Consider the following 144,179-nt stretch of genomic DNA (forward strand, 5'->3'; position numbering starts at 1 on the left):
CCTTCCTGGGCTATGGAGTTGATGAGTGGTGTAGGCGGAAAACAATTCAACTTTCTGATAAAAATCACACACATACAAAAATTATTGCACTTAAAAAAAAAAAAGCAACTCAGCCCAACCAGCAAAGGGCCAACTAAACTCTTTGGAAGTATTGTACTTCCTGCCCTTTGCAGAGCATCTTGACCTTTCTGATGATCTGTTGAATTTGGTCCATTAAATGTCCAGAAGTGAAAGAGTCCAAAAGACACTGTAGGCTCTTTAAGGCTAAGTCTTCCCGGTGCTTCTATGAGATAAATTATCTCCTTGGCCACATACTACAAAGTTGGGGCTCATTTTAGCAAAATGACTATCAGGGCCCCCCAAAAGTTTGGAAGCAAGGGAGGATGGGTGCACATCATGTCCTCTCCTGTGAATGAGAGAAAAACAGTAAGCAGCCTGGATACCAGCAACCTCCCCCTGACTCTACCATGAGCTTTCATTATACTCAGCCCACAGCCCATGTGGATGTGAATTTATCTGTGTGACTCCTTTCTGTGTGTCTGAATGTCTCTTTCTATTTGCAATTAAGTCTGTCCTTCCTTATTCTTTATCCTTCCTGCTTATTTCTGCTGCCTCTGCATCTTCTTCGATGGATATAGGGGTACAATGCTAATCCTATTCTGCCACCACTGACCCATATGCTTTCTATCCTTGCAATATTTCTCCCACAGTGCACTGACTCCTCTTCCCACTCTGTCATCCCCCAGCCCCAGCATATTTACAATCACCTACATCCTGTTTACTGCTCTAAATAGTCTGCTTACTTGTTACCTCACCCAAAATTACACATCCAAAATATGATCTCCTAGGCAGTTTGTGTTCAGGAAATTGAATGTGTTACTGTTTTCACTGAGCTCTCAAGTACATACTCACAGAATAGGTGAGATAAAGGCTTTTTCAGACTCCTCTATCCTGAGACTCTATTTTCAATACTGTTTTTCTTTTTTTCGAGTGTCCATTCCAGTTTAGGTAACTGTGTAATCCTTACATGACCCTTGTAATCAATAAATATTGGAACAAAATATCTGAGTAGATAGAGTAGTAACCCTCTATTGCAAGCATGTATCCAATATCAGAATGGTTTAAGGTTCTAGACAGAGGGAATGGAGCTCAAATCATCCTGCTTGTTGCTACCCCCAAACTAAAGCTCAAAGATATGCTATGGTATTTGTTTCTCCCTGTGTGCTGAGACTTGGACACAAAGACTAGTGTGAATATAAAAGACTACTAATGCCAATACCAATGACTACTGCTACCTTATGACTTATGCCCTCCCCTCCCCTCCTACTGTTATAAGACAGAGCACCTGTGATGGGCTCTTCTCTACTTACTGCTCCAGATTCAGAACTAGGACTTGCTAACATTCTCATATATGACATCACTGATGCAGAACTGCTGCTTCTTCTTCATCCACATCAGTTGAACACACTGATGGATAAAAATATACTGCTCCTGGAGCAAAAGACAAAAGTGGATTTCAAAGCAAGACATTTTCATGCAGATATGTGCAAAGATAATGCATTTTATTACTATGTTAGTTTTAATGATCAGGATCTGATGTAAAAGGAAACCATTTTCATTATTGGCAGAGATAAGTGTATAACTAGAAAATTTAAGACAATCACTTATAAGCAGTCTTTTAATTAATGGTAGAGCTTAGGACAGCACTACTTTCAGCCCCCCCCCCCATTGGAATGTCTTTTCTTAGATTTGTTGAGGTATAATAAATAAAAAGTACATATAGTAAGACATACAATGTGGTCATTTGACAGACATCATGAAAGGATTATTACTATCAAACAAATTAACACATGTGCATTACTTCACACAGGTACTTTTTTTTCCTCTTTTTTGGTGATGAGAACACTTAAAAATCTACTTTCTAAGCAAATTTCAAGTAAATAATAAGTATTATCAATTATAGTCACCAAGGATTATGTTAGCTCATCACTACATAATGCTAAAAGTGATTAATATGCAATCACTTAATCATGAGATTATTTTGAAAAAAATTTATTGCTATCTAAACTATATACTGAAATAAATTCCAACAAAATTAATAAATAAAATGATAAAAATACAGAAGAAAGGTTATTATAGGTTAATTCCTCTATGATTATTCTAGGAATAATCAGAAGGAATTTCTAAAATTAAAAGACATGAATAAATTACAAATAAAAATTCCAAACTGTGTGCAAAAAAAAATGGTAAAAGAATAAAATTAAAGTCAAACTAGAAACTAGGAGATAAAAATGTTTTCCAAAATTATGACAAAATGTTTATAACTTTATTTTTGTTAAAAAAGTCACATAGATCAATAATACATGCAAGTAGACAGATAAGTATAGTTTATTAACCATTAGGCCAGATATTTATGGAAGGCAAGTACTATGTCTTTTTATTCTTAATTCCTAGCATTTAGTTTATGACTATTAAGTGGTTTTTGAAGTAAACTGAGGAAATATTAAAATACGGACAAAAATGGTCAAGAAATAAAATATGAATTAAAACAGCTATTTTTTTCCCAACTGTTTTTTAAAGTGAGCAAAGCTAAGGAGGGAAAAGGGTAATAGTTCAATGATGATGAGTGTGCTGAAGCAGTCATTATTACTTATTGTTGGTGGAGCTAAAAATAATAAAGTGCTAATAAATTGTATAAATGCAGATCATAGTGTGATAATAATAAAAAGTGGAAAATATCCAATTCAATGTTTTATGTAAAGGAGAAAGCTCTAAGTAAGCAATGGTGTACCTATAATGAAACAGTATTTAAAATGAGATTTATAGAATTTTAGGCAATCCATGATATAATACATAGTCAAATGCTAAGTGAAAAATCTACATTGTCAAATGCTAAGTGAAAAATCAGCAAATAATATATATATGTATATATATATGTATATACACACACACACATATATATATATATATATATATATATATATATATATATATATGGCTGCGTGAAGTGGCAAACACTTGTAATCCCAGCAATTTAGGAGGCTGAGACAGGAAGATTGCAAATTCAAGGTCAGCCTCAGCAACCTAGCAAGGCCCTCAGCAACTTAACAAGGACCTAATCAACTTAGTGAGACTCTGTATCCACAATAGTAAATAAAAAGAGTTGGAGATATGGCTCAGTAGTTAAGCACACCTAGGTTTAATCCCCAGTACCAAGTATACATACACATACACACACACTCATATGTGTATACATTTCTATATATAGATATATAAAAAAAAACATATGTATGTATATGGCAAAAAGTTACACTTGAATGAAAGCTGAGATGAAATCACCAAAATATAAGGTTAGTTGTCTTTGTGCCTTGAAATAAGGGTAACTTCTTAGTTTTCTCTTTCTTTATTTCCTGGAGTTTCTAAGTAGTCTCATTAGATATCTTACCCTCTACATAAGATCCAGTCAAGAGGTTCGAAGGGGCTGAAGAAGCCTCTGTGTAAATAGCTTCAGACAAAGGATAAAAGCAACACCTCAGACCTCACTGGTTTGGAACCTTGCCTGCTCTGTATTTCTCAGCAAGCTTCCAGGACACATTTTACCTCAGGTCTGGAAAGCATCACAGCAGTAACTGAGCTCCCCCTCGGAGGATCTCGCACATCACTTCAATTGTTTCGGGTGTTAAGTCAACATGGGAAGACAGAAGGCCAGAGACTTCCTGGACTCTCACTCTGTAACTACCCAGGGGCCAAACTTTGTGTTTTTTAAAAAAAAGAAAAGAAAAGAAAAGAAAAGAAAAAACAGGAAAAGCAAATAAAAACCTATTTATTTTCAGACACATCCTGAGAGTCTCTGGGAAATTCAAGCTGCCCATAGGGAGGACAGTCTGCTCAAAGCAACACTCTCACTGACCTCCAGGGAGAGGCTATTAGAGGTAAAGGAAACAAAATAAACACAATGTTTGATAAAAGTAGAAGAGAGCCCAAGAGAGGAAATGCCCCTCCACTTTTCAGTTTCAAAGGCACTCATCTAGATTCCGTCATTTTACCTGACGCGTATTTTATAGCAATTCATGAAAACTGTCATTCACATTTTAGAGCTGAGAAATGGAACTTTGAGAGTGGTGCGACTTGTGCAGTGGTACAGCTGAGGTCTTTTAGACTGTCCCCCTATCTGTGTGGAGAAGTCCCCCAAGGTGTATCTCGTGAGGTGAGAAAGAAGGCAGGTCAAAATTCAACAAAAACAGCATGTAAATAGGTGCCTGTGGATGTGGCTGATTTAATTAGTTGTTTCTACCATTTTAGGGTGGGTAGGAGTGGCAGAGTCAAGGTGATGGATGAAGAAAAGGTTGGAAAATTGGAAACCATCAATGGGGAGAAACATGGTATTTGATTCCTGGGTTGATTGTGCACATAAAGACAGGTCATGACTGGAGGGTGATTCTGTCCTCTTGCAAATCATTAGTGACTGATGGGAAAAGAATCATTTTTTTTGTTCTTGTTAGTCAATTAAAGGCAGCAGGATTTGAATGTGAATGTGCTCAAGGACAATGTTGGATAAATCAACCTATATTCAAAAATATGGTTTGAACCCTGAAGAGCAGAGGAATGAGGAAAAATAAAAGGTATGTGAACAAGATGTTCTAGATATAACTAGCAAAGCAGACACAAATAAATAACAGGAACTGGAAAGCATCCATTGCAAAATCCCAAGGGACCCAAGGGTACAGTTAGAACAGCTGGGAAAATGAGTAACTTGGAGAACCTCTGCCCTCTTGGCTGACTTTAAATTTCCCAAGGAAAGTTCAGGGAAGGTATATCCCGTTTTAAAAAACTGCTTCTGTGGAGATGTCAACCTGAAATGCTGCCATAGACCAAGAAACCAGACGTCTAAAATTTGGGGCAAGAAAGGGAGAAAACAAAATATTCTCTTGCCTTTGCAGAAAGCCCCATGTAGCTGCTCTAGTGTTGTGTGATCATCACACTGAAGAAGAATAATGGAGCTGAGACTGGGAAGAAGAGTCTGCTCTGTGAAGGTAGTTTTTAAAAAGAGATTAAGATTCTGTTGTTGGGAAAAATCAAAAGCAAACAGGCTATCATCAAAGTCTATAAAGTCCTAAGAGGTATAAATTAAGCAAATTGGGGCAGACAATCCATCAAATCCAAGATACTTAAAATAAGAAGTAGCCCTTTGAAGCTTGGGGATTAATATATATTAATGTATAATATTCTATATATGTATATAATGGAAATTTTTAATCACATATTAGGATATAAATTTATGGGTGTGAAAGCTCAAAGTACGGGTTGATTAATAAAGTACTATTTAATCACTAGGTAGGGGGCTTCTCTTGGAAACCAGACATTTAAAACCTGTGATAACAAGGTGATGTGTATGTCCCCACAACAAATTAGAAGACAGCAGGCCTGAGACTGACTGGGCTCACAATGAAACTTCTGAATGTGGTGCAATCCTGGTGCAACTGGGAAATAAATACGTTGAAATATGTATGCCAAGCTTTGCTCAGATGAACTTGGGAGGGTAGGAGGAAAGAAAAGTGCACAGTGTTGAAAAGGAGAAACACACAGAGCTAGAGAGACAGCCATTACTTGGGGCTTTTTGAATCATTCTGACACCTAGTGGTGTTGGGTGAGAAAAGCATGAGGAAGTCCTAAGCAGGGTTTAGTCCCTTTGTAAGAGGTCTGGCCAGGCTGCCTTCCTTTCTGCAACTCCTCCTCCCCCACCCACTCCTCCAGGAGAGGAACCATTGTCTGCCTGAAGCTAAGGAGTCGCTTGTACAGCTGGGAGACTAGGCTTACGAACAAACAATTACACTTGGGTTTCTGCACCCACGGGTGCTTATTGAACCACTCTAGCATTTCAAATGTGAATTAAATCACATCAGTTCTGTGGTCTCCATCAGACAGCTTTCCCCAGATTGCCTCTCGAGAACTTGCATTCTGTTGGAAGAGGTTTTACTCTGTTGCAAACACATCCACATAAAGGGCATATGACGCCAGCAAAAGTGGAACCCCATACACTTTCCTAGGGCTGATATCTATTTCTTTCATATCTTGAAGAAGTTTGAAACATATACAATAAGAAAATGAGAAAGACAGATGCAAAGAAAATCCAGACAATTGTTTTGAAATATGTGGGTGAAAATAGTAAGTTTTCAGACAAGGGAACATGAAAAAGTATATATTGATTGTGTTCCTACCTCTGTTTGTACCATAGACATCCTGTATGATCTCATTTCTGACACCAACCCTAAGATGTCCACAAATTCGTGATCCCGAATGTGCTGTAAGAGCCTGTCCAGGGCAATGAACGTCCCTGTCCGCCCCACGCCGGCACTGTAAAAGAAGGTTCACACCATAAGTTACTCACACAGTGACTCCTTACTGTTGAAAATAAATTAGATATTCTAAAAAGAAAAAAAAAGTTTGCATCACTGTGAAAAAAGCAGACTAAATTTTTCCAGTTAACTGACTTTTGAGAATGCAGCTGTGGCTGCTCTTCCTGGTAATGTCATATTTCTGACTATTATTGTTCCCCGCTTTAAGGAGATATGGGTTTGCACAGCCTTGGCTATCCCTCAGGAATGGAACACATTAACAATGTTCTATCTCATGAATAGCCTCAGGGTTGTATTCCTCATGCCTATCTCAAAAGTCCAGTTGAGATGTCCACGCCTTGGCTGTAGGTCTGGGGTCATGGCGATTTGTGCACTTTCAACCCTGAATTCAATTCACCATCTCACTCCTTCCTCGCAGCACACATGCTCTTCTAGTGGGTCCTAGGCCTGCTTCAATCTCCCTCTCCCAGGGATCGTTTAGCTAATTGCCTTAAAATAAATACATAAAGTTAAATACTTGGGCCCAGTCTTGTTTGGTCCTCAGATCCCAGGGCTCAGAGTATGGATAGAACTAAACTGATATGTGCCAGTCAACTCACTGCCCACAACAGTGCCTAATTCTATAGGTTAAAGTCAGTTTTTTTTTTCTTCTGATCACTCATAGACAAAAGAGCCAAAAGGTTCTACATTCTGAATTATGATGAAATTTTGGTAAAACAGGAAGTTGAAACCACAATTGGCCCAAGTATTTAACTTTATGTATGTGGAATTTGCTAGGAGAAAAATCCAACACTAAAAGCCTTGAGTTCAGAGCCCAATTTGCTTTCTCTACTAGACAACAACTCTTCCCTCCTGGGACTTCTCAGATAAAATAATCCGCCACTGAATGGACACCTATAAAGTCACATCCAGCACCGAATCTGCTAGCTGCTGTGAAACGAATTATTTGAGTTTGACCCCATGGTCATGCAGCTTTATTTTCTGCTCTTGCAAAGTACCATTTTGAGAAGAGATGATCTCATCTGCTAACACACAGCTTTTAAACTGTGAAAGCCAGAGGTGGATTGACAGCAATGATATCCTCCCTAAAGAGAAACTTAGTAGCTTATGAAGCATTTCCCCACCAAGGACACACACACACACGCACACACACACACACACACACACACACGCACGCACGCGCACACACACACACACACACACACACGCACACACACACACACACTCGCAGCCTCTCCATTCTAATTCACAAAGACCAACATGCTGGATCTGGGATTATAGATTTAACTGCTCTTATGGGCCCAGCTGCCAATGTTTCCTTTAACACCTTTATCCCTCTTCGACCTCTGATATGCAGTCAGAGGTAGAATCTTTTGAGGTTGCATAAAAATTTGACACCAATTCTGAGTCACAGAGATGGTTTTTGATGGAGCTTAGTTCACTTGGTGGGAAGGGAAGATTAAATTCAAAGGTAACTGAATTAGTGTGAACCTTGATTTTTGACAACATAATGGATCATTTGACCCCTTTCATGCTAGCTGTTTGGAAATTTAGAAACAAAATTGAAGAGCAAGCATAGCAAATATATTTATCTTAATATGCCAAATAGTTTAATCTTTTCTTTCCCTCTTCTTGATTTTGTGTCTACTTATATTGTTTTGAACTGCTATAAGCTAATTATTATTTGACCTTATATTTATCCATGTTACAACCCCTTAGAATCCTTGTTGGGAATAATATGACATCTAGGCATGGTCTTTGGAAACCTGTGCGCCTAGATTTGAATCCTAATCTCCTCCCCATTCTAGCTGAATGAACTTGTATAAATCCTTTAACCACTGTATTCCTCAGTTTGTTTTTCTTCTGAAATGGTAATAATAATAATATCATAGGCTACATATAAAAAGATACCCACAATATAAACAATTAATATATAGTAAGACATCAAGTAACCACAGATTAAAAAATCACAATTCATGTATTATTAAATCTGATGCACGTTATGAAATGATGGGCTATTTCATTTATTTAAAAACCCCTGATATTGAACAGAAAATGCATCTGATGAGGTCACCTGCAGTGAATGATCATGGGGCCTTTGCTCTTGGTGGCTTGCTGTCGGACCATGTGTACAAACTGCAGGATACTTTCCGCAGCGTTTGCTGTGGGCACACCGTGATCAGGCCATGCAGTGTAATTAAAATGCATCACATCCTGCATCTCATCAGCCTTTAGGGAAAAAAGCCAAAAAACAAGCATTAATGTCTCAACCCACTGCCAAGATGGCCCAGACCTCCACTGAAGATCTAGAGTTCATGGCGCAAGAAGGTTGAACCACTGACATTCCACTCCTGGTCAGTGTATTTCCTTTTCCAGCTCCAAGCACTGTGTCTGGCACAAAGTAAGTCCTGAAAACAATATACTAGTTGTATAAAGCTTTCGATAGTAGGGCAGGTAGGCAAATCCATGCTTGTGTAGTTAAGGACAAGAGCTTAAGGAGATCAGGGCTCTGCCATTTAGAAGCTGCAGCAGCCTTGCCAAAGAATTAACACTGTGGAAGGTACTGCTGGTGCCCTACTTAGATCCTTCTGCCAGTCTGGTGCATCCCTTTCCAGTTGCTTCTAACGGCAGAGCTCTACCCTTCTCTTGATAGTGGTCCTTCACTACAGGGAGCTGCCTCATAGGAAAATGCCTAAGAGGTTGCATTCTCCTGCTGAAAGCAGCCCATAGATAATGACTGACTGATGCCAGTGTTCAAAAATTCAACATCAATATGGTGCCATTCATGTTCCAGCACAATCAATGGAATCGGGCTGAGTCAGACTACAGGTGAACTCACAACAGGATGTGATTTCTTCCCTGCCCTATTCTGCTTTCCTGGACCCCTGACAGCTTTACCCAAGAATACACTGTCAAAAAATCACTTACATGAGAATCTCTGTCTTGAATTATGATACCAGAGACCTGACCCCAGACAAACTTGCTGAGTTTCGGTTTTACTCTTACCTGAAAAGGGCCTAAGTTACCAATAACAAATCATTGTACAGATGGTGTGATAATGTTTGTGAAGGATGGTTACATGTGATTACCATTTCTACCACTACATAATTACCACCTGCTCAATCATTCATATGGTTAGTTTTGGGAATCTCTAGTGAGTCAATCTGTTTTGTTTATTACTCCTATTCATATTAATCTGCCCATCAAATAGCTTGCTGTTCCCTCTGAATACATATTAACTAGGATGTGAGTCCTTTAAGATCCACTCTTTTTGGTCCACACTCATTTGAAAGAATGATTTATTCTCCTCTTGTTTTCAACTATCAGAAGATTTCAAATCCAGGCTTTGTGAAAATCTGGTTTCATATCTTACCCCTAAACTTGCTAGGAGCCTGGAATGCTGTAAGAGGGAGGAATAATACATTATAACCTGGCAGAGTTCAACGTGTATGTGGGTTTGGGAGCTAAAGTTTACATTTAGGTATATCAAAGAGAAATGAATTGCAAAGAGCAAAATTGAGAGGTCTTGAGCAGAACAAAATTTGCATCTGTATAAGCAAATACATAAATAAAATGTACAATGTCATCAGTTTAACCACATTGTCCCCTTGGTATCTAAGGCCATACATTACAGCAGCATGCAATGCCTCCCTAGATATTTTCAAGGTCTTTGTTTTAAATACACACAGCATGAAGGCTACAAAGATGCTGGCTGCCCTCATTCTTGTCTTAAGAGAGTAAAGAAAGTAACTCATGCATAATGAATCACATAGAATACCAATCGTTCAACACCATGAAGAATTAAATATACTTAGTCACTAGATAACTTGGGTTGCACAGAAATATTCACAAAAATGCTAGCCATGTTCAAGTACTGATGATAATTAGCTTATGACTTATACTATTATATATCTCTATGTATATATGTGTTCAGCTAAAAAGTGAAAGGTGATATAAAATCAGAAATCCATTAAATTGTCAGTAGTCTCTCCACAGATGCAGGGCAGGTGTTCTAGAATTGGCAATAGCTCTCTCATCTGCATAGCACACATACTCTGGACACCAATATGTGTTTGGCAATCTTTAGTCTCTAACTCTTAGCTCATGCCAAATTCTGATACTGAAAAGTGACAAGCAGTGTGTTGTGGCTGCTCTCTTACTTTCTTGTTAAATGAGAAAACCCTTCTGATATTATCGTACTTAGCTACCCCAAATTTCTCATATTTTGATTTCTTCATTTATGTAATTTTATCTTGTTGTATTTAGAAAGTTTACTTATTTCAATATGGGGAGGAGTAAAGAATAGCATAAACAATATATGAAACAAATAGAAAAATACATTCATTAGCACAGTACAATGTTCTTTGGCCAATTTAACCTTCATTGTGAAGCTTAAAATTTAGATTCTGCACGCTTATGGCCAAAAGGGGGCACTGTGGTACCAGATGCATGCATGCATCCACTGGAACTGCCTTATAAGAAAACACTGTTATTCAACTTCATACCTGCTGTTCAAGCCTTTCACGTGGTAGCCATTGAAATATAAGTCACTATTTAAGACCAAGGACAAGAAGCAAATTATTGACCATGTAATGATCTATGTGACTCTTCCCTGTTAAGAGAACAGGCATGGGAACAAACCCCATTTTGTACTCTGCAGTTTATTCTCCCAGATGCAAACCTAAGGAAAGATCTGTTCTACATTCTCTAACAGTTTGCACTTGATTTCTGGCTGAAATAGCCAATAAAGAAAGCTTCGTTGAAATGGCATTAAGATTGTGAAATGCTTTTCTGATAGAAAGTCTGTTGACATACATAGTGCTTTATTATTGTTGAAATAATTCATTCACTGACGGATTCATTACACAAAAATGGAGTTCTTGTTTCTGAAACTCAACATCCCAGGGGGGAGGGGAGATGTGAAGACAGGGAATTATAACCACAGTGTGCTTCGATAGAGCAGTATGCGTGAGATGCTATGGCAGAGGAGGAAAGAACTGAAGGTCTCTGACTAGGGAAGGCTAGATAAGGATGATATTTGAGCTGACTGTGTTTGCATACAGACGTGCTTGGGGAACAAGGAAGAGACAGGCAGTTCAAAGGAAGGGAACAGCATGAAACCCACTTTGCCTACATTTTCACTGCAGTATAAGTAATGGTTAACTACCAGTGGTTAAGTGATTCATCTCTTGTAAATACCAATAAAATATAGTTAATAAATGCCCACCCAGCGATGAAACTCTGAGAACAGTTTCCATTATTCCATCTCTGAATCAAGACTAGGGGGTGGGGGATGTTCAGATTTCTTTGTAAAGGACTGTGAATAGAAATGTAGATAATAGTGCTATAGGTCATCTTTCTTGTGTTTAAGTTTAAGCTTCAGCAATCTTTGTTTCCATTATTTATATGAAGGGTTAGCAAACTTTTTCCGGAGTCAGATAGTAAATATTTGAGATTTTTCAGGTCATGCAGTCTCGGTTGCCATGCAAGCTTGATATACACAGAAGCAGTCACAGAAAATGCACAAACAAATATGGACTGTGTTCCCATACAACATTATCAATGGACACTGAAATTTGAATTTCACATCATTTATATATGATATTTCACATGCAATATTCTTTAAAAAAGTTTCCCAACCATTTGGAAATGTAAAAACATTCTCTTCTTATAAGCTTCACAAAACGGGCAGTGGATTAATTTGGTCTGCAGGTTGCAGTTTGCCATTTCCTGGTCTAAACCCTGAGGAAGGGCTGTTTCTATGCAGGGAAGGTGAGGATTTTCCTCTTAAATTTTGTCATCAACAGACAGCATGTTCAAATGAACAATACGAGTGAAAAGTCTGTATTCTAAGGACTGTTTATGGGTAGAAGGCAACAGGATGACTTCGGTTGATGTTAGCACCTGGGTCTGATACAGAAATATTCAGTTCGTGCTGAAAGACTTGTCATCAGAGAGAAAGCTGGCCCTGCAAGGCAAATAGACTTTTCTGACATTCTAACCATCAGAAGTGGATAGCACTTAAGAGAGCTATGAACCATGATTAATAAGGTCTAGAAGTGCCATCTGAAGGATGAAAGGCAAAATAAGGGAACAGAATGAGGGAAAATAGAACAAAATCCAAAAGCGTACACCCTGGTTTCAATGTAACTATATCCATTATTAATATTAAGTAATGAGGACATGTCCCTTCTCGATGGTGCTTGGTTAACTAAGTCTTCTATTGTCCTGGGTTCCCTTGAAATGGACCAGTGAAGACTTTTTATTTCCACTTTATCTGCACCATCCTTTGTAAAGTGGAAAGCAACTACATTAAAGGTGGATTTTTTTTGAAGGAAGCAGTGTTGTGAAGCCTGAGGTGCTCTTGATCTTACATGACAGAGGTAGGTTGGTAGGTCTCCTTGGCATTTATGGTGGGGGGAGGTAGGGGAGGGGTCGACCTGGGGACATCACCTGTCCTCCTGTTTGGAGACTTACATAAGTGATCCGGAAGTGTCTACAGGCCCAGTCGTCCTGCTCTTCCTCTGAGATCATCTCCACAGTGATGTCCCCATAAGCTATGGGATCTTCCGTGAATGGCCAGTAATGGTCACATTTCACCTGGAGCGAGAAGAACATAGTTTCTGAAAACAGGCGAGGTAAGAAATTAAGTCTGTGCTCATTTAGGGAAAGCAGAGGTACTTGTTTCTGAAGAACCATATAGGATTATCAGGAGGATGAAAAGCAAAGCAAGCATGATAGTTTCTGCTACAGAGCAAGCTCTTCAGCAAGGATAGAGGCTGTTTTTCTGCAAAGCGGTAACAGCCGGGTTAGACACGCACCCTCCTTTTCTCATTGCACTGAGTGAGCATGACAATAATCTGAGACTTTTGTTGCAAGACCATCTTCCAGAAGTCATTTCTGGTTTCAGGCAGCGGCCCCTGGGTGGCAATATACTCCTGGGGCGAGTTGTATCCCTGAAAGAAAGTGACAAAGTTATCACTCAACCAGCACTGTCAACGCCAGATGCCATTCCACACCAAGGGGAAAATGGAAAGTTTACTGATGATAAAAGTGGCAAAGGATCACAGGCCTATGCAATGTTCTTCCTTTTCTAATCAAAGAGGCAATCAAAGAAACCCACTCCATAGGTCTGTGCAGTTTGAAGCATTGTTCTGTGGGAATCTGTAAAATCCCAGCCACACCTTTTTATGACAACAAACATGATCTTTATAGGTATTTTAAAGCACAGGTGCTCAGATTGGGAGCCCTTTGAGTTTGGTGGCTGAAGCTGAAACTTAAACACAAGAAAGATGACCTATAGCACAATTTTCTACATTTCTATTCACAGTCTTTTACAAAGAAATCTGAACATCCCCCCACCCCCTAGTCTTGATTCAGAGATGGAATAATGGAAACTGTTCTCAGAGATTCATTGCTGGGTGGGGAATGGCTCTTTTCAACTGTGTGACACATCCATACAGCCTACGTTGGGCCATTGGTTGGGTCATAGTCTCCAGCACTTAGATGCCTGATTTTTTTCTACTTACAGGAATATAGTTGGCATTGATGTAGTCTGCACCTTCCTCTTCATTCATGGAGACTAGTCTCACCCGGCTAAAGTCATCTACAGAGAAGGAGAAAAGGAAACAGTAAAAATCAGGGTGGAAGGAAAATTTATTTGAATTTATTGCTTCTGTTCTTTAATAGACCCTCTTTACCCTATATGAAGTCAAATCAGTGAGTGATGGAGTGCAAGGTAATTCACAGTAATCTGGTATTCTAGGCCTTCTTCAATCTGAATTTCCTGTTTAAATGAGTACATAAATATCTCCAAGTGCTGTTTTCTCTACACCAGCTCTTCTGTCCTTGGAAGAATTATATCTTCAGGTTTTGGGGAGCTCATGCAGAATATTTACAGGAAACAAAATATGAGGGAAATTTTATGGAAAGCTCCAAGTACATAGCCTAAATACATGATCTCCATCTCACCCAGGGACATCCACAGAGCTCAATACCTTTGGGAGATCTAGAGAAGAGAGAACCCATGGGCTTTAAAAAATATTTTAAATTTAAATTTAAGTTAAATTGATTTGGGGGGTGTGTAGGGGATCAAAGACAAGACCTTGAACATACTAAGTACACACTGCTCCACTGAGCTACAGCCCAGCCCTGATTATGTATTTTTTTACTGTATACATTTAAGGTATACAACATGATGTTTGAGATTGCTATAGTTGAACAAATTAACACATCCATCACCTCACATATTTCCAAATTTAGTTGTCACTAAATATTTAATTATAGAGCCGTGTGTGTGTTTGTTTGTGTGTGTGTATGTCTGAGATAAAAGTACCTTAAACTTGCTGTTTTATCAAATTTTCAGTGTCATACAATATAATACCTGAGATGTACATTAGACTTCTAAATTTGTTCATCCTATGCAACTGTGGCTTTGTACCCTTCAAGCTGTATCTTACTATCCCCTACCAATAATTTTAATCTCTGTTTTATGTATTTGAATTTGTTGCTTCTGTTCTTTTAATAGATTTGAGACATAAGTAAAATCACTCAACATTTTTCTTTCTGTGTCTCTCCAAAGACTATCCTTTCTATTGTAGCCTTTTTAAAAACATCATTAATTTCAGCTTATTATCTTTATTATTTTTCTTGAGTTCTACTTCTTACATTAGATGATTTGATCATTAAGTTTTAGTCTTTATTTTTTTCTGATATGAAGAGTTAAGGTGATAAATGTACCTACGAGGACTGCGTTGGTGCATACCAATTGTTTTAACAAGTAAGGTTCCGTTTTGAAGTGATTAAACATTTTCATGACAATTTCTTCTTTAACCCATGAGTTTATTTTAAATGTGTGTGTGTGTTTATACACATGTATGTTTGTTCACTACTAATAAAATTTGTTGGTGCAAAGGTGGAGCTGATAATATTTATGTTTGGAAATTTTCACAATAAAAAGATTTTTTTTTTAAAAAAGCAAGTTTATGAAGTGTCTAGTTGCATTAGTTTTAAAATATTTTTATTATCTATTTCTAATTTAAGTAACTTTGGGTGAATGTGATCTATCAGTGCATGGGCCTTTTTGTAGATGGATTTTAAGTGGAAAAAGTAAATTCTGAACTGTGTAGAGATGTGGGGTGCTATTGCTGTAACACTACTTAGTTTTATCAAGGATAAAGTTTTATCCAGGATAGAATTTTCTTTCTATAGCTTTTTCACTCTCCCTGCTTTCCATTTTTCCATTCTTTCCCAGTTCACCTACAGCATAGCAGAAAGGACTGTTAAATCTATATTTGAATGTGTTTAATTGTCCTGTAAGTACTGACATTAGTTTTTTTTTATTTGAATGTTGCTTTTTATTACAAAATGTTATACAACTACTTAGCTTGCCAGAAGTTAGGAAGAGAAAGACTTTATAACACCTTGTACTCCCTTTCCAATTGCTTTCTTCCATTATCAGTGAATTCTCATAAAGTACTTCATGAGACCACAAATTATTTGATTTCTAATTTAGCAAAGTCTCCTTGCTCTCCAAAGGGCCAAATGGTCTTTTTTTTTTTTTTCTGTTCAGGTACAATTCATTTAAAAGCATAGTAATGAAATATTTACTGATAGGATCTAATGACATCAAAGCAATTGTGACATCAGTGTAATCACAGAGATGACCTTGAGGTTCAGATCACAACTGGTATGCATGGAGATTGGTGAAATGAATTAATCTGTAATAACAATCCTTTGACCTTTGAAAGATAAAATTATGATTGGCAGTTGATGGTCTTACATGGTAGGATGTTCGTGTAGCGGTTTTTACATCGGTTCAGTGGGAGATCTGCAGCAAAGTGTGGAATATCCAGTCCAATCAATTTCAACTCCTGTAAATGAGAGAGAATAGATTTGCGATTCCTGTACATAGTGTGGATTGGATGGGTTTGTTGTTCACATTGGCTTACTGTTCACATTGGATAATGATTTACTCCCTGTATGTAATAGAATTATCACCTGCCCTTGACCTTATGATGCTGCAGCAGCTCTGTTTGGAGGCAGTAGCTCTTCTCCACTCCACTGCTGTCAACTATTTTTGGCCAGTGGACTTAGAAGGAATTCATGTCCAATCAGAAGTTTTCAATAAATTTGCTCAGCTTTGTTTGCCCTTTTCTGCCATCTGCTGTGAAAAGTCATGCCCAGGGAAGCTCCCAGTCCCAGGATGAGGAGACACATGGGACAGACCTGACTCTGACCCACAGCAGAACTGAAGCAGAACTGCCCCAGCTGAACCACACGCATAGGAGTGGGAAAAACAAATGTCGTAGGCCACTGAGATTTTGAGGTTGTTTCTTCTATTGCATGATTGCAGAAGAACTGTCTAACACAACACAAATACCTTGAGCAGTTTATTGATAATTTGGGAAAGCAATATCTATGTACATAACACATAAGGTGTGGATAATTTGAAAACAGAAATGCTTTCCAGGTTTTCAGAGGAACAGGGTAACTAAAATTCATGTAACTTACAAAAATATTTCCTAAAGCATAGAGAACAATCTCCAAGTTACAAAGCTTAGGATTAGTAGTTACTAAACATATGGCTATAGACTCTCAAAAGTAAAGATAAATCAGTGGTGTATAGGTGAACCTATCAGTGAAAGAAAAAATATCTAAATAACTGCATGTAACAGTACTCTTACAAATCCCATTTTCAGAGGATACACTGGTATGACAATTTTTATATAAACACATAACTGATTTCAAAAAGGTTATTTTACTGGAAAAAGGGGTTCTAGGTTGCTATGTCATGTGTATTATAGGAAATAAGGTGATTATGTTCCAGGATTTCCTGGGGGTATGTTCACGCTGTGGTCTACGGAAACTGAGCTTGCTGGAGTTGTGCAGTATACAACCAATGCAGCAAATCTGGTTACATTATTCCATGAAGTTTAGAGAAATATTAGCAAACAGCATAGATAACCATCTATATATGGGGCTGCTTATAGAGTATGCATCTTTCTATAAGATGCTGAGTGAGGTAGTACAAGAAACCACTCTATAAATTTTATTTACATTTATAGGATATTAATATTGTTCATTAGTTTTACTCTTTAGAATTTGTCCCAATTATTGCTTTAAGGAGTCATAAGCTAGAGGCATACTTCTTGGAGAGAAGAATTTTGGAGTCTTCAAAAGGCTTTTGAAAAATTTTGGAGACTTTTGATGATATTCTGAGAGACTGTACATGTATATCTCTTTTGTGCCCTTTGTGTCTTGATCCAAATATTCTTTGAAAAACATGCTTTAAGAAATCAAGTTTTTTGGGGGCTGGGGATGTGGCTCAGGCGGTAGCGCGCTCGCCTGGCATGCGTGCGGCCCGGGTTCGATCCTCAGCACCACATACAAACAAAGATGTTGTGTCCGCCGAAAACTAAAAATAAATATTAAAAAAAAAAAAAGAAATCAAGTTTTTGGTCTTCTGTTGCTTTCACATGGAAGAAGGACATTAACAACTTCCCTTGTGCTTCATGACATATTTTGAAGGGTTGCAGCTTGCAGTCAACATGGATATATCAACCTAAATGGCCTACATTTCTCTTTCCCTCTGATTCTTTATTGCTTTGGCTCTTCAAGATAACAAAATATCAGACATTTTGGTGCAAGTTGACGTCATCTATCTCTCTTTTATTTCCTTTCTTTCTTCCTTCCTCCCTCACACTCTCTTTCTTTCTTTCTGTGTGGTACTAGAGATTGAACCCAGGGATGCTTCATCATTGATCTAAACCCTCAGTCTTTTTTATTTTGAGACAGGGTCTCACTAAGCTTCTGAAGCTGACCTCAAACTTGTGATCCTCTTCCCTGGGCCTCCCAAGTCTCTGGGATTTCAGGCATGCACCACTGCATCTGGCTTGAAATCATTCTTAAAGACAAACTGTCAAGTTTGATCTTCAACTCACAAAATTAGATTTTTTTTCTATGTCAGAGAAAACCCTTGCATGCCAATGACCTTAAGCAGAAACTTGTCAGTTACTTTATAACTATTTTCCATTTTAAAAGGTTTCCAAAGGATGACTATATTGTCCTGTAAGAAACTTTTTTTTTTTTTTTTTTTTTTTTAGCAAACTTGAGCCAGATCAGTGTTATTTTTAGGTCACTTCCTTTTGGTTACTGTAAGCTTATTCAAATGATGCTTTCATTGCTTAAAATATGTTTAAATATCTACCTTTTATAGAACATGTCTTTACAGATAATTTGTCAAATAATCTCACTTATTTTGATGTACTATTAAATACTGTGTGTTACTGGGGAAGTAGTTTTCATTAGCATCAGTTTAATTATCTGTAAATAAACTCTCTATACTTCACTGTTTTATAGTGGCTGTCAAATAGAATAAACTCAACCGGTATTAATGCAGTGCTCTTGATAACGATTGTGAAATGCTTCTGCTATAAGTCTTTGTTTTGCTTTGCCCAGTTCTATAATTTCTCCCTCCTTTGCCATTTGTGCTAACAGACCAACAACTCTCCCCCTCCTGTTCCTCTGCTTCTGGGACAGACTGATAAGCCACAGGAAAAGACCTCAGATACCAGAGAAACTGTGGAAACAGATTGAGGCTGAGAGTAGGCACACATATGGAAGCTGACTAACTGATAGAACTTTAATTGTGTGTTGTCTCCTTCCTGTAAATGCCCTCAGTTGATAAGAGAGGCTTAATTGGCTGAACATTGGAAATGCAAATTGCCAAAGTTGGACTGCAGCAAAGCAGGAGCTGCATGTAAACGCAAATGCTTTGAGTCTTTGTAATTTAGCCTGTCACTAAGTGGAAAATCAAATACTAAGTTTCTGGTTCAGTAGCTTTACAGTTATTTTCTTTCCAACCATATGGAAACACCAGAGACTTAAAGCTTCATAAAGGCCAAGTATGGAGGTGATGGCCTGAACCCAACATAAATCTTTTTGAATTTCTTTTTGCCAATTTTGTTTCTAATATAATCTATCATTTTTTTTTTCTAGGCAATGTAGTTATCTGAACTGGGTTGAATGATGATCCCCAAAATGTTATGTCCATATTCTAAACCTCAGAACCTGGGAATATGACATTATTTGGAGGAAGGGTCTTTGCTGGCGTAAGCCATTAAGAGTCACTCGGTGAGACCATACAGGAGAAAAGAAGAAGGTGTGAAAACATGGAGGCAGATTGGAATGAGGCAGCCTCCAGCTAAGGCATTCCTGGAGCCACTAAAAGCCCGGAAGAGGCAAAGAAATATTTCCATCTAGAGCCTTCAAAGGGAGTGTCATCCTACTGACACCTTGACTTCTGTCTTTGATAATTGTGAGAATCAATTTCCACTTATCTTAAGACAACAAGATTGTGGTAATTTGCTATGGTAGCCCTAGAAACTAGGGCATGCCAGAGACTGAGAAGTCCAAACCAAGGATGCCAAGGTGGGTTTCACTCTGAGACTTCTTCTCTTGGTTTGTAGGCAGCCACCAGGAGGGCTGCACCTTCCTGACCTCAACTAACCCTAAGGACCTCCAAAGGTCCCGTCTTCAAGTACTGTCACACTGGAGTTAGGGATTCAGCATATGAACTCTGGGAGAGTTCAGGCATTCACCCCATAACCTGCCTTATGATCATCGGAGAAGAGAACAAACTGTCTTCTAGCCTTGGAGTTTGTAATAATGTCAGCAAGTGACAATACTTGATGCTTACTTTGGGAAAGGTTGGGCATGAGAGTCAGATGAGCTAGATTAGTGAAACCACTTTTTCATAGGGGGAGTATAAGTATGGAGAAACAGAAGAGGTTCTGTCTATAGCAGTTTAAATGATCCAATGGTACTGGGCAACATCTGGTTATTTTCAGGTAAATGCAAAGGAGAGGAAAGCATTTAGAACAAGCTATCTAGTGAAGTATTGTATTAGTTTCTGGGCCTGCGTAACAAAGTTCCAAAAACTGGTGGGCTAACAACAAAAGAAATTTTTTGTATTGAAGTTCTGGAGCACAGAAGTCTGACACCAAGGTGTCGTGGGTACATATGCCCTCTGACACCTGTAGCGGGAATCCCTTCTTGCCCTTTCCTGGCAATCTCGGGTCTTCCTTGGCTTGCAGCTACACATTCCAGTCCCAGCCTTTGTCAAGGGATTTGCTCTGTCTCTGTGTCTTCCCATGCTGTCTTTCTACAAGGCTACCAGTCAAGGAGCTCCAGGGGCACTGGTGAGCACAGTACTTATAAGAATACCAGTCATATTAGATTGAGAGCCCACCCTGTCTAGTATGAGCACATCTTAACAAAGTGCATGTGTAACAATCCTATTTCCAATAAGTTCACACTATTAGATACTGAGAGGTTAGGGCTTCAACATATCTTTGGTAGGGACACAGTTCAACTCCTAACAGGTATCCTAAAGACAGAGTAGGGTGTAGTTATGATGGGAATCTGAGATGGGTAATGGATGATGAGATAAGAAGGGATCAGTCTCAGGAGAGTCTAGAAATACTTAGCTGGTCTCTGGGCTCTTGTATATGATTTAGGGCTAGCATTTCAGTCAAAGCACATGTTACTAGTAGAGGCCCTTGGAAATAGACCAAAATCTAGGAAGGAAGGAGTAAGAGAGAGAAAAACTCAGATCTAGAAGATCACTTGGAATAAGAATGTTGGAGAGGGCCTGGCTGAGGTGCCTTTTTATTTTTCTTTGTGATGCTGGGGATGGAAGCTAAGGCCTCATATATGCTTGGGCAAGTGCTAGAAGCTAGACTGAAACACAAGTAAAAACAGTTGCAAATGAGGCTACTACCAGAAATCAAAGATCATCCCTTGTGAATGGGTTGGCAATATGCAGCTTTATTTTTTATCTTTGCAGCCATATTTCAGAACAAAGGTGATGAGGACTTTTACTAGCATCCTGGCCAACCACAAAGCCCAGAAATTAGAGGCAGAACAAGCAACATGTGGTGTGTGTTGAGGGCTCTCACACGTCAGGCTCTGAAGTCTGATTCTTCAAAACCTTTCTCATATGAAACAACAGAAATGAGAAGCTTGATTTTAATGCCTTGGTCCCAAGTTTCTTTAAGAAAAGATGTATATTTTTGTCAGAAAGATAATCAATCTTTTCAGTAGCTCCAAAATCAGATGCAGAGTGAAAAAGGGATTTATTCAGTGAACTCAAATTAGCAACTTATACAGCTTCATGTATGACTTATAGCTGTATTGATAATATATGTAAATCCAGACATTAGTTTCAATTTGCATAATGCTTATAAATGATGCAATTTCCCAGTGTGAGGGTGATCTTTCAGTGTCAGGATCAAAGTGACTACGTGTAGTATAAGCATTCAGGTACGCAGAACAAATAACTGTTCAACCACTAAATGGACCCGATTCAGCCATCTTAGTACCCGCTTGGGTCCCCAGTAAGGGCTGGAAATATTTTTTTTCCCTTAAACCTCAATGGCTATTAGTGTATCTCAGGAAAATTTGAGGACTTCCATGTAAAAGGTCTGGCGTACACCCAGAAATCAGGCATAGGAGCACAAGGCTTCTTTGAAACTACCTGACGCTGAACCTAAAGATGTGGTGGGTGGAGTGAAGTTGAAAGTTGGCAATGCCTGGAGGCTGTCACCTCGAAAAGGAAGTAAGACCAGTGGGCCACTACTTGAGCAAATGTTGATCTAAAGCATAGAGTCTAAGTCTGTGATTTAAAAGGCTCCTAGAGAGTGAATTGTATTTTTCCCACTGGAAGATGCATGCATGTACAGAATTGGCACCAAATAAGTTACATATATGATCAGTAATGTTCTAAGAATAAAGATATATTTAAAATCTTCATAATAAATAAAAATCCTAAATACTTCTTCAAATCATGGAGTGATGGTTATTTTTATGTGTGAATTTGGCTTGACTATAGTACCCAGTTCTTTGGTCAAACACTGGTCTAGAAGTTGCTATGAAGGTATTTTTAAAATGTGATGAACATTTAAGTAAAGCAAATAAAAATGAATTGGTTGGGTCTTACCCAATCAGTTGAATACATGAAAAGAAAAGACAGGTCCCCTACGGAGGAGAAATTCTAACTCTTTATAGCCCTCAGACTTAAGAGTGCAACTTCACCTCTTCTGTGGGTCTCTAACCCGATAGCAGGCTCTCCAAATTTCAGACTTGCTCAATTGTATAAGCCAATTCCTTAAGACAAATCTCTTTCTTCATATACATTTCATTGGCTATTTATGCAACCTGTTAGATTCCTGGAGAACCCTGAGTAATACACGTGGGTTGTAAAGCTCGGTTGAATCCTTGTTCCACATTTAGTCCAACATTTCTCAGTGGAATCCTGTTGGTCTGGGACAATTATTTGTTGTTGTACTCACTGAAGAACATTTAACATCCTTGTCCTTCTCCTCTTAAATACTATTAGTACCTTCTCCCAAGCCTCCATAAAGACCCAAACCAACTCCCATACATTCCCAAACTCCCTCTGGGGGGACCGACTGGCACTTGACTAGTTGAGAGCCATTGATCTAGTTCAATCTGCCCATTTTATAGGTGAAGAAACTGAGGTTTTGAGAAAGTGTGACTTTTTTTTTCAATAATAATTATGGCAAATGGTAGTGCATTGGATTCCCATTTTACTAAATTCCTAACATCCTTGTAAACCCTAAATGTGTTAATTTACATATCGAATGTATAAAAGCCCTTAGCCTATGATAAATCGTACATTTAGCACATAAAATTTAGGACACTTTACTTATTTAAAAATGTCTTTCATTGGTGTATTATATTTATACAGAATAGTGGGATTCATTGTTGACATATTTATATATGCACATGGTATGATAATATAATGTGGTCAATTTCATTCCCTGTGCTTTACATATTTTGTGGCATTAACTCTAGTTTGCAAATCACTTATTGTTTGCCCTCCCAGTGCCCTCTCTACTTAGGAACAATACCCTCCTTTGGTAGCTAAATTCAGCTACATTAGCTCCCCCAGTAAGAGTTTATGGGATTCTGCCCTCCCTGGCTGCAGTTGGTCTGAGTGAGCACCATGATCCAGGAGGGTCCATAAAAATTCTTCTCTGTTAATTTGCAAACCTGAAATGAGAGGATCAATGGTTCTTTTGGGAAATTATGAAAACAAGAGGATGGTGATGCTCAGGTGTCATTGGTGGCCTTATTTTCCACTATGAAAAAGAAGTTGGCTATCAGAAATGAGAATACAAATAGAAGGTTTACTGGGGTGTAGCCTGTGGTTTCCGACATTGCTGGGACTGGAATGCTCCCATATACTCCTGTATGGTTTAGCTACTCAACCCTTCTTTTGATTATATGAGATGCCATAATGACTTTTGAACAAGTCCCCCTTTCCTTTGGTTAAATTATGTTTAAATTATGTTTTTGTCACTCACAACTAAAACAATGTTTCCTTCTTACTAGAAAATGATTCAGAAACACATTAATAGTTACATGTGGGTTTGATGTCATTAACTGTGAGTTCCCAGCAGAGGTAATGATATAAATTTTGCCATCAACAAATTTAATCTCAAAGGAATTAGGAGAACATGGGAAGGTGGGAAGTGTAGCTACATCATCATTTTCCTTACCATTATCAGAAGTATCCAATTATTTCTTTTTGCAGCATTTCAGCTTCTTGTTTTCTTATAAAAATTCTTCTTTTATTGATAGATTTTTCTGAAATGCTGTCCTCACTTTAGGTCTCTGATTCAAATTGAATTTTAGTTCTTTGTGATTTAACATTTGGTATAGCATCTATAATTTGTACAGCACCTGCAGGCGATGGATAACTGAGCAGGCTCTGTGTGGAATCTCTCACAACACAGGTGGCCATTAGGGGCTTGTATTTGATAATATGTAAAATTCTTCTCATCCCCAAATTCCCTGTAAGAATATTTACATCAGGACTACTGCTGCTTTTTATAGACTAAAGCTATCCTTGACAAATGAAGGGAAAGAATAAATGAATACAAAGAATAAAGCAAAAGCAACTGCTTTTGCAGGAAAAGCACTTGGGCTTTAAAAAAAAAAAGCTACTGAATTTAGAAATGTCATTTTATCTTTCCCTTCATCCCAAATCATTGACCACTTCAGACATGCTATGGAACCCTGAAGAATAATTGGCTGTTATGAGCTGTGAGATAATGTAGAAAGAATAAGTAAGGACCAACTATTCTTCCCACTTACTCATTTCCATCTATTCTGATACATAGTCTTATAGACTCAAAGAAATACGTGTGCTTAAAAAAAGAGAGAGGTGTTGGTAATTTTTTCTTTTTTAAATGAATCGTGTTACTCTCTGTCCCCAATTTTTCCAATGAAAGAAATTAAAATTGCACAAAGATGTATTAAGTAGCACGCCAGTAATCCTAGGGCTATGAGAGCTCACTCCAGTCTGTTACGCAAATGAAGTTAGTTTCTTCCACCAGCCACCCTCACTGTGGCCCAAGCTGCATGAGAAGCACACTCAAAATTGCCTGGTTTTCAATGATCACTTCTCCTGTACCCGTATTTGCTCATCTTAGAACCTGCATCTAATCTCTCTTTCTCTTAAATTGTGCTGTTCAAGCTCTGGTCTATTGGTCAAGGGTTGAAGACCTTTGACTGAGCCAGCAGCTGAGGCCAAGATCACCATAGGGCAGGCATTGCCCATTGAGCAGGGCAGTGGCCCCAACACAAATCCCACACTTCCCAGTCCCACTCATTCTAGAAGGTCCAGAATGCTTTACCCAACTCACCTCGAATTGGAGAGAAAATTTATAGTCAGAGTCTTTGGCCATATCCTTGATGTAGGAATCAAAGTCATCCAACTGAACCGGGCTTTGTGAAACACAAAGAAATGTTTATAAGTATTAAATACTGTTTTAATACCACACTTCTTAAACATGCATACTCTCCTTGAAGAAAATAAAAGTTTTACTTCTCCAAAGTTAATACTCATTTGTATTTTAATTTTTGGTGCAAGTTAACAGTTTCTAATACAATATAATTCAGAAGAGGGGCATATGTATCAAACTTCCCTGAAATAGAAATTTCTAGATTTATACTTTGCTATTACTCTAGCAATAAAATATTTTATATATGCCCACTCATATATACCTGTCTACATGCACATGTGTTGTTTTTAGAAAGTTCTAGAATATGGGAAAGAACAAAGGATTAGATTTCAAAGACCTGTTTGAGTTATGGCTTACAGTTGTTTATTTCCAATGTGATCCTGGGAATTACCTAACTTTTCAGAGAATCATCATTGTCATTGATTAAATACTATTGTCATACCTATCCCACAAGGTTGACATACAATATGTAAAGAAACTTATGAGTTTGAACAACTTTAATGACATAAGGAATTGTGTGTCTGGCTAGCTACAATATCCCCAGAGCAGAGGCTGGGTCAGCAGGATGAAGTTATCAGGGTCTCAACTGAGAGAGCCATACTCAGAAGCTTGCATACCTATGAAAGTACTGAACTGGCTCAGAGGTTCAATCAAGTAATATATGCAAGCTTATGTTTCTACATCTATAGCAGAACTTCTCACCTCTCTGTGTGTGTATGTGTGAGAACAAGATTTGTTTTATTCTCTGTAATTTTTTGTAGTTGCTTATCTATTTAGGAACCTACCTATACCAACCCATTCTCTGATTCTGCAGGATGCCATATTCTGTCATCAAACCCAAGACTTTCTACCTTGGCAGGATCCATAGTTGATTTTTCCCTTATTCTTGTGCCATGTTGTGCAGCTTATGTTGTCTATCTGTGATCTTAAGTCTTATTAGGAATTACATAGAATTTAATAGATATTTGTCTAAAGTTGTGGATCGGCTAATCAGGTAGACTATTTTATGTTAAGATTTTAGAGGACATTAAACCTCCCAGGTAACAATTTTAAACTTTAACGGTTTTTTCCTTAACAATAATAATTCATACTCATAAACACTCAACAGTTCATAAATATTCACGTTATCTTGTTTGGTTATCCCCAAGGTAGCCATGGACAACACTCACTCTGTGCTCCCAGTGAGAGAGCCAAGGGTGAGGGAAGGAAGGAAGTCAGTATCAGTGGGCCACTAAGTGGTGGAACTCTGTCTAGAACCACACAGCATGAGTCCTAGTTCAAAGCTTTCCCCACTTCAAACTTGTTATCTTTCCCAAAGATAACAAGTGGGACTCCTGTCCTGGAATGGATGCCATTGAATAGACTACAATATCTGGCTGCTGTTGTTGAGCAGGACATTGACCTTAAATTTAGATTTCACATTTCCAGTTTCATCTAGAAAATGGGAGCATGTATAGGGAAGGCAGACTCTGAGAACAGATTTCTAGGTTAGAAAAAGCAAAATCAAGAAGCAGAATGGACAGCTGAAAACATATGGCAGAAGAGGAGAGAAAGAAAACTTGGAGGGAAACCAAGACCAGCAGGACCGAGTTAGAGAGAAAGGGGAGAAGAGGTAAAGGAAAAGAAGATGGAATGGAAGTAAGCAGAGATAAAAAAAAAAAAAAAGAGGTTCCAAGGGGGATATGTTGTGTGGTGGTGATGGGGCATTTGGAGTGAAAAGAAAAGAGAAGGCAAATGAAAGTAGAGAAACAGAGAAGGAGGGACAATGAGAAGAGAGAGGGAGTTGGTTTGATGTGAGGTTCTGACTTGTGACCAGGTCCCACCACCCCTAAACTCTTTTGCCCAGGTCTGGTTTTTCCTCTTGTCTGTGCCTGGGTCTTGGGAGGAGCAAGCTCTGAAAGAGTCTCCCCCTTTTGACCTGAGATCCTGTCTTTTGAATGCTGAGGTCTATGCTTCTCTAGCTTACTAACAACCCAACTAATAGTTGTGGACAACAAAGTCTTTCTGCTATGGCAACTATTTCTTCCAGGTGACAGTGACTCTCATCTGTGGAGGTTGGCCTTGTGCCCCCTATGCCAGTTGATGTATGTCAATGGAATGCATACAATTTTAAATAATAGGGAACTTGTCCTGCATCTTTGTGCTATAAATTATATGCCACTCAAGGTTAAATGACAGTGTGTTTGCATCAAATTTTCTTTTGGATTATATCACAGATTATGCCATGAAAATCAGTGTGGATGTCAGTCTAGTCTTGTCAAGAGTGAACTCAGTTTATAAAAGTGTTCCATTTTTTTTTTTTTTTTTTTTTTTTTGGTACTGGGGATTGAACTCAGGGGCACTGGACCATTGAGCTACACCCTCAGCCCTATTTTGTATTTTATTTAGAGAATGGGTCTCAGTTGCTTAGCACCTCGCTTTTGCTGAGGCTGGCTTTGAACTTATGATCCTCTGCCTCAGCCTTTTGAGCTGCTGGGATTACAGGCATGCACCACTGTACTTGGCAAGTGTTCTAATCTTTATGTGTGGAATTTTAAGAAAAGGTCTGGTGGTGATAATCTAATAGGCTTTTGAAATCAACTGATGGCTAATTTTCACCCAACAGAATCATAACCTTAACAGTTTAGTGGATATGTAATACCACAATCTAGGCAGAGGAATAATCTCTCCTATTTATTATAGAGGTTTTTCTGAGACAGAATTAGCAAAGTATTTATTATAACATCATAAAGTTAAAGCCTTTCCCTGAAACAAACACAGAATTTCAAAATACAAACTGGCAAGTGTTTTTTTTATTACCTTTGATATTGCTAAACATTAGATTTTCATATGCTTAGAATTCCACACTTCCTTCTGCGAGACTTTTATAATTCTTTTTTTTTTTTTATAATCCATTCTTCGTCAGATTTCATGTGGTAAAAATAGTCTTTGTACCTGACAAGGTTTCCATGATAAACTTTCTTAGTGGAATCTCCAACTACATATTCATAATATGTACTTACCTCTTTCTTAAGCATCCCTTGCTTGAAATCAAGCAATTTATTTTTTAAGATTTGGAAGGTTAAGATCATAATTATAAAAATCTTTTTAAAGGAAATAGTAAAAAAAAAACTTACTTAGTCAGTTTCCTCTTCTTTAAACCATTTTTACTCCTGAGAAATTAAAAAAAAAGACAAATTTATCTGGGCAAAAGAATTGATTAATATAATGATTAAACTTGAAGAGCTTTAAATAATTATACTGGCACCTCAATTTTATTTAATTTTCATTAAATACACCTCAGGTGTTGTTAAATTACTTTTCCTTACATGAAACTCTAACGATAATAATTTCAGATTCTATTTTAAAGATTCTTAGGTTGTAGGAATACACTTGCATTTCATAGTTCATATCTGCCAAAGAACTAAGTTCTGGAAATACTATTTTTAACCCCTGGTAAGTAAGTTGCTAAAGTATTTTGTAAATATAGAGAAATCTACTACCTCTCTTGCAGGTTCTGCAGGCAAGAGGGAAGAATTGGGGAATAAGAGGGGGACTAATGATGAGAAGATATGTTGATTTCTTAATTAAAGACTAAAATAACCTTTTCTGACATTTTCATAGGGTATATGAATTCATGCTATCAAAGTGGACATGTAATTTTATACAATTCTCCAATAGCATTGCTTTTATTCTTTTGAATCAGGTTTTAAACATTTTGAAGAATTACATGTCTTATTAATTTGTTAATAATCTATAAAGTGGAACACAGGAAATGTTAATGCATGCTTTACTTATTAACTTTTGTTTTAGGGTTCTATAGGGTAATTGTTTTCATGCAACAGGTAAGATAATTAACCTAAGTTACCTAATGCTAAGGTAGTATCTATTGAAAAACCGTTATTGTGTTTTATCGTCTTATATCAACAATGAATGTTAAAACATAATTGAGTGTATAATATAGTAGTAAATGTTTGTTATAAGAATTTTCAAAGGTCTTTAAATATTTTTAAAGGAAACACATAAGGTTTCAGAAAACAAATGTCTGCAGTAAATAAGTGGCTGTGATAGAAGTACTTCCTGTAACAAACTATTGATATTAAAATTGTGAATGTTTGGATGCCTCTCTGCCTGAAGGCCTCAGACAGAATGAAGTAGTATCTTCTTTGTGCTTTCACAGCACTTGGTAAATGGAGCAGTTCTCATTTTGTAAGATTGTAAGGTACCTACAGGCCTCCTGCAAGACCAAAGTCCCCCCACACCTCCACGGAGCACACAGTGGTTGGTCAATGAACGCTTATTCAATTGAACTGAATTGAAACACACATCTTTGCCATGTTATCCTCACAATTTCATTTAATGATTCAATTAAGATTTGGATAGTAGACTTGGTTTTGTGAGATCCTGTTCGAGACAAAGAGGCTTGTGGATAGAGAACTCATGCAGGTCAGGAATTTAGGGCAACATCTATAAAGGTAAGTGGTTTTGGGGGTAGTTTTTATTTCTTCCCATTTCTAAGTGAAGACAATCCGTTCAGTAGTTCCTTTCCTATTTTGCTTTCCTTATTTTCTTTGCCTTCCATACTTGAAATTTAGAGGGAAATTTAAATTCCAGTTTTTACTCTATTTCTCCCTTATCCTTTCAAAAAGCCAGTGTAATATTGGGCATAGCTATATCATTTAGGCATTTGGGAACTTAAAGAAATACTGTTATGGCTTGGATGTGAGGTGTCCCCCAAAAGCTCTGGTGTGAGACAATGCAAGAAGGTTTGGAGGAGAAATGATTGGGTTATAGCCTTAACCTGATTAGTGAATGAATTCCTGATGGGATCATCTGAGTGGTAACTGGAAGCAGGTGGGGCGTGGCTGGGGGAAGTGGTTCTTTGAGGGTGTGGCTATGGGGTATATGTTTTGTATTTGGAGCGTGGACTCTCTCTGTTTCCTGATCATCACGTGAGTTGTTTCCCTCTGCCACACTCTTCTGCCGAGATGTTCTGCCTCACCTCAAGCCCCTAGGAATGGAGCTGGCTTTTTATGGACTAAGACCCCTGAAACTGTGAGTCCTCAAATAAACTTTTCTTCCTCTACAATTGTTCTGGTCAGATCTTTTAGTCCTAGCAGCAAATAAACTGACTAAAACAAATACCTATTGATGCTTTTTATTTTAGCTCTTGTGATAGTAATTACAAGAACTCCACATTTACTCTGTGTAGTAAGAGGCAGCTACTTTAGTACTTTATGATAGAGTAGTGTCAGGGTAGCTGCATACAGCTCTGGTAAAGGCATGAGGCTGCCAACATATATTGAGATTGGAAGTGAACAAAAAACACTTCCTATCCAAACATCTTGAAGGGAAACTAGGAAGAAAACAAATGTATGTGAGAGGGTGACACTGAATAAATTCAGTGCTGAAATATTAAGCTGCTACTATTCAACAGCTGTGTAGAAACTTGGTTAATGGAGGGAAGACACATTTTTTTCTTTCAATCTTACTCATTACTGAATGCACTTTCCATGTAATATAAAATTCTACATCACTTATTTCGCATGACATATTGCCCCAGTTAAGTATATGTCTTTATGATTTGTGCACAATGTTCATTGTTCTGTTTAGATTTTGCTGATTCCAAAGTGTTCCCATATCTGAATACAGGAACAAATGTGACAGGATTGAATTATGAGACTCCACAGAGTTATCCATAGAATTTTCCTACATTTTCAATTTCTGTACTAATTGCAAGACTAAAACAAGGAAAAAATTCACTTGTAAACAAGTTAAGCCTGCACTAGCAATTTTAATTCAGCAACATTATGGAAAGAGCTAGTGTGCGTGACTGCTGCAGTGAAAATTTTAGGTGATGTATAGGGTGTTACTTTTTCACCACAAAAGCTTTTCCTAATAACCAACAAATAACACCCATCAGACAGATAGGATCATGCACTTCTTTTTAATTTTCTCTGTCACTTGTATTAGGGAAGGTTTAAAATCCCAATGACTTCAAGAAGCTAAGATACACTCTTCTTAATTCTTTATGGCTGTGGCAATCTTGGCCATGCTGGCATTCATTCCAAAGTAGAACATGAAGCAATAGCAAAGACATAGGATTTATTATGATTCAAACGAGAAACTCTAAAAGTCTCCAGTTTTATAAGCACCACTTACTCTTTCATGAGCTAAACAGAAACCATCTTAAAATTTGAAAAAGACCTTTAGGGATGTGTCATTCTCCAAATTCCACACAACAACCCTGAGTGAAGCCAAACACTTTAAACTTAATGTTGCTTTATGCTTAAAATGCCAACTGTTCAGGAGTCAGAACAAGCAGATGAATACTTAAGAACAGCAGGGGGCTGCCTGTGGTAGTAACAAGAAAAAGGAACAACCTTGAAACTAGACAGAGCTGGTTCCAATGAGATGATTTCTTTTAATAGGAAACAAACTCCAAGATCTTTAAGTCAGAAATCCTTGCAAAATACAATCCTGAAACTAACCTAACCAGGCACAGTGCTGCACACTGCTTCTGCTACTGCTCAGGGTAAAGATTGGAGCAACACTGTCTCCTAATTTCCACACAAAACACTAGAATAAGGGAAGGGCTTAACAAAATCAACAGGAATGTGTTTTTCCAAGAAATCAACAGTTTTGAGAGGAAGCTGAACGGGGTGTTAGGAAGCATGTGGGGTGTGGCTCTGTTATCTGTGGCAGGTGTTAACAAGGTAGATGAAATATGAAGACAAATGTATCTTAAGGAGGATTCAAAAGGACTCATTAGCAATGAAAATATCCACAAGTCATAGGAGGAAGCCAAAGGCAGGGAATTTGAGTGGTTATGTGACTAATGAGTTCTACTTGAAGGGATAAGAATCATAAAGCTTTCTTTTGTATCTGTCAGCACAAGTTTAGGGCTGAGAACATAAATTATATTCAGTATACTTCCACTGGTTGATATGCATGGAATTTTCTATTTCATATGCTCTGTTTTGCCATCTCTTCTCACCTAGAGACAACCATTTACAGTCTCAGGATGGTTCTTCTAAAAACTGAAGAGTTCCACCGCCCCCCACCGGCCCCCCAAGTTGATTCTCATGCTGTTTGATCACAACCGTAAAGAACAGAATTTGAAAGGATGGATGAAATTAGAAGATGTGTTCACTGGTAGGACCATAAGAAAGACATGCATATAAGCACAGGCCCACCTGATAGAATCTTAAAGAATTGTGGAAAATGAGAAAGTCTGAGAAATAAAGGAAAATGAACATAAAGTTATATCCAACTTTATTTTGCTTTAGTTTAAATCCATGGAGGATACTTCAAGGGCATTCATTACAAATGTTGTAATGATAAATCCTTGAGGACAATTGGTAGATGTTGAGTTGAAAGTCAAGTATAAGAACAGCATGAGGGTGCCTGTGGTAGTAACAGGAGGTTACAATGGAATTTACTTGTACTTCTCAAAACTGTAAACCAGAGGATGCTAAATACTGAAAACACTCAAATGATTGATTATAATGAGATTTACACTGACAACTGGAAATAACAACAGATAACAGTGACTGGCCTCCCTCATAGAGCACATCATTTGACTTTATTATATATGCGTCATTGTCTACCTTGCTTCCAAAGCTCTCTTCTATTCATTTTGTTTAAAGAAAATGCACTGGTACTAACATTCTTTGTTTTGATAGTTTGTTTTGAAATTTTTATATATGGAAGCATTGTGATTTGAAATCCTGCTCTCTATATTTGAAATTCTGCTCCCTATATTTATTCTGTGCTCAGAGAAGTAGAAGAACATTTGAGTAGTTGTCTTTTTGAATGAATACCTCTCCAGATTGCTTTCATCTCTGTCCCACTCTCTATGAGCCATCTTTCTGATTCATGAGATATTTTTTATTGATTTCTTTTGAGTCCTTCTCAAGTTGCCCACATTTCTGGATCTGCCTTTATGTATCTTAGTACCTAAATACCATGTGTTAATGTTTAGGACAAGGACTTTTGTCAGCTCCCTGGGAAACTGCTACCATTTCTCTTATAGCTTGGGAAAAGAAGTGACCCTTTTGGATTCTTATAGTCTCTGAGTTCAAGGGTATTATTTTATTATTATTTATTAGAAAAACAGAAAGGATATGTTTCAAGATTTGATTATAAAAATGAAGTCAAGAAAATAACAAAGGAAGTTGCTTTTTTAATAGAGAAAAGCACTAATTTGGGGGGTTAGATTTCTTTAAAAATTTTAAGACAATTTTATATTGGTATGTGATAATTACATAGAATAGTGGGTTTTATTGTGGCACATTTGGACATGCACATAATTTAATTTGATCAATTCCAATCCCCAGTACCTCCCCTGGACCTCCTCCTGCTATCCTACTGGTCTCCCTTCTACTTTCATAAGAATCCTTTTTTCTCCCTAGCTTCCACATATGAGATAAAATAGGACTCTTGACTTTGTGAGTCTGGCTTATTCAACTTAATGTGATACTCTGCTGTTCTATTCATTTTCTTGCAAATGACATAATTTCATTCTTTATAGCTGAGTAAAATCCATTTTGTATATATAGTACATTTCCTTTTTCCACTTATCTGTTGATGGACATCCAGGCTGCTTCCATGATTTGGTGGTTGGGAATTGTGCTGCTATAAATGTGTGCATATATAATACGATGACCTTTATTCTTGTGGAAGAACCCAGATTTCTTATGTGGTAGTGTATGACATTAGGGCAATTACTCTCCTTAAATCCCTATTTTCACATCTCTAAAATGGGACTATAATACTCTATATGGGATTATGGGGAAAAATAAGTAATTATACAAAGAGGCTTATACATAGTCAGTTATTTAATATTCAGTGAGTTCAGATTATTTTTAATAAAGAGGTCCCAAATACAGAGTTTAGACTTGTTTATCTACCATACCACATTCCTATCTCTCTAATAGATGGGGATTGGAAGGAAAATGGGAAGCATCATTTACACAGATGAGAGGACAATGAGTTGGCTCTATGAAGAAATAGATGGCAAGTAATAAAAGAAAGAAAACCCTGCCAAGAACATCACTAGAAGAAAATTTAAGTGGAAAAAGCATTATAGGCATCTTGGTATCATAACTGCTTTAATTCATTTTAATATATGAATAACTATTTTAGATGCTATCCAATAAATGAAATAATCAAAAAGAAAAAATTTCTTTTTGTTTACTTTTTGAAAGCCAGCTTTTAAAGACTTTGTGTTAGGTAAACAGTAAAAAAAAATCACTTACCAAGGATTAATATAAAATGCCAAAAGATAATCAGTCCAAAGACATGAAGGTAGCAGGGTTAAGAAAGCAAATATACTCCTACGCCTGTGAGCATTAATAGATAACAGATGTAAAGATGAAAAAGTGGCAAGAGTTAGTAATATAAACTGTGAACAGAAATCAGTAAATTACCTACTGGGATCAATTAATATGACAAGCACCTTAATTACAATTAAATATTATTCTATTCTGTGAAATTTAAAAAAGTAAAGGCTTAAGTGCTACAATATTGACAAAATCAGTTTTTATTCACACAAGACCTTATTATAATCAGATAGATTTCCTTGAACTTACTTTGTGTCAATTAGTCTGCTATTAGGTGATTACATTTTGCATTCAGTTAAATGAGACTCTTAAATGGCTCATTAGTTATCGTATGTCTTATTCTTAGATATTAACTTTCCAATGCTGAAACCTATTTTAAGAAACTGTTATAACCTCATTTGATAATGAAATAGCAACTTCTGTGTGGAGGTATAAATGGACATGTTACTTATAATGATTCTGATGTAGACTAAGCTTTTGGGATACATTCTAAACTGCATGATTTCATGTGACTTTCTATATTTTGAGTTTCTACAAAATTTCTAAAAAAATGTTTCTTAAAGCAGAAGAATGTTATGATATTCAGTTATCACTCATTCAATATCAACAGCGCATCAATAGCAGAGTCTAAAAATCTCATTGATGATCAATAGAGTGGGAACAAAATTATTTAATTTACTTTAATTCTAATTCAGACTCTTGATTTAAAATGCCTGGTTTGAGTCCAATTTCAGATATTCAAGCCACTTGTAAAATGGAACATCCATTCATGTAGATTTAAAAATATCCTGGGGCTGCAGCTCTAGTTATTCTCAGGATGGTGGGGAGATGCTGTCATCCTGTCACTTTAGTTACAAATCCCCACTGAGATATCCATTCTCAGTCAGCCAGAAAATGCTGCTGCCGGCAAAACTCTCCTTGCCAAGAGCAGTAGGAGAATTTACTTGATTTTATAGAAAGGTCCTGATGTGAATTCTCTTTTCCCTTGGTTCTCACCAAACTGGTCTCTCATAAGTTTTGCAAATTGTGAATGGCTAAGAAGTTAGTTAATACCTAGCTCTCCTGAGTCACAGGTGCAATTGGGTCATTTCCTAGATGGTAATATCACCAGTCTTGGGATGAGTCTTTCTATATCTTGGGATGAGTCCTGTTTTCTGGCCAGGCAAGAAACAGGCATCCATCTCTTAATCTTGGGATGAGTGCTGAGAAATTTGAACAAACCTACTAAATGTTTCCTAAATTTCACCATCTAGGGATTATGAAATTTTCTTTCTTTATGGTTGGACTAATCGTATTTTAATAGCAAAATTCTCTTCACGTTAAAATTTTAAAATGGCAGGCCAGGTGTGGTGGTGCACACTTGTAATCCCAGTGGCTAGGGAGGCTGAGATAAAAAGTTCCCAAGTTCAAAGCCAGCCTCCGCAATTGAGCAAGGCCCTAAGCAACTTAGCAAGACTCTGGGGTCATGGCTGAGTGCCCCTGGGTTTAATGCCCAGTAACCGCACCCCCCTCCAAAAAAAAAAAAAAAAGCCAGCACAATGTATTGTCTTATTGAAAACGATCCTATTTTGGGGGCTGGGTTTGTAGCTCAGTGGTAGAGCACATGCCTAGCATGTGTGAGGCATTAGGTTTGATTCTGAGCACCATGTATAAATAAATAAATAAATGTCCATCAACAATTAAAAAAAAAGAAAGAATCCTGTTTCAACCAGATTTACAACTAGAGTGGGAATCATCTATACTCAAGGAAGTAGAATTTATATTCTAAAAAAAGTTCTGCCTCTCTTATTGATTCTGTAGGGTAAAATGTCTAGTCTTTCAATCTATTTCTTGTACCATTTTGGGGTTAGAAAATGGGGGGCGGCAGGGGGCGAATCACTTACCAAGGATTAATAGGAAATGTATGAACTTAAATATACTTTGTTTCTGTTGCAAGCAATCATGAAAACTAGGTCATATAAGGAAAGTGGCTTCATGTTCAATGTTTACTTAATTAGTGATTCTATGGGTGTAGTTGAACTAGATAGGTCTGTTAATTCTCATTGTTAGGTATAATATCATTTTATTTAATCTCTTGAAAATGCTTTTCTAATTCCCCAACTACCTCCTCCCCATAGGACCTTAATACTCAAGTATAAAGAAAAATGAGGCCGTGTAATCTTGTGGGACATCTCTGGCTTTGATAATTATTAACCTGCAAGTATGAGAGTTGAGAGCCCTGGGCTGTACATTTCTACTTAATTTTTTAACAAAAGGGTGGCTTATGTCCCCAGGCATTGAGATGCTGCTCTGTCTTATCCGGCTTCAGTGAAGTCTCCCCTCAGGCCTTTAGCTACCACTTGTTCAGTGTGGCTCCTACATTTGCCTCCTTCCTCAGCATGATTATGGGCTCCTTGCATGAATGCATTAGTTCTTTGTTCAATATAGTAATACAGAATAGATTAGGGCATTTTCTCTACTTCAGTATTATATTAAGTTTGTAGAAACCAATATATCCTGTGGAAATCTAGCCATTGAAAGTCTACTGTTACTGAAATCATGAAATAACCATCAGACAAAACTACTTATCCCTAAAGATGGTAAAATCAAGTTTAGAGCCCACACAACATAGATAAGCTATCTACAGGCTTGTTCCAAAATACTACTCACCAATTATAGGGAAGTTTCCCATCCCTCTCCAAGGATGCAAAGTTGACAAATGTTCCTGCTCCACATTCCCTGTTTGAAAGGAACACAAATCAACGTAACTGCTCGAGAGAGCACTCTTTACCTGACATAAAAATAAAGAGAGCCTTTTACAGGTTTATCATGACAGCATTAAATTTTTTTAAGCTGATATAAGTTCTATGTGTTCCTTTGTTTCATACAGTGCAAAAAAGAAAAACAAAACAAAATAAAACAGTCTCTTGTAAGACTCCTAATCAACTTATTTTGAGTCTGAAAGAATTCAGCTCATAATCTTTGTCAAAAGGCATTCATGATCCTAAAATAAATCTTTGCACTATTTGGAAATAATATTTTTTCAAAAAACCTTCATTAGTAAGGTATACAAACTTTCCTAGATAAACTGAAAGTCCCTTTGTAGTACTTTTCGAGTTAAGTTTTGTTTTATAGCACTCTGATTTCCTCCTTATAGTGATAGTGGACCAAGTTGAATTGCTTACTTCAATTTTTTTTCTCTTATATTGTGGTATCCTTATTATTTACCCCTTGAGATAAGGGTGATACGTATTGAAATAGGTTGGCTTCTGACATGACTCTAATCCAGAATGGTTTCAATTAATCTGTTAGTAAAAAAGACTATTTAGGTTTTTTTTTTAACTTTCTCAGAAAAGGAAAAGATCTGGATGCTGTGGCACATGCCTATAATACTAGCAGCTTGGGAGGAGGAAAGCCAGCCTCAGTAACTTAGAGAAGGCCTAAGCATCTTAGCAAGATGCTGTCTCTAAATAAAATATTTAAAAAGGGATGGGGATGTAGCTCAGTGGTTAATTGCCCCTGGGTTCAATTTCCTGTACTAAACAAACTAAACAACAACAACAACAACAACAAAATTGGGCAAAAAGATAAACATGTTCTCATGCCTTCTCCGCCTTTTGACTAATATGCATTGAGAACATAGCCCACTGGGCTCATGCCTCTCATTTTTTCTACATGTGAAATTGATGGACCAACTTGATATTATTTATCCAGCATTGAAATTAATTACTTCAGTTATCTGACTGCTCTTATTAGGCTATTCTAAGAATATTTTTTTCTTTGAAAAACATACTAATATTATTGTATCTCATTATGTGATAAAATTACATACTACCAATGCATTTTCCCATTTTGATTTCCTATATATGGATCTCTTACTTTCAAATTCACTCAACCAACTGAGCTATATCCCCAGCCCCTCAAATTCAGAAGTTCTTAATATGGGGTCCAAAGATAGAATTTAGAGCTCTATGAACTTAAGTAGAAAAAGGTAAATCTTCATTTTTACAAACTGTAACTGAAGTTTAAAAGTTTCTTGTATTAAAGTAGACAACAAACCACCACATCAGTAGTTGTGATTTGCTAACAATAGAAATTACAGATACTTTTATATAACAGACTTGCTGCATATATCTTGAACTGTTTATTAGTCATCCAAATAAAATGATGAGTTAGATAGTAACTGTTTAATGTGCTAATGAAAAGCAAAATATACTTGTTTTTAAAATATATGAGCATCGTGTTTCAATATGATTATATAATTCTATGTGTTTTATTTTATGCTCTTAGAAAGCATTATTCTCTAAAGAGATCCATAAGTCTCACTAGACTGCCAAAGATCATGGCACACAATATCTTGGTTTTAATGACCAGCTGAATGAATTAGATCTGTCCTTGCTAAATATCTTCTGTATGCATCACAAAAACTCTGTAGTATGCCCTCATAAATACCATCATTTTCATTACTACATCTGTCACCACCCCTGGGCTGTCAGGATTATGCACCAACACTTACTGCATACTTCCCATGCTATGTTATTACTGCATTATTGCTCCTGATTATCCACTAATGAAGGGGTTGTTATCACCTCTTTTTGGTATAGGTTCTTTCTTGCCTTCCAGGCCACCACACTCTTAGTTTTCCTTCTACTCCACTGGTTGCCTTTTGCCAATCTCTTGCTTTCATCTTCTTTTCTTCCTGGAAGTCTTCATATTGTAAACCTCCAGTGCTTCACCCAGGGCCCTCTTTCACTTACATTTACTCTCTGACTTTGGCCTAGTCTATAGCTTTAACACCATTTATTTGCTAAAAACTCTCAAATTTATATCTCCAAAATCAAGACTCTTTCCTGAACACCATATGTTCCTGGGCAGCTGTCTATTCCAAACCTGTACTTGCAATTCATCTCAAACGTAGTATTGCCAAAGCTGAATCTTGATGTTTCCTCTATTCTGAAGCCTCTTACCTGGAGTCTCTCTCAATCGATTGCAACTTCATCCTTCCAGGGCCAAAACCCGTTGTCATCCCTGACTCCTTTATACATTCCCATTCCACACTCAATTTCTTATCAAATCCTATCACCCCTATTTCCAAGATATATTCAGAATCTGGTCTTTTCTTCCTCCCCTTTGTTGTTACTGCTGTGGACTGAACTACTACCATGTCTTGTCTGGATTACTGTCAGGACTCCCCCTGCTGATACACCTGTGTTTTTTATTGTCTCTGTATAGCCTGTTTTCTAAAAATGAAAACATTAACACAAACCAGATATTTTTAATCTTCTCCAAACCTTGCTATGGCTGCCCATTTTACTCAGTGTAAAAGGCATTTTACTCAATGGATTATGAAACACTGTAGATCTGACATCACCTGTTATTTTTCCCTTCTCTTCCTCTTCCTTAGTCATACTGGCCTCTCTGCCAGTCATGGCAGAATATAAATATGCTAGTCATGCTCTGGCCCAAGGATCTTGGCAGTGCATGGGCTGCTTTTGCTACTGGGCACACTCTTCCTAGAGATAACACAAGGCTAACTCCATGCTTTTCAAGTATTAGCTTAAAAATGTCCCTGTTTGAGTGAAACCTACCCACCAAGAGAATTGTCTCCTGATTCTGGTACTACTAATCTCCCTTACTCTGCTCTATTATTTTCTCTTAACTCCTGCTAACACACTATGCAATTTTGTGCCTTATAGCTCTATTTTCTGTTCTCCATCCCCCTGATTAGAATACAAACTCCACAAAGGTATGGATTTTTTTTTGTCATTGTCCATTTCAAGAACCTACAGGAGTCTGAAACAGTAGGTATCAATTAATATTTGTTGAGTGAATAAAGTTTCAGTGGCCTGCACAAGTTCACACGGTTCTTAAATCAGGATTGGACCTTAAAAAGTGTAAGTTCAGAGCTCCACACTCCAGCCACAGTACAAAACCAACTCTTTCCTTATTGTACTAAGATTTATTCAAATTCCAGTCTTCATGAAGTTGATTTTCATATTCAGAAATGGCCATTGTTTTCCACTTTCATGGCATCCCATGTTGATCTGCTTTATTGTTTAGGTCAGCCATGCCTTTAAATACGTCTTTAAATTTCCTCCTTTTCCTCTTTCTTCTTTTTCCCAGGGTTTGAACCAAGGGGCACTTAACCACTGAGCCACATCCCCAGCCCTTTTTAAAATTTTTAATTTTGATACAGGGTCTTGCTAAGTTGCTTAGGGCCTTGCTAAGTTGCTGAGGCTGGCTTTGAACTTACAATCTCCCTGCCTTAGGTGTCTGAGCTGCTGGAATTAGAGGCAAGTGCCATTATGCCCAGACTCCTATTCTTCTTGTGGATACCATTTAATCAACTTCTTTCATTAATCATGTGGATCATTGATGTGGATCATTCTTTTACTCCAAATATGTCTGAATGTACCCAAATGTAACAGATCCCTACTTATGAGCTTCTTAAAATGTCAGGATTGATAGCAAGAAGGTTTGTAATTTGTAAACAGCAATCCACTGCTTTACCATTCCAATGGCAACATTTTCTAAAATATTAGCTTACTTAGAAAACACACAAAAGAGAAATAGACAACACACAAAAGAGAAATAGATACTATATCTGAAATAAAATTGTTACACAGTTTAGGTCTGCAAAAGTTGTACATACATAAGTAAAAATATACCTCAAAGGTTGGATAAAATATTAACAAAACTTAACTTACCTAGCCATCTGCAGATGCTTTTTCCTAAGAATGATGAGGGTAACAAGAAGCAGTCCAATGAGAAGTGTGCTCAGGATGGCCAGCACGGAGATCACTACCACATTAGGATTCATCTCTGTAACTAAAGAGAAGCCAGGCATTGCAGTTATAGGCTCCATGATATGGAAACTGACAGGACCCTTCACAGCTTTTCATCTAATCTTAGGAGCAATGAACTTATGCTGATTGTAATAGCAAAACATGAAACAACTTAAGCTAACAATGATCTTGCACTCAACTATGACTTAGCAGACTGACAAATGGTGTTCTGGTGGCTGGAAGAATTGAGCCTATTTCAAAAGCCTCCAACATTCAGGATGTTCTTTCTTATAAGGAGAACTATAAAATGGGAAGAATGCCATGGTTCAAATTCATTTGAAAACTACAAATCTACAAGTCATTATCATGTATTATCATTGTTTAACATTTTCACAAGCTCAGAAGGTGGCAGGTTCTTATTTTATGCCCATGACTTTAAAGTCAGAAAGTGCAACTGAATACTTTGCTCACAACTAATAACGTATATGAAAAAGACACAAGTGAGCTACCATCTGCTGCAGCACTTAACACGTTACTAGAGGCAGGCATTCTGATGATCTGTAGCCATATGCTCAGAGGTTTTCCATCTGCACAGCCCAAGAGATTAAACCTATTAATAAGTTAGAGGGTCCTTAAGAACAGGGGTTGTGCCCTTTTCATATACTTTATATAATGACGGGTCTATCTACTGTAGCACTTACACATTGGCTAGTTCTTTATATTGTATGAATGAGCAGGATATCAAAGGCAGGTAAATGTATTGAATGGCTTTATAAAGCTCTTCAAAGTGGGCCAGAAGAGATTTGAACCATCCTTTGCATGGATCATAAAATCAAGGAGCTGATCCCTAAAGCTCTGATATTTTCGACTTCCCCTTTGGACCAGCTGGGCTCCAGTTCATGGGTGGGATGCTTGAGCAGAAAGAACAATAATCTCATGGTGCAAGAGGTTATTCAGGTGTCCTTGAGTGCTAACTGCTATTTGGGGAAGGCATACTTTCTATCCTCTGGGTGTCATTTTTCTCTCCTTTAGATAAGCTTAATAAAATCACCTGTTGCACTAGGTTTATGTGGAGATGTCAAGGAATAAGAGAAATTAAAGTATACCTAGAAAGATGTAATAGGATGTAGAAAGGAGACACATTAAACTATTTTTTTTTCAGGTCAATTTTGTCCTGTCTAATGAAAAGCCAAGAGTTAAAAATAGAAAGCAAAATAAATAAATAAATAAATAAAAATAAAAAAGCTTTATCCATTCATCTTTTGAAGGGCATCTAGGTTGATTCCACAGTTATAGCTTGTGTGAATGAGCTGCTATAAACATTGATGTGGTTCCGTTACTATACCTAATTAGAATAAATATATAAATTTTTTTAAAAAAGCTTATTGCATGAAGATAAACTCCTTTTTATAATAAAATACAATTTTAGAAAAAAAAAACGCATTAAAGTGACCACTGAATATAGCAGCTAAATAGAGGACTAATATTATAGAAATGAGAGTGAACCCTGTGAAGGGATAATGTGAAGCAACAGTGGTTTTACTTCAGGAGACTTCATAGAGGTTCTCAAATTGCAGAATAAGAATAACCAACCAGAGAGCAACCATGTGTAGTACAACTCAGAAAAGACTAAGAAAACAAACGGGGCCCCAGATCCTTCATTAATTTCTAACTGGCCCATTTACACTTTGTTTCTAGATTAGACAATTTCTTGCTTTGAGTTTTCTGTTGTGGCAATTGATGGCCAAGGCTGAGACAGATGAAGCTGAGTTGATGGGGGTCCTGTGCCACGATTGCACAAGAGGATGAAGGTGGTGGCAGCAGCCAGCATTCAGACAGCATATGCTGGGGCTTTCTGTGTTTTATTTTTATGCTCCAAAATAACCTAAAAATGCATAGATTATTTTTCTAATTTCACAGATAAATGGCAAAGGCACAGAGACAGTAAATATATTTTCTTAAATCAGGTATTTTAGTTAGTACTCTGAGATTGAGATTAAGGCCTTCCTGACCCCACAACTTGGATTCCCTCCCCCCCAAGGGAACATTGCTTCCATTAAAAGGACAGATGATACATATTTCAAAAGAAAAAGTAAGGAACATGTGGAAAGGAATAACTCCTAAAGACCAGATTCACTAATGTATGTAACTACCCATGGTTGAGATGGCTATAAAGGTGGGGACACTGGGACTGTCATGGCTGAAGCTGGTGACACTGCAGTTGTAGGCGGTGGCAGGGAGGAGGCTGGAGATGGTCACGACATGGGACGAAACAGCAACGGGCTCCTGGAGATGCAGAAAATAAAAAAATGCTCTATCAACTCTTCATCTATTTTGTCTTTAAAATTATTTTTCATAGTTGAGAAGGTAATCTGTGGACATTGTAAAAATGTTTAAAGACACCCTTCTTTCTCCGTTCTCCTTCTACCCACTTCTCTTCCATGGGAGCAGCCATTGCTGCCAGGTATTTTTTCTTCTAATATTCATTTTATGGATGTATAAACATATAAGACATAGTTAATCATAAATGATGTCACAGTTTCTACATTGTTTCACCTATTTTTTCTCTAGTTATCAGCATATTTTGGCACTCTTTCCACATCAATACAGATTGAACTGCTTTATTCTTTTTAAGGGATGCATAAAAGCACATTGCATGGTCATATTTTATTTTGCCAACGTCCTATTAGTGATGAAAGTTTAAGAGATCTTTGACTTTTTGTGCTACTATATGCAATGTTACAGTGAATATCATTTCATACATGTCAGAACATATGCGTGTATAGACATACTTACTTATATATGTATATGTGTGTATATAAAACTATGTGAACATAAATAAATATAATACACTCCTATATTTCTAGAACTTGGATTTCTAGGTCAAAAAATATACATTTTTAACATTGAAAGCTACTGAAAAATAGTCCTCCATAGACATTTTCCAAGTTACCCACCTGCCACCTACATGTGACAATGCCTATTCTCTATATTCTTTCCAACACAGTATATTGTATCTTAGTTTTATTTTGCATTTCCTTATTACCATAAGTGAGACTGAGGAAATTTTTATATGTTCAAGAATGTTTTTGTATTCATTTTTATATGAAACATGTGTTTGGGGTTGTTGGCTTTTATGTTTTTGACTTGTGGCAGTTATTTATATCTTAAGGGCCTTACTCCTCTGTCTGCATTTTTAGCTTTTTTATGGAATATGTTATAGTGTGGATATAAGGTATCCTCCAAAGCTTCTATATTAATGCAGGAGGTGAAACAAATGGATTGTGAGAGCTGTAACCTAATCAGTGTATCCTAGTTTTAATGGACTGACTGGGTGGTAACTGTAGGCAGAGGGGTGATGGTTGAAGGAGTCTGGGGGCTTTTCCTAGAAGGGTGCATCTTTCCTGTGTCCTCTTCCTCTCTCTTTCTCTCTGCTTCCTGACCCCATCATGAATTGAGCAGGCTTTCTTCTCTGTTGGATCCTCCCGCCATAATGTGCTGCCTCACCCTGGGCCCAGAGCACTGGATTTGGCCATCTGTGGGCTGAGATATCTGCCCCAAATAAACTTTACCTTCTCTGAGTTGTTCTCACTTGGTATTTTTGTCAGAGAGGTGCAAATGCTGACTAAACAGCACCCCTCAAAAACATAGCAACTTTGTGTACTAACTTGGTAGAACAATGGCCAGGTTAGTGACAAGCACTCTTTTTCAGAAGAGGATCCTGCCTAAAGAGATAATAGCCATCAGCACTAATTTACCGCTCTCATATCTTCCACTATTCTAGAAAAGTATAATTTCTGGGGAAGAAAAACTTGCTAAGAGAACTCAGTTGTAGTAAGTAGCTGACTGACCATTATGTTCTTGAAGGAAGACATCACTGTAGTTACAGAGAAGAAAATCCACTACTGGCAGAGCCTTTATTTTCAAAAAGGATTCTTAGACTAGAGCTCAGCACAGATCAAAAAGAGATAAATTTTGTAGAAAAGAATATCAAAGGGGTAAAGGAATCAAAGTTAATTATCTTGGCATTCAGCGTGAAAAGATTTGTACTCCCTGCATTCCCTCTCCCCCTCCATCTCATGAGCTTCACTGTTTAAAAAGCATCAATGAATCAGGGTCATAGTATCAGCCTGTACACTACAGGAGGCTGTGTCGCTCACCAACCTGCCACTTTCCTTCTACCTCTGGCTCTAAAATAATTTTTCTTGCGGCTTTGCTACACTTAGAGCTGTTCTCTTGGCTTCCATTCATCCCAACCTGGTGAATAACACAGTGTTTTACTGTTTCTGCTATATGTGATTCTAAAAATTTTTCCATAACTGTCAAAAAATATACTTTTTTTTTTCAACAAAATTATCCTCCTTACTAACTAGATGTGCATGTTTCTTTTAAAGTCTCTTAGTAGAATGACTTTCATGTGGCACTTTTGTTTCACTTATTTCTACACATATGTAATATCCACAATGATATGAAATTTTTTTGAAAGCAAGTATAGATTCTACCATTTGTTCTATACAATTGACAATTGGTTCATATTTGTTAAATCGTATTTTATATGGAAGCTTCTTCATCCTCTTGATCAATTTAATGACCAAGAAGAAAAATGAATCAATTCCTTTTTTCCTTGGCATGTCCTGGAGGAACTAAGGATTAGGAATAGAAGATAAAAATACAAAGATCAAAAAAGGTTATTGTAACATGAGCTTGTTCTAAGCATACTATTAATTTCTATCACTGAAACACAAAAGAGCAAATTACTTTGCGTAGTTCAAAGAAATGGGTGATTTTTTTTCCCCCTCAGATAATTAACCTTAATCAGAATTAACTCAGAAAAAGAAAGTCAAAACGTACAGTACCTGGAGTTTGGTTTCCTGACTAGAGCCAACTTGCTGACAGAAGACTTCAAAGAAATCAGCTACTCCTTCTTCCACCCACAGCAAAGTCACTGACGTCTGGGTTTTGTTTACTGCAAAGAGTGACTTGGGAGGAGCTGGTTCTGAGGAAAGAACGTTTTTTAATTATTTAATGTAATTTAATGTGTTCCTTCTTATTTTACTAACAAGAAGGTAAATATTTTTTTTTTGTTTTTAAAAATCCATATACAGGCAGTTAAGAGCACATAAACATTTTACATTGCTTTTGAAATACTCGGAAGGCAAGAGGTTTTGCCTCTTCCCCCTCCCATTTTATAGTTCTCTTTTTGGAACACTTCTGTTTTCTACTTCAGCTTTATTATAGCCCTAATCTAGTAATATTCTTTTTTGACATCTGTCCTGGAGTTAGCATTATCCTTATAATACAGAACTTTCTGGAAGAGATACAAAAATATGTACTTAACAAAGGCTGGGAAAATGAAAGTGGTGTGCTCCCTTCTAAAGAAAAGGTTCAGTTTGGTACTTAGCCAACAACCTGCCTTCCTTTCCCTGGAGGAAAGGGAGTTTAAAATACTTCAGTTAGAGGAAGGACTCGTGAAAATTTAGTCAAAATTAGGAAGGATTAAGCTAAACAGAAAATATGATTTTTTTTTAAGAGAAAAGGATTGATGGAAGGTGACTTGGATGATTCATACAATGTTAGGGATACATTTTTTATCTTAGGAATTTTGTCTTAATCAGTTACCCCACTAGTCAAGGAAGCTGTGATTCCCTCATACTCATTCTCAGTATTTGAGTCACTGGCTTGGTTGCCTGAGGACCCTGCCTGTTCCTCATTTCTAATAAGTGCTCTGCTGTCTTGTCCCCCATTACTAAATCTCTCCTGGTCTTCTGCCTGTGACCTGTCCTTTAGATGATGCTTTTTCCTCTAGTTCCTCCAGTAGGTAAAGTGCTGAGCCTGAATAAATATCCAGGTATGAAGAGGGGGTCCCTGTTCCCTGCTGTCAGAACCCTTTGACATTACTTGCTTGGACATGGTGTATCTTACTGCCAGGTTCACATAGCCATATACTCTGCCCACCTGTATGTCCTTTTCAGATAACTAACCACTTGTTGTAACCACTGCTTGTTATTCGATTTTGTTTCACTTCCTACCCCACTCTCCCAAGCTTGGTCCCCAGTGCTTAGATTTTAGCAGTGTTTAAAAAAAGTCCTGTAAAGCTGTTCACCTCTTTGACAAGTATTTATCTTTTGTGGGAAGATTTGGAGTTTCTTTCTAGAATATTATCATGGTAGCCCTGACCAGAAACAAGAAGTATGTCAAAGTCAGTTTTGATTTGATTTATTGCAGGTAACTTCAACTTGAGTCTAACTAAACAGAAGTATATTTCTTTCCAGAGGCAACTTGACAAGGTTAGGCAGGAGAGCTGAAGGAAGAAAGAGATGAGTTAGTCTCTGGCAAGCAAAATTCGCAATTGATGTCAGGATCCCTTTTTCATTTGCAATGAATTATCCACTCTCCAGACATTGCATTGTCTCACTTCTCTTCTGGCAAAGAAAAACTAATGAAACTGAGAGTTTCTGATGAAACTCAGAGGTCAATTTCCACCCCACATCCTTCAAAATTGTCATTGCTAGTAGGATCCTGAATAAGAGAACAAGTCCTACAGCAGTTCTGACTCATGTAGAACGTGATCTTTGGCAGCAAGTGTAAGGTTCTTAGGGAAGAGTTGGATAATTTGTTAAGCTGATGCTGGATTTTTTTTTCTTTTTTAAAAATGTGCACTACAGAATTACTCCTCAGAGTGAATCTCTGGGACTATACTCAGAATCCCTAGGGTGTCTATATTTCACTTCTTGGTAGATAGATAAAATCAGTTTAGCTATCCAATATGAACACTGCCCAAATCCTAGTCTCTGAATCCAACTTTTTATGCCTGCATACTCAATCAATCATCTGTGCCTACTTTGATATCTCACTATTACCTCAAACTCCTAATGGTAAGACTGAATCTGGCAGCCTACCCTTCTCATAAATCAATTCTATCTTCTACAACTCCTGATTCTCTTATGAACATAGACATTCTTTCAGTTGTCTAAGTGAAAAATGTTGAGGCTTCCCTCTTACTTCTCAGTCCCAGAGAGCATGTCTGCTAATGATTCTTGTCATATCTTCTGTTATCTATTTTTAAAAATATATTGCATGTCCAGGCTCTTGTCATCACAGGCATTGACTGTTACAGAGTCCTTTCCCCCTCCTCCCTACTGCTAATCTGTTCTTTCTTCCTTTTGTCAGTGATAGCTAAAAGCAGCTTATGATGCTGCTGTTAATCCTGTCTGTGCACGTCTACAATGTCATATCTAAATGCACCACATTTTAAAGATTTACTTAAATTGGTTGCATGTCACCTACCCATTAGTTTTATCACCAAACTACCCCACAAGTGCTGCCCCCTGTTAAAGTTACTCTTCTCATTGAACTTGACATGAGCAATGTTCTTGCTCTCACATGATTTCTCTTTATTCAGCTCATTCTGAGGTCAAGAAAAAGTCTTAGCTTCTCCCCAAAGGCTTTCTGATGACTTTGTCTCTTGATGACTTATCCCTTCAGGGATTTTCTGTGGGCTTAATTATCAACTATTTGATCTGAGTGAAGTCCCAATCCTACTAGATCCTAATAGATTATTCATGTTTTATAAATTAATCTGTCTTCATCTTGAACTAGCCATCTGTAGGCACTCAATGTATCTTATTTATTGACCAATTTAAAACACGAGCCAGGATTTATTTACTAGAAAATTCAGGATTCCAGCATAAGTAACTCAGATATACTGTGGTTGAATTTTTATGTTCTCTACCTTTTCTTATGCTGATCATGTTGATAAAATATTCATATTTCAGTTGTGGAGTCAAGGACTATTGTGAATTATAAAAAGAACTCTCTGTGGTCTAAGGAAGAGGGCATAGTTACTAGAGCAGGGATTTCTTTTGATTTGACTGAGAATGTGAGTCCAGGTGATCAATAGAGAATCCTAATAAGAATGGAGATCCTTAGGAAAATCTCCAAATGATCTGGGACTTCTAACAGCCAGGGGGCAAATTTTTCTTTTCAGGCAAAATATGGAGACAAGTGATTATTCCAAGGTCATGGCATCCATCATCACTGTATTCTTTCCCCAACTACATAGGCATGTGAGCTCTGTAGGTCAACGAGTAACATATCCAAGTCATTGGCTTGTGCACTATTTACTATCATTGTGATAGGTGTATTCTTTAAATTAACCAGGCAGAAATTTAACTCTGGTATCCTAAAGGAAATAAAGTTATTATAGAATTCATTAGTGAGGGTATAATATGATTAAATTTGACTATTGGAGACAATATTTTTCCCAGAGAGTGTATTAAAATGCAAAATCTGTGTTGTACAACATAGCCATTAGCCATGCATAGAGACTGAGCACTTGAAATCTGGCCAGTCAAAAATAAAAGGTGCTGGGCTGGGGATTTGGCTCAAGTGGTAGCATGCTTGCCTGGCATGCATGTGGTGCTGGGTTCGATCCTCAGCACCACATAAAAATAAAAAATAAAATAAAGATGTGTGTTCACCAAAAACTAAAAAATAAATATTAAAAAAAATTCTCTGTCAAAAAAAATAAATAAAAATACAAGATATTATGAATGTGAAGTACAAATTGGATTTTGAAGTTTAAGTATGAAAAAAGAAAATATAAATGATTCTTTATATTGATGCTACTTTGTGTAGTCTTGGTTAAATAGAATATATTAAATTCAATTCACTTGTGTGTACTAGAAAATTAAAAATTACATAGGAGACTCTCATCATATTCCAATTGGACAGTACTGGGTTAGAGTATTCCTTCCTATTTGCTAGAGCAGATGTCTGGAAATTCTTGGCAGAAGCTGCTTGGAGGACCCCTCTTTGTTGTTCATCTCTTCCCATGAAAAGACAATGTTGGCTTAGGCCCATAACCTTGATGGTTTATGGGATTCAAGTTCTCCATTCTCAGGCACAGGACTAAAAGGAGTAAATGTTTAAACTTGTTCAGGCAACTGTACATGATAAGGGGTAGAGTGACATGCAGAAACTTTTGGACTGGTCTCTATCTGCATCATGGGAGGGACTGAATATCCCCAAACTTCATAGGTTGAAACCTCACAATGTAACTGTATTTGGAGACAGGGCCTTTCAAGAGGTTAATAAGTTAAAATGAAGCCATTAGGTTGGGCCTAATCCAATTTGACTAATGTCCTTATGAGAAGAGGAAATTTGGTCAAACAGGATGCATGCATACAAAGAAAAGACCAGGACAGGCCAAGGAGAGATACCTTAAGAGAAAGTGAATTTGCTAACTTGATCTTGGAATTTCAGCCTCCATAACTGTGAGTAAATCCACAGTTATCAAATGAACAAGTGAATTGAATTTAATATATTCTATTTAACCAAAACCATACAAAGTAGCATCAATATAAAGAATCATTAATATTTTTTTTCATGCTTAAACTTCAAAATCCAATTTGTACTTCACATTCCCAGCACCTTTTATTTTTGACTGGCCAGATTTCAAGTGCATGGCTAATGGCTGTGTTGTAAAACACATATTTTGCATTTCTGCTTTTTTTTATTATTATTAGTTACACATGACAGTACAATGATCTTGACAATTCATACATTTGAATCAAATGGGGTATAATTTCTTATTTTTCTGATTGTACAGGTTGCAGAATCACATTGGTCATACAGTCTGTGATATTTCAATTATGGCAGTCTCAGCCACCCAATATAGTTTCTTATTATAAAAAATATTAAATACATTCTATCTCATAAAACAGAGGTATAAAAAGACCCCAACAATACTATGAAGAGCAAATGAGATGTATGGCATTGTACACACATTTTATATAGGGTCAGTTAGATATTAGAGACCATCTCCTGGTTATCACTTTATATCTTGCTCAGTGACATTTTAAATCTTAACTTCTTTAATATTCCATATTCTAAAGTGTCAAATTTCCTTTTGCTTAAAATAATCCACAATATTGATGTGAGTGTTGCATACAGGGTAAAGGGAATAAATATGCTGTTTTTACCAAATACAACAAAGATACAGGTTTGCTTGCTTTTAGATATTCTAAAAGCTTTCTAACATTGCTGGTGATATGTTTAACTATTTGGTCTTCCCTTTCCTTTTCTTTGCTCCCATTCAATGCCTCTCTGGATTTGGGTTGGTAATCTAATCTAATTTTATAAGAGAGTCAAGTACCATGCACAGAACATGAGCAGAATGGAAGGCTGTAATATAATCTCTACCATTTAATTTAGATTGGATTATGAGAGGCTCAAGCTGTTGCCTTGGGTCTCTAGGGAGTGAAAGTGACCTTCTGTGAAGTATGAGCTGGTGTCATTCTTATTCTGTGCTTTAGCAAAAAAAAAAAAAAAAAAAAAAAAAAAAAAAAAAAAAAAATCTTCGTTTTCTTGGGAATTCCAAAGGAAACAGATGTAATGGACTTAATGTACCTTGGAACAGAGTGTAATGTACTTATTGTCTAAAATCTATCTGCTAGTTATTAGTTGTTTCTAATTTTAATGTGACTCATTGATGTAACCACCTAGCAAATGATGTTTATGAGGTCATAATTATTTCCATAAGGACCAGTAGTTTCTCTGTTTACATTTTAAACCTCTAAGCTTGATAAGTCACAGTACAAATGTGTGACATTGGTAATAAGAGGAAGTCAGTAGAGAAGCACTGTAAAAATCATCTTAACCTGTGATTAGCATGACCAAAATCTATTTTCAATCTTTAGCCTCACTGAGAGAAAATTTCTAGAATCTCCTGCATGTATACAGATATGAATTGGGAGTCTTTAAATGCTATATTATAGTCAGCCTTTTAAATTTTTATTTTTCTCAACTCAAGCAGTTCTAAGGTAAGTTATAAGTTATGTAACTAATATTCAATTTGGCCAAAGAAAACATCTGCAATGTAAGTAGTGAAAGCTGCATAACTTAAGTTCAAGTCACTGAAAAAAAAAAACATCTGCTAAAGAAAGCACTGTTAGAAGGGAAAAAAACAAACAAGAAGTCAAGAAATTATTCATGGTGAATTAAGATGTACATGCAATAAAATTAAGAAGAGGAATATTTATATCAAACAATGGTAGCCTTTGTCATACTTGAAGTTTATTAGGTCTTTTCTCATTAACTTAGGGAGATTTTTTCCTAAATTCATTTAATCAGTCATTTGAATATTTTTAAATTATATTGGGAAATGTAAAAAAAAATTCAGGCAAATATTTAGCACCTGAAAAATGCATTAAATTACATTTAGATCCTTTTCATATACAAAACATAAGATTTTCTCAGGAATTAGAAATATATCACTGCCATTACTTTTTAAATATATTTTTATGGTCTAATTTAATGACAGCAAATATCACATCTCCTTCTATGAGTCATTGGGTGGGTTTGTAGTTTTAGCAACTCAAGTAACTTCTAGAGATTAGGGAGAAAAAGTTCTCATTAATATTAGTTTCAAAACAAAATATCTGACTTCTTCCATTTTTAGATCCCAGGAATGAATGAAAAAAAAAAAATATATATATATATGCCTTTTTCTTTTCTTTTTTTACCTAGCATTTTATTTGGTTAAATTTATGTACCACAAAATTTTTAGACAAAGATCACTACCTACTTTCACTGTATCATTAATCTGGTTGCCTTTATTTGAAATCAGGTTGAATGAAATTCTAAGACTTGGAATATAAAGATATTCTAGTCCAGACTTCCATTTTATAGGTAGGTGACATAAATCTAGAGGGCCTGAGTCACTTTTCTAATGTAACACAATTTGTGAGAATGAGAACTGATATCTAAAACCTCCATAGAAATAAACCTTCTAAAAATATGAGTATTTTTCATTCATTTCAATATTGGGGGTAACAAGTTCTCCAGAAGACTAACTTTTTCAGGGTGGATACTTGCTGAGTATTCAAGTGTAAGATTTCATAGACATTGCTGTACAAGCCTGACATCCAGATTCTTCCAATATATTGAAGAGAATAAGATACTTGCAAAATATGCAGTCACTGCGTTGGTGGTCAGAAGAAATGCTTTTAAAGAAGTGCTGACGCTATGTGGCAGGGCTGTGGGCAGTTGGCAGTGACTCAGAGGACTTCAGTGGGAAATGGGGAGAGATGTATTGAGGACAGGTATTGGCGAGTCTCAAGCCCAGTGCAGAGCAATTGGGACAGTGACATAACTATCACTGAAATCTAAACTAGAAAGCAATATATGTGTGACTGCTGGCCATAAAGGTCTATACAAGAAGAATTGTAGAACCATTATGATATCCTACAAACCTAAAGAACATATATGATTATCTCCTAAGAAGTCAATCAGAAGAGACTTTCACAGTTGCCATCATCACCCACCCTTCTGACTACCCCATCAGTGCCCACATCTCTGTCTTTCATTGTCTTACTGAAAATTCACCCCGAACCCTCAGCTCCTCTCCCGGCTGCCATCTCCTCTGGCCCAATCAGGGACATCATTTAAAGTCTCACTTCTAATTATCCTGAATGATTAATTTTTCCCCCTGCTCTAGTGAATCATTCTGATTAGCTTACATTCAAGCTTTTCCCATTCCATTGAAGAATAAAAAGAAAAGAAAAAAAACCCAACAAAAATTCATAAATTCTTTATTATTCAGCTTCTGCTCACTTCCTCTTTTTTCCTTTATAATAAAATTTCTCAAAAGTTTTTGTATTCCAGCTGTCTTGAGCTTTTCTCTTTGCATTCTCTTTGAGCTCCTTCAAATTGGATACTTTTGTTCACTGCTCTACCCAAATGCCTTTTCTCAAAATCTGCAGTGACTTCTAAGTTGGTTGCTCAGATCAGTGTTCAGTTCTCATTCTTCATCTTACCTGACTTATCTGCAGAATGACAAGGTGTTCCCTGTACCATCAAGGCTCCTTCTTTGCCTGGCTCCTATGATATCACACTTTCCTTGGCTCCTTCTTGCTTCTCTGGCTAGTCATCCTCTTTTGCTGGTTTTTCCTTGTCACTTTTACTTCTTAATGTTGAAGTAGCTTGGAGCTTAGTCCTTGGATAGAATTCTTTTTGCTTTCTTCATTCCTAATAACCTGCTCAAGTCTGTTTCTTGACTACTCTTAAATTTATTTCCATACACGAATTCCCCACTGAATCCAAGCTCCATCTAACAGCCTGTTCAGTGCAGTATCTCTTCTGTAATGTTTAACAGACACTTGGGACTGCTGACCAGTCAGAGGCTGAACTTAACAATCTTTCCTCCAGATCACTTTGTCCTATAATCTTCAACTCAATAAATTGCACCTCTGTCCTTTCAATTGCTCAGATCCTAGGTTTTGGTGTCTTATCACTAATTTGACAACATTTAAGTTCATCAGTAGTTTCTCTCAGCTCTGCCTTCACAATACATTTTTTTATGTGACCACTTTTCATTGCTACCAGCCTGATGCAAGCAATTTCTTGTATGGATAGATATCAATGGTCTCTTGACTTTGAAGAACTATATAATTGATCATAAAAGTCCAACCTGAATGGAACCACTGAATAACCCAGCGGTATCACTCTTGGTATTTATCCTGAAGAATTAAAGTCAGCATACTATAGTGCTACATGCATACCCAGGTTTATAGCAGCACAATACACAATAGCCAAATTATCAAACTAGCTTAGGTGTCTGGCAATGAATGACTAGGTAAAGAAAATGTGGGATATATACACATTGGAGTTTTATTCATCCTTAAAGAAAAATTAAATGATGTGTTTTGAAGGTAAGTGAATAGTACTTGAAAATATTATGTTAAACAAAATAAACGGCACTTAGAAAGTCAAGGGGTACTGTGTTTTCTCTTACATGTGGAGGCTGAGAGAAAAATGGGGGGGCTTGGGGAAGTGGGGAGAATCTCATGAAAATAGAAAGGAAACCAGTAGAGTAGAGAGTAAGGGGGTTAGGGGGAGGGAAGGGAAAGGTACCGGAGAATAAAACTGGCCAAATTGTACTGTTATATTGTGTGTATGTTTGAATATGTAACAACAAATCGTGCTATTCTGCCTAATTATAATGAACCCAATGTGTCCAACTTGGATCATTTGGGGAAGGAGGGGATTTCTAAGAAGATTGTTAGATTTTAACTGATCCATAAGAGGTGCAAACTTGTATTGCCTAAGGCAATACAGATGTGTGGTCATCTTACCTAATTGGTCTTGTACTTTTGCTCTCAGCCCTAAACAGTTCCCACCAGGATCCTACTGTGAAATGTGTCAGTGTTGTAACTCCTCTGTTAACCCATCCCATGGAGCATCCTCTCACTCAGGAAAATGCTCTTCAATGACCCCACACTGTCTGCTCCCTTGTTACCTCTCTGGCCCGCCATCTACGACTTTCCCCTTTGTTGAATCTACTCTAGCCTTCTTGATTGTTCTTTGAAATACCAGGCTCACTGATGCTTCCGAGACTTTCTACCTGTGACTCCCTCTGCTCACCTGATAACTTCCTACTTAACCCTTTGCTTCATCCCCTCACCTTCAGGTATGGACTCAAACATCACAGTCACAGTGACACTTACTCCACCCACAACAAATATCGCACTTACCCCTCAGCACTCACTGCCTTTGCTGCTGCTGCTTCTTTTTTTTTTTTCCCACAAAACATTACTGTTCAACATCCATGTAGCTATATTTATCATCCTTTTTTTTTGTACTAGAACAGGCCAAAAATTTTTGTTATTTGTATATGCTCAGAACCCAGAATAGTGTGTGGCACATAGTAAAAGCAGACTAAATGTTTGGTGGTTGATAAAATGAATGAATGCGTTTGTAAAAAGTACATGACTTTATTGTTGTGTGTGTGTGTGTGTGTGTGTGTGTGTGAGAGAGAGAGAGAGAGAGAGAGAGAGAGAGAGAGAGAGAGAGGGGGGTATGTGTGTATAACGGGGATGTGAATATAATGAATGCTACAGATATGCACACTTTGTTTCCTTTCCTTCAATTTTTCTTCCCATCCATTCATTCATTCATCCATTTTAAAATCTTCTTTCTCTCTGTGCTATTTGACACCATTTATTCATATTCTCAACTTACTTAGCTCTTTTTGTGTATGTATGGGGGGAGAGAATAAGAAAAATAACATTAGTTATATATTAGGAGAGGATTCCAGGAAAGGGTGGCTAGGGAGTGGTACTTCAGACTTCAGTAAGGTATGACTCACACACTTAACCCACTCCTTTCTAAAACCAAGGACTGCGTATATTCAAGCAACTATTTCCAAAATTATAAACTCCATGGTTTCAACAAAATGATAAACAAATGTTCTTAAGAGGGAGTGAGACCACAAGTACAACAGGCTGGTCAGAAAACCCAGTTTATTAAACTCCATGATTATTTGCAATCTACTGAAGAAAGAGAGGACAAGGGATCCAATACTTCCCAAATTCTAAACATCTCAAAGTGTTTCTGTTTTTCCCCTTGTCTGTGGCCAAATGATGTTTTAAAGATTTCGAATCTATTCAAAAATTTTCATGACTGAGATTCAGAAAATCAAGCTAATGTCCTAATGTCCGAATTATAAAAAGGGAACAGAAAACCACAGAGCGGGTGTGGGGATCCTCCCTTGTTTGTTACATGTGTTATGAAGGAAATGAAGGTTTTTAGAGAAAACCCAATTCGGGAACAAATATGCAGAAAACAGATAAAAAGAATTGATCCTGTGTCCAGACCCAGGTCTGCCAGGGGTAGAGTGGGTCCAGCCTTCCTAGGCTCTGTTGTGCTGCAAGGCAGCAGAACACTCAGCCATCCCCAAACCCTCTCCGAGCACTGGCGGTACAGGATTCCTGTCCTGACTCTGCCTGCACAAGGTCTGTGGGCAGGAAAAAGCAGAAGTTTCACAATGGTGGTATGCAAATCCTGTCTTTGGGTTTTTTTCTTTCCTCACTGGCTAGTATTTCCTAGTGTCTCTTGCTGGCTTCTCCTGGGCTCAGTCTGTAAGTGCTGAAGTGTTTCTTGTAGGCTAGATCCAGAGCTTCTCTGCTCATCTGTTTCATCTTATTACTTGGTGACCTCATCTTAGATGCTCCCAAATGATCTTTCCAGCCTAGAAATTCTCCTCAATTTCCAGACACATCTATCAATAATCTCTTTATTTAACATCTGCTCTTTGATGTCCCACAGTTACCACAAATTTATATCCAAAGAAAAATCCTTGATTCTTACTTTCCTCCAAATTTAGTGCTCCTCTAATTTTTCAAGAGTTTTCCATCTCAATGAATAGTACCACCATCCATCCTAGTTGCTCAAGAGCCACGCCTAGAAGTCAGTGTCAATTTCTTTCTCTCACTTCCCATCTCTGTCCCAACAGAAGCTTGACACAACCTTCAAAATAGCTCCACAATTCTGTCCACTTCTCTTCATCTCCATTATAACCACGTGAGTCAAGGTTTCCATCATTTCTCATGGGACTTATTTGGATTAGAATGTTACTTTTTCAACTGGGACAAATAACCCTTTATTGGTTGTTGACTCAACCATCCTTTCTCCCTTAAGCTACCAGAGGGATTGTTTCAGATGTAAGTCAGATGGTTTTGAATCCTCTAAATGTCCCATGGCTCTAAATGTAAAATGCTACCTCAATGCCTTCAAAATCCTGTACAATCTGGTCTCTGCCTATCCCCTCCACATAGCACACTTCCCCAACCTTCTGTGGATGATCCTCTTTGGTTATTTAGACCTCAGCTTTGATGGCTCTCTCAAAGAAACCTTTAACCACACAGTGACTGTACCATAGTGCCCTGCTTTAATGCTCTGTGAAACACTTATCATTTTCTCTTCACCAGATCTTACGTTATTTGTGGACATTTCTGTGAAAGAAGGCTTTGGGTTCATTGCTACAAGTAGTAGTGCTTGCAAGGCTGTCAATATATGTTTGTTAGATGAATTAATAAGTGAATGTTCTATTAGTACAGAGCTATCTTGTAAATGTCCCAACATTTACCATTCTTGTTTCTTTTCCTTTCTTCTGCCTCCTTTTTTTTAAGAGAGAGTGAGAGAGGGGGAGAGAGAGAGAGAGAGAGAGAATTTTTAATATTTATTTTTTAGTTCTCGGGGGACACAACATCTTTGTTGGTATGTGGTGCTGAGGATAGAACCCGGGCCGCATGCATGCCAGGCGAGCGCACTACCGCTTGAGCCACATCCCCAGCCCCTCAGCTTTTTTCATTCTCTCCCTTCATTGACATGTTCTGAGAGTTAATTCCCCATCCTCAGTACAATCAGTTTGGCTATAAGGTTGCTAAAAGTCACTGATATTCTCAAGTAAGACCTTTTTAAGGTTGGAAAACTGATTCTCTGATATAAACTTCCTAAGTCCTCCTAAAGTTGGCCCAAAGTTCTAGTTGGATTCACCAAGACTTGGAGATATGACTGGTTATTGGATGAAAACATAGTCATGTGCAGACCAGTGGTGTCTTCCAACACGACGGGTCTTAGGTACAGATTTAATTTTTAACACTTGTGTTGACTTCCAAAGGGACTGGTCATCACATACCACCATAGTACCATGAAACTGCAGGCACTCAGAAATTCCCTGTGGGAGGACTGGCTCAACATTTTGTAAATAGCACCACTGATGGTATGTGTCTTAATGTGGATGTTTGCTGTTGACATTATAATTGAAAATTCTTGGCAATTATTTTGAGAAAGGGCTCTTTACCTTTGCTCATTGTCATCTTGGATTAACTTATGTTATACTATAGTTATCGATAGTTTAATTTCTTTCCACAGAGGTAAATCCTGCCTCCTATGATAGACATAGCATAAAGAGACCTCTGTCAGAGAAGCTGGAATGCTGGTTAACCCAGCTAGTTTTGGTTCAAGCTTTAACAAGAGTATTCTGTGTCAAAATTGTATTTTCCTGTAAAGTAGAATTAATATGACTTTTGTGTACACCAAAATGAACACTGTGAAAAAACAAAATGGTATGAAGTTTTGTGAAACAAAAAGTAACTTCAATTCAGTTATTTTAAAAGCACAATGCTATTTCACTTCTATCAAAGATGAAATTATTTTGGTTAAATATTAGCTACTTCTTTCCACCTTGAAGTCTACTATTTCAATTCAATTCAGTAATATATATTGAGCAGCTATAGGTGGCAAGGCATTGTGTTATGGAAAATTGTGAGAGCTAGGGGCTTGGGATGTGGCTCAGCAGTAGAGTTCTCACCTAGCATGTGCGAGACCCTGGGTTCGATTCTCTGTACCACATAAAAATAAATAAAATAAAGGTATTGTGTCCAACTACAACTAAAAAATATTTTTTAAAAATTGGGAGAGCTAATAAAATACAATAACATGATTAGTGATGAAAAATAGAATGTTTTATCAAAAGGATAAAAAGTTAGATTATTTAGTTGCCATGAAAAAAAAGGCATATTATGTATAGATTGTCTTTCAGGGAAGAACAAGATAGAGACAATATTCCATCTGCTATTAAGATATTAATAAAGAAAAGCTTTTTTATTTCATAGAAATAATTTATCTAGGAACTTGCCTTTTACTCTTGAAAAGTTTAAAGGAAATTTACCAGTTGGCTTAGACAGTCCTATGTATCAGGCAAACATGGAAGCTCAAGACTTCAAGATGTTTGAGAAAGCATCTTGATTTTCAACTTACACTCCCAATGAAGACATAACTGTACTAGTTATAACTTCTCCCCATATTCTCAGGGCTCTGTAAGTCATCTGTAATGTCACAATACCATCAGAATGACAGAGAAGCCTGAACTAAGCCCAATGAAAATGTTATTTTGGTAAGCACACTCTGAATTTGAATTGTAAAGGAGATTGATTATACAAATGAGTTGGAGAAAGAGGCCAGGACCTCAAACCCACAGCTACATGTAAGAATAATGCTTGGGAAAAGAAAGACACTGAGGGCATGAGTGAAATCTTCAAGTAGTTCTGGTTACCTGGAAATGATTTTTGAACTGACCTTTGAATTCATGGGAGACACAATCTGAAATAGGAAGGTAAGCTTTTATCTTAATAAGTAGATGATGCCATGTTGGAAGTTGGTATTCTCTAAAATTCAAGCATGGGCCACCAGTGAAGAAGAACAGATTACCTGCAGTGTACAACCCTATACTTGATTCCCAAAGTGAGAAGCACTGTCCCCTTGAATGTGTTTGGAAACATGCAGGAATGTTTTGTGTAGTCAGAATACAGGGACTTGACAAATACTGGCTGTACACAATGAGCAAGAGGATTTCAAATAAAAAACTGTCTCATCTCCTATATGCCACATGACTTCAGAATGTCACACAAGAATACTTTACCATAAAAATAAATTTCATGTACTTTACTGCAATGATATTGAAAAAATTTCAAAGAATTAAGTAAAATAATTAAGAACAAAGTTGTCATATTTAAATGGATTAGGAAGATATCATTTAAAAATTGCTCAATAATGTACTCTTTCTTCCCATAGTATCTTTCCAAAACATCATGTATTTCCAACTACATGATGCATAATTTTAAAGGGGTTTAGTACAAGAATTTAGTTTTCATCGTTTCAAGTGTGAGTTAAAAAGGATTCAAGACTCAGTGCCTTTAGTTGTAGAGAAAGCTTTTGTTTTGTTTTGTTGGAGATTTTCTAAAAATGCCTCACAGACACAATGCTACCCATGGTGTTATTCCACTAATAAAGCACTCCTTACTCATAGCTGCACACATGAACATATGAGAGAACAAAGATGATTCCGGCACCTATTATAAATTAATAGACACCTGAAAGCCTGATATCAGTAAACTGTATCACCATTTGGGAAATAGTTTTGTTATTGTCTTCCATATATTTAAAATTTTTGAGATATAAAAGTGGTAAGAGATCTATGTGGTGAACATTACCTATTGAAATTATGAATTCACTTTTGAGTTGTTTTCATACTGATACTGTCCCAAGAGGTCAACAACACAACTTTTTTTGCCAATCCATTCTCCATTGCCTGCTGCCAATTATAGGATCAGAAACTAAATGTATATCTTAATATATAATAACCATTATCCAACTATTCCTCTATCCTCCTTACCCTTCCTAGTTTCTAGTAGTCACTATTTTACTCTAGAAGATAGATGTTGTGTTACACAGTGTCACTTCCAAGTTGTATGTCAAATTATAAAGAATTATTTGACATTACTGCACAGTAAGTTTCAGCTCATTTGCAAGAATACCCTACTTTCCTCACCTTCCCTCATCCACAGTCTATTGTTTTCTTGGTATGTTATCTCCACATTAAGGTCATCTACCTCTTGGTCTCATCATATGCAAATACTTCTAATTTCTTCTGATTTACTCTAACTCTCACACTTGTATCTGGGCTTTCTCAGTTATTTATTATTAATTAATTTATTTTTCAGTTGTTCCTTCCATCATTTAAAAAATATTCTTTTATATATTTACGGTTATATTTTCTGAAAATTATAAATTATCAGGACTACTGGTCAGTTCTTGCAAACATAAACTTGTTCATTTGAGCTATGTGTATGCAGTAGGCAACTTCATAAGTCTTTCAGAGTAGCTGTGTTTGAACACACATACATAGGGGACTCTATTATTTTGTTATAAATATTTTTCATTCACATTGATTTTATATTCATATGAAATTATAACAACTTTAAAAAAACTAGCGTGTGGGCTATTTTAGCTATGAGTGTCTATTTAAGATAATTAATAGCCATTTATATGAAAAGGGGATGTTGTCTAAAAGTTAAAAACACTGCACTAGATATTCTCTAATATTCATCCATCTTTAAAACAAACTGTGTTCATTTATGGTTTTGAGAATGGAAAATACACCTGTCTCCCAGCATAATATACATTTTACTCACAAAAACTTATTCTAACTTGACTATATTTTTGGGTAGTATAAATGTCTACCTTCTGCCTCTTTACAAGAGATAATTAGCTGTTTTCTGTTATTATTTCATTGAGTCAAGGAGCCCACAGTGAATTAAGGGATCAAGCACCAGTTCTCCTAGTGTGATAGTTTCTACACTTGCCCATATACTCCTACCTAGCTTGACAAGGCGGAGTGTGGAGGTGTTGCTTCCTCTTTCTGTGCAAGCTGTTACTGAAAGGTTGTATATGTCTCCCGGAGGTAAGCTGAGAATCGCAGTCATGACATTTCGTGTTACCTGGAAGAACACCAAAATCCAGGGCTTAAACTTCTACTGAATGAACCAGCACACTATTCTACACAATTACAAGGCTATAGCACCATTCCTTCTCTGTTTTGTGCTGTGATCTACAATTATATTACTTATATTACATATAAGTTATGTTCTCTGAAAATTATACAAATTTCTCATTTGAGCCAAATGCAAGGAGACTTAAACATGTATATCCACTCTAGATAAAACAATTCAGTAATCCATTCCCTTATTTGATATAGATATTGCTCTAGTGTTTTCCCATATAGTCGCAGCAGATTTTAGAAAAGATATTGTTGGGTTGTTACTAATACACATTCTGAAAGGCTCAGAAGAAACCTAGCCATGTCTATAGACATGGTTTTCTACCTAAAGACTACATTTCCCATCCTTCCCTGCAGCTGGGGGGGGGGCATGTGATCATGTGTGCAATGAGCGAGTTCATATTCTATAAGTGCTGGGCCTCCATGTCCTCTCTTGCCTTCTTCCTGCAGACTGCAGGATGGACGAAATGATAATGAACTTCTCCTGTGCAAATGACAACTCCACATAGTGACAAATGGAGCAGGAAAATAGAAAGGACCTGGGTGACCCATACTAGGCTATAATTAAAAACAACAAAAAACTTGTATCTTGTTTTTTGTTTGTTTGTTTGTTTGTTTGTTTTTATTATAGTACTTTAGTCTGTATCCTAATGAACACAATGCTTAAAAGCTAATAAACTTGGAGAGAAGAAATCAATATCCCCAGTGTATCCAAATATTTAGGTGTTGATGATATATGGAGAAAATATTGAAATTTGTTAATTATCATTTTCTTGAAAGTGTTTGGCATCCTGAAGAATGATCTCAAATCATAACTTTAAACATAAATTAAACCAATAGTTATTTCAGCTATTACAACTCACTGTTAGAGATCAAAGATTAAGTTCTATATAAGAAAGAATGTAATTTTGGGTTGTTCTATTTCCTGAGCTCAAACAGTGCCAGTTGGTATACAAACATATGTTTATCTACATAAATGTTTGCTTAGTGGTTTTCAATAGTCCATGCTACTAAATGTTGAGATGCCTAATATTTGAATTAAAAAAAAAAACAACATACGCTCTTTTTAATTTTCTTCTTTCCTTCTGCAACAACCATCCAGTGCAGCATTCTAGAATGGGACAGGTCAGTGGTGTCATCCCCATATGTCCAGCTGATAGATAACAGACTATTGAAATATTCCACAGAAGTGATTTCTGGAGCTACTGGGGCTATGAGGGAGGAAAGAGATACAACTTAGTACAAAGGACTAATAAAGTACTTATCAGGAGAGGATGAAATCCCATATAGCAACATTTTAGGGAATTAAAGCTAACATCAGGCAATGGCCTGGGGACTCCTGGATCTCTCAGAAGCAGAGAAGGCTGGGTACAGGGTGGGCATTTATTTCATGGGACTTCATCTCGTGTATCTCAAACACAAGACAGCTAGACCCAATGGTGCCCCCTGTTATGTGATCCAGTTACAGGGTTCCTAGTATGTTTCCTTGCTTGGGTACGCTTGTTTCAGTCAATTAGTAGGCATTGGTAAAGTTATTAACCAAGCACTATTGGAAAACTTGGGGTCCTATAGTATAAAATCTCTTCCATTGTGGTACAGTGAAGATGTTGACGGGAATGAGGAGCAAAAGGAGAGAAAGGTGAAGAACAGAATATATAGTAGCTCTCTAAGTAGGATAGAAGGCAAATGTTATTTCCATAAGATAACAAGACAGAATCATTGACAACATCCAGCCCTGTGGTTTCAAGAAGTATTACCCAAATTAAGTGGAAAGGAGAAGGAATAATTTTTTTTTTTTTGGAAAATCATGCCACAAAGCTAAATTCTAACACTGCACTTATTTTACATCCTAACACAGTTAGATTTTTTAAAAATTGCTAATTTAGGAGCAGAGTTCATCACAAGATTTATAAAACATGAGCTCTGAAAGCATATTTTAATGAACCTGGTAATTCTAAAGATTTTAAGAAACATTTAATTTATACATGTAAGTTGGCATGACAACTATGAAATATTCTGTTCTGCAATGCAGCACAAAGCCAACAAAAATGGGAGGAACCTTTATGTAAATCATGAAGCTTTCTCTTCATTAGTATGCTGCTAGAACTCATAACAAACACATATAACTGACTATGCCTTCAAAAACAATTATTCACTGAAAACTTTTAATAGCTGTATATAAATAAAAACACATTTCTGTTTCATAGGTAATAGGAATTAGCGTTTCTAGCATGCTTTACATAGTCATGAACTATCAACAATACCCACATCTTATTTCAGATTATTCTAATATAGGAAAAAATAACTGTGGCTTCTTTATAGCTTTTTAAGATATTCCAGGGTACTTGATCACATCCAAATACCTATACACGTATTTCCTCAAAGGATATTTTCTCATATTCTAATTTTAGTGAGGACAACAACACTTTTTAAAATTACAAACCCAGCAATGCGTAGCAAACCCAACAAGCACGGGTCTTCAGATTTTTGTACTCCATAGTGTTGCTTCAAAATCCATCATAGTGCTAAAAGACCACCAGATGTCACTGTTTGTTTAGTGATCATTATTTGCTATCCAAGCCCAATTAACCATGGCCTTGGCTTGCAAAGTTGCCTAACAAAGATAATGGAATTGAGGTCCTAATGAGTCACAATTAATTCAAATATTTTATTCCTATTTCCTCTTATATCAATTTGGCAATTAGATTAAATTTCAAAGGGAAATATTATATGGAAATTCAATTAAATTTCATAGGGAAATAAAGCATGAAAGACTCATTTATTATAAATAAGATCCTTATTTGAAATCCTGTAAGAAAGGCCAAAAAAGAATATAATTTCCATCGCTTTAAAAAATAAGTATAAAATATACTTTAATAGTGATTTATATTTAATTCTGACACTATGCTATGAAGTATTATACTTAGGGATATGAGAATTGAAACCATCTATATTAATATGCTTAGATAATAATACTTTAGACCATTGGTGTCAGTATGGCTGAGATGTTTGTTCCAGGAAAAGATAAGAAATTCCTAAAGACCAGCGTGCTGGGGACTGTTAACTGCTCATCAAGGTAAATAACTCTTTTGTTAACTACTTTTTTAAAAAAATCCAGACTTCTGTGTGCACCTTGACTATTATACATTTTACTCTAACTCAGTTCCCTAGCTTAAAAGGCACACCTTGAACCACTCAGAATGGTGACTCTTAAGATATTTTGTTTCTGATGTCCCTCTCTGAGACACTGCAAAGAATCTGTTAAGGTGGTATTTGAATATACAAAGTTTTGCTCTATTAACCAAATATCAGGCAATATTTTAGATACACTGATAAAAACAAGAGCTCAGGACCATTAAGATAATTGTTCAAGCTCTGTAGCTGGAAGTGAGCAGAAACTGGTTTTGAGTTTTTCAGATAGTTGTTCTGCCTGAGAAGAAAACAGTATTCTCTGAAAGCTAATTTCAAGAAACTTGAACTCTAAGAATTATTGATACAGTGAAGTTTAATTATAAAGTATGTGATCATTAACACATTCAAGAGGTTAGCACAGTAATTTTCCAAGGATTGGTATTTTCTCCTTTTTTTAGTCTTTTATTTTTCACTTACATATGCAATTATTACTATTAACATCTGAAAAAAAGTACTTTGGATATTGATTTGTAAAGAAAATGACACATCATGTAAATTGATTGTGTAAGAATTCACATCTGATTGATTTCTTTCCATTTGTTTCATTAATAATTTGAACAGAAGAAAGCTAGATGTCCAACGAGGAAAGGATTTGGGCAAAATTATTCATCATCTAATAATTCTAATTAACAATAAATCTCTCAGTACAACTCTGTACAAGTAGAATATATTGTCCAAAAACAAGTTCCTGAAATCTCTTAGTTCAAACAACAAGGTTAATGTTTTTTTGATGAATTTCTACTTTTCATTGTTTTCTTTAACTGTTGATGGTATAGCTATATCATTTAAGTTCCTCAGTGATCTAAGTAGTATTTTAAGTACCTCAACTTTGAGCAATGTATTTTGCTAAGTAACATCTTCAATAAAGAGGTAATAAGACATAATAATAATAGATAATTGATACCACTGTCTTCTCAATTTTGCACTTAAAAAACCTGATGCGTAGAAAAGTTAACTTGCTCCAGGAGATCTCTCTTCAAAGCCTACTTTAAACTCCTGCATTGTACTCTACCACAGCCAGGCTGTGACTTTAAAACTGGCTTAATTAGTAAGGAAATGGATGCTGCCTAACAAATATACTCATTGCATGGGTAAGGTCAATTGAATGTGCTGTGTAAAGCCGAAGGCTCTGCTGCTATACCCCTGTTCTAATCAATCCCAACTGGGAAGCACATGTCAAGGGCAATGATCAGAGCAAAACTAAGTCAAGGGCAGCAACTAAGAATAAAAATGACATCTTAATTTTTAAAGGTTATCAATTCAACAAATAACAAATGATCAGAATCAAGTATATTATCTCCCATGAAACTGATGCTCATTCAGTGCTGGGTGGGTGACTGACCCTTTCTGGAGATGTGGCCCCTTAGTATCTGCTCAAAATAAGGTTCTCTGTCATCGAACCATCTCCCACACAATGCTCACCTGTTATGAAGCTTATGGTGGAACTGTCACAACAGCTCAGTTCTGGCTCTCCCCATGTCACCATGGTTACCCGGAAGTTGTAGTACCACGCTGGCAACAGATTAGCTATTCTCTGAATGGGGCAAAAAAGCAAAGAGACAAAGGACTAAGAGGAAAGTAATATTTTTGGAGTAGTGCATTTTTGTTGGGTCATAATAAAATTTTTATTTTCCTTTTTTGTGTTTTGTATTTGTAATTCTTTCTGAAGTGAGCCATAATAAAATAAAATACAAAACTAAAATTTTTTGAAGATGATTCAATGGTAAACAAACAAATATTTCCAATTTTGGCTTCAATCTGCAATTTCCTAAATTTTAATACACAATGAAATAGCACTTGTTTGTAAGTAACCATACATGTACTTCTCCCTATTTATTAGACAAGTGACCTCTCACAAATCTATATTCTTTCAACATGGACCATGAGCCAGAGTCTTGTTGGGTGATAACTACTACAGACCTCACAGGGTAGAGGATAATTGTTATGCTTCGCACATAACTTGCAGGTAACCTATACTTTAAAAAATTATTTAGTCTCATGGAGAAAATCATTTATAGTTTTGTGAAAACAATTCTGTAATGACCCAGTAATCTAGGTATTGAACCAATTTGTAGATTCCAGAAAGAGTCATCACTAGAGTTAAACAGGCTCAAATAACTATTGAAGGCCTGAGGGAAACCTTTTGTGTTTTCCTCCTTAGGACCAGAGAAGCACAATAAACACTTTCTAAATCTATTCTGCTTTGGGCAAATGCAATAAAAAAAAAATGTTCATTGACAAATTCCATTGAGGGGGGAAAGGTAGTTTCACAAAATTCTCTCTCTTAAAAATAGAACCCCAAATACCCCAAACCCTAAAAGCAAAAATAACTAAAAGCCTTGAAAATAGCAAACTACCTCTGTGTGTTTAAAAAATGATCTGATTTACAAATCACTTCTTTGTGACACATCTGTCGACCTAGGGAAGTGTGACAGCTGGTTAAGGGGCGATTACCACAGACGCAGTTAGGGAGACCGTTGCTGCTATTTCATAGTAGGTTGTCCACTCCGAAGTCATTGTTGCAGGGTTGAAATAAAACATCTCAACCACGTATTTTCTGAACACTCCCAAGTAAGGTCTGGTCCAGCTCAGGACCACTGCCGTCGGGCCCAAGGGATAGAGCATTAAATCCTTTATTCCAGTGGGAACTAAAAAGAAGAGGGGTAGGGAGTAAGGATAGAAAGAAAGCCGAGAAGATGTGTTGAATATCTCAGCCATGGCTTCAAACTTCTACTTAAAAATAAGGCTTTTACCCTTCTGACAAAATCATTGAAAGCCAAAGTAAATTTGCATCTGATATTTTCCCCCAAGTAGTAAATGCTAAGGATGGACTAAGTGTTCAGTTCTAGTCATTCCTTACAGTAAGCCCTGTGTATCAGTGGGTGCCACATCTGTGGGATTAACCAATCATAGATGGAAAATATTCTTCCCTCAAATTCATCTGTGTAAAATGACTTTTTTTCTTATCTTCATTTCCTAAATAATGTAGTATAACAACTCTTTTCACAGCATTTTTATTGCACTAGGTATTATAAGTAATCTAGAAATGGTTTAAAGAGGATGTGTGTAGGTTATATGAAAATACTGTGTCATTTTATAGGAGGGAAGTAAGGATAGGACGATTTTGGCATCTATGTTTGTAAGAATGTGTGTGCATGTGAGATGGGGAACGGAGTCCTGGCTGCAATCCTCCATTGCTGTACACTATACTCGGAAGGTAGACTATTGGGTGAACTGGTGTAGGTACTCCTTATGCAATGATAGTGATTTCAATCTTGCACATTGCACCCCTCCAACCAGTAGTCTGAGAAAGATAAGTCATTATTCTTGTTGCTAGGAACTTACCAATAGCAAATGTCACAGGATCCGAAGGTGGTCCAATCAAAGGGCCTTTCCTTAGGTACATCACAACCTGGTACTGGGCACCAGGAACCAGATTTTCAATAATAGGTTTGCTTGAGTTCACCTATAAACCAAATACCCAATAAGATTTATTTAGAGATGGGCTTTCAGAGTGGGATTTGCAGAAGCTTATGTGGTATTCAGAGCCTCTGAGGAACCACAGTGACTTTGAAATCTAGAAGCCTTTGCTTATGCTGGGAAAGGTCAGATTTCAAAATTAGGATGATTTATAGTTTATGTGAACCCTGAAGGGAACCCAGAACATTCCAATTCTATGGCTGGATTTAATAAGCCCCATGAACTGCTTTATATGCATCAATGTCAATTGTAGCCCTGCACACTAGAGACACATCAGCCTCTAACCATAATCAAATCAGCAATACCATAAGGACAGTCTGACATGCTAAATTGTAGTGTCAGCTGATTACATGTGAAGATCGGTGCAGAAATGTCTTTAGTTTCTCGTCACTTAGAAGCACATAATATCTAATTATAAAGATGGAAATGACCTCAGAGATTATCTAGTTCAAATCACTCATTTAATAGATTGAGAAAGTAAAGCCAGAGAATGGCCAAGGTCACATACTGAAACTCACTGTTGGCAATAGAAGCTTATTGTTGGGACCTCTAATCTGTGGGCAAGTCACTGGCAGAATGTAGAAATACAGCAGTAAGCACTTTGCAAGTCTGTTGGTAACCTTATAAAATAATGTTATGGAGAACATTTCTCATTTAGATGAGCTCCTTTTCACTTAAAAAAAACTACTGATTATGTAACAAATGCCATATGGAGTCCAATAGTGACAATGTATAAGATGAACAAAATGGATTTATTAAAGTTGCATGTTGAAAAGCACATGGATTTATGGTTCAACTAGTGGTTAGGAAGTGAGCTATTTTGACTTCAGTGCCTCTAATATTTAAGATGATCTTCCTTAATGGGAAGAACACAGGTTCTCTGTTCAGGCTGCCTGACATCAAACTCTGTATATGCCTGGGGATTTTCTCATATATTATTTAAACTTTTTACCTCGGTTTCTTCATTGATAAAATATAGATAATAATATCACATATCTCATAGAGATAAACCAGAATATCAAGAAATATTAACTCTTATAATCAAGTTTTTTTGGCACCTGGGATATAAAATTGCAGAATCACTGCAGGAAGGAATACAAATTAATGAGAACAGTATTGTTAATAGTTTATCTATACTGTAATTTTTGAATTTATTTTTTATATATGTCACATTTTATTATTCATTAATCTGTTGATGAACACCTAGGCTGATTCCATAAATTGTCATTGTGAATTGTGCTGCAATTAACATGGGTATGCTTGTATCTCTAAAGTAGGCTCACTTTAATTCTTACAGATAAATACCAAGGAATGGTGTAAATGCGTCAGATGGTCATTCCATTCTTTGTCTTTTGAGAATGCACCATACTGATTTATAAAAATTTTTTTTAGTTGTAGATGGACACAATACCTTTATTTTGTTTATTTATTTATTTTATGTGGTGCTGAAGATTGAATCCAGGGCCTCACACATGCTAGGCAAGCACTCTACCACTGAGCCACAACCCCAGCCCCTATACTCTAATGTTTTTAAAAGTTTCATTAAGATTTTTTAGGATAAACATATAACTGATGTTATAAAGTGAATTTCAATCTCTTCTAATATCAGAAACAAATTACAAATGGTAGAAATTGTGTAATTTAATTGGTACAAACTGCTTTGTACAAAAGCTGTCGGAGCACCACACCAAAATTCCCATTTCATTGGCTTGACCAAAGTGAGATTAATAAATTAGCTCTTCTATCCTTTCTTTTCTATTTACACTCTTTTGTATCAGTGTTTTTTGCTCACATTTTAGATTTTCAATTTTACTGGGGTCTTATACACAAAGTGACTCAGGTGTCCTTAGCTGATAGTGAATTTTCTAAAGAGACAATGTGAATGAGAACATACATTTTACATGTAACTAAACAGGACTATTTCATATCTTTGAAATATATTCTAAGTTGGATGAGGCAGCACCTGCCTATATCCCAGCTACTCAGGAGCCTGAGGCAGTAAGATGTTAAGTTTGAGGCCAGCCTGGGCAACATAGTAAGATGTCTAAAAACAAACAAACAAATTCTAAGTGGCAAAACGAACACATGCTCATTATAAATATTGTTCCCACAGCAGAAGAGTAAATGACATAAATTGGAAGTCTTTTCTGTTCTCATTCCACAAGTCCTGATATTTTGGCAGAAATTCTTCTAGACTCTCCTCTAGCACATATACGTCAATAATATGTCATGGAGCCATATATGTCTTATATTATGAACACCACTCCGAACTCTTCATTTGAATTCTACAGCATGTTATAAACTTCCCACTGTTCCAGTAAATGCTAACTTAGATCAGCAGTCACTCATTTTGCCTACTTAGAGTATTCAGAATTACACAGGATGTAAAGAGCTTAGATTATTTCAGGGTAATGTTAAAGTTCCTTTAGTTTAATATTTTAGGCTGTAGTTGATTCTAACTATTCAAAGAAATACATGGAAGCATAACCACTTAAATATGCTGCTATACATTCATCCTGTTTGTCTCCTTTTCTCATGATGGCTTCCATTCTCCTTTATTTATTTATGATTACACACACACACACACACACACACACACATACACACACTACTTCACTTTAAAGAAAATGGTATTGCAAATTACTTTCCTTAGTTACAAAAAATTAGGAACACAAATGCATCCCTCATTTCTAAATATTTGCTAAGCTGCCAGCTTATGTTTATACTTCTATTACTCTTTGCCTATTTTTTATTTATTTATACCTGGAGAATAATTGTAGGTACCTGTGGGGTAAAATGTGATACTCTGATCGATCGATATATATATCACAGAAAGATTTCATCAAGTTAATTTACATTATCTGTTACATCACCAGTGTATCATTCTTTTTAGAAGTAAGACTGTTAAAAATCTATTTTAGCAATTTTGAAATATACTATACATGATTATTACTTGTGGTTACCATCAAGTGCTCACTAAAATGTATTCCTCCAGTATAATTGAAATTTTATAGCCTTTATTCAACATTTTCCCTTTTCCCATCTTCCTCCTCCTCCCTCCAATTTCTGATAACTAATAACTACCTTTCTTCTGTTTCTATGAAATTGAGTTTTTTTTAAAGATTCCATATATATGTAGATCGCACAGCATTTGTCTTTCAATGGCTGCTTATTTCACTTAGTATGATGTCCTCCAGGTTCATCAATATTGTTGTAAATGATAGAATTTCCTTCTTTTAAAAGACTGTATAGTGTTCCATTCTGGGTATATACCACTTTTTCAGTATCTATTCATCTGCTGATGAATACTTAAGTTGACTCCATTTCTTGGCTACTTTGAAAAATGCTGAAATGAATGTGGGGGTGCAGAAGTCTTCTCTATATCCATTTCTTTTTATTTATCCTGGACTTCTTTAGACATGTGTTGAAGGGGGGAAAGGGAAATGCTCCTGCATTCTTCTTACTAAATAACATTAGCTTTATTCCCTACAAGATAACTCTATATTCCTTCCATCAATTTCCACCTATCTTAGCATTTCCGTATTTTTCTTGACTGGTTTAAGTTTCAATCTTGAGAGCTCAGTTGAAATCAGTCTCACTCCAAATACCCCTCTTCAGCTCAAGAAATATGAGGGAAAATGTATTAGAGAGCATGGTGGGAAGAAATATGAGATAGACTGTTAAATAGGGGAGTAGAGATATATTATAGTGACAGTTCCTCTGAGTCTGAAATGTTCTTATTCTATTGTGTGGTCCTTCCTCCATTAGCTCTTAGCTATACATATATTCCAGACTTTTCTATAGAGGACTCCAGAGCTGCTTCACCTCCCTCCATTGACTCAAAAAGCATCAAACTAAATCTGGATAGAAATAAATGCTAATGCTTCTTTTTATGCACTTACTATGTTCCAAATGCTGAATTAAACAAAGAGTCCTTTTATTTTTATCACAACTCCATAGGTAGAATTCACTTCTCCCCATATCACAGATGAAGACACCAAGACTTGCAGAGGTGAAAAAAGTTGCCTGGTGTTCACTGTTAGATTCAGGTCTTAAACCCACACTTGTTCTGATGCTGGAGTTTGTGCTCTGGACTCTGTCAGGATGATGGTGAGGGTGAACTCCCGTAAGGCAGCATACGCAATCCATAAAAACTGGCTGGGAATTCAGATCATTTGGATGTTGGCCACTGCTCCGATACTAACCAGCTATGTGACTTTGGGAAGGTCCCATAAATATTCTGTCTTTTACTTCTACCATTTCTTCATTTGATTGTCTTTCTGTCTGATTTTGTCATTAAGTTATACATTCCTCTAAGTTGCCAGAACACATTCATGGACTAAGACCACACATAAGAACTAATACACATGAATATGACTCTTCCTCATTCTGAAAAGTATGATTATGCACAAGTCTTTGGAGAGGATGCCGAGAGCACATTTACTCTGAAGAATTGTTCGAGTGTTTTACATCACACTGATTTAGCACTGACTTTATGTTCAACAGATTTGTAAATGGATAGTCTTACAATGGTGCTGGGAGAAATGTATCACAAAACTCCTTCCTGAGAACATTTGCTTGCAACACACACACACACACACACACACACACACACACACACACACACCATGAGAACACAATTAATACACTGTACTGACAAGGAAGGCCAGATTCTAAGCTTCATGAAATTAGGGTTCAGGTCTAAATTTGTGCTACCTCATATGACCCACCTTACACAGAGTCACTCAGGAATCAGTGGAGTTAAAGGGTCAAGTAGGGACATTAGCAGTGAATCTTACAGATCACCTAGGTAATATAAAAAGCATAATCCTGAGGTACAGACAGTGGTTGAGCAATGTAAGTACAGTGAGACTACAGGAGTAAAACCATGGTGATGAGTGATGGTTGGAGTATCCCTAATCTGAAAATCCCCAATTTGAAATGCTCTGGAATCTGAAAACTTTTGAACACCAATGTTATCCCACAAGAGGAAAATTTCACACCATAAAACTTGCTTCATATACAAAACTATTAAAAATATTTTATAAAATTAACATCAACCTATTTGTATAAGTTATATATGACATAAATAAATTTTGTGTTTAGAATGTGGGTACCATTCATACAAGTCTCATTATGACTATGCAAATATACCCAAATAAAAAAATTTGAAATCTGAAATACTTCTGATCCTGAGTATTTTGAATAAGGGATACTTAGCTTAGATTGGCTTTAAAATCCATTTTATTTTAGAGCCATATTTTGATTTTCCTTTTGATATAAATACAGTACCATTGAATATAAAGCTCAAGAAATATTATTTTTTTTCTTTTGGGATAATGGTTGCTTTAAGAAATAAGCCAAAGCCAAAGTTAAACCAGCCCTGGTAAGATCATCTTTTAGATTTCTTTAGTTGATTGCTATATAACTCACAGCTGGTTCTTGAGCCTTTTTGAACTTTGGTTTCCTCATCTGAAAAGTCTGTGTGTGGGGGGGGGGATGGACTATGGTGGTATCATAACACAATCCCCCAAAAGTCTCATGGTTACAAATGACAACTAGCCTAGTGTTCTAGCTCTTGCACTGCACTTTAATACTGGCCTCGGTGGCCATCCATAACCTTTAACAGTTTCATGTTTGCATTTTGAAAGGGCACTGTCAAAGTACACTTAGACGAGACTTTTGTGGCTCATTTATAATTTATAATGTCTACCTGCACCTTCAGCTTTTGGCTTCTATGTGAAGGATACAGAATTTTTACATAGATGGAACAAAAAGGAAATGTGCTTTGGACTGTTGAGTTCCAGATCACTGTAAGGGAAACCCATTCTTCTGCCAGTGGAATGGGCCAGTTATCTTGAGTGCTCTCAGCCAAGGCAGGTAGTGGGCTGCACAAAGAGCTCTGATTACTAGTTAGTGGATCAGCACATTTACCCCTTAATTTAAGTCAAGGGGTGGGTTCATCCTCAAGTATGGCTTTATCTCAGCATCCTACTGCTTTTAGTGCTCTGAAGGTCATAATTCCGTAATCTCTCTTATTAATTTAAAATTTCTCACTGTTTGAATTTCACTACTGCCTAATTTTCCTAGGGGGAATGGGAACATCATGAAGTTTCTCCACATGAATAGGTAATTTAATTGTTTTTTGCCTTTAGGGAAGAAAATAATATGTGAGATGCCAAAATTCATCTAATGTCACCATATGGAAAAATAAAAGGAGATTTTTAGGAAAATAGAACAAGGCCTCAGGTTCTCAGGGCGACCGAGAGCAATGTTGCTCTCAACTCCTGCTGTCAAATTTCCTTCAGGACTCATGATCCAGTGTGCATACCCATTCTGTCAGCTCCTCACAGAACACCTCTCCACCTGCCCCTCACTATCCTTGGTGGCTAGTTAACTCCTATTTGTCCTTCAAAACTCTTCTCAGCTGTGATGGGTGAGAAGGGAATTTTTTTTACTTTATATACTTTTGAATTATTTTCTCTGTGAACACGTTTACTTTTATAATTAAAATAAAACCTAAAAGAATGGGGGGAAAAAAAGTAAAACAAACAAGCAAAAGACATCCCAACTCCTGCTTGGTTGTTTCTCTCTTCCCCTGGGAAGGTTTTATGACCAGTTTTTAAATTATCTCTCCTCCCAATCTGTTCCTAATGCCCAGCTCCTCCTGTGAACTCAAGAGACCTTTCTATCATTTACTTTGTGCATAGAGCTCATTCTATAAGGTGCAGTAATTCTTTGTTCACTTATCTGTTGTTCTCAGGAGATTATCTTGATCTCCAATATCTGTCCTAGTATTTGTTACGTCTTAGGGTCTCAGCACATTTTCTTGAACAAGGAATAAAAGTGAAAGGAAAATGGGCTCCTATGAAAGGAAAGAATATGTAGCTAAAGAGCATACCCAGCTCCTCTGCTGGCTCTTGGTAATCCTGCCTCCAACACTCCTGCCCTCCCAGGGAGACCTCAGTGCTGCTTCCTGCCATTGTCACCTGGCTTTGCCAATGACACTGCTTCGGGTGCCTTTCCTTTACCTGAGTGCAGTACTGCTTTTCAAGCCTCTGGCTCTCCTTTTGTTTCTGGCAGGTCAGGGATACCACAGACACAATGGTGCTGTTGTAGTTCTCTTGGGAAGATGTCCAGGACATCAGTGCAGTGGTTGAACTTAAAACATGGACGCTCACATGCTGGGGCTTCTCCGTCAATTCTTCAATCCACTCTCCTGTAGGACCTGAACATTTCAAATCAGAACATAAGAGAGCTTGCACCCTGAGCTGGTTGAGATCAAAGATTCTAGTCTAAACATCATGTTATTTTCCTGTGCCCTTAGAGAGATACTCAGTGCAAGACTGGTGGTTGCTCTTTCCATCCTCTACCCAGTGACAGTCCTCAACTCCATCTCCCCACCATTCCAAACAGTAGCAGCAGCAGCAGCAACAACAACAACAACAACAACAAAGGCAAATATAGTTTTACTGATGGAGAGAAGCTCCACTTCAGTTTGTCATATGCATCTGAGAGTATCCTGGTAACTTTTTTTTACCAGAGAGAATTTACTTTTCTTTTAACAAAGGGAGGGTGTGGCAGTGTAGTGTTTCATCAGTGTTCATAATTCCTTTGCTGTGAGGATCTTTGGTTTCTAGAAATAATTGCTTTGAGATTCAAATTAGTCTCTGCTACAATCCTGTGAAAAAAAATTTAAATTTAGCATCAGCAAGAACAAAGAAGCAGACTGTGACTATATTAGACAAGAAATAGGAAACAGGCTAGCTCAATTAAAGAAGCAGGCTAAAACCTGGGCGGTATTTGAGGGATGGGGTGAGGTTCCTTGCTACAAAATATCTTCACAGAAGTGTCCATCAGTAGCTTTGTTCTCTCGGGTTTTTGAAGTAGTTCTTAGCACAGTGCCTGGTACATGGTAAGGACTTAAGAAGTGTTAAGGTGATTATTATCTACAGAAATTCCCCTTGAAATGCAAATTTGCAAGTAACTTCCTCTTCTTTGTTTAGGATGCATTTTACAGTCTTTTAATAGAAAACTGTATTCCTAGGAGGTGCTCTGCGGGGGGGGGGGGGGGGGGGGCGAGGGCAGATTCAGGCTGAATGCAAATGGTGCAAAGGAAATAGTTCTTAAATGATAGTACTAGGCTCTGACTTAGTTTATATGTGATTATGTGTTTTAATCCTTGAATTCATCTAAAAGGCTTATGAGGTAAATACTAGTATTAAATCTTGCTTTTCAGAAAAAGAAACTGAGGAAGATATAAAGTAAATCATGTTGGGATTCACATACAAGAAGTCTGATTCAAAATCCATGTTCTAAACTCTGCATGTGGCTTCTTAGAGCCCTATTAAATAGTGAGAAGCTTTGGTTTGAAAGTAGTAAACTTGTCCCAGGCTTCCAGTGTACTCATTACTTATGGTAAAACTTGGCAAACAATCTCATGTCTCCAAATCTCAGTCACTGCATCTGTCAAATGGACAAATCATGGAATGTTGGAATAGAAAAGAACTTTAGGATCCAATGTCTTATTGGTGAGAAAAGAGGTTGCACAGACTTGACCAGTGTCACAGAGCTACTTGGGACCACCTCCGGACCTCCTGTCTTCTGAGTCAGTGGCTTTGTGACAAAATATCCTGATGCCATCTGATTAATCTACTTTGCAAGGCTGTTGCTGTGTTAGAGAACTATGTAAATGTGAAGTGTTATTGCTGTCAGGCTACTGTCATAGAGGGGGCAGGGAGCCATAAAGTGGCAGGAAGCTCTTATTTCTTAGTTTTACATGAGAACTGACCTGATGGTCAGCAAGGTGAGGTGTCCCTGCAAGCTACATATTGCTAAATTCTAATCCCTGTTCTGACATGTGAGGAAGTCACTGAATTTTGTGTTACTCAGCTTTTTTCACATAAAAAAATGGGGATAATAAAAATGTTTCCTTCATAAAACTGTTGAGGGACTAAGGTAAGTATCTGCTTTAATTCTCATCTCTTGGAAAGCCTTCAAAACTATGCAAATATAAATCATAATGCAATAACATAAACGTAAATCTTAATGTAATAAATCTTAATGCAGTAACTCAATACCAGAATGTCTGAAACAGTTGGGTTAGGCAAATGGGCTGCAAATGTTATTTAGTTGGTGTGTAACTGCCCTATGTTGAATGAAATCAAGCTACCCTAATTTGTTTCTCGTCTACCCTGTTGAGTATAAATATTTATATCTACACAGTACATTGTACAACTCCTTAATATCTACAGAATATTCTAAGGATTTAAACGTTTTTTTTATTGGCAAAAGGATTTCTACTGGTCTATCTTTTTACAGATTAATACTAAGAAATGTCTCTGAAATAATCATTTATCTGAGCAATTCAGACAAATACTGAATAATGCTCACTTTCGATATAGTTGAGAACAGAATAACACTTTTATTGATAAAAGTAATTCAATAAGTATTTATTGAATGTACAAAAGAATGAATACATACATAAGCAAATAATATCATGGCAGCCTAGGATTTAAAATTTGGTGTGAGAAGCAAGATGAACACCCTTAAAATGCATCTGGGAAAATGTCCCTCATTAAGTGTGTGTTTTATGCTGTGCACCATGAAACACAATTGAAATTCAGAGGACAGAAAGCTAACGTGGCCAAAACCATTGAGGGAGAGAGGACACTGGCAGTGGGTCTGCCCTGGTGGACAGGGAGTCTCCTTCATTGTAGCATTTTTAGCCTCTTGGGAAGTACTGAATACTTGGCTTTGTTTCATTCTCAGTGATCTCATATCAAACATTTTCCATGATTGGAATCCATGTAAGGCAATCACCAATATCCTTTTTGTGTGTCTGATGGATAAGTAGTTCGGACCTTTCGTGGGTGGTGATATTTTGGTTTCCGAAGTAAAAATGCTATATTAGGGGCATCATTTTCAACATTTTTAAGCTGGTAAGTAGACTGATTTTCTCCCTCTGCCCCTCTTCTCCCTACCCATCTTTGGAGGATCATTTGAGAAAGGGTGGTGTTTTGCCTGTAAAGAAGGCCAAGGAATAGAGAGTGGTCACCCTTTTCTGAGAATAGTATTTGTCCATGTTTTCTGGCTTTTCTTTCTCCTGATCAACAAGCACATTAAAGTCCTGGTGAGCTGCGTGACTGAGGCTTAGCCCCTAAACATCCATTAAACATAGTTAAGCTAAAAACATTACAGAGACACACTGCTGGTACAGCCTGAGGGCCTCACTCTTGCTCTGCTGTTACTTTTATGGAATCCGTAGAAGCTACCCTGAGATGTGAGACTGGCTTTTAGGATGCTCTAGCTTTGTATTCTCCTGCCAACTGCAGGGAGACCACCTGGGTATAACTACGCTTGAACCTTCTCTTTTTGAACTCCACAAGTCCGATACTGTAATGAGATTTTTTATAGTCCTATAATAGAAAATTTCATTATGAACTCAAACAAAAGTCATATTTCCCAAACTGTGTGTCCTTGTCCTTGGAGAGTTTGTTACAGCTAGTGTGGAAGGCTAGCTTAATAAATGTTCAATTATCACAATAGTAAAAATAATCCTCAAGTTAAATCCCTGGGTAGGTCTGCTACTATTAAACATACATATATTTCCTCTGCTGTCAGAAGCTCCTGGATCCCAGCCTCCCCCCGACCTTGAAGAATTCTCAGGATCCCTAAGGTTTGTGAATAATTGACACCTGAGCATCATTAATCTCAACAGCTTCATTGTTCTAGCTTCCCTGTAAGCACAAAATAATCTCTTTGCTACTTACTGATATAAAAGCTGAGTGACTTTGCTGACTGACTTTTTCGGGTTTCACAAGATCCTGAAGAACTAAATGTTGTGACAGATAGCTTATATTTCCCAGGCTCCTTCAATTCTGCGACGAATTCATGTGCTTCTTCATCCACGGTCAAATATTCAGTAAAGTTATCTAAACCATACATACACACACAAAGAGAATATATCTGAATTGACATATGGAAGGACCCTGGGTATAGACAAGCCAATTAATTTAAAGTCACTTGGGCCTCTAAACTAAAGGCATTATAAATAAAAAAAGATGGATAAAAGTTCATTTTTTTTCAAACTTTAAAATACCAAAACTAAAATATGGTGTCCAAATCAATAGAACTAGGAATGGACATACTACATATCTTATATATTTTTACTCAATAAAATTCTGTGCACAATAGAAACAGCATGGTAGGACAAGATAGCAATCATTGGGTTTTTCATCTGATATAAGAGATAAGAAATAATTACTACCATGTATCTTCTAAGTTCCTCATTGCAGCATTAAATACCCATAAATGTTTTAAAATATATTGAATTATTTCTAGTTAGAGAAATATGTCACACCATGTTTTTCCTACACCTGTTTTCTTCCGGAACCTTTAAAAGTAGGAATTATTTTACATTGTTTCAGAGTCTATCTCCTGCTGCTTTATTAATTCAGTTGAAGTCATTATCATCTGTTGGTAACTACAATAGTCTTCAAAAGAACATACTGCAGTCAGACAAAGGCATGATTGAATTTGCAAGGAAATAGGCATTAAAAATATTCTGAGTTACAAGACACTATTTTTCTCAGAATAAAAGAAAAGACAAAAAATAGGTTAAGGAAACTATTGTTTTTTAAATTAAGCAATTCCAGACAAATAACTTTTGATTCAAATAATTATAATTAACCAAGGATTTCAATTTTATATAATATTTGAGTGTGGTTTATTGCACTATCATTTAGTATAAAAGAACCCAGTCTAGTCTAGAAGATACATCTCATTTTATTAAATAAAATACAAACAAACAACATCTCATATATGAACCTGCATGATTCTAATGTCCTTCCATGAAAATCAGGCTGCCATTGTCATTTCAAATTTTGACAGCCTGACAACCTGCACTACCCAAACTACTAGACTGGAAAATAGCAAATGACGTATGTTACTGTAAAAACAAGACAGACAAAAAATAGCCATAAAAATCTACCAAACATTCAGATATGCCATGGCTCTGTTTTCATGAATTAGTGGGCTACAATATAAAGAACAGATTTGAAATGCTTGATAAATGAATACAAAATATGACGCAGTTGTTACCTATTTTGCTTTTTGCTAACAGCTCCTCTTTGGGAAAAACCTGAGCACTGGTTCCAGAGGGGCACATCCCATAAGGAATGAATAACTGGGAAGGCAGGTCACAGGTCTCAGACTTTTATGAACAGTAAAGATTCTTTTGCTGTGTATTTCACAAATTTGTTCCAGAATATTCTATAATATTTTGTAATGGCTAGATTCTTAATCTAAAATGTTTCCCAACATAAGGTTTTTATTGGTGACCTGAGGTATGTGAAATGTTAGGCAGTGAAATCTGTATGGTTTTAGTAAAGGGGACTTGTGAAGCACTCCAATCTTCTGATCTACCTTATTTATTTTGGTTTCCTGTTTTCAGTCCACATTGGATACTCAAAGACTTAGCTCTTTCTTTCCATTTATATTTAGATATTAAGTACCTACCTAGTGATAGGTACTTTCTTTCTAATCTCAAATCTAAAACCATTTTAAATTTCCTTTTCTTTGCATCATTTCTTATTTCCTCTGGTCTCCTGCTGCCTTACCTTCTTTTTCTATGAGAATATTGAATCCATCAAAGGCAGTAGGTGGTTTTGGTGGTAACCAGCTCAATATCATTTGAACAGGGAAGAAAGAAAAAGAGCTTGCTGTTGACTTCTCAGTCTCGCTGAGTGTATTATTATTTTCGTATTCTATGGGAAGTACACTGACAAATTCATCTTCATTTTCAGGAGTTGCGGATGCACTGTCCCACCAATAGGGCTGAGATGTGGTTTCATAGTCGCTGCTGTTAAAATCAGGCCAACCAGAAGAGAGATTGCCAGAGGGAATCTCAGGAGTTTCATCTGTGAAGTGGAAGAGTTTGTGTTTTCCTGTTGAATCTTGCGATTTTAAGAAGGATTCTTCTGGGAAATTGCCACTCTGTTCTTCCCAGTTGTTCTTGTTCAAGTTTACAAAGCGAACAGAAATATTTCGAGGTGGATATGGGGCTGTAAAGGAAAATTTCAATTTTCAAGTTACTTTAACTCTGTTATACTGGAAACTAATGAATCAAACACATTTACAACATAAAGTTTAATTTTACTTCTAACATACAGACAAATTTACATGAAGAAAATCTGTAGTTTTAAGTAGCCATACTTCTAATGTGTGTAGTGGATGATGTGTACATATTAGCAAATCATCAGTTATTCTTCAAAAGTATTAACTTATGCTTGTTGAAGTGGTAATTTAAGTATTTCTAAAGAAAAGTTATATAAATATTCTTTAGTTTATCACAATTTCACTTTTTAATACAAAGTATCTCTGGATTTTTATTAAAAAAAGTCTAAATATAATTTACTTGTAGCTATCAAGATAAGACTACTTCAGTGACATAGCTGCACCTAGAATATCTGCATACATGAGTTGGTTTGAGAGTTGTTGACACATGTGTTGGAAATATGGCTTTGCTCCTCACTTCTCTAAGATGAAACGTGAGAACAAAATGAATTTATGAATGAGGTAGAAAATTATAAAGACACTTCATGGTTTCTAACTGCAATAGTTTCTACCTGTTCCTCACATAGCAGCTCAAATACCACCTCTTCAATAAACTTCTAATAAAAATTTATCTCTCCTTCCTTTTTACTATTATGTAACTTTTTACCTCTTTGATGACATTATTTCATTCTGCCTTGTATTACTGTCATTTGTACAATACCTGTACCACTTTTTGAGGACAGAGGACCTGTCTCATCTCACTTTGTGTTAATCTGTTTTAGGACTTAGAACAACTTCCAGGTAGAATGTGCTTAATCAATGTGTCTTTATTTAAACCAAATAATAAAAAAGACAAATAGAATCTTGATGTGGAGATGAGGTGAATTAGCTAGTTAGCTGAAATAGTTTCCTCATATTAGCCTAATGAAATGAGAGTCATGATATCTTAGAATTTTGAATTGTAGGGGCCGTTGGGTGATCTATCAGAGTCTGTTTCCAATTCTTATAACAAGGGCCTTTTGAGCATCATTAGGCATACTCAACATTGCTTATATTGATGATGGGTATTCAGTAGGTATTATTTTATTTGGGATACTGGGGATTGAACCCAGGTGTCCTATACCACTAAGATATATCCCCAGTTCTTTTTATTTTTTTATTTTGAGGCAGGGTCTTTGATAAATTGCTGAGGGTCTCTATAAATTTCTGAGGCTGGCCTCAAACTTGTGATTCTCTTGCCTCAGCCTGGGATTGCAGGTGTGCACTACAGCACATGGCATTTTTAACGGGATCCATTCTTTTCATCCATGCATGCATGCATCCATCATATAATACTTCTTCACATTACTGATGCTACTAAAATTTAAGCACTGTAAGTTTTAAATATCAAAGTCCCAATATTTTTCCTTAATAATATGATAGACTGTACTTCAATGTCTCCCATCTGCTTTTCTGCTATGTGGGCATTTGTCAGAGTATAGGTTAGAGAATAACCAATGTCAGGCTATAGGATAACCAATGTCTATTAGATCCAGTTAAGTCACTTAATTATAACTTTTGGTAAAAATCACATATTTTTTTTATTTAAAGATTGTAGATCTAAGATTACACTTGGTTCCTTTCAAATTGATTGAAAATGTATTGTAGTTTGTTAAAATATATATTTATTTTCTTAGCTCTTCAACATTATGTTTTTTAAAAGAATAAAATTCAATATACAGCAACATATAACTTAATTATTTTTTTACTAAATTTGCTTCTTCAGAAGACTTACCAGTTCTATGTTGTTTGGGTTCATGATTGACACCACTGTACTCCACAAGGGTACTTTTATTAAAAGTCGCCTCAGATACCAGCTGAAAGGTAATGTTACTATAACAAATTCCTGGCAGCCAGTGATTAAATACTGTTTTTCCCTTAAAGAAATCTGTGAAGAAAAAAGTCAATTACAATAAAAATAGGATTTTCTGAATGTCATATACTTGTAGAAATTTCCAATTATGATTAAATATCCATAAAATAATGTTCCCTTCAACTTCTGGCATGGTCAGTAAAAAAATAATTAGAACTAGAGATCAAATTTTGAATCTTTTTTACACTGAATCCTGAAAGCCTTTCTGCCAGAATTTTGAAGGAGATTGGACATAATTGGATGTGGTGCTGGGAATTGAACCCAAGAGTATAGTTTTATTATACGAAATTTTAGTGAGACATTATTGAGATCAGATTTATGCTAGTCATTTATTTTAAGGATGAAAAAACCCATAGTATTCTGCCACTTCATGACAGAATAAATAGTAATTTCACAGAAAAATATTTTCATATAAAAACCTAAAAATTAGCTTACTTTTAAAGTAGACTGGTTTATCTGCCAATTGGCAGACAGGGCCTGTTCTAAAGAAGAAGATGGAAATTTGGATTCCATTTGGAACATATTAGAGAAAATAATATATTTAAATATCCAATCCAAGTTAAAAGAAATAAAGGAAAGAAATGACAAGCACCCAGCAATGTTGACTTGATTCTTTGAATAATTTGAATTATTCAATTCCCATGGGCTATCCTCTTTCTCTACCTTCCTCACCGGGTGCCCATCAGGCCAGTAAAAACAGTGAAAACAATTTTTGTGTATTAATGCAATCATTACTTTCTTTATGTAGGCAAATATATTCAAAGAAACAAAAAATATTGCCTTTTGCATTTAAAAATAATCTTGTACCATCTTCAGACAAAACTTTGTGAAAGGTTGCCTTTGTCAACCAATTCTAGAAATGCCCTTGTATCATACTCAGAAAGAAATGGGTAGGCAAAGTTGCTTCTAAACTTCTTTGAATTCATTTCCTGCACCAGGCATGGTGCCTTTGGCAAGAATAACCTGTAACTGAAAATAATTTGAGTACTTCTCATATGGTATGCATGACTTGTGATTCTCAGCTAATGAACCAGATGTTCTGAGACTCCTCATAACAAAATTTTCATGAATCAATAACTATTTTTAATGGCTCATTTATAGGTCAAGTAGTGAATTATAAAAAGTCTTTAGAGTAAGAGAGGAGACCACTTGGAAAAAGTCATGTAATAAGTAATAATCACTACTCTTTAGTCTTTCTTTTGCCTCTTACCTTTATATAGCATAGTCCGGAAGTCCTTGCCTTCCCAGTAGCTTATGTTTACTCTTGTGAAAACATTATATTTCTCTGGATAATGGATTTCGAACAAGACTCCTGTTTCAGGAGAAGGTTTATAGTCATATATTGAAACACTGGTTACAGGTAGAGGTTCTATGGAAGGAAAGTAAACGGAGAAAGGGAAAAGGAAAAAGGAGAGAAAGTCATCAGTATTTGAAGTACCAAGAATTACTTCTAGAATTTTACTCATATTTTTATGTTCTCTGAGCACTGAGCTCCTCAGTTCTCACGAGTTGAGTATTTTCTTTAGCAATAATTAATAAACTCCATTTTACATGGCACTTTCCGCTTTTCAAAAACCTTTCAGATTCATTTTTTGTCATTTGTCATTTGCAACAGCCCTGAGATCAAGACAGAACAAATATTAATTAAAGCTCAAAAGACTAAATTACTTGTCATAGACAATTTAACAAGTTTGTGGCAGCATCTGTATCTCCAGATTCCTAGCTCATTTTTCTTCTCCTTATGCCAAGAAAATTTGATGTTAATAACAAACCAGTAACAGAAAAATACGTTTTGGCTCTGGCCAATGATAAATATTTATGTGATCATTTATTTCTTCATGGGAATTTAGCATTTATTTTTCTATGTTATGCATAAAATTGTAAAATACTCAATTTTGTAAATGACAGTTTAAATTGTTATCAAACCATTCTTTCTACCGAAGCTTAAAATTTATTCTAGTTTGCTTGAGCTGTTAATTCAACACAAAACTTTTTAAACACTCATTAAAAAATTTTTGATTGAGATATGTCTGCATTTCCTCCATGTTCCTTCATGCAGCAAAATTCTTGAAAAATAAAAGAGCTGCCCTACCCTTCTGAAGGAGCTACTGGATAAATTTTATGTACATTAATTTGATTAAAAATATTTAAAGTAATTTGGTTTGGAGTCAACCATTGTGTTATTAAATAAAAAATTTTAATTCAAAGTTTTTAAGTTGGGAGGATTCTCAGACATCATCTATAGCCCAAACTAAAGCAGTATCCTCTGTTTAAATTTTATAGTTTTAAAATTTCAGTTTCAATAACATAAGATGCCAAAACTGGATTTAGTTCTTTCAACAAATAATTATTGAGAATCTTGTTTATTTCAATCTGTAGCTGAATATAGTTCATTCTGTTCCTGAGGGCCTTAACCTATTTTTTTTTTTTGCTTTTGATTAAAGAGATTGAAAGAAGATTGAAAGTACATGTAAAATCTTTGAGTTTTCCTGAATTTTATGGAAACCCAAGCCAATATCTATAAAAAAGGGAGGCTTTCACATTGTAGTATATTTTGTGGTTGTGTCTCTGCAGACTGTACTGTATTCTCTGGTTTAAAAGTTTGTTTTATCCTTGTCCCATCCCTGGTCTTTCTACATAAAAGTTTTATTTCATAGTGTACTTAGTGTACTGTGTAAACAAACAACCTTGAAGATCTGAGGTCTGAGTTCAAAACTCCTAGAGAATAATCTGAAGGTCTTTCTTTCAACTCAGCCTAATCACTAATCCAGAGAGTTTATTCTATCTAGCTATGAACTCTGGATGTTAAAAAAAAAAAAAATGGTGAAAGCTAAGAGCAAAAAAGGAACCACGGAGCTGGACCTCTTCCCCTGCTGCAGCCCTGTTTCACACCCTCACCAAGGTTCCCTCCACTGAAAAGGGAAATTAGAGGTCCAGTCAATCTTTCATACCCGAGGCATGAGGTCTGCACATCAAAGCCACAGTTAAACTTTGAAATGCAAGTCATATATGCGGATTTATTTATTTTCAGGATTTTTCTCTTTCTTTCTTTTTTTTTTTTTTTTTGGACTGCTGCAAAGCTACTTAAACTTTAAGAGAATTTCTAAAATGTCTGATTGCATGTTTGTTTTATACATTTCCCTCAGCTTCAATGTAAATGATCCCCAGATCAGCTGCAAGTCCTCAACTCCATGCCTAGTCATTAATGAGGTGTATTCTGTTTAAGAATTACTGTTTTCAGTAGAACCCAGGTGCATAGTCTCCAAATCTTCTGTTATCTGTCTGGTTAGTTGTTTCATTATTTTTCTTTTTGAAAAAGGAAAAAAAATTATTTTTAAGTGATGGGCATAAATCAGAGGTGTAATTACCTACATGTATTTCAGTGATAAAAAGGTTAAAGCCTGATCTAATTCCATACTCCAAGTGGCTATCAACCACTCTGCTGTGCTTCCTGTTCTTGATTTAGGAGCCAGACTGGACTGGACAGAGAAATGGGGTAGCTAGAAAATGTGAATCACTTATTAACTTTGCTTATTATTACTTTCTTCAGGACTTTTAATATTTCAAATAAACTAAGCTGTATGAAACAGCTGAAACTCCCCTATATAACTTACCTGGGACCTCTAACATGGCCAGGAGTAAATTGTTACTCTGAATTTAGTGTTTATCTTCTGATGTTTCGTTTTTTTAAAAAAAATATTTGTATGTAGTCAGCATTATTTCATGTTTTTATATATCATGCCAATAGAACCCTGTCCTACATATCATTCTGCAGCTTGCTTTTATCACCTAACATTCTTTTGAGATTCATCCATCTTGATATAAGTATCTTTAGAAACTTTTAGTTTCTGAAGTGTTCATTTTATCACTATATAAGTTATACAATAAATCTGTAATTGCTTTGGTAGATACTTGCCTTTAACTATCCAGTCTTATGAACACTGCTGCAATAAGTGCTTGGGCATGTCTCCTAAGGCTGGAAATTCTAGATTGTAGGATATGGGTATACACATTTTCAGTCATATAAGATATTGCCAAAGTGTGGTCTAATTTGATTATGTCAATTGACATTATTATCAGCAATGTATGATAGTTCTTGTTTATCCACATTTTTCTCTAGCAATTGCTTATGTTGGTTTTCCTAATTTTTGCCACCACAGAGTATGAAATTTTGTCTCATTGTTTTAATTTCCTGCTTATGAAGGAGGTTGATTATTTTTTTAACCACTCAGATCCCCACTTCTTAGAATTGTTTGACTTTTGTCTGTTTTATGGGTTCTTCTTCAATCTTTTCCAACTAATTTGTCATACAATCTCTGTCATATAGTATATTACCTCTGTCATTTCTGTATGTGTATGTATTTCTTAAAGATTCACCTTTATTTCTTGCTGAAATATGTCTATTATGAGTTCATTAGAGTTATGGGTGTTACATTCTCCTAAGCTTTGTATATTATAAAATTTCTTTGTTTTTTTTATTCTTCATGTTATTTTTGACATAGCTGAATATAAATTCTAGGTAGACAGATTCATCCCCAGTACTTTGAAAATACTGCTTCCTTATTCTTCTTGCACCAATTATTGCAGAAGAAAAGGCTCTGTCAGCTTGATGACCAGTCCCTTGTAGATACTATGCTCTTTACCTCTGGTATCTTCCAAGGTTATATTTTTTTCCTTCTAAATTTAGCCTTGATAAACTGCAGTTTTACCATCATATACTTAGTTATTTTATTTATTTATTTATTTGGTACCAGGGATTGAGCCCAAGAGTGCTCAACCACTAGAACAACATCCCCAGCATTATTTCTTTTCTTTTTAAAAATTTATTTATTTATTCTAATTTATTATACATGACAGCTAAATGCATTTCAATTCATAGTACACATATAGAGCACAAATTTCATTTATCTGGTTGTACACAAAGTAGAGTCACATTATTCATGTCTTCATACATGTACTTAGGGTAATGATGTCCATCTCATTCCACCACTTTCCTACCACCATGCCCTCTCCCATCACCTCCCTCCCCTTTGTCCTATCCAAAGTTACTCCATTCCTACCCCCATTATGGATCAGCATCCACATATCAGAGAAAACATTCAGTCTTTGGTTTTCTGGGATTGGCTTACATAGCACTTCATTCTCCAACTCCATCCATTTACCTGCAAATGCCATGATTTTATTCTCTTTTAATGCTGAGTAATATTCCATTGTGTATATATACCACAGTTTCTTTTTCCATTCATCTATTGAAGGGCATCCAGGTTGATTCCACAATTTAGCTATTATGAATTGTGCTGCTATAAATGTTGATGTGGCTGCATCACTGTAGTATGCTGTTTGTAAGTCCTTTGGAGATAAACCAAGGAGTGGGTTTATAGCTGGGTCAAATGGTGCTTTTATTCCAAGTTTTCCAAGGAATCTCCATACTGCTTTCCAGATTGGTTGCACCAATTTGCAGTCCCACCTGCAATATATGAGTGAGCCTTTTCCCCCCACATCCTCGAAAAAAACTTATTGTTATTTGTATTCTTAATAGCTGCCATTCTGACTTGAGTGAAATAAAATTGTAGAGTAGTTTTGATTTGCATTTCTCCAATTGCTAAAGATGTTGAACGTTTTTTTCATATATTTGTTGATTGATTGTATATTATCTTTTGAGAAGTGTCTGTTCTGTTCCTTAGCCCATTTATTGATTGGGTTATTTGTTTTTTTCTCTTTTTGTTGTTAAGTTTTTTTGAGTTTTTTAATAAATCCTAGAGATTAGTGCTCTATCTGAAGTGTGTGTGGTAAAAATTTGCTCCCATTCTGTAGGCTTTATCTTCACCTCACTGATTGCTTCTTTTGCTGAGAAGAGCTTTTCAGTTTGAATCCATCCCATTTATTATTGATTTTTATAGGAGTCTTGTTAAGGAAGTCAGGGTCTAATCTGATATGATGAAGATTTGGGCCTACTTTTTTCTCTATTAGGCGCAGGGTCTCTGGTCTAATTCCTAGGCCCTTAATCTACTTTGAGCTGAGTTTTGCCTAGCACTTTTTGTATTTTATTTAGAGATGTGATCTCTCTAAGTTGGTTAGAGCCTCACTAAATTGGAGAGGCTGGCTTTGAACTTGTGATGCTCTTGCCTCAGCATCCCAAGCTGCTGGGATTATAGGCATGCACCACAGAACTTGGCTGTTCTTAGTTTTGAACTACCTACTAGGTTCTTGGAATGCTCTGTCAACTTGTGGATTCATGTTATTCTTTAAATCTTGGAAATTCTCATGATCATCTCTTCTAATATGTATCCATCCTTCCATTCTCTTTTCTAGAACTTGTAAGTCTTCATAGTTTGGCCACTCCCATCTCCACAACCTGTGGATTGTCTCACTGTTCTGAATTATGGGGTAATTGGGCAGGTGGTGCATGCCTGAAATCCCAGTAACTTGGGAGACTGAGGCCAGAAGATCACAAGTTCAAGGTTAGCTTCAGCAATTTAGAGAAGCCTTCAGCAACTTGGTGAGAATGTGTCTCAAAAATAAAAATAAGGAGGTGCTGTGGATATGGTTCACTCATTAAGCACTCCTGAATTCAATCTCCAGTACTTAGAAAAAAGAAAAAGAAGAAAAATATGGGGCAATTGCTCACAAGAGACTCTTTGTTCTCAGTGTCACCTTCCAGTTCTCTTTAACGGTCATCGGTATACAAACAGTCCTGAATATTGCAAGTGGGCTTTCAATTCAATTAAATTAATTTTAACTAGTTGGTCCAATTAAAATTTTAATTTAAATAACTATCATCTCAGAAAGTTTGTATATACTTATATGTATTCTATGTGTTTTTATTCTTGCCACTTTTTGTTTTGCTATTCTTTGACCTTTGAAAATAGATGTCATTCTTACACTTATGTCTTTGAACATCATAAACTTACTATAATTTTTTGTTAGATAGCTATTTAAAATAGAATCTGAAACATTGCAGTTGTTGTGATGTCCATTGTTCTTAGCATTAGGTTTCATCATGTGTTTTGAAACTCAGGTTCTAGTTTCATTTTTTGCTTTTTCATCCCCCTGTTTCTTACTTATCACTTGCTGTTTCTTACTTATCACTTGCTCTTGAAGCAGTTAGACAACTGTCTCTTCTCAGCTCATAGAGCCTCTGGCCTAAACCAAGGCATGTGCATTGAGGAATTCTTCATGCTATGGGTGTTACAGTGTCTGTCACAGACTCATTGACCCTAAGAGGGCTCTGGGCTTGTTCCTTGGTAGCGGATGCTGGGTATGTGCACCCCTGCATTCCCAGGCCTCTATGTATAATTTTTTTTTTCTTAAACAGGAGGAATTTTTGTTTTCAGCAGAGGATCTGGCTCTGTGCACAGTATACTATAGAGTATTTCTGTTTTTTTTTTCTTTTGCTATATGAGACCCAAATGTAATCCTGCCTTTTCCATACTGGGAACGTGGAGGCCAATTATTTAAGCCCACTTCTCTGCTTTGAGTTTCTGTTTTCTTAGTGGTTCAAAGAGATAAATATCTTATTTTTAAACTTGGAAATGTACTTCTGGTTTTCTTTTTGCTTTTTGGTAGTAGCAAAAACAGCATATGACATAGGAGACATTTATTGACTATTTTGACTAGGAATCTAGACATTAAAATCCCACTTTTTCCTTTGAATAAAAGGTAAAAAAAATACCATGTTTAAACTCATCTTCAAATTGAAGATATCTTTTGCTCCTTAGTTACCTTTGAGGTAGCATATCATGAAGAAAATATTTGAAAGTTCTGAATGTAATTTTCTCAGAAGGGAGAGAAACACAAGCAAATGTAGAACAAATGCTCTTAAAGAAAACAAAGGTAGCCTGCGCTTTGGTAAAAGCTAACTGCTCAGAGGTGCTTCCTCTTGAGGTTGCTCTGTTTTGCTGACCCAGAAGCAACTGGGTCAGGGTCAACAACCTTTGCTTCTGTTGGGACCCACCTGAGAGTGTTGTCTTTGCTGACATGGTTCTCTTAAGAAAGAGGTATTTGTGATTAGATGCTCACTTCTGGTGGTAGGAGTAGGGAAAAGGAACTGATCCTGGGTACCAGGCTTGGGCCCTGTTTAGATGATGATTTGTGACCTGACCTGATATCTCAGCTACATCCAAGAAGGCCACTGAAGTGGGCTGGTGGCAGCCATTCAGGATCCAGGAGGGCTGGGGACTATCACACCCATTGTCTTAGTAAACGTTCACATCCTTTCTTTTCTGGAACATTTCAACAGCTTTCTTAGTTCTTCGCCCTGCCTCCCATCTCACCTTAATATTTTATTTCTTTTTGCTGGGAATTTCTAAGCCTGTAGGCTACTTAACCATTCTCCCTTTAGTCAGTATCTCTGTCTTAATCCAGTCACCTGCACCTCACAAGCATTTCCCTACCTCATCTGTTTCAACTCTTCTATGTTCCTGAAGCTGTGAGTAACTTCCTGTTTAATGCCATGAATACTGCCTATATTTATGGATCATGGGCTCTGTGCCACATATTTTTTTAAGGAGTTTTACAATTTCTACATTACAAAAATTCTACATTGTTTATAGCACCCCTCCAAGTACATACTATACAATTATCACAATATTATATCTGATAATTATATAACAGATCAACTCAGCAAACTACAAACTCCAAAGCCAAATCTACGCACGGCAACTTGTTTTAGTAAGACTTCCAAGTTAAAAGTGTGTTTTACATTTTTAAGTGGTTAACAGGAAACAAAGGAAGGATAGCATTTCATAACACATGAAAATGACATAAAATTCAGATTGTTGGTGCCTGCAAATTAAGTTTTATGATGGCACCACTATGGCCATTTGCTTATGTGTTAGCTGTGGCTGCCTTCCTCTTGCAACCACAGAGTTGAGTCGTTGCAATATAGATTGGGTAACTCACTGAAAATCAGTATTCATTATATAGGTCATTACAGAAAAAGGTTCGATAGCCCCTGCAATAGGTTACAGTTCTGAAAACTGAGATTTAGAGGGAGTTATCGTCTCCCAGGGCTACACATGTGGTTTCCAGATTTCTTTGACCCTAAAGCTAAGATCTTAAACCACTATCCCAAATACCTGCTTGGGAATGTGTCTATTCCAATGTAAAATTCAGGATCTTGGGATGTGCAGTTCTGCTGTGAAAGGGAACTTCCCTGAGCTAAATCTATCATTTCTTTGATCTGACTTGCTTGCAGGGTAAGGTCTAAATTCCCTTGCAAGACTCTTAGTTTTCCTAACATTTCTAGTCACCCTTCCTGAAATTTTCTGGAAAATGCAACGCCCATCCTCTTTCCTCCTTGTCAACTGTGCCATGCTATTTATGTCTTCATTCTTTACACATATGGTTCCCTTTGACCCCAACTGTAATACTTTCCCTTCTTTTTCCAAACCTTCATTCATTTTTCCATGAGTACATCTAAGGTGACTTCCCATTGCTCTGTAGGGAGGCAAGAGATTCTCACATAATTTTTTACAGTATTTTTCGTAGTTTTTGTAATGGACTTTTATTTGCCTTTCTCACTCCAGTGAAAAGGATGGAATCTTTGATTGAAAGTATTTTTATGTATCTTATTTCTCTGGTATCTAGGGCCTGGCACAGAGAAACGTATCCAATAAATAAAATTGAAACTCATGAACTACTTCTATTCATAATAGAGTTATACAAAATAATATACTTGTGTAGTGTCTTCCTGTGTGTTCTGCAATGTTTACAGCTATTCTGTCTAGAAATTTACTGACATGGGAGACAGCTGCATGTATTAACGCTTCCCAAATTTCTAAGCCATTATTCCCATGTATTTTTTTTTCTTGACAGAAAAAACACCCCTTCCTTCTGAAGCACATGCATCATGTTGAAGGCTCGCAATCAATTAAATATTAATCAGATGTCAAAGCCTAAGGGTTGTGAGGCTCTTTTGAACTGGCCAAATGACTTGGTTGTGCTGAATTTATTTTTTGCCAGCTTTTTTTGAGAGTGTCAGACTCAACAACTACAGTGAACAAAATCAAAGGACTGCCCCAGGGCCAATTGCTTTGTCATTGCTCATTTCATCAAGACAAACGTTTGACACAAGCCAATGACTGCAACAAATGTATGCTTTTATTTTCAAGAGCAATGTGTCAACTCTGTGAGCAGATACTATAAATGTTTTCCAAACTTTTTTAAAAAAGCTCTTCATTAGAAAAATGAAAGTGGTAAAATGTATCATTAAGCTGGCAAATAATGGTAGTTTTAGAGCTCTAACGTAATCAGTCATCAAGTTCTCTGATTCTTTTATAAAGGAGGAAGCTGCAACTCAAATGCTTCCTGATGTCACCTTATGTTTAATTCAGAAAGAGTTGTCCACTAATCTCCAATTCTTGTATTTCCAACCTATTATTGCTTCTGAAATCTGGGATAATGCATTTGAGTCTTTAAAAAATGGGGTAGTAGGTGAGAAACAATAGGCTATCATTGATTAATTTTACCCTTTGGAAATCAACGTGAGTTTCCTCTTCCCCTTAAGATGCAGAGAGCTTCAAGACAACAGCACATCTTCCTGCCTGTAAATCTTAAGTTTTCTTATCAGAGGGGTAAGATTGAAAGGCAATCAAGTGAAGTAAATCCCAGGGACAGTCAAGTTCATCTGAGTGAGGCAGGAGTATAGGGTTAAAGTTTAAGTTGGTGATTGTTGAAAGAAAAAGGCTACATGCTCTATGCTTGAGATAAACGGCAGGAGGATCTTCCCCCAATACAGCTAACATATAAGACAAACAAGAAAACATCAAATGATGGGTGCAGGCAGATCTGATAATAATCAAGACCCTCATTTAAGTGCATTTATGTGCTAAAAGATATGCTGAGGATGGGGAAGAAAAACACAATGCTAGGCGCAGTTTGAACCACCTGCAAACATTTTTGGCCTGGTGCAAAATGGCACAGGTGCAGTAAAAACATTGTGCAGTAACTTATGAATATGTTAATTTCTAGCCCAGAATAAAACCTCTATATGCTGTTAATCCTTTGACTTCCTGGTTAATGCCTATGGGGTAGCCACCTTGCTATATATGAATCAATGCAGTTAATAATTTTTCCTAAGGCTCTCTGCTAGTCATACTTGACTTCTATCCTGTGTGAGGCAAAGGGAACCACTGAACCAATGACATGAGGAGAAAAGAGGCATACTGTATCACCTTTGGCAAAGCATGGCAAAAAGAAGACTGCTATTAAAGCAGGTAAGAAGAAAACAGCTAAGATATTGATGAATTCACAAAGGCCGAGTATCGTCTAAATGCCAGCTTAGAACTACTCTGTACACTATGGAAGTTACTAGCCACATATGACTATTTAAATTTAATTTGAAATGAATTCAACTTAAAAATGACTGTTAACTCTATTGAACAACACAGATATTGAACATTTCCATCATTTGAAAGTTCTACGACAGTGCTGGTTTAGAATAATTAGGAGCCCCAGACACAAATGGGAGTCTGCTCTCTCTCTCTAGCTTTTTTCCTGGGCCACCATCAGGCTTTCAGGAGAGATATTAGGGGCAGGACAGGGGAAGGACTCCTTCACAGAGGCACAGGCACACAGAGACTCAGAGACCAGAGATAAAAATTACTTCTCTAGGCCCTTCTTCAACACAAAGCAGAGTACTTAAGGCATTCAGCAAGGGGAGAAAAAAATTTCCCTCTTAGTTCTCAGGAAAAGATATCCCATTCTAAGAGTGGAGGAGAAGCAAAAGATGCATGGTTCTGCAAGAGGTGCAGGATCCTGAGCTGATACAGAGTTCTGCTAACACTAGAGAAGAGGCAGGAAACTCTGACCCACTTATTTAAGGTAGAATTTGGTTATTAATGCCTCACCTAAGACCACAAGTTCTGCCTGATCTGTCGGTTGAGCCAAGACAATCAGAACCTCCTTTGATCCCACCAAAAATTTAGCATCAAGTAAAAATCAATGCAGTCCATTGCCAGGGAGTCCTTCTGTGGTGCAGGTGTTCTGGGTTTGCTGAACACTGAGCATAGGACTGGATCCCTGAGCAATGCTCTGTACTACTTCTGGCATTCTTGAAATCTATCCAATACCATAAATTCAGCTCAACCACTGAGTAGATTAATTCACAAAAAATTCAAGCATATAAATAATAACATTATATACAAATCAACTCAACCTTCACTGTATATACAAAAGGGGTAAACCTTTACTATCTAAACTGTCACTAGTTATATGTGGCTAATGAGTACTTAACAAGGCTAGTGGAGATAATAAATTGAATTTGAAATTTCATTTAATTTTATGTTTAAAAATCACATGTAAATTTTATATTGATTGTATACTGAAATAATATTTTGAATGCAATGGGTTAAATAAAGCATGTTATTAAAATTAGTTACACCATTTCAAAGTTTTTTAATGTGTCTACCATAAAACCAAATCTGAAACATGTGGTTAACACACTATTTTTATAGGATAATGTTGCCGTAAACACGTTAAAAGGCAGAAAAAAAAGCAAGACCCAACTCTATGTTGTCTATAAGAAACCTATTTTACACATAAAGACATAATTAAGTTGAGAATATCCATAAAATAGACCTCTGATAAGTTTCCAAATGTTTGAACATTCAACACACATCTAAGACCACTGGTCAGAAGAACTCAAGGGGAAAAAATAGATATTTTGCTATAAGGGCTAAAGTATCAATGAGATATTCTTTTAGAGATTTATTGAATTTCTTAATGGACCATTAGCTAAAGGTCTGACTCCACCGGCTTTGGCTGATGAGGCATGGATAAGTGCATGCTAATAAATATTGGGTCAGCAACAGTTACTGCAGTTCTATATTATATTTTGCTTTGTGCTTTAGTTTTTTTTTAACCTGGCTTTCTCCTATTTTTTTTTGACTTCCTTGAACTAATATTTATAGATCACCTATGATGTATGTCTTGGACCATGTGCTTATGATATCATGAGGATTATGAGCAGGGAAGAGTTGGTTTCAAGGAATTTAGATCACAGACATTAGGTACCTATGCATGCTGCCTGAATCTAATTCTCAATTTACCTTTTTTTTTTCTTTATTGGAACTTGTTGAAGACATTATTTTATCAGGTAAACTTTTAACTCAACTAACTCCTAGTTTTCAAAATTATGTCTATAAACATTGAAGGCTTTGGGTCTGTGCCATTTTAAATTTTTTCAGACTCAATAGTGATCTTGGGTTTCTGTCAATGGATACTTAAATTAATTTTTGACATTCCTGTTAAAAATATGTTCTCTAGCTTGGTTCTGAGTTCTTGCTTCTGATGACTTCTTTTTCCTTTTACCCAAATAGACAGCTTCCCTATTCCCTTTTACTTAACTGTGGCTAGAATGATCACTTACATCTGGCATTTTAAAGATTGCAGCCATCGGAGAGCTTGCATTAAAGAACATGAGCAAAACAACTTTGCTGGACCATTAATTGTTCTAGTGATAAACTCTAATGTCTTATAGATATCACCTTTTCTTCCATTCTTCAACACATACAATAAAGTAGCATTGTATTTTAAGATTAGACGTTAAATTCAGAGAGTAAAGTGAAAATCACATACAGTTAAAACCACTCCTATAAAACTTCTTAATATCAGCATTAACTCTTTTTTTAGTGCATTTTAATTACACAGAATGAGTTTTATTCCTTCGTATAAGTTACATACTTTGATCGTATGCACCCCCATGCCACTAACTCTTTGAGACAGGGATTACTGAAAGTTAATGCCAGTGATTTTTTGGCACTGGTTTTGGGCAGTGGAAGCCAAGGCTATCTTGAAGGTGAGATGGGATGTAGTGGCTTATAAATAAAGATATCTTTTTCTCTCTTTCGGCTAAGAATGTATAATTGAAGTGTAAATGAACTGTTTCATATATCAAATTGCTTAATACGAGAATATATGTTCTGGACAAACAACTTGCCAAGTTATGACCACACTATTTAGTCATATAGCAAAAGATTACATGGTTCAGTCATGAATCTGAAACTGTCATTCAGCCTCAAAATATACTACCTCAACGATGTTCACTTTTTTATTTAACAAAGGGTAAGTAGTAAACATGATCCAGGTTTTGTAAGAAGCTGTATTCTAGTATAAGGCAGAACTTTGAATCTATGTCACTTGATTTCAAGGCGAGCCATCTTGCTGTTCTGGCTAGTGTTTCAGTGAGAACCCCAGGAGAAGAAATAAGACATCACTACCCATGATGCTTACTTGTTAACACAGTGATTGATCTGGATGGCTTGGTGACCACATTTCCATTCACCACTACTAGAGTGATGATATAATAAAGGCCATGATAATTGGCCTTGAAGATAACAGGAGGAGGCAAAGTGCTGTTGAATTCCTCAAATTCGAAGAAATAATTTTTGGATTCACCCGTTATCTTCACAACATACACAGATGCTGGGCTGATGACATCTGAGGCTTCTAGAGAGACAACGATGCTGTTATCATCATGGACTGTCACATGGAAAGTTGCAGCATTCTGTTCAAGAGAAGAAAATGAAAGAGAAGTCAAATTCAGAGGATGGGAAATAAAATTGTGCTGAGATAATTTTTCTAAAACTCATGTTCATGATAAGCATTATTTTTTAAAATAGCATTACAGAGGTATTTAGTTACATAAGAAAATACAAAGAAGAGATTTTCATTCTTAAGATGAATGTTTAAGGGTTTTGCTTTGGAGATTTTTTTTTTCTCTCTCCTGAAAAACCTGCTTCCCCTTCATGGACTGTGTCATGTAATAAGCACAAAATAAACATCAAGCAAATGAATAAAGAGTAAATGAAGTTATGGTGCCACTGAAGTTCCAGGGAAGTCCTCTGGCTCAGCTCTGCTGGAGAAGTGATGTGGTCTGAAGAAGCACTTTGCACTTCAAAGGGAGTGAGGCTGCAGCTAGCCGAGGAACATTCTAGAACATTTCAAGATGCATACTTCAACTCTCACTTCTCACCAGTTAGTTAAGAAAGTGAAAAAAGAAAAAAGGAGTCAGGACTGAGAAATCAGTAATAATCCTCTTCATTAAAAATTAACCAGCCCTTAATAAAAGAAGTAAAGAGGGTGAAGAAGGGATTTCTTCTTCAGGACCAGGCTGAAGATCTGCAGGTGCCTGTGGAAAGTCAGCGTTGGATTGCAAACACTGCTTTTGAGTCTCCAGATGAAAGTTGATGAATCGTATCTGTGCAGTTGGCTTAAGTATTCCTTCCTGGTTCTGTCTCAGACTCCATAAACAGAAATAATCCTCTCTTGGTCTCAAATAAGATTCATGTGCTTTGTACCACCTATTGCTTAGTTTTTAATTTAGTTTTTAGTTCTTCTTGGAATGCGGTGGTCTGGAAAAATTATTTCTTCTTGCTTTGAGCCTCAGTTTGTCTTCTACAATAGGGTGAAAGATGAATTGCTGAAACTGGTTAACAATCTACAAGATTGTAAGCCTGGGTACTCTTCAAATATGAATCATCTCAGTAAAATCACCTATAAGTCATCCATAAATCATGAGATGGCTATTATTATTTTCAATCTCACTTTGTAGCTGAGGAAACTGAGGCTCAGAAAGGTTAAATCACTTGCCCAATATCACAAATGAAAAAACAAACAAACAAACAATGATCTCCTGACTGTTCCACTTGTCTGTCTCCATCTCTTGCCTTATTTTCCCAATGCTGAAACTGGAAACTATCTGTTAAATGGATGAAAGAGTTGCTTATTGCATTAATTACATGTGGGAATCCACCTCTCAAGGATTAATCTACCTATTGATTTTTGTACTTATTATCAGCTGTTGAATCAAGCACATAATATACATCAGTACCTCAGAAGAGGCTTTGTAGGGCTAAACATGTACTGATATAACTTTTCTTGTTTCTTTTTTTTTTTTTCAGAAATATCATGTTTGCTGGTCTTGGCACTGATAAACAATGTCTGGCATCCATAGAAGTTGAATTAGCTAATATTAAAGAGACTTAGTTGTGATCTTGGTCTTCTAACCATACTAGACCATAAGTCCTTTCAGGTTAGAGCCTATTTTAATTCTTGCTACATTTCTAGCTCTAGAACCAGTGCCTGACAAGTGCTAGTCAGGTGCTTCCTAAAGTGGGTGGTACTAGGGAGAGGTGTGTAATATAAAATCGTCATTATGGATTAACTTTTTGTGTTTTGTGACTGTGGGGTGCTTGAGATTGAGACCAGGTCCTCCCATATGTTAGGTAAGTGCTCTACCACTAAGCTACACCACTAGCTCCCCTCCCTTCTTGCTAAGTTGCCCAGGCTACTCTCCAACCTCAATCTTTAGTCCTTCTGCAATCTCCAGAGTAGCTAGGATTACAGGTTGCACCAGCTACAGGTTGACTTTTGAAATTTTCATTTATCCACATTGTCTCCCATCCTCAGACATAGGACAAAAGACTCTTTCCTCATGGTTGCCTGGTCCCTCTGTCCACAAAGGGACAGTGACTCTCTTGCTTCCTGGGTGCCTGGTATTTATACACACACAGAGCCCAAGCACAAGACTGTTGGTTGGTGATGGTCATGCTCAGCTGAAGGAGAGGGAAGTGCAGGGCTGGTCTCCCACCATCATGGTGAGACTACAGGCAGATGTGTGCCACCTTTCTGCCGGTTCCAGCTTCTTCTCTGCTGCTCAGTACTGAGAGCATCACCCATCAGCACCACTGGTATTATTCTGGTGCCAGACTATCTATCTGCCTTGTCCCTGCTCTGAAGAAAGAGATCAGCTGAGAACAAGGAACACTTCCCTTCAAGCTTCATGTGGGGAGGACTGTGCCCTAACTTAGAAGGAACATGGAGCTGGCTCTGCCCTACCTACAGCTTTCCCACCTCCACTCCTCCCATTCCTTCTGTAGGAAAGCTATAAGGAAGAAAGGAAATATCATAGAACCTGGTACCTCCAGGGGAGGTGAATGAAGTTCTTTTTGAAATAAGGAAGATCAGGGAGGTTATGGTGGCAACAGGCACCTCTTCCTCTTTGTAAATAGTGTTTTATATGGCATTCTCACCCTCTTAGACTTTACTCATGATATCCCCAGAAGGAAGGGAGTGCAGGGAGGTCTGATGTTCCTCCCTAGAGTGGGTGAAGGTTAGAGAATAGTATAAATTTGAAGAAAATTAAATGTAATAACAGGCTTCAATAATTCCCTTTTGCTTGTGATTGTGGTCTGATCCTGTTGGCCCTTTTTGCCAATAGAAAAAATAAATTATCTAATTTATCACTTCCTGATACCCTAATCAAATACACATGCACAGGTTCCTAGTCCTTAAAAAGAAAACAATTAATACTGGATTATTTTCTATATAATGCAAATTAAGACTAAAGCCAATGTCCATTAAGGCCTGACTAAACCAGGGTTATTTGTCTATTTGTGTAATCCTTTAAAATAAATTTGATGTTTTCCACCAAAGTATTTCATCAACTAAGAATTAAAATGTATAGTATATTCTAAAATCTACTTCTAATTCCATGGTCTGTGCCTTAACACAATATAAAGGTCCATGTTGCTACTGTGGAGGATGGATCTCTTTTTCCTTATGATGCTTTTCCCCTCCCTACTAGCTGACAATCACGGACATGTCCTATCCTCCTGTCCCACATCTAGAAGTTTTGCACTGTCACTACTTCATGGCCCTATGTGCACTTTAATCTTGCGCCTGTGTTCTCTAGCTTTTCCCTATTGACATCACTTTAGGATGATACTCACCAATAGCATGTGTGCAAAATGGATTGAGAGTGATGGCAACTATTTTCTTGTCCTTCAAAAAGCATGGGGGTAGCTGGGTTGTTGGGTTCCATGTTTCTTGGAGAAGGGCAAGTGGCACTGGCCACACAAGACCAAGCCCTGGATCTATACATAGGAGGTGCATTTGTTTGCCTAAAATATTGTGTGGTGGTGCATCATAGATGTGCAAGAGAAGTCCATACACCTACGAGTGCCAGGCCTCAAGGGTATGGTGATGCCCCACCAATCCTGTGATTGTGCCATGGAGGCCATCAGTAGTATATGCTCATGCCACATAGCCCAAAGGGAAGGCTGGTGCACCAGCAGTCCCGGTGAAGTCATTTGACATCTGTCTTGGTAGAGTCCTTCATTCAAGGCGCCTCTGTTCTTGTCTTCCCCTTCCGCCTCACATGCTGAGAGCTAACACTTGCTTATCCTTAGAGCCCCCCACACCCTTTTGCTGCTGCCAACTCTAGGGGGCCAGATCCTTTCTTCCTTGGGGGCATGGAAACTTCCTCCAGCACTGCCAGCTTGCTTTAGTGTGGTTCGAGAGATGCATTTCCCAAGAAAAACAAAGAGCCCTCCCTCTAGCTCCTTCTGTGGCCTCTGGGTAGATGCATTGCTAGGATGGGGGGAAACAGCTAAGAAGGAGGTTGGTTTTAACAAGCACTCTTGGCTAACCATCTCTTCTTTTAATGAAAATTCACCAGTGTTAGACTATTCCTGACTAAAAATTTGGCACTAGAAAAACAATAAAACTATAGCCAACACCACTGGTATGTACACGGAAGTTCTTCAGTAATACTTTTTAAACTCTCCATTTTTTCCTTACCATAGCATCTTTTCTACTTTAAATCTCTCTACAAATTCCACCACGTCATCTTTTCTCTTCCTTCTGCTTTCCTTGTGATTCCCTATAGACAAATGTGTTAGTCTGCTTTTCATCACTGTGTCCGAAATACCTGACAAGAACAACTTGGAGGGGAAAGTTTATTTGGGGCTCGTGGTTTTAGAGGTTCAGTCTGTGGTTGGCTGGACTCTGTTGCTGTAGACCTGAGGCAAGGCAGAATCAGGGTGGAAGGGCATGGTGGAGGAAAGCTGCTCACTCAGCTCTTGATAGCCAGGAATCAGAGAGCACAAGGAGCCAGGATCAAGAGATCTACTTCCTACAGTCATGCTCACCTGCCTAGAGTTACTATTCAGTAATTCATTCAAATTATTCATCCAAAAAGTAGATGAATTCACCAATTAAGTTACAGCTCTCTTACACTAATAGTTTCACCACTGAACATTCATGCATTGCCTAACACATGAGCTTTTGGGGAGCTATCTTGTAGCCAAACCATAACAACAAACTTTACAAGAAATGGTTTGGAAATAGCTAGACTATCCTCATTGCACAGTAAAGACCCAGTTATGAGGAAAGGAGAGTGTAATTTCAATCAGGTTAGTTGAAGTTATTAATTGATATACTCATGAAGAGCCCATTAGGCACCACTCAGTGTGCTAAGTGCTAGGGATCAAAACAGATCAGCCATAGAGGGACCTTCTGTTTGGTGGCGGTCAGTGGTTATTTATTCATGAGATGCTTAGTGAAATGGAAATTCTGATTATAAGTATATTTTCATATTAACCAGGGGTTGATGAGAAAACACTTTTGCTTTTAACCTATTGAAAAATTTGATTCAACATTGAACCTTTGGAAATGTGCTACTTTTTCATGATAATTTTTAAATATTAAATATACTTTAGAATTTATTTGGAATCTCCAGTCCATGGTTGGCTGACTCCATTTCTCTGGGCCTGAGGCAAGGCAGGACATCAGGGCAGAAGGGCATGGTGGAAGAAAGTGCTCACTCAGCTCAGTGACTTAAAAGTCATTATTTTTACTAGTATATTTTATTGTCCACAAATATTAATCTATATTTAATTAATGAATATATATTTTGCACAACAAAATACATATACACACATACATGTATGGGATATATCTGAAAGTTTCATTTTTGTGAGAAAATACTTATTTGTTTCTTTTTCCTCATTATTCACTTCTTTCCCTTAAATAGTAGTGTTTAGTGCGTCACAGAAAAACCTATTAACCAACGCATAAATAAGGTGAACACTGAGTATCCAATAGCACTCAAATCTGGCTTTCATTTCTCATTGATTGTAGAAGTTGATTCACTAATTCAGAATACATTAAATTTACAAACCACAAATTTTTAATTATTAAGAGTTTTTTTTTCTCTGTGTTTCGCAGCCAATAACTAAAGGTGGTTGTGATGATAAAAAGAGGAATGAATGCACTTGATTTTGTAAGTGTTTAAGAAGTGCATGTCTAATGTGTCACGGTGCTTCATAGACAGTGAAATCTTCCAGAGAAGGGACTAATCTTCCAAATGCTAACGACAGCTTTGGGGATGATTGTATGAGCCATGAAAATAAGCATTGGCCCATGCACTCCCAGGTTGCCAAAAATAAATCAGAGTGGCTAATCAGATTCAGGCAGTGGGACTAATGAGGAGAGGGCAGCTGGCCAAGTGAGATCTAGGCAGTGAGCCTGAAAGAAATGTCGTCTGTGTGACTGCTTTCTTCTCAAGCCCCTCTGCCTCAGCTTGTCGTGGAATCTATGTTCAGGAAAAAATTCTGAATGTTTGTTGCAAGCCTGAAATCCCTGCTAGAAAGTAAAGTAAGAAAGAATAGTTGGAAGCAAAAGAAATGGATCTGATAAAATTAGGCATGGCCAATGCTGATTTATTTGGTGACTGTTAAAATATTTAAAATTCACTTTTTTTTTTGAAACTGGGCAATAGTCTTGCTTCACTCTGCAATAAGAATATATTCACTGAAGTTTTCTTTATATAACCAAATTTAATGTAATGGTTTCTCGGGTCCAACATTCTCATTTTCTACTTGTGAGAAGAGCGGTGCAAATGTCACACAGCTAATTGATGTCAGAACAAGATCTGGGATACAAATCTCCTCATGGCTCTTTGTATTTATCTTTCCTGAACTAAAGGTCAGTTACCTGAGGCAGCAAAGCAGGCCTGGATGTTTGGCTGCAGCAGGCAAGTGGCAGCTCAGGAGCCTGTAACCGAATCACTAGTCCTAGGGGAGAGAAGCTTTTGGGGCCACAGTGGGGAGCATTAATAAAGAAGAGAAAAATACAGATGTGTCCCTGGGGTGTAGGACAAAGAAGAGCACTGACCAGAGGAGGTAGGTACTGGTCAGAAATCCTAGAAGGCTTTCCACTGTCTGAGACAAATGTAGCAACTATTACACATTGACCCCCTAATCTGGACCTGGCTTTGTGTTGGGCATTTTATATATGCTTTTTTTTTTAACTCCTTATAGCAATCTTCAGACAAGTGTTATTATCCTTACTGTACCCAGAGAGGTTAAATAATTTGCTTAAGAGCACAGCACTAGACTTGGAATCAGAGAGCTTGAGTTTCTGTTCCTGCTCTGTGGCTTGTTACCTGTGAGAGCTTGTGGAAGCCAAGGATCTCTTAATTTCATGTTCTTAATTTCTAAAATAAGGGCAATCCTACAAAACTCATGAAATTGTTGTAAAGATTAATGTCTTTTAAAAAAAATGCTAGTACTATGGACACAAAAAAATGCTAGTTGCATTTCAAAGGTCATTGTGTTTTAAATAATTCAATGACCTTTAAGTTATAGAGGTTGGGAGGGGAAAGGGGAAGAACTGTGGAATGAAATTGACGAAATTATGCTATATGTATGTGTGAATAATATCTCAATGAATTCCACTTTTATATATTACTTTAATATTTCAATTAAAAACAATAAGTAAATAGAAGGAAGATCAATAAAGTAAGGAAGGGGAGGGAAAGGGGACATACTGAAGATTAAAATGGAATATGTTAAAGCATTTGTGAATATGTCAAAGTGAGCCCCACTCTTAATGTACAACTATAGTACACTTATAAAAACATTTAAAACATTATAAAGGCTATCTAAATATTTGCTTAACTAACTTCAAAACACTAGAGTATTCTGTAATTATGTGCACTGGATGTGTTATTCACAGAGCAGTGGAGAGCTATCCATTTATTAATTCAACAACAAACACATTAGCTAAGTGCCAATTTGGCATCAGGCATCATGCTAGGTGCTAGTGATAGGCGAATAAGTGAGACAAGGTACTTGAACTCCAGGAGCTCAAATTCTAGTGAGAGAGGCACAAAAATATATAATTATAACATAATTGGAAGTGTTATTAGTCACAGACTTTAGAAAATAGTCCAGTTGACGTCTGTTTTTCTTTCTGGAATCCCTTCTTGGATTCTTTTCTGGGAGCACTGCTTTTTTCTTACTCTAAACAGATAAGGTCCTGATGACTGTTACTAATCATGGTACCCCACCCCCAGGTCTGAGCAGGTACCTTAACTCACTCTGAGTGAATCACATCACCCAGTTCCCTCACCATGATGCACAGGCAAACTGAGCCAGGCCAGCCATAATGCTTCCTCTAGGATTTTTATAGCTGGCCTGAGTTGGAAGGAGCTCTTTTTTTTAAACAAAATTTTTATATTTATTTTTTAGTTATAGGTGAACATAATGTCTTTATTTTACTTTATGTGGTGCTGAGGATCGAACCCAGTGCCTCATGCATGCCAGGCAAGCACTCTACCTCTGAGCCTCAACCCCAGCCCCGAAGGAGCTCTTTTTTACTCTCTGGTTTAAAGCGTTCATGAATTCAAAGCTGGATAAGTCAATATCTGTAATTTCTGTCTGATAAAGATACTGTTTAAGGGAAAAAAACCCTGATTCAGTCTGAGGTCCTCATCACAGTCACCCTAGATCCAACCACTGTGCAATTTGATCCCGTGAGTTTAATAAGTTCAGTTTATAGTTAAGATGTTTGGGCTGGACTTCCAAAATTTGCAGCCAAAAGTCCTGACCAATCCAGGAGAATCACTCAGTGCTGTAAATATATATGCAGATCAAGAAGACTTTCAGTCTTCCTATATAGAGGGGTGTGAGAGGAGGTTTCAAGGAGGAGATGATGTCCAAACATGCTCAGAAGCTTGCTAGAGGAGCACAGGTTATAAAAGTCCATTGTTGAAGTGGGAAGAGGGTCCACAGTCCTCTGGCGTGATTAGATGTTGGTAGGATGCTCAGGGACAAGAGTTGAAATCCTAAGTCCAAGATGCACTATGATAAGGAGTTTGAATATTTTTTTAGTCCAAAGAAAATTATGAACCGCTTTAATGCTGAAAAGTGGAATGATTCGATCATGATTTAGAAAGACCAACACAATCAGGAATATGGGCCACATCAAATGCCAGGGCTGATCTGGCCAGTGGGACAGTAAAGAAGCTGTTGCCCAGGTTCAGGTGAGACATGATGAAAGTCCAAGCAAAATGCACCAAGTTTGTCCGTGTGACATGCATGTAGGACACTCTCAGTACTCTGGCTGGCCACCTAGGCTGTGATCAAACTTCCTAGAGGGAATTTTAGAGGAACACTCAGGAAAATTCTGCTGTGTAAAGTTACCACATAGAAAGAAATAGGATATTCATCTCCTTTAAACAGTAGTATTAATGATATCTGGTGCTTAGATAGCACTTATGGCTGCCCTTCTCTGTAGACATTATGTAACTCATCCACTTAACAGCTTTTCCAGGTCCCAGGAAACCTCCAAGCAGATAGACCTTCCTTTCAGTTCCTTCAGGAAGATTGAAGTCTGAGAGCTGCCCTGCCTGGGCTTTTCCTGACACTTTCTCAGAATTACAACTGATTTTGCAGAATCTGTCAGAGCCTCTTTTGGATATAGTTCTCCAAGGAGAAGGGTAGCTCCCCCACCCAATGTTCTATTATTTATTTAGTCATTTTTTGGGATATATTTTGACTAACAAACATGTGGTAGAAACTGAGCAGGACCTGCTATATTTGTTAACAAATAAAAAGACAGTCTATGCACCTTTGTCCTTCCTAGAATTACATCTAGGATTAACAGCAATGATGGTGCTGATAATAAATAGCATTCTCTTACATAGTGATTATTTTGTACCAAAATCTGGTCCGAAGCCCATATAGCAGTGTCTTGTACAAGCTTGTTGAATATCTACGTACAATCTGCTGTGGAGTATCAGACTTCCCTTGCGTGTATCCTAAGTATGTCAGTTCTCTATTCATGAGGGATTCTGGATCTGAACCCACATTCACACCAGCTCTGCCTTTCATGTTTTAATGCTCAGATACATTTGCTTCTGTCTTTAAAACTTCAGCACACAGAAGTTTATCTCTTATGCCTCTATTAGGTAAAAGGGTCTAAACTCAAATGTGAGTCAGGTGATGGAAGTGTGTGAAGCAGCCCAGGATAAGAGGATACAACTGATGGAACAGTTAGCAAACTGGAGGGTCCAGGCATTGTCTAAGGGCTTCACTAAGAATCACAAGTACAACAACATAAAGTTATTTTTGCTGAAGAGAATGCATTTGCATGCCAGCGTCAGCCATTGTTGCATGGCCGCTTCCTTGATAAATGCTCATTTTGGGCCTTTCTTTGTTTTTCCCAACTGCAGTGCAGAATGATGACTTGATTCTGTTACTCATTAAGAATTAATTTAGAAATATCACAAATAATATTTCCTTGTCAAGTTAGCATAGGTATGTGTAAAATAACAGTTATTATACATAAAAAAATGCAGTGATCATTTTCAACTTCCAACATGGACTCAGAGGGGGAGTTCTGCAGAACTCTTAACTTTGGAGATTAAATAAAACATGCTTGAGGAAAGAATTCAACCTGACATTTTAATTCAACCTGACAAAAAAAGACTTGCTATGCTGAAGAGGTGTGCCAAGATTTTGTGATATGCAAGATAATAATAATAATCATGGCCACATATCCCATTTTATATCTCATAGAGCATTTTGAGATGCATTTTCTCAGTGGATCCTCAAAATACTTCATTAAGTTATATCGATTCACAGATGAAGATACTGAAGTTCAAAGATTAAATGGATTTCTCAAAGCTGCTCTATTATGATGTGGGGTGCTGGCACTCAAGGGAGTTCTTTTAACTAAAAATTTGGTGACTCTATTACACTACCATCCCCAGACTATAAGATCCTGGAGCCAAAATGAATCCCCAAATGCTACCTTTCATATCTGTACTTAATTGGTGGTGAACTCCCTTAACACAAACCATGATTTATTCTTCTAGATTATGCTTGAGAAATAATGATAAAATGTGGTATGAAAAAGAAAAAAATTTGAAGACAGAAATGAAATTGAATTCTACTTAATTTATAGTCTCTTGATTTAGTTATCTCAGGTATGTAATAGAAATAGTAAGATCTATCATGACTACAGGTTTTATTGAGGGGAGGGGAAAGAAGAAAGAGATTATATATGTAAATTACTCAGCTTACCACTAGATATCTAGTAGATTCTCTAAAACCAATAGCTAATTTTTACTACAAAATTTCTGATCTGTTTTTTCATTGATTTTTCTTTGGGACATGTAAATTTTAGAAGTTGCATCTCTTTTATAGGATGCATAAACCATGATGCATATGTGCTTCCACAGTCATTCTGACTTAGGATTCATTTATTCAATCATCAGTATTACTCCTCTTTGTGACATCATGAACAAGAGCAGCCAGTATTTCTTTCTCTCTTAAGCTGTGCATGGCAACCTGAGCTAATCCGTTGACTGGAGGTAACCATGGGAACGGTTTTGGGGCCTACTGTGCTGAGAAGCTTGGAGGTCTGAGAGCTGTACATGGCTGATGATTGACAGGAGAGGGTGTGGGCCACAACCCCGGAAGCCAGAAAATACATGTGTTCCCACCAGTTCAACAACCAGGCAAATTCTAAACACAGGTAGCATTCTCCTGGCTTACTGCATTGTGGAAAGCAGAGGCTCCTGCTGGGCTAATTCTATCTGAAAAGCAAGTGTTATTTTCATAAAGTGGAATGCTGATAAACGTAATTTTGCCTGTTTTTTTTAAATCATCATCCCTCTTTTCTTTCTTTACCAGTATTTGTAGTTTGAAAATGGCTTTACCTTACAAAAATGCTTATAAAAATATTCCTGTCCCACTTACTGAAAGATACTGTGAAAGATGATGGTGCTAATCATTCATTTTAGAATGGCTAAGTTCAGTCAAATTTCCCCATAGACATGAAGTGTCTTTCCAACTGTGACACCAGCTAATTAAATTCTGAAGGTAGCTAACAAAGAGTGTAGCCTACTTACCGAACTCACATTATATTTAGGTAGAACAGACCCTTGTGACCTTTTGTAAGCACTGACTTTTAACAAACCCCCACCTTTATTTTAAAGCAAACTTGAGCAAGAAGGAGGTTCTAGAACCATACAACATGCTGGGCCAAAACTAGTTCAGAATGCCTACCCCAGTGTGCAGGTTATATTTACAGATAGAAAAAAGGAAGTGACATACAAAAACAACCTGTTTGGCTGCAGTTGGCATTTGCCTTAAATAGACACAGTCTGATCAGTTGGCAGCCTGTGACTGGATAAAGCTCAACTTTTGTAATTGGCTGAGACTCAGTTACTTGATTACAAAAAACAAAACAAAAACAAAAACAAAACAAAACCCTTAGGTTACAGTACCGTATTTTTACACATCAAGCAACAGTACTGTTTACATGTATGGAGGGTACTGTGGACCAAGCTTTATCACCCCAATATAGAGATAATCTGTGCCAAAATTATTTTGGTTCAACAGAATGCTTTTATAAAACACACACATATTGGCCTGGGAGTGGTGACCCATGCCTGAAATCCCAGTTGCTAAGGAGGCTGAGGCAGGAAGATCACTAGTTCAAAGCAAGCCTCTGCAAAAGTGAGGCACTGTCTTTAAATAAAATATAAAATAGGGCTGGGGATGTGACTCAGTGGTCTAGTGCCCCTGAGTTCAATCCCTGGTACCAAACAACAGCAAAAACACACATATTGTAAATCCAGAAGTATACTCCTAGGTACCATTGCCAACAAAAAAAAAAAAAAAGAAAGTTTTAAAAAACATTTTTTTTCCCTAGTGGGGATTGAATCCAGAGCCTTGAGAATGCGAGGCAAGCACCACTGAGCTACCTTCTGCACCCCCCTTCTTTATGGGTGCATTATAATTATATGAAATAGTGGAACTCATTGTGAAATATTTATATAGGCATACAACATAATTTTATCACCCTTCTTTTTTGAGTTAAGATCAGCAAAACAAAATTTGTCAGGCCTTTCAAGCATGTTGTTTCACATGCCTTCTACCATCCAAGCTTTCACCATTCTTCTGAAAAACTGATCCCTACACAAAGGATAAATTCAAGCGCGGAAGTTAAGGGAAATGAAATACAATACTTTGCTTTCCCTTTAGATCATTCTTAAAAATTGAGCGTCTATTGTATAATTGGTGCTGAGAATACGATGATCAAGAAAAGAAATCTAATTCTCACTTTAGTGTTGTTTGGGTCTACAGCAGAGGAAAGGAAATGAATTATTTTAAACAACCAAATAATTACAAGTGGAAAAAGGATTGCCAAAGGGTATCTAGAGAAGGATCTAACCTAGACCAAGGACTATTGTAGCTGACACCTAAGAGCTAGTAGAGTTGGACTGATAATAAGTTGGAAGAAATAAGAGGATCCATGAAGACAAGAGCATTTGAAGACTGGGGGCTGGAAAAAGTACAAGATATTTGAGAAACACATACACACACACATACACACACACACACACACACACACACAAAAAAAAAAATACCAGAATGGCCAATAGTGAAGACTAGCTCATGGGAAACTTAGTAAACCCTTCTAAAGCAAGTTAAGGCTTAATGCTAAAGGCAACAGGAGCCACTTAGGGGCTGTGAAGTAGGAGAGTGAAATGATCAGTTTTGCATTCTGCAATATAAGCAAAAAGTTTATATTTCCTGCTGGCTCCAGAATTTCTATTGAGGTAAACTTTTCTTGGAAAAGTACTTGGTAGCTAACCATTTGAGATAGAAGGGGACACGGATGGTCTAAGTAGAAGAACCTAGGCAAACAAGCAAAACCAAAACACAAACAACCAAAATCGTATTCAAGTTACATTAAAAAAAAAGAATGTCAAGTTACATTAAAAAATGGCTTTATTCCAGAAAGTATAGGGAAAGCAAAGAGGGAAAGGGATAGAAAATCAGAGAGAGAAGAGCCAGCAAGATGGTATGATGCTGGGATGTAGCAGGGCAGTCCGCCAATGGAAATCGGCAGACAGTGAGGATGCCAAAGGGCATTTTCAAACTGGAAATGCCTAATGCTCCATTTGAAGTTAGCATTTTGAATAGTAAACACTTCTCCGTCTCCTTGAATCCCAATCTTTATTAAAGTCTGCTACACTCAGAAATGCTTTCTGTGAGTGGATGTTTGTGGCACTTGCTGGAGGGGCTGAGTTTCATACCAATATGTTAGGGCACAGGAGTAGCATCTGTCAAATTTGGCACCTGAGGGAAGAGGAATTTGTGAAAATATAAGTTTCTACCAAATTAGCAAAAAAATCCCAAGGGGAATTTGAACTCCATCAAAGTTCAGTGGGACTTAAAGCGAGTTTTATTTAGGTCTCAAGGGCAGGAGAATTCTTCCAATAACAGTATAAACTGGAGGTTGAACATAGGCAGAAGTGTGATGGAAGCAGTTTAGGATAGATATCATGGTAGCAAGAATCAGAGTGGGCATATTACTTAGAACTTAGTGACTTGGGAGTGGGTCGGTTGTGGGCTGGTTGTGAAGTTGATTTATACACATGCACATAACACACTTCACTATTATATATAGGAAAGACTAGAGGCGAGCAGACGAGCAGATGTTGGTAGGGAAGGAGGGAATTAATCCCATGTTCCTGAGATTCCAAAGCCTACACAGTGTGACAAGCATCATCAATTCAGTTCAGTTTGATATATAAGGAGTATGAGAGGCCTTTGGTATGCCAAGTACAGATGTCAAGTAGGAAATGATATGTGCATCTTCAATTAGAAGAGAGATCTTTACCTAATATTTGGAAGTGATTGATTCCAAGATGGTAGCTGAAGTCATGAGAACCAAGAAGGCACCCCAGTGTGGTATGCAAGTGGAGCTTAATTTTATTAAGAGCCTACTTTATGTTAAGTACTTCTTGGGCAGTACTTTGCTTAATACTATTAACAACTCTCTGAAATACATATTATTTGCACTTCCAAGATGCAGTAATTGAGCCTCAGAAAGATTACGTAGCACATGTAAGTTCACCTAACTTTAAGGCAGTAGATATGAGAATTAATCCCATGTTCCTGAGATTCCAAAGCCTACACATTACCATTGACAGTGCACTTCCTGCACTTCAGTTTTGTGCCACAGACTATGTTTTGTCTTATTCCTCTTCAGCCCTAAACATGAATGTCACTTTAAGCCCACTCATCTTTTTACATGAGAAGTTCCACAACATTTGACTCTACAGGAAAGGGCATATATAGCTCCTTAAAGACAAAAGGAGCTAGATATGACTGTCATTTCCATCACCCACAGATCAAACCTCTCTGAGTCTTAGTTTCCTCATTTATAAAATGGAAAAGAATACCTAGCTTACTAGGATGTCGTGAAATTAAAATAAAAAATGTAATTAAGATTCTCACCATATTTTATGCATAACACTTAGTACTTAATTTTGATGGTTTGAAAAAGTGTAAATTACACATAATGAATCTTGCTAAGAAAGCTCTTGTTAGAGGCATTGCAAAGCTTTCTGAATAACATAAGGAAATCTAACAGACAATAAAGCACATTTAAGTTTTCACTAGCAAAAGAACACTTGGCGTCATAACTAAACCCTAAAATTGCAATCATAAAGCTTTTTTAATACCTTTATTTATTCATTTATTTATTTGTTTGTTTTTATGTGGTGCTGAGGATCAAACCCAGGGCCTCGCATGTGCTAGGCGAACGCTCTACCACTGAACCACAACCCCAGCCCCCCATAAAACTTTTTAATGTGCATTTTTCAAGAACATTGGTAGTTCAGATGTTACTTAAACTAGTGACAAACAAAATCAGGTCAGATATATTGCTTCTAATTGCCCTATTAAAATGACCTCTGAACAAGTCTTACTCTCTTCTTTTTCTCTTTTCTTCAAAGTACTAGATCATGAAGTGTAACGGGATTATGAAGCAATAGGATCTTCATAAAACAATAGAATTATAAAAAGGAAAGAATTATGAAGAGTAATGAGTACAATTTTTTTTTATAAAAAATCAGTTGCATGTAAGAGCATTAGCAAATTCTACAGCCTCTTTGAGACTCAGTTTTCTCATCTGGACAATTAACACTTTTTAAAACTATACTATTAAGATGACCATTGCTGAGGTGTCAATGTGGTTTGTTCTCTCCAACACTCATGTTGAAATTTGATTGTGCTTGTGGCCATGTTGTAAGGCAGGGTCTTTTAGAGGTGATTGGATTTTTAAGAGGAATTAATGTCTTTTCATGAGAGTGAGTTCTTGCTCTCTTGGGACTGGAGTATGTACCACAAGAGTAGGTTGTTATAAACTGAGGCTGCTCTTGAGTTTTGTCTTTCACACATGCCCACTTGCCCCTGCCCTGCTTTTCCACCATGCTTTTCCACACAACAAAAGAACCTTACCTGGGCTGGGGATATAGCTCAGTGGTAGAGTGCCTGCCTCACATGCACAAAGCCCTGGGTTCAATCACCAGCACCACAAAAAATAAAAAAAAATTAAAAAGAGAGAGGCTGGAGGGACCCTGACTGGATGTTGCCACCCAATCTTACAGCCTTCAGAACTATGAATTAAAGTAAACTTCTTTCCTTTGAAAATTAATAAGGCCTTGGGTGTTTTGTCATAGTAACAGAAAACAGACTACTACAACTGTGTTGGATAATGTTTGTGAACTACCTAGCATTGTTGGATATATTCTAAGTGACAAAAAAAAAAAAAATAGCCAGCTCAGATCATGGGCATGTTCTGTACTTAAAAACTTGGGAAATTACTGAGCTTCTAATTTGTTACCAAATAAAAACTAAATTCTTTAGGTTGTCACTCAAAACTATTTACAATTTGTCCCAAATTTATCATCCTATCTTATCTGCCATTACTTCTCTAACACAAACCCCATATGCTCCATTGAACAGCCAAACTTGCTAGTCTCCATATGTCCCGGATGCTTCCCTGGCTCTTTGGGCTGAAATATCCTTTCTCTCATTTAAAGCATCTGACACTCTATTCAAATACTATCTTCTTTAAGAAGTCTTTATGACACCCTAGGAAGAATCAGTCTCCTGTAATTGTACAGTCCTCTATGTAAATTTCTTTCAGGACACAGCACTCTGTATGTAGGATCTTAGAAAACTAGTAATAGGCAGATTGTTTGCATAGTGAGAGATAAAAATAATTTAAAATGGCTCTACCAAAATCCTTCTATCCTCAAGTTAGGTATTTATAGCATCTCTTTAAAAACCAGTATATAAGGAGGAAATATGTTCAGATTTTTCATATAAAACAGAAGAAAACTAGAACACTTTTCACATTCATCTTCATTTCACTGTTAACTTTAAAGTGTCATCAATGCATGAGTAATACGTTCAGCCAGAATCTATGCTATTTTGAATTACAAGAAGATGGGAGCAACAATCTGATATTTATGTTTTATAAATGAAGCTCAAAAATATCTTTGTCTTTAGCAACAGCTGTAAAAAGACAGTATGCAGTTTACTGCACCAAGTGAAAGGTTTCCATTCTTTGGAAGGATGGGCATTTATATAAATCATGCTTTAGTATTTAGTGTTGAGGAAATATCCTTACTCTTACTTAATACTGAACTTGTTAATTGGCAGTTCACAATGAAATCTTATTTTACAATGCACATTTTAAAAGGTGAGAAAGAAAAATTTTGAATCAATGAAATAATTAAAAAATAGTTTTGCTATTGGAAAATTTTAATGTTATGGAATCTAATGGCAATGCTGAATTTTCTTAGGATTTTTTTTAACCAAAATATTCAAATCTGTTTCCCCATATTTCTCTATAATTTCAAGGCCTCTGTTTTAAAGACAGATGTCCTTGGTGGCTAACCCAAATACATGATGTAGATTTAAAACAATCTACACTGTTTAGGTTAAACAAGATATCTTTATTTAAGAAGTTTTTATTCAATTTATAAAAAGACTTAATGTAGTTATTCTATACTTCCCAGGGGCTGGGTGTGAGATCCACAAGATTTTTAAAACCAGTGTCAGGAGCTGGAGTTGTGGCTCAGTGGTAGAGCGCTTGTCTGGCATGCATGAGGCACTGGGTTTGATCCTCAGCACCACATTAAAAAATTAATAAAATGAAGATATGAAAAACAAAACAAAACATCAAAGTCGATGTGCTTGAGCTTCTGCTTATAAGCCTTTCCTCTCTTGATTATCCTGAAATATAATACTTCTAATGCATATTAATTTTCCATTTGTTAACTACTTTATTTATATTTCTTCTTTTCCTATATAATCTTCTCTCTTCCTCTGTGTGTGTTTTGTACCATGTTCAGTAAGTGCTGTATATAAATGTCCTGGAAGATTTTAGCCTCCTAAGGTAGAAAATCAGATCTCATTATCTATCACTGAATGTACTCCAGTACTTTGCTACTGGGAACTTAATATCTGTAAAATTAAATCCATCTACCTTACATTTATTGAGTCCTTAATCATATTTTCTTACTGTGACTATCCAGCCTATTCCTCGTGGGTCAGAGTATTTATTATTATAGCTGAGTTTCAGGAATAGTAAGGCCAAATCATTATCATTTTATTATAGAAAGGAAAGAATACTTGGCCAAACAGAGATGGTAAGAAACAGGCATGGAAATAACTGCAGAGGAAGAGGGAATCAGATGAAGAGGAAACACTGAAGAAATACAAAGGAAGAATAGGTGGAGAGGTGGGAGACAATTTTAAAAGCAGTAAATTAAGAATAAGAATAACGATGAGCAATAAGCAGTGACAACATGAGACTATTTTGTAGGTTTGTTGGTTATGACTCCTATGTGTGTTATTATTTACTAACCAACAGAGAAAAAAAATCAAGATAATGCTGATTGCTATCTCACTTGTTTCTTTGTCCACTATCCACCTTTCTTTTCCCTCCTGTGACTTAGCTATAATTTGTCTCCCATTCTCAGAGAATGTATTCTTAAAACTCATAGATAAGCCATTAATAAATCATATGTTGCTAAGGGAACTAAGCAGCAATTTAATCGTGTGACTGCCCACACAGTGGCCATCCATTCAGTGGGCCATGATGGTGCCGTGAGATTCAAATACTGGATGGGAGATTGGACTGTAGGACTTCTTTCATTTTATAACTTTGAAGAGTTATGAATTAATAAAAGCTACATATATGAGTAATTTCTGTTACAAGATGCAAGCCAGATTTCCTTTTAAGCCATAGGTATCCAAGACCCGTTTTCTTCAAAACAGCAATTTCTCCTAAGTTTTTTCCATTCACTTAAGGTTGAAGGAAACAAATCATGGACTATTTGCTGGAAGAATTTCACAATACTTTATGATAATTCAATATAATATTTTCCAAATATATTGGTAGATAATTTATAATAAATACGATTAATTATATACAGTTATATATCATAGTATGATTCTCTGTTTCATTTAATATGAAATACCATTAACCTGATGCATTTGTTTAGTTGATTAATGTGTCTACTTTTTTTGTGTACTCTATTTAATATTCAAAGTGTTAAAGGGATTTTTAGTTATCAAGTAATTATAATTAAAGCCCATACTGACTGCTATAATTAAAGAGAGAAAAGAATGATAATAATTGTAATAGCTAGCATATATTAAATGCCTAATATATGCCAAAGATGGTTCTAGGTATTTTAGATGAATTATGCCTCTTCCTGAAAGCAATATTTGGGGCTTAATATTATTATCTTATCAGTAACTGGGAAGTAGAAAAGGAATTCAAATAGAAGCAATTCAAGCGATAATTTAAAGTGCTTACTTTGTGTAATTTACAAGAGCAAGACCATGAGCAAAAGAGACTCGGCTCAGTCCCCACAAAGACTAATTCTAAATAAGTATTTGCGGTCATAAGCTTCAGGACTAGAGAACTGTAGTAGCAATAGTGCTTTTAGCAGTGATGGGGAAGCTGACACCTGAAAGATGAACAGGACTCAGCTAAGTTAAAAAAAAAAGTGGTGTGTGAGGAGACCTCAGAAGGGGCGTGTAGAGCAGCAGTGTGCTCAGGGACAGAGGAGGAGCACAGTGCCTTTGGGGAATAGGAAGGGTCTTGAAGGACATGTTTGGATGTTTGGGCATTATGTTGGGGCTGTTAACATGTTCTACACATGAGATGGACATGATCCGCTTTCTTTTGAAAACAAAGAACCCTGTGGTAGTGTGGACCCTGAATTGGGGAAAGTAGAAGAAGAAGAAACAGAAAGCATGAGACCATTTAGCAGGCTGTAGGATCACGGAAGCAAGACTGACGAGGACCAGGAAACAGCAGTGGAAAAGGAGACAAGGATAGTGAGAGATCTAGTAAAGAAGTGTTCATAGAGCCCCATCAGGTGATTAGAGTGCAAAAAGTCCTTGGAAATCATGTTATGGAAACTTCCTACTTCAGGAAAGGAAGTCCAAGGCCCAGAGGAGGGAAAAATCCTTCCTGTTCGAAGGTATCTTAGAGTGAGACTTCCTTAAATGTTAAGTCTTGAATTCAGTCCAGTGGTATTTCCTTTATAATGTTTCAAATTCCCCAACCTACCAAATCAATTTATTATTTTTCCTTTTCACTGTCAGAAATAAGGCTTACTCAGTTGAGCCTTTTGTGCATGCTATAGAATTACAAGGCAAACCAGGTACTTGGATGAGCAGTTGGAATTGTGAGGCTATGATTGCAAGTAGGTGATTGTTTTCCAAGAGGCAATGAAAAATAGGTAGCTATACATGAATAGTAGAGGACTTCAGTACTCCCTTTCAATAATGGCAGGCCACCCAGACAAAAGAAATCATTAAGAAAACAGTGGACCGGAACAAGACTCTAGACCAAATGGACATAGCAGATAAGTACAAAACATTTTACCCAATAGCAGCAGAATATATATATCTGCCATACTGACAGATGTGAGGTGATACGGAGACCAATAAATGTTTGATGAGTTCCTATTGTACAAGGTCTTTCTATAAGTGTAGTTAGGTAATGCAGTATTCTATTCCTATTATGTTTCCTTCATAATCAGTGCTCTTTGCTAGAGATTGATTGTGGGGGTTGGGGGTTGTTGAGTGGATAGAATAGGGAACAAGGCAAAGTTATAGTGCTGAGCAGATTCTTTTAAAAAAGATTCCATAGGCAGAGTTTTACCATTAGAAAAAAATATTTTAAAAAACCCCACCGTAGTCAAGTTACATTGGGACATGCAAAGCAGGGGCACTGTATGGTATATGGTGTTTGGCATTTCAATACCTTATAGGCTAAAGAAACAAAAAAATATTGCTGTATTTCAAAGAAGTTCATTATTGCCATAGTATTGATATAAATTTGTCACTCTATTGTTATAGTCACCACAGGTAAAGACAGTTTGGGAGTTTCGAAAAGTCAAATCACTCTATCTCAATGACAACTAAGGCAATTTTCATTTGTTTCTGCTAGGCACTCAGCTGGAATTATATTTCAAAGTAAAATAAATATTTCTTGAGAAGGCTGAAATGAAATCTACAATTACTCTCCTAAAGGTGGAATCCTTTTGAAATGAACCTGATATAAGATATTGAACCATTATTCTATAGAGAACAAAACGATTAGTTTCAAAAGAACCAGCAATTCAATATACTTGTAATTGTTCATTTTGTTTGAAGGCAATAAGATGAAACCTGCTTATCCAGACGGCAAACTTGGTTCTTTATTTTATTTTTTGCTTATTGGTGGAGAGTAGTAGTTATGAGGCGTATGCTTGTGATAAATTTAAAAATCTACTTTTGGATACATCCATCAGACTTGCCCAGAAATTCATTGTCTTTAAGTTCAGTAATTCCTTACAGCATGGAGTGTTTTCTTATTCCTAGCTCTGATTTTATGTCAGTGTTGTCATGCTTATCAAAACTGTCTCCATCTTGATTAAATAAGATCAGTGAAGGTGAGTGACAAAACAGTTAAACTCATAGGTGAAAGAGCATTTAAAGTCAAGGTGACAAATTTCTGCTGAATTTGATGTCTTGTTTTTGACCCATGTTTCTTCATCTTCCTATTCTCTGCAAATGGTCTGGAATTGAACAGTAAGAACCTGCTGTGGTCTTTTGCCCCCTCAGATTTACTTAAGTACAATATGGGAGCTGAATATTCATTCTTTTGTGACATTTACACTTTCTACTGTCTTTTCCCTGTGAAATTTATCAACAAAGACAAAATTATGGCCATTATGGTTATGCTATGTCAGTTATCATGATACTTATATAGTAAGAACAAATGATCAAGTCATAGGGCTGACTCTAAAATTCTGTTATTTCCTGGCAGCCCTGTGATGAGGCCTTGATGATTCATATGCTGGATGTAGGCACCCATAAGCAAAATAACAAGGGAGTCACTGGAAGGTGGGTGAGATCATTGTGTACCAACATGCAGGGAAGAGGGGGTGAAATGATGTGAAGTAATTATCTCAAACACAAGGAAGGTGGGCTTTCAGCAGGTGTTACTTTCTTTTTCTGTTTTTCTTTATTTTGGCTTGTGGTGATAAGAAAAAGAGAAGTACAAAATGGCTTGCTCTTTCCAACCTTACCTAAGAGAGCGCTTTCCTTAAACACTCCCTGCTGGCACAATGAGATGGATCTGGGTGGTGTTTGAAGGTGTATCCTCCTACTTTCCTTTCAGTACCTGGGTGGATAAGGGAGGACTGAATGATCCTCCCTCTACTGTAGTTGCTATATCAGATGCAGCTCTGTGTCCATTTTGGGGACAGTTATGGAGTCAGGAAAGTCAAAGATCAAGACTTCATAAGATCCAGTGACTAATGAGGGCCCACTTGATTCAGCAATGGCTGTTGTCTCATGGTGGAAGGGGAAAGGGGTCTCTCCAGAGCCCCTTTCATAAAGACATGAATCCCATTTACGACTACTCCAGTCTAATGACCCATTCACCTCTGGAACATTCCACCTCCAAATACTATCACAATAGGGTTAGGATTCAACATATGAATTTGCAGGAGACACATTGTTTATTACATCAGAGGTGAAAAGTAAGTATATTAATTGAAGGTTAGAATTTAAAATCAACTTTTCAGATTATGTTATACCTGTATTCACAGAATAATAAAAAAAAACCAAATTGGGGCTTAAATTTGGAATGTCTGCCTTAATGTAATTTTTCATAAATGTATTTTTGATGAAAGTATTGTATTACAATAGAATGGGAGGGAAAAATCTGTCCTTTACCACAGATAGTTTGAAAAGTTTAACCAACATGGCTGGTGTGTCCATAACCTCTTGGCCCAGAAATCATAGCCTGAGCCAATGATAGGTTGATAGGAATGTTTTCAATAATGTAGCAACTAAAATTTGGAGGAGGGTGTGCTAGTATTTGGAGAAATGTGCCCTGCTATCCATGGTACTGAACCATCTTTCTCACCAGGGCCTGATCACTTCTACTAATATTAGAACACTGGTTGCTCTAAATCAACCTTTTTCAGAATTTCTGAATCCAAACAGAGAAGAAACAATGGTGAGATGGAAGTGGAGAATACCAGGAAAGAAAGAAATTTATATAAGTAAAGAGGCATTATATGGAGAGATTGCTAAGAAGAAAAAAAGATGTATTGCTAATTAATGTACTAAGAAACTACAGCCAACTGTAATCAGAATGCCAAAAGAACAATGAATTTGCTTTCCATGAAATGCAAAGCAACATCAGTGTCAACATTAATAAATGCTTTACAAAAGAATTATAAAATGCTAACCAAGCAGAGATCTCATGACTGATATGTCATGTCAGCTAGGCTATACAAAAATTTTTACTATTTTTCTTTGCTTTAGTTTTCAAATTTTTGAGTTTTGTGACACTTTTCCAAGTAACATAAAATCATGAATTTTGAATCATTACTTAAACAAATAAATTTCACATACTTTTGAAAAACCTTTTTTATTTTATAATTAAAATTACTCTTACTCCAACAGAAACACCTTGTGAAGAGGGGGAGGAGCTGAGCTATGTCTTATGGTAGATCTGTTACTGCTTCTTTGCAGCAACACCCATTATTTTAAAATTGTCTAACTGTATATGATTCTTGCAAACAAATGTATAAAATCATGGTGGATACACTATAATTTATTTCATTAAGCCATTTTTGCTTATTTAAGTTGTTTCACATTTTCACTCTTATAATTGGTACTATACTGAACATTCCTATAACTAAATATTTTTATGTACTAGTTCTTTGTAGTTTTCAAACATTTCACAAACATTCACTTCAAAAATTGTATTAGCTGTTGGAAAAATTCAATCACATTTGATCAGCTTGTCAAAAGTGCTACTATGAAATAAGTGATGTTTAAGATGGCCTGTGATTTATTGAACATGACTACACCTACAAAAATTGGAAAAAAAGTCATATATATATATATATATATATTACTTTTTAAGTCATCTGTGAATAATGACTCAAATAGGTCTTCAGATACTTGGAAAATGCATTAATTGTTCCCCCTTTCCAGGAAATACTACATTTACTGCTTCACGACTCAAGAGCAAATAAAGCACTTCTTTCCTCTGTATCTTTATACTTATCTATATGGGAGTCATTTAACCAAAATGAATTTACTTTGTTGGTTGTGGATCATACTCAAAGTGCTGAATATAGACCTATATGTATTTTGAAAATTTGATTTAAAATTAAAAGTTAGCATTTGAACTTAAGATATTGTATCTGGGTCTGCATTTGCTTTCAAATTAATAAAGCGATTGTTTAAAAATTGTTTGAAATATCATGTAAGTATGTGAATATTTGGTAGAATTTGTACTGTGTACTAGAAATACAGGAAATAATTCTGAAAAGGACATTTTATAAGACTACTCATTTTCAAATGAGTAACTTTTGTGCTTAACTGGAGAAAAAGGACTTAAGATACAGGTGATAGGAGGGGATTCAGTGGCTATTCTGTGGCCTGAAGACTAAATACATATTCAGCAAAATGAGTGGGAGTTTTGAAGAACTTTTAAACTTACCTCTAGCTTGAGAAACAAGGTTTAAAAGAAATAATTAAATAATAATTGTAAAAAGTTACTAACATAATCTGTTATTTTTTGGTTAAGATTCCAAAACCTTGTACAAAATTTTGCTAATATTAATGTTTTCCAGGATTAAAGTCAGATATAAGACAGTCGCTTTAAAATTATCTGGAATTTGCAACAATTTAGAAAAACCATGATTTTCTATGTTTTCATTTGCTTTGATAATCATGTCCATATATAATCTATTCCATTGAAGTATAACAATGATTAGGATTATTAAAAATTGCAATTTGCTTTGAAAGCAGTGTAAGGTCTTAGTTTGACAATTTGGTTGCTAACTCACTACAGTATTTTAACAGAAGGAGATAATTTAATGCAGCTCATTATTATGAGAAATTGAACTGAGAAAAAATAATTTACAGTATTTCAAGGAGGGAAAAATGATTACCTGGAATTCTTTTTCTAAAGTACAAATTTTGAAGGTATTTTTAAAAATATGAGCAAAATAGCTGTTTATTTCTTTCTCAGATAGGGAGGGATAACACTAACTCTATCCTCTCAAATGCAGGTTCATTCTTCCAGAGACTAAAGGCAAAGTCAAGTCACAGAGCACCACAATTTTAGTTTTCAAAGAGCAAATAAAACACTTCTTTATTGTGATAGTCTAATGCTGTGATGTCCTGAAAAAAAAATGTCCACTATTTTTTGTCAAGGACCAACTATGTATTCCTGTGCTGAGTACCTAAGGCATCCTTGCTCTGGGACTAAAAACAGTGACCATTCTACCCCATGTTTCTGGAAGTTCAGAAGTTGATTGCACATTTTATTTTTCAAACTGAGGTCACTATCAAAATGTTGAGTACAGTTTTAAGGAACTAATAGCTTTATTATTTCCATATCTTCTATTGAAATTCTGTCCCTAGTAGGCAAAGTTCTATTAATATCATTTCATAATTCAGCTTCAGGGTGGTCCAAAAATTTTTAATTAATTCACCAATTAATTGATTTGTCATTTATTTTCATTGACAAATAGAAATTGTTTATATTTATATTATACAACACAATGTTTTGACACATATAAACATTGTGGAGTGGCTAGATCATGTGATTTAACATATGTATGAACTCACAAACTTATTTTTGTATGTGTGACGAGAATACCTAAAATCTACTGTCAGCAGTTTTCAAGTGTGGTGGTTAATTTAAGTGTCACTTTGACCTGATTTATGAATACCAAAAGAACTTATAAAGCATTTCTTCTTAATGTGTCTGAGAAGAAGTTTCCAAAAGAGACTGGTATGTGAGTCAGTTAACTGGTAGGGAAGAGTCATGTTCAATGGGAGCAGGCACCACTGAGTGGTTGGAGGCCTGGATAGAAGAAAAACAGAAGAGAAAAAGTGATTTCCTCTCTCTTTCTTTCTCCTAGTGCCAGGACATTCTCTTGCCCTGGAACGAGTGAATCTGGGGTTTTCTAGCCTTTGGATTCCAGGGATTCTTGGATTTTGAGGTATATGGCCTCATGCTGAAACTGCACTATTGGTTGTCCTGATTCTGTGGCTTTTGGACATGAACTTAGTTACACTACTGTTATCTTAGAGTCCCCAGCTTGCAAATGCCCTGTTGTGGAACTTCTTACCTTCCATAATTGCCTGAGTCAATTCTGCTAATAAATCCCCTATCAATTCTATCTATCTATCTATCTATCTATCTATCATCATTTATTGGATCTGTCTCTGAAGAACCCAAATATAAAGTGTACAATACACTGATGTCATCACCATGATGTAAAATAGATCTCTGGAACTTACTCCTTTTGTCTAACTGAAATCTTGTATCCTGTGACCAACATCTCCTCAAATGATGCAAATATTAATTAATCACTACACACAAACACACCATCACCACCACCACCACTAGTTTCTTGCAGAGATATTAGACCTTGTTCTTGCAGTAGCATTTCTGAACCCTTTTGTAGTGTAAAGTTTTCCTCTCGGCTCTCCTCTCCCTTGACTTCTTGGCAGAATCTGCTTCTGTTCAATGCATGTGAACGCTTGTACTTTGACTTCTATCAAAATAAAACTCAGTATGTAGCCCCTACCTTCCTGGCCGGTCCTCTTAGTCTCCTTTGCTGCTTTCTCTTGTCATTCTCTATCTTCCTTTCTCCTTTATTCAAGTCTTAGATTCTCATCTTTTCTTGTTTGTGTCTACTACCTGTGTAGGAGATCTCCTCTGGGACTGTGATTACCAACTATTTATCAAATGCTCTTGAATCTGTATCTCTAGATCTGATATTTCCTCTGAGCTCCAGACCTGTATGTTTAACTGTTTATCTAAAAGATTTTAAAATTCAAAGCTCCTAATACAACTAAAAGTCAACACCTTGTCCCTAAATGTAATATTTGGTATGTCCCTGCATTAGTAAATGGACCACTATCTATCTGTTGGTACAATCTGAAAACATGAACATCGTCTTTAACTTCTCTTTCATCTGCTCTCTCTCCTACCATATCTAAATTATCAAGTGCTAATATTTTTATATCCTGAATATCTCTTAAGTCTGTCCCCTTTCTCACTCTGTTGCTGTGCCTGAGCTCCTGGAGCAGACTCCTTGCATACCCTTCCTACTGCTCTCCACACTGAATTCAGAGGTTCTTTTCTTTTTTCTTATTTTATTTTTAATTCTAATTTGTTTTATATGACAACAGAATGCATTATAGTTCATGTTACGCATATTGAGCACAATTTTTTCATAGCCCTGGTTGTATTTAAAGTATGTGCACACCAATTGTGTCTTCATGCATGTACTTAGGGTAATGATGTCCATCTCAGAGGTTCTTTTCAATGTAAAACTGGATGGTTACTGGTCAGCTGCTGGAAGCCCTTGAGTAGACTCCTGTTACACCAAGATAAAGACAAAGTCCTTCATGTGGCTTGCTGTAGGGCCCACTTCATTTCATCTTTGGGAGCCTGGCCAGTCTCATCTCCTAACATGTTCACTTTTGCTGACTCTCCTCCTGGTGGCCTAGAGATTTACACCCCAGCCACAGGTTGATCTTTCAGTTTCTCAAATGAGATATTCTCCCTCAATATTGAGATTTTTGAATATGCTCTTTTCCCTAAGTGATATCACTGTACCAGCTTCTCCTATGACTGATTTATTACCAATCAGCCTTTAGATCTGAGTACACGTATCATTTCCTCAGAAAAGCCTTCCCTGGTCATCACCATGTTGCCCTGACTTTGTGAATTTCAGTGCAATACTTTCTTTGCCTTAGGTATCTTTTCTCCTAACAGTCTCTCAGCTTATATTTATACTCTAACATTTAATCTTTTTATCAACACCTATATTACCCAGTAGTCTCAAACTCCAAAGGACAGGGACCATGTGTGTAATCATTTTTATCTCAAACGTTGGCATAGTACTTGGTAATGGTAAGCACTCCAGGGATATCTTTGGACCGAATGAATGAATATAAGCTCCAGGAGATTCAAAAACATTGCTCTGTTTAGATGGTGTGGCAGACTTTCCTCAAGGTCTTCAATATCCAAATTTTACAATAATCCCTTTCAGTAGAAATAAGAATGACAACAAGTAACATTGTATTTACTAACCTTCTTTTCCGCTAGATTTAGTTATATGACCTATTCTCAATCAAAAAGGTGGAACTCTAAGAAAGTGTTCTTGAAGGAAAGGAACATGCTTTGCCTTAATAATTTTTTCTTTCCTGCTGGCTATATAATGCTGCCTTTCCAGCATTTGTCTTAGACCATGAGGGGATTATGAAAATGAAAGATGTGCATGCAAATGGGCCAAGGCAGGAGCCTGAGTTGCTGGCACAAAGGAACACAATTCCAGTCCTGGCTGATCACTCTTAAATTATATGAGCAAGATACAAACTCGGATCTTACTCGAAGCACTAGTATATTGTAGTTGTATGTGTGTGTGTGTGTGTGTGTGTGTGTGATTTTTTTCATTTTTAAATTTAAAAAATCTAATTAAAATACTCCATCTTTAGAGAATTTGATTTATAAAAAACTTCTTTTTATAAAATGCTTTGTACTTATATAAATAAGTTGTAAGCATAATGCAAATACTTTGGGTCTATTTTAATATACCATCCTTTTATAGAACATTAAATTATAACATAGTAAGATTATATTTTCTATTTTGACCACAAATTTCTTCTTAGCTGGATATAAAAATAAGTAAAAAAAAAAATCTCAGTCTCTTACATGGAAAATAACACCACATCTTCCCTTGCTTTGGGTAGATAATGCTGAACATAGAGTAAGTGTGCTAAGATTTATTAAATTTTTTAAGTATCTATATCCTCGTACCTGGATCATTAGTATCGGTTCTGGGTCAAATTCTAACAATAGTGATGTTGTTGTCTTCACATTTTGCATTTTTTAAAAAAATTTTATTTATGTATTATAATTAGGTATATATGCAGAATGCATTTTGATTCATTGTATACAATTGCAGCACAGCTTTTGATTTCTCTGGTTGTACACAATGTAGCCTTGCACCACATGTGCAGTCATACATGTACCCAGGGTAATGATGTTCATCTCATTTCACTATTTTTCCTCCCCAGTACCCCCTCCCCTCCTCTCCTTTCCCTTTGCCCAATCACAGTTCCTCCATTGCATTGTCTTTTGTTAAAGCACTCAATCTTAAAAGTGCTGCATCTACAAGAGTGGGGTCCTAATTAGAATAAGACATATTCTATGCTTATATAAATATATCAAAATAGATTCTGCTGTCACGTATAACTAAAAAGAATCAATTAAAAAAAAGTGCTGCTTGGGGGAACGTTTGCTTTGGATATCGTAGATTTGTCCAGACTTTTCTGCCTCTTCCTGCTTGCGTGAAGAAAGAAGTCCAGCATCCCCTAATTTCTTTTTCTATTCAGGAGAAAGGGCTATTGCAAAAACAGACTTTCACAATTATTGTTAATGTTTCACTAAGTGAAATAAGCCAGACACAAAAAGACAAACACTGAATGGTCTTGCTTATACGTGGAATCTAAGAAGCCAATCTCATAGAAAGAGTAGAGAGGTGGTTAACAGATGCAGGGTAGGTGGTGGGATAGGCAAAAGGTAGGTACTGATCAAAGTTCAAAGTTAGACATGAGGAATAATGTTTAATGGTGACCACAGTTAATAATACTGTATCATTCATTTTTAAATTGCTAAAAGAATATATTTTAATGCTCTTAACACAAAAATGATAAATTGGTAAAGTGATGGATATGTTAATTAGCTCGATGGAAATTTTTAATAATGCATCCGAGTGTGGTAGATAATACTAGAAAGTATTATTGGTACACATCAATATTATTGGCCGAGGCAAGGGGAACTTGAGATTGAGGCCAGCCTGGACAATTAATAAGACTCTGTCTAAAAAAACAACAAAATCAAACAACAACAACAAAAACAACAAAACCAAGAGAGGGCTGGGGATGTAGTTCAGTGGTACAGTGCCCCTGTGTCTCAATCCCCAGTAATGCAAAATGAAGCAAAACAAAACACAAAAACTTTCTATAATGCATAAACAGATCAAAACATCATACTGTACATTTTGTCTCATAAATATATACAATTGCCATTTATCAAGTAAAAAAACACTGTAGTTACACATATTGATAAGTCAGTCCTTTTTTTTCTTTTTTTTTTTTTTTTTAGTACTAGGGTTTGAACCCAGAAACACATTACCACTGAGCTACATCCCCAGCCCTTTTTATTTTAATTTTGACATACAGTCTTTCTAAGTCACTTTGTAGAGGCTGGTCTCAAACTTGCAACCCTCTGTCCTTAGCCTCCCAAGTCATTAGAATTACAGGTGGGCACCACCATGTCTGATTGCACAATGATTTTCTTTTTTTAAATATTTTTTAGTTGTAGATGGACACTATATCTTTATTTGTTTATTTTTATGTGATGCTGAGGGTCAAACCCAGTGCCTCACATGTGTTAGGAAAGTGCTCTGCCAGTGCACTACAGCCCCAGTCCCTGCACAATGATTTTTAAGAACCAGTTTTCTGACCTAGTCCAACATATCAAAGAAATAAAATATTTCTTTGAGCTGAAAAAGGACTCTAGTTCAAAAGAGCCCACTAAATACCAAACAGTTATAATAACAACAACAGTAATAATACTACATAATAAATCCCCCATTGGAATAATCAGATTTAGGAAATAAAAGTACATATCTTTTGGGAGATTTTGTTTATTTTTAGGCTAAAATTAGATTTAACCAGGTATCTGATACTTGATCTGGGAACCCTAACTCTAAGTCTGTATACATTTAGATGAGATCTTTGAATTCCAAGATGAACACAATTTTAAATGAGGAATGGAGTGGAGACACTTAACTAGGTACCACAGTGAAATGACTCTAGCCGAGTGTTATTTAAATGGGAGAGTAAAATAACTATTTTAGGAACAAAAATATAACTACTGTAAAAGAACATTCTTAATGGTGAAATACAGGAAGAATTTCAATTAAAACCAGTAACTAGAAAATTAAGAGTATTATCATCAGTAGTTTTCATTATGGATACATATATATGGAATGAAACAATATAATTAAACTGTAAACATTGCAAAGGAAGAGATAAAGCTAGCAATTTTCATGGAAATTACTGTCTAAGAAAAATTCCAAGGTAACTAATTAAGAAACTACTAGAATTAATAAGAAAATTTAATGTAGCAATTGTATGCAAGAAAGACATACAAACATTAATAGTTCTTCTATATATCAGCAGGATCTAATTAAAAATTTAATGGAATTTGAGATCTCATTAAAAGTGAAAAACAATGCTAAAATACTTAGAAATGAGCTTAGTGAATATTATGTACATTCTTTGAGGAAAAATGTGCAAAAACGGAGTGAAATACAACAACTTAATATATATATATATATTATATATTATATATTATATATATTTATTATATTTTATTATATTTAAATATATATTATATATATTTATTAAGTTGTTGTATTTTACTCCGTTTTTGCACTATGGAAATGATGATCATTTTGATATTAGTTTTATTCATATTAATTTGTAAGTAGATTGCATTCTAAGTCAAAATTCACACCTCCCACCCACCTGCCAAACTTCTGAGCTTTCATAGGATTTAAAAGGCTGATTCTGTATATTTCTCTGGAGAAGTATGTAAATGAATGAGAATAGTGATAACATTTTGAAAAAAAAAAGAGAACATCATAATATCTATCAACATCAATGCCATAAAGTAACAGTAATTAGAACAATGTGGCATTTAATAGAGGAATGAACAAATTGAACAAAGAAATGGAATCCAAAGGGAATAAAGAAATCCATGTTTATATAAAATCAATTTTTCAATATAGTTAGCATTTCAAATCAATGAGGGAAATGGTGACTAATGCAGTAAATGATGTTATGTTTTGAAGGGAAAAGAAGGCTTTTGTAACAATGTCTAGGAATTTATTTTTATAATGTCTGAGTTGGGCAAGGCTGTGTTTAAGGAGATGTAAAATATAGATGCCATAAAAGATTAGAGATGAACTTTGAAAGAAAGTAGCATCACCCAGACTCAAAGGAAGGCTCTGCATCCCTTCCTGGGCTCATCCTGTGAACATTGTGGCCATGGGAAAGTTATGAAGCCTTCAAGATGTGGCTCAGTTTCCTTGCTTGTAATTTAGAGATGTTAATACTTTCCTTAGAGGGTGGTTATGAGGAACAGACTTATAACCTCTATAAAGCCTATTAGCACAAAATCCAGTGCATAGTCAGTGTCCGTGAGCTAAACCTAAAAAATAAAGCTGTGCGTGAGGTCAAACTATGGAAAAAAATAACAAAATAAGGAAGGTACTGTGGAAACATAAGCATAACCAAGATACTGATAAAGGATGGCTACTAGGATTTGGAAAAGGCTTCTGTAAGCCATAAAGCAGGGTTCATGGCATTGACTGGGATCATCTAAATGTTTAGGGAAGTCAGAAGGATATTGAGAGGCAGAGGCAATGGGCAAGAGAAAGCCTATGTTTATTCTATTAACTTGCCTTTCTCAGGGTGATGCTGAAAGCAAAGAAGTAGCTGTAAACCCAAATACTCTTAAAAAATTGCTACACAAGTGTTTTTTAAAAAAGAGAGACTTCAGGATCCCCCAATTTTGTTCTACATCTGAATGAATCAAAATGTGTACATTCACATTAAGCAATTAGTAAAATTTGGTTTATTTACAGCATAGAGAATTATATCTGATTATCTAAAAATAAATGCTTAGCAATATGCAGCTGCTTTTTCTTTTTCTTTTTTTTTTTCAAAATCTGGTCCAATACTGGTTTACCTATAACCTCCCCAGTTTATACTTCCATAAGAAGTCAACTATAATTAAATATGAAAAAAAATTCTGATTACAAGGTAGTTCATCTTTTTTTTCCATTTTATTTCTTCCATCTTAACACTTGGCAAAACATCTACAAGATAATTAATGGTCAAATTTCACAAGACCAATAAATTATAAAAACTCCAAGAAACCTCAGAGAGCCTTTAGCCTAGCCAGCTGATTTTGTACTGGAGGAATCTGAAGCCCAGGAAGGGTAAGACATTTGCCCCAGGTACACAGCAATTCCTGAGAAGGAGATCAAGAGCTCAACTCCCCGGCCTCCCTACCCCAGGGCATTTCTTCCAGATGACCCTGTCTTATAGTCTTTGCTTCCATTTCTCTGAAAAGATCTGTCCCTGAATATGTAGGATCTTCTTTTTCATACCTTCCCCTTAAGAAATAAAGCAAACCAATTTCCTTCTCATATCAATGTGAGCACAGCTGTTAGAATTCAGGGGAAGAGGGTATTCAGTGGGACACACAGAACAGGTAGATGGTGATCATCTCACTCTTACATGGAGTAGAAGAAATGTTCTCTGCTTTTGTGCCACATGGGATTCACATCCTTAATCCATACCTGCTGCTTCAACAGCGGACGCTTGGTGTGCCTTTGATTAATCACTGTTTACCCTAGTAAATATTTACTATCTTCTGTTGCCCAGTCTATTATTTATTAAAGAAAATATTTCTTGCATATTGTATTGTTTACATGACCAGGAAGCATTCTAAGGACACTGGAATTAGCCACTAATGAGATGTGTCTCAAAACCTGGGCCACATCCCGATGCTGTCCCTTTTTAGCCCTGTAGTTTATGGGAGTCACCTAATCTCTCTAAGCCCTGATTTCCTCCCTGAAAAGTGAGAATGAAGGAATGAAAAAACATCTTATCCCATGGCTATTTCTCAGATCGAAAATATCACACATTGGCAGTATTCTCTGGCTTAATCTAATATGTGACATATGTGGCATAGAGCCAGCATTAGATATGGGTATATTACAATTTTCAAGCTTTTTTTTTTGCTGTTTACTATAAAGCCATCTTCATAAGAAGTCATCACGTTTGTTATATTTATTTAGTTGTGCCCTGGGGAAATTTTTAAGATTTCCTCAATTGCCCTGAAAAACCATTAGCTTAAAAAATAATAAAGCATCCTTTTCTGTGGTGATGTGATAAAGTCTTTTTTTTTTCTCTCTTTGCAAACACATTTGACAAAGGAGAGAATGGAAGATGACACAAAAGTGCCTTAAATTCTCAGTTTGGCAATGCTCAAATCCTACTCCCTGAATAAATTATTTTGGAGCTGTCGCAAAACTTTATTTTGTACTTCTGTGATGGAGGAATTGTCTTAAATGAATTTTTTCCTCTCTCTCAAATGGTAAAGCTTCATACCAGTGTTATTTCATCGTTCTCTTTGTCTACCTCAATAATAATAGACAAAAATGTAAGCATTTCCTGTGTGTCAGGTATTCTAAACATGTCACATATTCTCAACAATCCTATGAAGTGGCGCTAATAACACCCTACTTTATCAATGAAGAACTGAAACACGGAGAACAAATCACTTGTGAAGGTCATAGAGCCAATAAAAGCCAAGTCAGAACAGACTCCAGGCAAGCTGATGCTTGGACTTTCTATATTCTTGCTTCAAACTGGGCTTTAAATATCAGAATCCTTTAATAAAGATCACATCTTAAGTCATTGGGGGTGGGAAAGAAAACAGGCTCCAAAATATGGTTGAGATAAAGAATAATTCATTCTTATTTTTGCTTTCTTTTTCCCAATTTGGCCCAGTTAACAAAGTATCAACTTGCTATTAAATTAAACCCCACTGTACATGGACTTTTGAGCCACCTTCCAGTGCTTGGTCCTTACTGCCACTCAAGCACTAGTTGTACTATATTGTGTTTATTTTAATGTCAACTCTCTTATTTTGTTATGTTATGTGAGCATGCACGCTTGCTCTCACCCTCTCCCTCCCACCCACCTCTTTCTCTTTTAAAAGTATGTTATTGCATTCCTGCCATGTTCTAGTCAGTATGCTAACAGCATATATGTACTAAACAAAGCAATTGCTCTAAAAGGAAAGACAGGAAAATAAATAAATTCCATATCCTATCCTAGGTACTATGAATGAGGTATATGCAAGGTAGAGGTGTAAAGGTACTGTGGTTTTATTTTAGAAGCCATCAGTTTTTAGAGAAGCACTTAAAGATAAACTGATAATGATGTTTGAGAATTGCTCTAAAATACTCTAATGACAAAAAATAGACAAAAAGAGGAATAGATAAATGAGCAATAATGGCACTATTTGATAGCTACTAAAACTGGTTGTTCAATACATGGCCCTTCATTATATTATTGTCTCCAATTTTGTGTATCTTTGAAATTTCCCATAATATGTTTTAAAAGTACATCATCGACAGCATAGTTAACATTGTTTGAGTTACTGTGTGGTAGGTACTAACTCATTCAACCCTCACAAATAAGTGTAAAGTATGAACTACCTTAATACCCATTTTGCAAGTGAGAAAACTGACAAAAAGGGCGAGTAAATCACCCAGGTTCATGGAACTCATAAGTGGCAGAGCTGAGCAGTCTGACTCCAGGTGGTACTCATCTAATTACCACATTATACTATCTCTTAGTATAGGGTTATTATAATAACATAATATAATGACAGTTACTAATTTCAGACATGTGCTAAATAATTTACATAGACTCTTTCATTTAATTGCTTCAAAAAGAAGAGAATTTAAATCTTAAAGATCCATTCAGCAGTGGTATGGGTTGGTCAGGAAACATGGCGAGATGGGAAGGAAATGATGCTGAGATGAGCTGGGTTTCTGTAACCACACCCAGGCTGTCTCCCAGGGTGTGACCAGGTGATCTTATTCCAGGCAGTAGGAGAATCCTGACCACATGTGCAGAGTTGGGATGCACCCAGTCACTGGTGGTTGCAATGGGAAAGAGTGAGATGCGAGGTGGAAAGTATGAGTGTTGGACAAGGTTGGATAATTGGGAAGAAACTGGATCTTCAGTTTCTCACGACAAGCTAAGGAATTAGGACATGGTTCCAAAAGTTAGGAAAAGATCACTCCCAGTTTATAAGCAGGAAACTGACTATATCAAACTTAAAAATTAGAAAGGCACACAGGACGAACAGTGTGAGCCAGAGGGGGAAATGTGCTCTATGTAACTGACTCAATTGATTCCATAAATGATTGCTTTGCTGCACATCTATTAATCTTAATAAATTCCACTCAATATTGAATTGCTTTTCTTTTCTCAAAAAAGAACAAATTACCTCTATTTTTCTTCTGTTCTCCCTCATGAGCACAGTGCCTACTTAAATGTTATTCTCTCAAAATGCATTAAATAAATATGATGCATCAAGTAATTTTTTACAGTAGTCTGTTTGCTAATTAGAAGAAAAAAAATTTCCATAGGTCAGACTTCAAGGTCACCACTATTTATTCTGTGGCTTAAATGGTCTGAAGTTTTCTGAACTATTGGGAAAAAATAATTTTATTTGAGCTTCTGTCAAATATTTGGCTACACTCCTCATACGTAAAGAATAATTATTTCCACAAATCTTAAAAAATCAGGAAAGTAATCTGAATTGCTCTATCTGCTGGCACGTACTCTTTTTTTTTTTGTCAGTTTGTAAGTGCCATTTTTAATGGACAGCTTCACTGCTATATTGTTCCAAACTCCCGAGTCTGAAAAATAATGTAACATCAATTAAGTTCTGTTTTCATCATTACTGGAGCATCTTTAAAAGGATAAATGAAATTCTTGGCACTGACAAAGGAAAAGAAGCCTTTTCTCAATTAGAACATGAATATCTGCTAAAAAATAAAGCTAATCTGTGTTTATTTGTCTTTCAAACTCACCTTTTTCCTTGTAAATTACATCTATTTTGATCTTTTGTGTACTCTAACTTGAAAGATGGTTTAATATTTAATATGTATTAGCAAATGCTCTAAATTTTACATGTAGAAATGTGTTAAAGGCTTTGCAAGATCTTACTCTTGAAGCTTTTAAAACGATTACAATTTTTCAACTTTTAATAAAATATTTATTTTGTGTTTATGTGTGCATAGGAAATGGACAAATGATAACTTTAGTACTGCTTTCATTATGGATATTGTTTAATGGAAAGGATAAGTTTGGTTTCTAAGCAATAGGTTTAGAATAAAGACAGTTTTTAAGTGAACATCTGATTCATCCATCATTTTCTCTACTTTTCTCCAAATGCACCATTGCACAAGCCTTTGGGGCCTGACACCAGGTACTTGTTTCTTGAAACAACATGTGCTTGCCTATCTCCTAGATTTTGTGCATACTGTATTTCTTATCTAGAATCTCTAATCTTCCAACAAATTCTGGATTCAGTTTGTACCCTCTGTAAAATCTTCCTCATCTTTCCCAGTTCTTGTGTGATTGATTCCTACTCTCACTATTGTTAAAGACCCATTAGTGAAGCCAACTATATCAGGAAGCCCAGAAATCTCAGCCAAAAGAAAAGAAAGGAATTCAACACAAGAGTTGAACTAGGTATTTTATTTATTGAACTGAAATTGAAGGTCACATCTATGCCAGGTACTAGGATTCGAGCAGTGAACACAATAGATATTATAGAGTATGCAAAATTATTAATCTTTTAATAATCTAAAAAGATCAATTTTTAATCAATTGACTAATTAATTAGGGAGGATTTCTTAATTTAATCTCTTTGTGCTACTCAAGTTCTTGTCCATGAGGAGGGAATAAGCTTGTGCCTCAGTGGTAATCAACACATGGCTTCCTTCTTTGAAACAGTTTTACATGGGAAAAAAATAGCAGAAATTAAGAATGTGCCTAGTGATAAGGCACATTAAGAATACATGTAATGGGCTGTGGATATAGCTCAGTTGGTAGAGTGCTTGCCTTGCATGCACAAGATTCTGGGTTAAATCCCCAGCACCATAGGAAAAAAAAAAAAAGATATACTGACATAGGGAACATTTCAGTATATGCTCCTTATTTCAGCATGCACATTCTTCCAGGTCCTCATTTTGCTGCAGACTAGTAACAATGTGCAGATGGGTCCCCAGTGTTCTGACCTCACTTTGGATTGCATTGCTTTAGACTACATTTCCAGCCTTATTGAGAGGAAACTGAGTTCATAAAAGTGGTAATTTAAGTGTATGCACAAGGAAAGACTAAACCTTAGTATTAAAGGCCTTGGAGAATACTACCTCTGAGTAGACTTAAGGGGCAGTACAAAGGAGAATTTAAGACAGATCCACACTGAGATCATTCCTTTAATCGCACTAGTTGAGCTCTTCTATTGTTCCTTGATGAGAGGAAATTAGAATGTGATCAATACATATTGTATACTCATTAGAGTAGGTTCCCAAACATAATGTGCATGCAGATTTCCTGGGGATTGTGTCAACATGCAGATTCTGATTTAGTTAAGTGTGGGGCAGGCCCTACTTCTACTTTTCTAACAAAATTCTGGGTTATGATAATGCTGCTGGTCAGTGAGTTACTCTGAGAAGCAAGGCTGTGTTTTCTTGGCATTGACAGCTTGTGACAGATGCTATTAGACCCATTTTTTTAACTTATTCTTAATATATTCTTTTGCCTTTTTTATAAGGACATGAATTAAAGATCTTTCACTCAATTGTTGTATTCAAGAGTCTTATTGTCAGGTTTATTAAAGGCTCCTAATAAATATGTGTGGAATTTACTCTTATTTTTGTCTTGATGACTTATATTTGCACAGATGTTATTAATTATTATTTTTCCCATGTGCTGGGTACCTCTTCAAATTGTTGGACTATACAGGAATAAAAGAGCTGACCATTCCCAGAAAGTTGTTCAAATGGTTCCATAAGGCACAGGGGTCTATAATCTCATAGCTCTCAGGAAGGCATATATAGGGTCTGAGTGAATAATAATAAAAAATTAATTTATTAATTAATTTCAGATTGTATAAGTGTGTAGAAATAAAGCTTACTGTAAAATTTATATTCCAGTCACTTTTCTACTTCTCATACTGTGTATTGATTTTCCATTACTATCTTTCTTTGTCCAACCACTGACATAAAGGCAAATTCATAAAACTAATGGAGAAAAGAATCAGGACACTCAAGTATTCTTCACAACCTAGAGTAAAACCTGTACAATTCCCCTTCATGAACGAGAGGAGCATGCCAAGCAAAGAGGAAGTGGTGAAACCACGGCCAGGATGTAGAGAAACTGCTCATTTCCTCACAGATGGCTGTCAATAAATATCCTGGGAAATTGGATTAACAGAGAGGAGCCAAGATTCAGCTTGACCATTCATCATGGCATTTGGGAAGCATTAGGTAAGCTTGAAACTCGTGATTCATTCATTCATTTAAGACCGGGGCATGCCATTGGGAAAGGTTCCAGAGTCTTAACTCTGTGCCTTTGGGTATCGCTCAATGAAATTTGTTCAACAGATGTGAGATGGGCCCTCTACTAGGTGCAGGAGATACAAGGATGCATAAGAAATAGTTCCTGGCCTCAAGAGGTCCAGACAGACCAATCAATTTAAAAAAAAAATATATGGTGAGTGCTCTTTGTCTCATGTCTGAATCACACAACCCCTGAACTTACATGGAAGACCAAGAATTCTGATTGTAGGAAGGTTCTTAATCTTGTTAGGCCAAAGTATTGATCTTGTGATTGTGGCCTGTTAATATAATTTTGGCTTTCTGTAGCAAAAAGGAAAGGTCTGCTCTCTTCTTTGTGACAGTCTTTTAATACCTGAGGCTCCCTGTAATAAGTATGATTGGAAACTTCAAATGAAACACTCATTTTCAAAGAATAATCAAAAAATATGAGGTTAGTTCTTAGCACACAATTTTACTTAAATAGTTAATGTAATTTGTGATAAATTCATTTAGCCTACTAAAATCCCTGATTTACATCATAGAAAGTGAAGTAAAGGAAGAAAGAAAAGCTGGGGACAATTTGAAACAGTGACTGTCTTTTTACTTTTTTGGGGTGAGCTGCTGATTAATTGGGCCATAGCAAAGAAGCCATTTTGCCTTTGGCCAGCTGAGATGGAAAGAAAGTAACCTAGCTATTTATAGATTTTCCAAAATCTTTGAGTGTTCTCTTGTGAAGTGTGCATGGCAGACTGTCCTTGTTCTCTGTCTCTGTGTTCTTTGTGTCTCTATCACAGTTCCACCAGATCTTCATCTTTTTCCTCACTACAATCTTTCATGCACAACACTTTCTACATTCCACATCATCATGGTAAAGTTAGTTTTTTACTTACTCTCAAGAAAATTAATTGAAAGTATTAGCTTCATTCCATAGTAATGTTGGAAGTTTAAAAAATAATTGGGTGGATTAAGACCAGTTTAGCATTAGATTTGGGATTGTTACTTTTCTCAATAAATACATTAAATAATTAAATTCTCTTTTCCAAGAAAATAAAAAGTACACACATCCATTTCTTCCTCCTTTGTGCTTTTTAAAGTACAATGTTAGTTAATAATTTCTTGGTTCTCTTAGAAGTATTTAGAATTAAGTTTATGGCCAAGGTAAGTATAAGGGAGAGACATCATCTTAAAAAGGTATTTATAATTGTGATTGGAGCAACTAATAACCTGAAACATGAAATAAATACTGCCAAGAAGATGATTAAGACCATGATGACTTTTATAAAGATATTCAACAGAAAAGACAAAACTCCACAGAACAAAGACTAGTGCTCAATTTACTAGGATAAAATAAAATAGTTTCTATGTGCAGAACAGAGTTAGGACAAAGGATAAAAATAAGGAAAGAAAGTGGGATGCTTAATACCAATGCACCTAGCTAGATTCAGATTGAGCAATAAACATTTATTGAGGACCTGCTAGAAAAGGGATCCTGTGCTGCGAGCTTGCATACTTTTCAAAAGCTTTGCAACTCAGGAGATGGCTTGCAGAACGGTGTTATTAGCATCACCCAGGAGCTTTTGGAAAATGAATTTAAATCTGCATTTTAACAAGATCCCCAAATGCTATGAATATTATTCATATGTAATTTAAATTTGAAAAACACTCCTCTAATGCAAACAGGAGATCAATTATTCCTAAACATATGTTGAAATTACTTCTGGGAATCACTGTTTTGATGGGGAATCCTTGAGATTCTTAGGACTAGACAAGTTTGGTAAACATTGAACCAAAGGTAGATGGACCGAAGATCAATATTTTCCCTTCTAAAAACTTTGTAATTTATGTTTTGTACATTTTTTGGTAAATGGAAATATTTATTTAGCACATTGACACAAACTTTAATTTTCAATGTTATTCAATCCTAAGTCAGAAGTTCTGGAACTTTTTTTTTTAAGCTGTTGAAGTCTTGGTTCAAATAAAATATTTTTTCCCACTTAAAGAAATTTATAGTCTTTTAAAATATCTTTTTAATGTCAAAGCAGTGATTTTAAAATCTTTTAGTATATTCTTAACCAGAGAATGTAGCCATACTAAAACAAACACAACCAATTGGCATGTATTTTCTTGTAAGAACTGAAGGTGTTTTACAAAGTTTTTACTTTTTACAAACTGCTTTCACTAATTAATGGCTAGCACTTGGAAGTGTGAATCTTTCAGGGGGATGTAAGAATACTAAACTATCTAAACAATTAAGAGGTTTGTTTATTAAAGTTGCTTTCTTTTAATGAGTCAGCTATTATAAATAGGATGAGAAGAGAGAAAAAAAGAAGTCACAGGATTGTTAATTAAGGGTTTTCTTTATTCCAACATCAGGAGTGCTTAAACTTAAGATGTCTTAACATACAGAAAAAAATTACTTTAGTGACTTATCCAAAGGCCTCATGATACTTTGTCACAGTAAAATATTTTATTTCACAGCATTTTAAGAGACAAACATAGAACTGTTCATTTGATAGTCTTATTTGACTTTAGATGCATATGAAATATTATAGTTGACACTCTACTTTGGATTAAGAACCTAAAATATTAGAAATGATTAATTTCTAAATACCAGTTTCCAAAAGACGTAGTATCCCTTAGGGCAGAAAATAACATTGTACACTTTTCAATATTCTTAGACATTTTTTCAAATGCTTTTCTCTGCAGAAAATTTGGCATTTCCAGATAAATGATTCATAGTTTCAACCACATGTGAATGACCCCAAAGTCATTTCTTGACACATTGGTCTGAGGAGGGATGTGGAAAGGAGCCTGCTGAGTAAAAATGATGGCACAGTAGCATATGATCTTGGCAGATTGTCCCACATGCCTTCCTCTCTCAATGAGGCTCGGTGGCTCTCTTTTTTTCTTATTTAGTGATACTTATTGAGATTTTTATAAGACTGCTTGAATCATGCTGCTTGGGCAATATAATTTATTTTCCCACAAATGTTGGTAGGGGTAGGCTAAATAGAGGGAAATAACCCCTTGTGGTAAGTTATCGACAATGAAAGGGTTATACTCTTAAAAAAAATGGAATAGCATGAAATTACTTTCTAAGTAAGTTGCATTTTTTTTCTGCCTCCATTAAACATGATGCTAACAATGAGACAGCCTTTTGACACTCCATGTTAAATATCAAATGTGTCCACCAAACTTTTAGGTGATTGTGCCAAGCATCGCAGCCACAATTTAAATCAGTGGTAGGAAGAACTTTCTGCATCATTAGGAAGTTACTGGTGATTGTGTTGAGATCCCAGTGCCCTATGGCTTTGCTTCCAGCTGTTCCTTAGATGTTTTACTTTTTTCTGTTTCTTTTCTAAGGATAGAGCATATGCCCAGAAGAACAAGGAAATTATTTTTAAGACATGGATTCTTTAAAAAGATGAAAAAAAAAAAGGACTACTTTATCTGAAGCCGACTTGCTTTGGTCATTAGGAAAAAGATCTGTACATAACTATTTCATTTGTACATAAAATAATAGCCTAAGATTTTGTGTAGAAAATAGAGGAAAACATCCAGAGATTCTTAGATAAATATTTAACCTGAACCATATATAGTCACCTGAATGTAACAATTTGAGCATAGTAAGATAAAAATCTAAATAATTATTAGTTAATTTTAAAGTGAGAAATCCATCTTCAATTACCCCAGATTCTTTTTGCTTTTTAAATAAAATTGTTAAAAATACTGAATACGCTAAAGGTCATTCATTATTTTTATAATATAATTGAAACACGTTTAAAAATAATAATCAGTTTCATCTTTGTCATAGCAGTTTATTTCCTCAGATTTTAATTTAGAGAGCTAACATTGTATCATTACCAAAGATATTGCATAATTGTCCATCTAACTCCTTTAGGAAGTTAATTGCATGGCATCCTGATCTCAGCTTAGAAAATTAGCTGTCAGCAACACATAATTTTTGTGTGCAAAGAATTAAGCTACTATCCTCTCAATTATATTTTTAAATATGAGGAGCTCTATTAGAGATAAAGTCAATGACAAACCACTCCTTCAATGAGAAACCTGTGGTTTCCTCTTCATGAACCTTCTGAAATTTTACTCCCCTGACTACTACAGTATCCATTATCACAATGCTTATATTTCTACTAGGAAGTAATGTGCGTGCGTGTGATTGTGTGTGTGTGATTGTTGTGGTGATGGAGATTGAATCCAGGGATTTACTAGGAAAGGCCTCTACCACTGAGCTACACCACTAGCCTTATTATTTTTATTATTATCTTTGTATATTTATAAAGAGACTTATCATAAAGTATTGGGCCATGATTATGTAGGCCAAAAACTGCTATAAGCTACTGTCTGCAAGCTAAAAACCAGGAAACCCAGTGGTGTGGTTTGAAGGGCTAAAGGCTAGAGGGACGATAATTGTAGATTCCAATGTGATCTGAAGGCCCGAGAACCAAGAACACCACAGGCAGAAGATGGATGTCCCAGCACAAGTAGTTAGGCAGAGGACAGGTAAATCCAGCCTTTTTTTGCCTCTTTGTTCTGCTCAGGTCTTCCATTAATTGGACAACGTCACCCATATTGGGGAGGAAGATCTGGTTTACTTAGTCCATCACTTCAAATGCAAATCTTTCTGGAAACATCCTCAGTGGTATGACCAGAAATGATGCTTAATCAGATAGATGAACATTCCATGATGTTCAAGTTGACACATTAAGATTAATCATGACTATGTCTTACAAATGATGTTTATTCATTTGGCAATTCTTGTGCTGTTTTCATGTGAAACTGTATTTCTTTTTCTCACATCTCTAAATCTTCCTTTCTTTCTATCTGCTTCTTTTTTTTCTCATTGTCCTTTAATAGTACCTCTTTGGTATACCTCCCTACTACATATCCTTAAGCTTGTTAAATCTAGAGTCCCCTCCTTGGAGGGTAATGGAGAGAATGACACCTTCTAAGCTGATGGAAGAATAATTCTTGTGGGATGGCAATGCTTTCCATTGCTTTTACATCCTGGTCTACTATTCATAAATACAGATGTTGCACTGAAGCAAATTCCCTTTTGGATTTGTGTTGTTTTCTAACCTGAAATGTCAGGGAAATCTTCTGCATAAATTCACATTTCTGAGCAGAGGTGACCACCATGTGTTGATGTAAGCTGGCAATACCTCAGAGCCCTTTGCTGTCAGGCCTTGACAAATTAGAATATTTGGGGGAGAGTAAATCAGAAGAGTGAGATATAAGGCCAGGACTTGAAGTCAATTACACTGTTTTGACATAGTTGTGATATTTGTGGTTCACTTTCTTCAGGTCATCTTTTTCTTCAATAGCTTCTGATAAGAATTTTAACATAGATCATCTAAGTAAGTTACTTATTACTGTAAATACTTACTTTCAAATAATACATCTGTTAAGTTAATATAAATCCTATTTATTCAAAAAAGTAAGAAAGTGAAAATGTAATTTGATATCAACAACTTTGGAGAGTCTGTTAGTCAGTGGGCACTCTGTCAGGCACAAAATAGTGTCATTCATTCATTTATTATCCATTATCTCATGAGGTTTATATTCTGGGGAGATGAGATAAATTTATACATATATATCAGTCATGTATTAGACAAATACATATAATAAGTACAAAGTAGCTTATGCCAAAAGTTAATGACAAATAAGGGATTTAGAGTCGGAAATAATATTTAAGGTTGGGTTCTTAGGAAAGGTTTTATAGAGGACACTAGAACTTGAATTCCACACTGGACCCGCATATATTGATATTACTGCTTTATATGTATCCAACACTCTTAACAGCCCAAGAGGTAGCTTTTAGTATTGCCATTTTATAGGTAGTAAAATGGAGGTTTAGAGAAATAGACAGTGCCTTATATTGTTTCTAAAGTGGAAAATATTGCATATTTTTACATCTCAAAGATAATTTGTAATGAAAATTCTGCATAGAAACTTTTCTTTTCATAAAGATCAAATTTTTTCTCAAGACGGCATAAAGAAAAAATATAAACTCATGTGACTGTTCTACTCTTCAATACCAATGCAGTTTCATCAGTGCAGCATTGTTAATCTTATTCGGGGAGAGATGCTTGGTAATGTAGCCTTTCATAGAGTGTTAAAGTAAAATAATTTATTTTTCTTTTTCTAATGTGCTGTAATGGAAAAAAATAATAGGAACAGTGATGATTCTAGCAAGAGCCAGTAATGACTAATACTACTAAAAACCAATCCTCACACTCCATAAACAAGTATCCAGACATATCTGAAGGACAGAAATATGCATTTGGT

General features: G+C 36.4%; 1 protein-coding gene across 1 annotated transcript; it reads right to left on the reverse strand.

Moving 5' to 3' along the window:
• Positions 1 to 321: 321 nt before the first annotated feature.
• Ptpro (protein tyrosine phosphatase receptor type O) lies at positions 322 to 108,057 on the reverse strand. Its single transcript, XM_077799073.1, has 27 exons — positions 107,947 to 108,057; positions 98,330 to 98,603; positions 85,308 to 85,466; positions 83,960 to 84,112; positions 81,750 to 82,193; positions 79,902 to 80,063; positions 76,161 to 76,357; positions 68,995 to 69,115; positions 68,104 to 68,297; positions 67,072 to 67,183; positions 63,517 to 63,668; positions 62,278 to 62,398; positions 46,133 to 46,272; positions 43,430 to 43,562; positions 41,199 to 41,319; positions 37,162 to 37,230; positions 34,429 to 34,512; positions 28,306 to 28,341; positions 25,091 to 25,172; positions 16,138 to 16,228; positions 13,886 to 13,962; positions 13,178 to 13,312; positions 12,834 to 12,956; positions 8,431 to 8,585; positions 6,219 to 6,354; positions 1,371 to 1,491; positions 322 to 406 (listed from the first exon to the last, which is right to left on the reverse strand). Exons 1-26 carry the CDS (start codon positions 108,055 to 108,057, stop codon positions 1,387 to 1,389), a joined length of 3,687 nt encoding a protein of 1,228 aa, XP_077655199.1. The 3' UTR covers positions 322 to 406; positions 1,371 to 1,386.
• Positions 108,058 to 144,179: the final 36,122 nt, after the last annotated feature.

This window comes from Urocitellus parryii, chromosome 5, assembly GCF_045843805.1.
Source record: "Urocitellus parryii isolate mUroPar1 chromosome 5, mUroPar1.hap1, whole genome shotgun sequence".
Taxonomy (NCBI): domain Eukaryota; kingdom Metazoa; phylum Chordata; class Mammalia; order Rodentia; family Sciuridae; genus Urocitellus; species Urocitellus parryii.

Excerpts from the sequence above, each read along its gene's own strand:
- Ptpro (XM_077799073.1), bottom strand. The coding sequence starts at position 108,057 with ATGAAAGGCAGAGCTGGTGTGAATGTGGGTTCAGATCCAGAATCCCTC. Across the intron at positions 13,963-16,137 it reads CTACACGAACATCCTACCAT|ATGACTTTAGCCGGGTGAGA; the intron begins GTAAGACCATCA and ends CCTTCTCTGTAG. Across the intron at positions 6,355-8,430 it reads CCCATGATCATTCACTGCAG|TGCCGGCGTGGGGCGGACAG; the intron begins GTGACCTCATCA and ends CTTCTTTTACAG.